The 144,179-nt window shown below is 32.4% G+C and overlaps 8 protein-coding genes and 2 long non-coding RNA genes across 10 annotated transcripts in view; 6 read left to right on the forward strand and 4 right to left on the reverse strand.

Moving 5' to 3' along the window:
- Positions 1-7,255: 7,255 nt before the first annotated feature.
- On the forward strand, positions 7,256-44,563 carry LOC134254584 (von Willebrand factor D and EGF domain-containing protein-like). Its single transcript, XM_062737112.1, has 15 exons — positions 7,256-7,265; positions 14,927-15,020; positions 18,428-18,513; positions 18,958-19,047; positions 19,176-19,268; positions 19,591-19,686; positions 22,949-23,047; positions 23,208-23,303; positions 40,232-40,330; positions 40,786-40,881; positions 41,052-41,150; positions 41,920-42,015; positions 42,322-42,432; positions 44,041-44,331; positions 44,415-44,563. Exons 1-15 carry the CDS (start codon positions 7,256-7,258, stop codon positions 44,561-44,563), a joined length of 1,605 nt encoding a protein of 534 aa, XP_062593096.1.
- Positions 44,564-44,964: 401 nt separating this feature from the next.
- On the forward strand, positions 44,965-46,148 carry LOC134254585 (uncharacterized). Its single transcript, XM_062737113.1, has 2 exons — positions 44,965-45,063; positions 45,312-46,148. The coding sequence occupies exons 1-2, from the start codon at positions 44,965-44,967 to the stop codon at positions 46,146-46,148; spliced, it is 936 nt and encodes a 311-aa protein (XP_062593097.1).
- Positions 46,149-48,856: 2,708 nt separating this feature from the next.
- Positions 48,857-51,873, forward strand: LOC134254586 (uncharacterized; the record flags this gene model as incomplete). Its single annotated transcript, XM_062737114.1, has 3 exons — positions 48,857-48,902; positions 51,119-51,442; positions 51,743-51,873. Coding segments are annotated over 3 exons (501 nt in total), but the record flags the coding sequence as incomplete, so codon positions are not given.
- Positions 51,874-55,100: 3,227 nt separating this feature from the next.
- On the forward strand, positions 55,101-57,931 carry LOC134254587 (ephrin type-A receptor 8-like). Its single transcript, XM_062737115.1, has 5 exons — positions 55,101-55,252; positions 56,285-56,410; positions 57,237-57,351; positions 57,549-57,636; positions 57,808-57,931. The coding sequence occupies exons 1-5, from the start codon at positions 55,106-55,108 to the stop codon at positions 57,929-57,931; spliced, it is 600 nt and encodes a 199-aa protein (XP_062593099.1). The 5' UTR covers positions 55,101-55,105.
- Positions 57,932-66,353: 8,422 nt separating this feature from the next.
- On the forward strand, positions 66,354-95,450 carry LOC134254588 (uncharacterized). The gene is made up of 20 exons (XM_062737116.1): positions 66,354-66,443; positions 75,871-75,951; positions 78,969-79,054; positions 80,603-80,692; positions 80,814-80,906; positions 80,988-81,083; positions 81,413-81,511; positions 81,762-81,857; positions 82,852-82,950; positions 84,517-84,612; positions 85,573-85,671; positions 86,453-86,548; positions 87,675-87,785; positions 87,998-88,288; positions 88,365-88,509; positions 89,548-89,752; positions 90,000-90,832; positions 92,368-92,485; positions 92,641-92,823; positions 95,148-95,450. The coding sequence occupies exons 1-20, from the start codon at positions 66,385-66,387 to the stop codon at positions 95,448-95,450; spliced, it is 3,279 nt and encodes a 1,092-aa protein (XP_062593100.1). The 5' UTR covers positions 66,354-66,384.
- Positions 95,451-100,936: 5,486 nt separating this feature from the next.
- Positions 100,937-110,678, forward strand: LOC134254596 (hydroxyproline dehydrogenase-like). Its single transcript, XM_062737126.1, has 16 exons — positions 100,937-101,248; positions 102,083-102,273; positions 102,481-102,610; positions 102,864-102,950; positions 103,080-103,160; positions 103,260-103,406; positions 103,481-103,758; positions 104,111-104,205; positions 104,654-104,804; positions 108,253-108,427; positions 108,990-109,076; positions 109,191-109,271; positions 109,342-109,488; positions 109,702-109,979; positions 110,160-110,254; positions 110,446-110,678. Exons 1-16 carry the CDS (start codon positions 100,982-100,984, stop codon positions 110,613-110,615), a joined length of 2,460 nt encoding a protein of 819 aa, XP_062593110.1. The 5' UTR covers positions 100,937-100,981; the 3' UTR covers positions 110,616-110,678.
- Positions 110,679-111,391: 713 nt separating this feature from the next.
- Positions 111,392-116,187, reverse strand: LOC134254616 (uncharacterized). The gene is made up of 6 exons (XM_062737147.1): positions 116,139-116,187; positions 114,036-115,428; positions 113,695-113,919; positions 113,175-113,284; positions 112,716-113,086; positions 111,392-112,592 (listed from the first exon to the last, which is right to left on the reverse strand). The coding sequence occupies exons 1-6, from the start codon at positions 116,175-116,177 to the stop codon at positions 111,629-111,631; spliced, it is 3,102 nt and encodes a 1,033-aa protein (XP_062593131.1). The 5' UTR covers positions 116,178-116,187; the 3' UTR covers positions 111,392-111,628.
- A 2,480-nt stretch (positions 116,188-118,667) lies between these two features.
- LOC134254573 (hepatic lectin-like) lies at positions 118,668-120,787 on the reverse strand. Its single transcript, XM_062737100.1, has 3 exons — positions 120,708-120,787; positions 120,098-120,194; positions 118,668-119,303 (listed from the first exon to the last, which is right to left on the reverse strand). The coding sequence occupies exons 1-3, from the start codon at positions 120,744-120,746 to the stop codon at positions 119,083-119,085; spliced, it is 357 nt and encodes a 118-aa protein (XP_062593084.1). The 5' UTR covers positions 120,747-120,787; the 3' UTR covers positions 118,668-119,082.
- Positions 120,788-121,150: 363 nt separating this feature from the next.
- Positions 121,151-122,747, reverse strand: LOC134254624 (uncharacterized). The gene is made up of 3 exons (XR_009989342.1): positions 122,620-122,747; positions 122,179-122,353; positions 121,151-121,235 (listed from the first exon to the last, which is right to left on the reverse strand). It is a non-coding gene; the product is annotated as an uncharacterized LOC134254624 (long non-coding RNA).
- Positions 122,748-142,269: 19,522 nt separating this feature from the next.
- LOC134254597 (uncharacterized) overlaps positions 142,270-144,179 on the reverse strand; it is a 3,618-nt gene continuing 1,708 nt past the window's right edge. Inside the window, exons 3-6 of the long non-coding RNA XR_009989338.1 lie at positions 143,970-144,077; positions 143,422-143,505; positions 142,876-142,970; positions 142,270-142,515 (exon numbers count right to left, since the gene is read on the reverse strand). This is a non-coding gene — a long non-coding RNA (uncharacterized LOC134254597). The remainder of the gene's footprint in view (positions 142,516-142,875; positions 142,971-143,421; positions 143,506-143,969; positions 144,078-144,179) is intronic.

The following is a 144,179-nucleotide window of genomic DNA, read 5'->3' on the forward strand; positions in this document are numbered from 1 at the left end:
AAATTTAATGTATTTTTATTAATTACATAATATTTTTAAAAAAATATTATTGGATTCTCTCTCTTTCTCAGTTATACTTTTGTTGATAACGATTTTTATGATAGTCAAATGTAAAGAAGGCTATACGTATGAACAGTTTCTAAAATGAGGTAAGTTTTTGACAAGTTGATGTGAAAGAAGAATATCAGGAGTCAACATGCCCATCCATATGAAATGAAGTAATAAGAACATCTGTACACGTCATCAATGTAGCTATTTTTAAAATGCAGTTTCCGTTTATTTGTTTACAGATATTCTGAATGTAACCATTAAAGGACAAAGAAACATTCACTATTTATTGAATTTATCAGCAGACGACTTATTTTGGTACTGAATAAAACCAATAAATTTCGAATATACAACTTATAAAGTTGATTCAATCATTTCTGTTTCTTCAATATGAGAAAAAAAAAATGAAATAACAAGTCAAATAAAAATATAGGCTAGAGATAGATATGAACAAAATATTAAGTAAATGAAGAAGGATATGGAGATAACGAACAGTATTCAATCTCAAAGTCCATAAAACAATACAAAATAAGAGCAGAGCAAACACGGACCCCCGAGACATCAGAGGTTGGATCAGGTGCCATGGAGAAGTGAGCATCCCCTGCCGACCGGTCACACCCGCCGCGTGCTCCTTGTCATGGTCAGGAAATAACGCAAAAAATCCGTCGTCAATTCAGTGTATGAATAATGGACTTACAATTAGTACTAAAAACGTCAGTCGTCATTTGATTTGCTGACAAGGTCATTGTGTCGACCATAGAACTTACGAAATGAAGACTTTAAACGAGACTGCTGATATTTTTGTTTCATCAACTTGCTTGTCAATAATTTAACTCGCTTTAGAAATTGTTCATACGTAGAGCATGCTCTTGCGTATCGAATCAATTGAGATATATATACTCCGTATGCAGGTGATGAAGGTATATTGCTGCATAAGTAAGGGAAGTTGACGATAGAAAAGTTAAAGTCATCACGTTTATCATATAGCTTGGTTGTTAGATTACCATTAATGTCTTTTTCAAGTAAAATATACAAGAATGAAACAGAATTGTCCGACTCTGTGGTATCTTTTATCTCAAGCTCACTAGGATATATCGTATCGACGTAGGAATGGAAATTACCATTATTAATTGACAATACGTCGACGATATTTCTAAATGTCGAGTTGAAGGCCACAGCAAGTGTTTTCTTCTTTTTACGCATAAGATTTTGCATAAATTCTGCTTCATATGAATATAAAAATAAGTCTGCTAATAACGGAGCGCAATTTGTTCCCATGGGAGTGTATATTTACGTATTTCTGTAGAAACAATAACAAGAAAATATCAACTCTGTGACTATACTGTTTTGTTAAAATTGTCATGACAAAGAAAACCGACGAAGCTTACTTGTTGAACAAGATATAAGTGCAAATTCAAAATAACATTTGTCCATACATTTCAAACTTTTATAGTTAAGGTTGTATTTTCATTACGCGTAAATTATTGATAATTCTTTGTCCTACGTTCTAAACAGTTTAAAGAGTTATATTCGACACATTATAATAACTAAACGACACTAAAATAAACATTGGAATCTAATATGATAAAATAACTCTTGAAATGTTTTACGTATTTGTCCCAAGTCAACTTTCAAGCTTCAAAAAAGACCTTGACCTATTTAAATGAATTTATTATTGCTACAAGGACAAAGCTTGTTTACAATGTTGCATTTTATTGTGATTGATGCATATTTCCAATTCATAAAACTAAGTAATGGCAACACATTAGATAATCTTTTTTCCCCTTAATCCACCAATTCAACAAATGGAAAATCAATCGATATCCTATCGCTAAGTGCATTTGTTTGATCACAATTATATTCAAACTTACAAAAGTATTTGTATTGGGATATTTCCTATGTTAATCATTGTCGATTTGCTTAATACTAGATTTAAAAAAAAATATATACTAATATCTATTTAATAGTCCTCAGTAATTGAAATTAATTTACGAGGATTATAACAACATAAATCTTCAATTCGATAAATTTTAACCACCATATAATGTTTACTTTATTTGGGCTAAATGCAGCAAGTAATTTTATCCAACATGAATTTTATTTGTAGGGATCTATCATACAAAAATAGAATATTTTTCCATTCCCATTAATGCTACAATAGTCTGCGTAAACTTTAAAAAACGATATCGATTGGTTTCTTTAAGATACATAAACGAATCTTCCATATAAATTAAAATAAAAAATAAGGAATGTCAGTTGTGGAAGAATTCAATGGCAGAATAAATCAAATAATAAAATAATGGGTACGTAGAGGCAAAAATGGGCCGCCCACATTTGAGAAAAAAATAGAGACAGAAAATCTTGAAAAATCATCTTCTCAAGAACAGCAAACCATTATTGGTATTATTTATATGGAAGCATTTTAAGATAGTGTAGAATCAAGTTTGTTCAAAGCATTGGATCCGGAAGTAAGGATTAAAGGGTCACAATGGAAGCTTTTTGAGAATAGGAAAAAATCTTTTAAAATCTTATTCATGTGAAAACTCGTAAAATCGGCTGGTAAAGAACAGCAAAGATATTATTTATCATATTTACTTGGATGCATTCTAAGTTGTGTAGATTCGAGTTTGTTTAAAACCTGACTCCTTGAGGTAGGTAAGGGGCCTCAATAGGTAATCAAAGTTTTACACAGAATTTGTGCTTACAATCTTAATTCACATGACTCATTGGAGTTAGTAGAGACCGCACTTAGCAAATTAAAAATATGCATAGAAATATATAAGGATTTAGATTCTTCTGAGTACACTGTAAAGAATAGATAAGCCAAGATAAGTCATTTTGATTAAGAGGCATTCTCGGGTTTATAGATTCAAGTATGCTGAAAATCACCCCCTCATTCTAAATTTCTATTGAATACTGATCTGATTTGTTTCTATCTAAAGACGTGCTAGGACGAGGGATATGCACTTCTCGTTTTGAGATTGAAAAAAAATTATATTGCATTTTATTATTTATTGAAATTCAATTAATGTATTTCTCAAAACACATTAAATGTGAAGGTGTTAAAAGCATTTAGAAGTTTCGTTATAACAATCGCGCAATAAAAGATTGAGGGACAAAATGAAAACTTTATATCTTTCTATATTCAATAATTCAATAATTCCAGAAGTGAAACTAGAGGAATGAGTTCACTAAATACTACCCCGCCTCCTATATGGTTATAATGGCAAAGTCCGTAATTTGCTCTGGATTTGCCAAAATAAGTGTCAGATCACAACGTCATTGGGAGGTGCACACTGGAATTATGTTATAGAGAATCTATGAAAATAATGAAACTATCATTAAATCTTATTAAGTGGTATAGGAGAAATTATTGATTATTGATTAGAGATGGGTACCCTTCAATATTATAGAAAGAATGACAGGGTATAGTAACTACTCCTTGGCACCTTATCCCACCTAATCCCACCTCTGATGATTGGAGGTATGTGTTTGCTCCTCTCCAATTTTGTATTGTTTTATGTATTCTTGAGCTCAAATACTATTAATTAGTGTTATCTCCTTATATTTCATTAAATGCGGTTTATTGTAATAATCTCATATTCTATAACAATGATAAAAAATTTTGAAATATTATGTTAATCTACAAGAGATCTTTTACAGTAAAAATAAATGTGCATGTATAGAACGGAGAACACACACAAAATAAAATTCCCCTAGTAGACAGTTTGATACAAACAATAATAGTCAAAAAAACTATTTTTATTGAGGATAGATTATATACTTTTATAGAAATGACCGTTAGAACATATTTTTTAGCAATATTTGTTAACTTCACAAGAATACATCAAAATGTTCCCTAGATTTAGTAAGATTTTTGTTTTTGTGTTCTTCTCAAATTCGAAATTGCTAAAAACTGTATTTGTATTTAGATAGACATCGAAAACGTATTGAATTAATATTATGAAAATCAGTGATTTGAGTGCAGGAATAAAGATTTACGAATGGCTAAAGCCTGCATACGCTAACCATACTTTCAAACTGTATTGCTAATTTTTGCATCAAGTTCATTCTTGCACGTTTGGACATTCAAGTAAAAATACTGAAAGACTTATTACTTAATTAATATGGAAGGAAAGACAACTCATTTACATATGTATACATGGCATAGATACAGTGTACATTGTATGAATGCCCCTAGTTTGTGAGACAGCATAAACAGCTGATAAATACCCGGTAACTACAATTAGTCAACAAATGTATGAATCATCTCAATGTTTTATTAAAATGAAAACGATACTTTTTCTTTTTCGATCTTTAAAAAAGTGCTATCTTAGTATTTATTCTGTTCTAAAATCATTTCGAGATTTTTAGGAGACCTTCTTTCAAAATTAATATGTGAAGAGTTCTACTACATCTGTCATCCTGGTTTTCTTCTTTATTTCATTTATGAATAAATTGATTTACAAATAAAGGGAAATCAAAACAATTAAACGTGAAAATGTAAATTATCTGTGAATTTTTAAAACATATCTAAAATTTGCTTTTTTAATTAATGTTACGTCTGAAATAGCTATAACAATTAATGTACACAACTGTTTTCATAACACGGTTTAAACATATTTAAATAATTTATCATATGAATGCTTATGTTGATGGAGATACATTGAATGAATATGCACAGTTTGTGAGACCGCATAAATAACTACAATGAGTCAACAAATAATTTATCGTAATGTTTTATAGAAACAAATAAGAATTCTTTCAAAAGATTCTGAATCATTGACATTGAACTTTTAAAAATGCAAGCACTTGATGCAATGTAAGTCAAAAAAATTTCAGCATTATAAAATATCTGCTTTATGACATACGTTCCTTACCTACTGATATTTTTTCAAGATATTCTTTTCTTAAGATTTTAGTGTCATCAGATTTTCATAGACAAAAAATCAGTCTGCATTACCAAGGTTTTTTGAAAGACATCAATTGATAACAATTCTTGGATTATTCAAAAGAAAAATAAATATAAATTATAAAACTTATTTGTAGATGTTTTTTTTAAATCCAAACTTGCTTGGAAGAAGTATATTGATTGTTTGTATACTAGTATTGATTAACGTCCATTTCGAGAATGTTTCACTTATACGAGGGTTGTCCCGTAAAATCGTGGACAAGTTGTCTAGTGTAAAAAATAAACATCACTGCGTTCTGAAATTTTCACTATTATTTAGTACATATTTTAGTAATATACACAGCAAATTTCAGATAAATATATGCATAAATAAACAAATTATGTGATTTTATGCCATGTATTGTATCCCCTTACAGCGCATGGATTATAACGTCAAAGTGTCTAAAATAGCGTCACGTTTTATCTTAATATATATGGCACGCCAAATTCACAAAAATGAGATAAACCTTGTTTCACATTTGATAAACTAGGTTTATCGACTGTAAACTATAGTTTACAAACCGTAAACTATAGTTAACGATTCGTTAAGTATAGTTTTCATCTGTAAAACTATATTTAACGGTTGTTAACTATAGTTTACGAATGATAATCAAAGTTTATCTGTCTGTAATAAGCGTTAACAATAGATTTTGTTGATAAACATAGATTCACGTTTGTAAACTATAGTTTACAATCGTAAACTATAGTTAAGAGTTGTTAATCATTGTTTCACAAATCGTGAAACTATATTTATCAGATCGTTTACTATAGTTAACGGTTTGTAAACTATAGTTTACAAATCGTGAAACTGTATTTATCAGATAATCTATGTTTTGCAATCGCAAATGATTGTTTTCGGTGTTAAGTATACATGTAGTTTACGGTTGTGAAACATAGATTATCGCGTTAACTATGGTTTATTTACAGATGTAAAATATAGATTAACGTCGTTAACTATAGTTTACAGTCCGTAAACTATAGTTTACAAACGATAAACCTAGTTTATCGATTGTGAAACTATGTTTAACTCATTTTTGTGAATTTGGCGTGCCATATATATATATGTAGAGTTGAACGCCACAGCAAGTGTTTTCTCCTTGAACGAATTCTACTTCATATGAACACAAACATATGTCAGCTAATAACTGGGCGCAATTGGTACTATGGAAATTCAAATTGATTGTTAAAAGATCTGGTTTCAAATAAAAAAAAAAAACAAAAAAAAAAAAAAAACAAAACAAACTAGATGCTGTCATGAGACAGTAATACCCGCACTAAGGTGTTTGCCTCTAAAACACGCTCCTACATATTGGCCGGCTTTCCAAGGAAAAAGTCAAAATAATCCTATAATTTACATAGGCGTCGGAACCGGGGGGGGGGGCTAGGGCCGGGGCTTTTTTTCCAAACATATACTTAGTATAGATATTGAACATTGCTTCATAGGTTTAGCCCCCCCCCCCCACTTTCCACAGACACATGGCAGTATAGGTAAAAAATGGGAAAAAGGTAGTGTATGGAAAAAAAATTTTTGGTACTGAAATTCGAATTCAACCCCCCCCCCCCCCCCCCCCCGAAATTTGTTTTTCGTTTTTGGGAAATTGATGTTTTTTTTTTTTTTTTTTTTTTTTTTTTTTTTGCTTGTCAGGTTTTTTTTAGACGGTATAAAAATTTTTTTTTACACCTAGCCCCCCCCACTTTGAGTTTGCTTCCGACACCAATGATTTACATGTATTCATCAAACTGAGTATGAAATTCTCAGACCGGCCCTGTGACCTATAACTCAGAACCTCTTATATTTATTTTACATGCTTAATTCATTATATACCAGTTTGAATTCTATTAATGATGTAAATTAGATTTTGATAAATGTTTTGCTCATAATAGGACCTTTTTAAATTTATTAATCCCCCCCGTCGACACCACAATCACACAGCACATACTGTTTGGAATAGGCTAGATGGAAAAGTTTTGTTAAAACATCGTTTGTTATGAATTAATTTAAAATTTGTTCTTGTACTATACATGTTAACATGTAAATTTCTACATCACATCACGTTGCGTCACCCATTATCATATTTTTAGATTAAACACCATTTGGCACACCTCGGCCGATTCCCACTTCATCTGATAAGGTGACGGAATCGACGAAGGTTTGTCGAATGGAATTAGCACATGGCTGCAGTCTGGTGTGCATTGGATTAATTCATTTTGTGTTATAATTGGATTTATATTTCATGAAGTTGACGAGACAAACGTATGGCAGTCGGTAAGTACAAGTTTAAGTATAGTGGGGAGTAAAATAAACCCAAACGATTAGGTTAAAGTTCAAAAAGGGTCAAAGATCATCGCATGCCACACTAGACGAATTTCATATTGTGAAGTTATCTGCCATTGTCGATGTGACATTCAGTTACTGCCAATACTGGTGCGGATCCAGAATTTTTTTCGGGAGTAGGGAGAGGGGTTCACATCTCAGTCAAAAAATTTCCAGCCCAGAATTTCCTGACAAGCAGGAGAAAAAAAAACTGAAAACAAATAAATAAAATAAAAACAATGATAGTGTGGTCAATGTTTTCTCAGTTAGGGGGAGGATGTCCAAAGTCATTTTTTATTTGCTTCAGTATATAGTCTTGTTTAAATAACAAAGCAAATTCCAGGGGGGGGGGATGGGGGGATTCCAATCTCCCTACCCACTCCCTGTCCCTGAAATAACAATCTATTTTGTAATTCCAATTAAATAGTATATTTTTTTCCATTTGACTAATTATACATATTTTGTTTCTTGTGTTTATATTATGTCTGTCTATTTGTCTGCAGAAATTATAACCTTGCCCATAAGTTTTAAGTGGGATGGGCTATACAAATGGCTTCTACATTTTATAGGTTTATTTCTTGTGACAATTAAGACCTTTTATTTGGGTACCATTAATTTTTACCTGAAATTGCTTGACCTAGGATACACATTTTTACAAGAAAAATACCAAACTTTAAACTTGGCCTAAATTTTGATCAATAGGTGCTAGGGCTTTCATGCTTAACATGTGTATTCATTGTGAACTGTCAACAGGTATAAATATGTTTGACCTTGACCCTAGAGTTTGAACCACTTAAAAAAAATTAACCTTGGCAATTAACTTTTGAACAGGAATTACTAGGGATTTCTTTATTTCACATGTGCATTCCTTGTGACAAGACTTTCTTCTGATACTAACAATTTGAACCCTTTGACCTTGAACTTTGAGTTTGACATATATTTGAGAAACTTCAACCTTCGCCATAGGCTTCCATACAGGGACATCAGTGTTTCACAAACACATCTTGTCTTCATTATTATTTGGTGGTGTCTCCATATGAGGGAAAAATTCCCAAGAGAGATGTATTCACAACAAACAAACAAATTACTAAAGAAAATATAAAACATGAATATGTTGGTCATGCATATCTCTGCATGAAAAAAACAGCTTTTCAAATACTGCAACCATATTCTAACCCTTTCAAAACACTCATTTGAGCTTTTCTGGTTTCCTTAACATATAACGTCTGTCGTGACGTGTCGTCCATCTGTTTGTCTGAAAACTTTTTACATTTTTAACTTCTCTAGAACCACTGGGCCAATTTTACCCAATTCATATAGAAATATGTATATTTGTATGTCAGATTGTCCATCTGTCTCAATAAATTTAACCTTGGTCATCACGGTCATATCTACTGAATATTAAACTTATGTATTAGTATTTACCTGTGAGAATAGCATGGTTTTTTATGCGCCCGGATCGATAGATCCCGGGCGTATATTGTTTTTGTCCTGTCTGTTTGTCTTTTTGTCTGTTTGTCTGTTTATCTGTTTGTCTGTCTGTTTGTTGTCAACTTTAACCTTGGCCATAACTTTTGAACAATAAGAGATGGAGACTTCATATTTGGTATGCATACTCCAGTAATAAAGTCCTTTCAAATGACATCAAGGTCAATGACCTTGTGACCTTGACTGTGACCTATATGCTAAAAATAGCTTTTTCCACTGTTTGTCATAACTTTTTAACCATAGGAGATAGGGACTTCATATTTGGTATGCATACTCCACTAATAGAATTCTTTCAAATGACATCAAGGTCAATGATCTTGTGACCTTGACTGTGACCTATATGCTAAAAATAGCTTTTTACACTTTTTGCCATAACTTTTTAACCATAGGAGATAGGAACTTCATATTTGGTATGCATACTCCATCGATAAAGTCCTTTCAAACGACGGCAGGGTCAATGATCTTGTGATCTTGACTGTGACCTATATGCTAAAAATAGCTCTTTACACTTTTTGCCATAACTTTTGAACCATAGGAGATAGGGACTTCATATTTAGTATGCATACTCCACTGATTAAGTTCTTTCGAATGAGACCATGGTCAATGACCTTGTGACCTTGACTGTGATCAATATGCTAAAAATAGATTTTTTGAACTTTGTTGCCGCCGGGCGCATAGTGTTTCACAAACACATCTTGTTTTTTTTACCTGTGACCTAGAAGTTTGACCTACTTGCAAAAAAATTAAATTGTTATAAATTCATCATTTTGAAAGAGAAAAGTTAGGGCATTCATATCATAATGCATGTATATTATTACCTGTGATAAGACCTTTCCAAATAAATCATGACTTTTACTCTGTGACCTTGACCTTGAAGAGGTCAAGCCTCTACTTTTCAAAAATGTTGCATTTGCTTATAACTTCTGATTGAGATGAGATATGACTCTCACATTTGACATATACATTAATTACTCATAAGAATTCAAGGTGTTTCCCAGCATGTGATGCTTTTTTTACCCCTTGACGTTGATGTTTTACATAATTTTCAAAATATTTAACTCTCCTAAAAGATGATTAGGCTTCTGAGTAACATTAAGGAAGACTTCAGGGAAGACAGGGCTTTTTGCACAAAAAACGTCATTTTTCGACCCATATTTGACCCCCCAGGGCAAAATCTTAATTCCAAAACCTTACTGCACATCTACCTGACACCACCAACCATCTCCCAACAGATGATTAGGCTACTGTGTAAAATGTAGAAGAAGTTCAGGGAAGACGCGGCTTTTTGCATAAAAAATGTCATTTTTTGACCCCCATTTGACCCCCCAGGGCAAAATCAAAATTCCGAAACCTTACTGCACATCTACATGACACCACCAACCATCTCTCAAAAGATGAATAGGCTGCTGAGTAAAATGTAAGAGGAGTTTAGGGAAAACGGGGCTTTTTGTAAAAAAACCGTTATTTTTCCACCCCAATTTGACCCCCCGGGGCAAAATCTAAATTCAGAAACCTTACTGCACATCTACATGACACCACCAACCATCTCCCAAAAGATGATTAGGCTACTGTGTAAAATGTAGAAGGAGTTCAGGGAAGACGGGGCTTTTTGCATAAAAAACATCATTTTTCGACCCCCATTTGACCCCCCGGGGCAAAATCAAAATTCCGAATCCTTACTGCACATCTACATGACACCACCAATCATCCCCCAAAAGGTGATTAGGCTGCTGAGTAAAATGTAGAAGGAGTTCAGGGAAGACGGGACTTTTTGCACAAAAAACGTCATTTTTTGACCCCCATTTGACCCCCCGGGGCAAAATCTAAATTCAGAAACCTTACTGCATATCTACATGACACCACCAACCATCTCCCAAAAGATGATTAGGCTACTGTGTAAAATGTAGAAGGAGTTCAGGGAAGACGGGGCTTTTTGCATAAAAAAACATCATTTTTCTACCTCCATTTGACCCCCTGGGGCAAAATCAAAATTCCGAAACCTTACTGCACATCTACGTGACAACACCAATCATCCCCCAAAAAATGATAAGGCTGCTGAGTAAAATGTAAGAGAAGTTCAGAGAAGACGGGGCTTTTAGCATAAAAAACGTCATTTTTCGACCCCCATTTGACCCCCCAGGGCAAAATCAAAATTCCGAAACCTTACTGCACATCTACATGACCCCACCAACCATCTCCCAAAAGATGATTAGGCTACTGTGTAAAATGTAGAAGAAGTTCAGGGAAGACGGGGCTTTTTGCATAAAAAACATCATTTTTCGACCCCCATTTGACCCCCCGGGGCAAAATCAAAATTCCGAAACCTTACTGCACATCTACGTGACACCACCAATCATCCCCCAAAAGATGATAAGGCTGCTGAGTAAAATGTAAGAGAAGTTCAGGGAAGATGGGGCTTTTTGCATAAAAAATGTCATTTTTCGACCCCTATTTGACCCCCTGGGGCAAAATCAAAATTCCGAAACCTTACTGTACATCTACATGACACCACCAATCATCCCCCAAAAGGTGATTAGGCTGCTGAGTAAAATGTAGAAGGAGTTCAGGGAAGACGGGAATTTTTGCACAAAAAACGTCATTTTTCGACCCCCATTTGACCCCCCGGGGCAAAATCAAAATTCCGAAACCTTACTGCACATCTACATAACCCCACCAACCATCTCCCAAAAGATGATTAAGCTACTGTGTAAAATGTAGGAGGAGTTCAGGGAAGAAAAGTGTGACAGACGGACGGACGGACGGATACCAACGATACCAACAAAGAAATTTTGCAAATGACTTATGGCAAGGTATGTAAATTAACAAGTTCTATTTCTGTTGAAAAAGCAGCTGTTTATGATTTTGTAGAGCTGGACGTTAATGGGAATAGCTGTATATAAGGTTGGTTAAAAAGTCGTAAGTTTTGATGTTGATTTTGGTAAAATTTTATGAGTTTAAATAATCCAAAAGTTCCTTGGAATTTTTTAGTATCCACAATGATCAATGATTTTTCTGTACCTAACCTTGATTCTCTGACAACTTTTAAATTTATGTTCGCCATAGTGCATGTAATAAAATGTTAAGTACCGCCAAAGTAAGATATAAGCAACACAGTAAATTATACTAGTCGATCATGAACATGTTTGTAAATTAAACACTTTAATATGTTCTGTTTTATATATGCTTTTTTGACAGACTTTTTACATACTTATTTCTGTTTAATCGATTATGACAAGGAGACGTGACGGGTAGGCAGGTGGTGCCTCTTCTCAGAAATCTGTGATTGATTTGAATACAATTTGTAATGTTTTAGAGGACTTAAAAGCTTAATTTATTTTACTTATCTTCACATCTGATTTCTTTTAAACATGCATCAGAATTCGTACCAATTACATATCTACATATCTCAAGAAAATTGCGTGACTGAGTTTGAATTTAAAAGAAATTGCTTATACCTGATTTTATTGCACACTTTGTTTTAGACTTAAAGGATTTCCATATTCTAGTCAAAGAACGTTAACTTGATTTCCATCACTAGCCTGCAATCAAGCCTGCGATGATGTACTTTTTCTACACTTTTTTCTCAATCTAATCAAAAATATAAAAATCGCCTTACTCATAGATTTATCAACACTTAAATACCAGGAAGTTGATATCGAAAAATAAGCGCTACATTTATAATATATACCATACCATCAGCAGCAACATTGACTTAAGCATCAATTTCATGTTATCCGATCGTTTCTTAATCTTGTATACATTAACTTTGCATAACAACACCATAATTTTCTTATAAAAATATTTAATGCTTTTATTTCTCTTCAACACTGTCCATTGCAAATATGTTACTTTTTAAATTCTTCTGTCTCATTTCAACGTGGACTTCATAAGCTTTAGAAATTCTGAAAGGCATTTCTTGCTTTAACTCTTTGCCCCTTGCGCTGTCTGTGACGTAATAGTAGCATTACATTTGTTACTCTTTGATGACATCCTTTCCCCGCAGCGCACTTGCGATTAGGTGATGAAAAGACGTGTTTTTGAAGATATTTACACGGTGTAAGTAGCAACTGTTGCCGTATATATCGCCCTAATATTTATGCAATCATCTGGAAAATGAATTTAAGTATTTTGATGATAATTAGTCCTTTTTAATTTGTTTAAATAATTCTTTTATGTGGACTTTTACAAACTTTACGTGGACTTTTACAAACTTGATATATTGAAATCATAGAATATGACAAAATTCTTCCTTGAATATTGTTCATTATTTTAGCTTTTGATATTGCGATATTCATTCCATCTTTTTAACTATGTTATAAGGTCATTCAAAGCTTTGTCTTGATTTCTGATTTTTTCAGTATCTTTATTTTCTTGTATTTTCTTTTCTTCTTTCACTTTTTTACTACTTTTTTGTTAATTCCTCGTTCAATTTCCCCTCGTTCTTTCATTAGTACTATTGAATACTAGTAGTTCTTACAAAACACTAAAATAAGATTTGAATGCAACTGACTTATAGGTTCTCTGTTATTTTAAATCAACTATCTTTGAATAAAATTCCTTGTCGTTTGATTTGTAGGTGGGTTCACTTAAGGGTGGAGGGGAGAATTTATTTTGTGATTTAGTAGAGTTTGCATATATAGTTACATCAGAAAAAGGCATCTTATCGCAGGCATTTATGTAATAAATCTATCAATTTCGCACAAATGGTATACCCGACAAGTAACCATAAACCTGCAACAAATCTGACATTGATTTATTGATACAATATAATTTTTTTCACTGAGCAATTTAATATTTTTCCTAAATCGATCTTTCTAACTCCTAAACAATGGAGAGTTGGATATGGATATTTCTAACAGTAGTACAAATATTAAACATTATTTCATACGTACAGTAAGTATCTATAGTATAACTTTCGCTTAATTCTTGAATATCACAAAGCTTCGTATTTTTTTTTTTACATATTAGTAAAATTATATAGTGATGTATGGGTCTGTAATATTGCCTTTTTTGAAAAAAAAAGACTTGGCTTCATTGCATACAAAATTGCCTTGGTTTAAAAAGAAAAAAAATCGAAGGTGTATTCGTTTTTGTTTAATGTAGTAAAAACCTTTTCTAAGATGTTAATGTTGTTTATAAAAGTACAATGGATAAGTTTTACCGCATGCGTTTTAACTAACCATTCAAATGTTAAAAGAAATGTGATTTAAAGAGAAAAAAGGAATTGACTCATACGGATGGCTGCAAGCTATGAAAAACTTTCAACATTATAGAAAACGCACAATTTAATTTTTTTTCACATTTTAGGAATGGTTAACTTAAATCAGATGGATTTTCTAAAATTCATGAATTCATTTCTTTTTGTTTCAAACCACGAACCAGTTAAATGTAGGTAATGATTTTTCCAAACAAAATATTAACAATTTATATAAATTAGCCCTTTTACCGACAAAATTAATCTGTGCTATAGAATCTGTAGACATGTATTCTAATAAAATCACAAGTAAAACATTCAGAACAATGTTTTTTGAATTTATTGATTTGATCACATCTCTGAAATATATGCAAATATTTTTAAGTATAAAAATAATCATTGAAAAACAGGTGGAAAATCCTATTCCCCTAATATTGATATAAATTTTTTTATTTTCTGGAGATTTTTCCTGCATGCTGATTTTAAAATTCATCCGAGTTGAAGGCTCAACTGAGCATTTGTCTGTTGTCTTTCGTTGTCGTTCTTGTTGTCGTCATTTTTGTAAACGTTGTTTCACCAGAACCACTCGTCTAATTTGAACCAAACTTGGCAAATGAAGTATTCAGATTATTTTTAAGGTACATATCCATGTACATTGTATTATGTTTTTATTTCAATCTCGTTGTTCTGTGTTGAATTAACAATATCCAAGTACTTTTTATTTTAAAATTGAAACGATAACGATGTTTTAATAACAAATGATAATTATGTATTTTTTTAATATAATGTTTCAAAATATATTTCAATTTGATTATTCTATATACTTGTTGTAAAGAAAACATAATGTAAACTACATTATATATTTAATTTCGATTATTCAATTTGTGTGATTTTATGTCAAATTTTATAAGTCATAATTGCTTTTATATAGAAAAAACTATTAATTTCAGACCATGTTTCACTGAGGTGCAAGTTGTGCATTACAACACAGAAAGATATTGTGCCTCATGGTTTTTCTTCGTGTGGTAAGCATTTCCTTATATCGTTTATATATACATATACTCTTCTCGTTAATTGTTTTAAAAACTATTTACTGTTAAACATATGTTTGAAAAATATTTAAGTATGCATATAAATGTTATCATAAGTTTTAACAATGCATAAATAAATTGTCTTTGAAAGAAAATCGATGAATTGCTTTTGAAAGAAAATTCTCACCAAACATAATTTAATTATACATGTTATATTACTTTTCCCCCGATATTTTTTACCTAAAATTTCGAAAATGAAATTTTAACACCAGAATCACGTTTAATGTTTTTTTTATAAAGCTAATAAATAGTCCATAATAAAGAAAACCCTAAAACTGAGAGTGAAACTGAAACTGAAAGTTATAAGAAGGATAACTTTTATTGCGTAACAAAGAAATTAAACCTATAGATCTATTATTCTGTTGGTGATGTCTTAGATTTTAAATATGTAAAGCGGGAAGTCGAGTTTAAAACAAAAAGCACACCCGGTACTTAAAATTTGCAAGATTGGCGTCTCTCAGTCGCATAAAAACATAAGAAACCCGGTCATAAAAGGTGATTTACAAGTAAGCTGAACTTTCTTGGGAAGATTTCAATTTAATGAAACACTAAGAAAGAAAAGAGTTAATTTTTTATTCCCAGAGAATTAAAGAAATACTTTGGACTTAACAGTTTTTTTTTGCAAAAAATAAGATGCATATGTGAAATACTCATATCCCTGTATTGTAGCTTATGATGAGGGTTGAATTTGCAATCAAACTCTAAGTGAAGTTCGAAAGGTGCAAAATGTAGGATTTCAAAGAAATATCTTGTCAAAAGGAATGCACCTGTGAAATATGAAAGCCCTGGTACTAACTATTCAAAATTAATGGACACCCACGTTTACGATCATTTAATAATTAATTACTTAACACCCTTTTCTTCTTCTGCTGAAGATATTGTTATATATTGTTATCTCTTGCACCATGTTCCAGCTTAAGGGAAAACGGGTGGCAAATCGATCTGTTTCAATCCAATGAAATATTTGCCATCGAGTGATAATTATGCTAAATATTCAACTGAAACATAACTAAAAAAACTGGAAATTATGATAGACAATATCACAATATAACAAGAATTAAAGATGTGTTTGTGAAACACTGGTGGTCCGTAGGGCATGCAGTTAGTGGCTAAGATTGAAGTTCCTCAAATCCAAATCAAACTCCAAGGTCATAAAGTCAAATTGTTGCTATCAATTGAATGTTCTTTTCACGAGGTATATTCCTATTGAATATGAAAGCTATGGTCATAATTGTTCAAAATGTATGCTCAAGGTTAAAGTTTTTTAAGTAGGTCAACATCAAAAGGTCAACTGTTTATACTTCTTAAAAGGTCTTGTCACAGAGTATACATATGACAGCTTTTGAACCGATCGTTCATAAGTTATTGCTAAGGCTACAGTTTGATTTTTTCTGTAAAAGTTGGTCAACCTCGAAGGTGAAGGTCAAGAGGTTAGGTTAAACTAGTACCCAAAGAAAAGTCTTGTCACAGGAAATACAGTTAATACACCTCTGAAATATGAAAGCCATAGTCCCATGCACCCAGTCAAAAGTTATGCACAAAGTTAAAGATTTTGCGGATAGACAAACAGATAAACAGGCAAACACACAGCTAGAAAGACGGACAGACAGGACAAAAACTTTATAATCTCGAATCTTCGGTTACGGTGTAATGAAAATATAATTGGACACTTTCATTACCCACCTTTCACTTTCATTGAAACATAGCAAAGGGGATATTACTCGGAAACTAAATGACTAACTACGGAAACTATACATGTATACATGGATAAATAAATTTGACTTTACTTAATTATCGAGGTGAATGATGACATCAATATAATTTAACAAGGAAAAGCTTATATAACGACGCTTATTTTAATTTTGATGTATAAAACAGCAATTAATTCATTTGTTTTTGGTATATGATCAAGTGCTTCAAGTATGTAGGCCTTATGGTTTTAGAGGGGTCAAATGATGGTTGGGAAATCGATATATTTTGTAAAAAACAAAATATTCTCAAAATTCGTTATGCTCTACGTATGAACAATTTTTAAAACGAGGTAAAATATTAATAAACAAGTTGATGAAACAAGAATATCTACAGTCTCATTTAAATTTATATTTCGTAAATTTTATAGTCACTACAATGAACTTGTCAGCAAATACAATTTATCATGGAGACAGATGCTGACTGAGGTTTTTCATACTTTTTGTTTGTCCATTATCTATACACTGAATTGACGACGGATTTTTCCGTTATTTCCCGATCATGACAAGGAACACACGGCGGTTGTGACCGCTCAGCAGGGGATGCTCACCCATCCATGACACCAGATCCCACCTCTGATTTTTAGGAGCTCCGTGTTTGCTCTTCTCTTATTTTGTATTGTTTTATGGACTTTGAGACTGAATAATGTTCGTTGTCTCTTTATCCTTCTTTATCCATTTTATCCAGTAGCCACACACCTTTTGGAAAGTAATTAGTGATGTATTGCATGTATATGTGCAATAATGTTTCTGAAACAAACTTTTTTTCATTTAACATTTCTGGTAAATAACAAAACCTTTCTCATTTAATATTTCTGGTAAATAACAAAACCTTTCTTTTCTTGCATCGACGCTTAAGTTTTAGCTGTTGCAGAATAAAAAAAAAAAACATAATGCGTAAGCGGGTTATTTTTTTTGGCAAAAACGATAATCAATGAATTCAGTGAATGTTCTACAATTGAAAAATAAATCAGTTATTGAATTGAGGAATAACTGTCTAGTTTTTTTTTTATTTTACGATGTGATCCAATCGAGTGGCTTGCATGAACGCCAATCACTTTATCATCGTCATGAAATAAAAAAAATCTGACAGTTATTCCTTATATTTACATTCTCTTGATTCCTTTAATGCACGAGCTACAAGCCCTGCTTCTGTCTCTATTTCTCCCGCCCTGCACGTAATTTTTTTCCCTACCGATGAACCAGTACATTGATGAGGAAACAAAGCACAATAACTATATTTGTAAATTTATCTCGGAAAAAGACATTGGAAATGTAATGCATGTAAATGTTTGTTTATTTTTTTTTTTAATTTTTTTTTTACTTGTTTCTTGTTTATGTCTTCAAATTTTCATATAAAATCGTTTATTCGATGTTAACATAAATGGAAAGTCAGTAAAATAACTGATGCGTGCCTATACAGATGCACTGTTATCTGATTGATAAAAGAAGTACGAACACCGATATCTTGAATACCATGGATATTACGAAGTTATTTGGAAGTCCTAACCACTTTTTCTTTTACTCTTGTCCTTTTCCTCAGCGAAAGCAAAATATAATTTTCATACCATGTTTGTATATTTTTACTTTCAGCTTAAAGTATCGATATCGAACACGTGCCTATTACAGCCTTGAGAAACGTTGTTGTCATGGTTACACTGGAAATCTCTGCACCACTCGTATGTAATTTTAAATGAAATGATTCTTGTGTCTAAAAAGATAAAGTAAGGCAAGGAATATAGACAAATTACAAGAAGATGGAATGAGATGATAGTAACTTAGAATGCTTGAGAATTATAACATTATCAAATACTTTTAATAAAGTTTCATTCAATTTAATTCATTGTTCATTTAAACGGCAAGCAGAGTAAAGGTATTAAATACCAGCGAATTTTACCTAAACTGGTCATTCTATTGGCATCAATTTTCGTCTTTACACTGGATCAATATAATGATTTAAAGAAAATGATATTTATTTTTCAAATTTACTTGAAAACAGAAATGAACCTGTACATTTTTTCAATATAAAAAAAATTATTGAAAAATATATTTGATTTAAAAAAAAGTAAAACAGTCTAATAATAGTGTGTTGTTTTCTAATTTGCCTGTATTTCTTCCCCTAGCAATTTGCAGCTGCCAAAATGGGGGTACATGTGTAGCCCCAAATATTTGTAGATGCTCATCAGAATATGAAGGGAACTCTTGTCAAACACGTAAGATCTACAACTTCGTAATCACGCCTTCCATTGTACCGCTAACGCTATTCGCTATATATAAAAGGAATGGTTTAATATCATTTTTCCATTTATATTCATATATTTTTTTTTTATCTTTTTTCCAGCAAGATGTTATCCTTCATGTCATCATGGACACTGTGTCAGCCCAAATAGATGTAGCTGTAACACGGGGTATACAGGATCTACTTGCTCTCAACGTAAGTTCGTGCAAACGTCTAATTGCTAATAAACATTTATCCCAGATAAATGAAGACTTTACATTATACTGTGCTTAAAACTACGTTCTTTAATAGATTTATAGTTGGGACATTTTATCTGCATTATGAATTATAAAAAATATAGATCTTAAAACAAGCAAATAGAATAAGATTTTAACAAATATGTTATAATTTTTTTCTCCATATGCAAAATTCTTACTCAACCAGCACAATATTGACTTTTTTTCACAAAAAATAAAGGAGAGCAAGAGTTTTTTAGCATAACTTTTGTTTGCTTTTCAGTTATGTTATATATTTACAGCTGTGTGCAACCCACCGTGTCATTATGGCGGAGTTTGTATAGGTGTAAACAGTTGTCGGTGTCCATCAAATCAAGCTGGGCCTTACTGTAGACAGCGTAAGATGAGAATCTCTATATAATGTCATTATATACTAATGTTAATAAGTTTTTTTTTAAAATTACAATTAAGGCTGAAGTATTTCCAACACAATCATAAAAAGTTCCTTTATATGTATCGTACAAATATTTCTAAACCCTGATTAAAACACAACAGCTTAAAAACAAATTTTCAACTTTATACACAACCATTCCCAACGATAAATTAAAATCCAGGTTTTTTGATATCATTCACAGCTGCTTTTTCAATAAAAATAGAATTCGTAAATTAACTTATCTGGTTATTGGTCATTTGCAAAATTATTTTGTTAAAACACATTCTGATTGCACACACAAGTACTAAGAAGTGGACATGAAAGAGGTGCTTGAGTTTCTGATTGACAATATCTATGTGGTTTTTGGTTACCAGGTATTCCAACAATCTATTGGAATTCCAATGGGTACCAATTGTGCTCCGTTATTAGCGGCCTATTTTTATGTTCATATGAAGCAGAATTTGTGCAAAATCTTACGCGTGAAAAGACGAAAACACTTGCTGTGGCCTTCAACTCGTCATTTAAATATATCGACGACGTATTGTCAATTTAAAATGGTAATTTCCATTCCAACGTCGATACGATATATCCTGGTGAGCGTGAGATAAAAGACACAACAGATTACTAGAAAAGACGTTAATGGTAGAAGAACAACAAAGCTATATGATAAACGTGATGACTTTAACTTTTCTTTCGCCAACTTCCCTTACTGATGCAGCAATATACCTTCATCACCTGCATACGGAGTCTATATATCTTAGTTAATTCGATACGCAAGAGCATGCTCTACGAGGTAAATGAGGTAAATTATTGACAAGCAAGTTAATGAAATAAGAATATCAGCAGTCTCGTTTAAAGTCCGTTTTCGTAAGTTCCATGATCGATACAATGAACTTGTCAGCAAATACAATTTATCATTGAGTAAAATGCTGACTGATGTTTTTCATAGTAATTGTTTGTCCATTATTTTAACACTGAATTGACGACTGAATTTTCCGTTATTTCCTGATCATAAAAAGGAACACACGACGGGTTTGACTAGTCAGCAGGGAATGCTCACTCCTCCATGGCATCTGATCCCACCTCTGATGTGACGGAGGTCCATGTTTGCTCTTCTCCTATTTTGTATTTTTTTTTATGGACTTTGAGCTTAAATACTGTTCGTTATCTCCATATCCTTCTTACAATGATTTTTACTGAAGAAAATTACAGGTTTTTGTATTACTGAACGTAAACTATAAAGGTCTATAAACAAAAGAATTGTATGACAAACGACTTCAACCTTATCACTGTCAACTTTTACCTTCTTATAGACTTTATGTCTCCCATAATAATACCTTCCTCAAGATCTTGCCCTGTGGAAAATTAATTTTTAGCATGCTATCTAATAATAAGTTACAGGAATTTCAAAAAAACCTTGAGTTAATTAAGTCGGCATTTTATGAATTATTGTCATAATGACACTGTTAGGAAGTAAAACTTAATATATATATATATATAAAAAAATTACATAGACACCGTGACGCACAAAATTAAAGGAGAAAACTGACAAATATAGAATTTTAGCATGAACTGTGTTAATTTTGTTCAATTCATAAAAGTATAACTAGGTTTCGGTACCTAAATATTCTTTTTTGAGAAAAACAAAAGTAAAAATAATTTCAGTATACATGTATCCCATAACGAAAATACTTTTTCCTCCCTATTGTACACATTCACAGAAAAGTTGAATAAGTTTCAATAGTTACCATGGTCTCAAGTACCCAAGAATGAATGTAAGTAGACCAAACATTTTAATGCAATACATTTGTAATTTTAAATTGTTGTTAGAACATATTTCTCACCTTTGCATGCTCCAGTTGAATTTTGTTTACAAGTTTGAGCTAAAAATAAAGATGTCGTGACCTTGACATACACAAAAAGAACGAACGGTAGATACCTTTGTTTTTCCGGCACTTATATTGTGCAGTTTTTTTCTAGCAGTCTTTTGCAGCTATATACTCATAATTTTCATAAGTCTTTCTCTGTATGCTACCGATATCGTAAAAGAAACACATGATTTTGACTCATTGTGTTACTTTAAATGGCTTTGATATTTCACAGTGTATTCTTTGTGTCAAGGCCTCTCTTTTGGAACTACTAAATTTGACCTCTTGACCCTAGAATTTGGCTAACTTTTACAAAGAAAAATCAACCTTTAACCCCAAGGCAGTTGTGACCATTAACCATGGGAAATTTACTCCTTCTAGATACCCGATCCCACCTCTGTTTTTTTTCTTGGGGGGGGGGGGCAAAATTTGTATTGTTTGACGATTTTTATTTAGATTGATCGTTCTTCATTACTTTCATATTTTTTCGAACTTGCTTACGAGTCTTGAAAATTAGTCTAAAAAAAATTATGCATGTTCTACAACATAATTGTTTTCGACAAAAGCTGCGCTGAAAACAGAACATTCCCTGCCAACCGGTCGCACCCACCGTGTGCTCCTTGTCATGATTGGGAAATAACGGAAAAAAATCCGTCGACAATTCAGTGTGTAATAATAGTCTTACAATAAGTATGAAAAAAGTCAGTCAGCATTTGACTAAATGATAAATTGTATTTGCTGAGAAGTTCATTGTATCGATCATAGAACTTACAAAATGATGACTTTAAACGAGGCTGAGCTCTGATATTCTTGTTTCAGCAACTTGTTGGTCATTGATTTACCTCGTTTTAATTATTCGCACGTAAATCATGCTCGAATCAACTAAGAGATATAAACCTCGTATACAGGTGATGAAGGTATATTGCTGCACAAGTAAGGGAAGGTGACAATTGAAAAGTTATATATAAAAATTCAACTCTTTCGTCGTAATGCTTGGTTGTTAGATTACCATTAACGTCCTCTTCAAGTAAAACATCAAAAATATGAAACAGGTGACTGTGTCAGACTTTGTGGTATATTTTATTTCAAGCGAATCTGTATTTATCTTATCGACATAAGAATGGAAATAATATCTCGTAGATATATTTACTTGTCAAGTTGAAGGTCACAGCAAGTGGTTTCCCCTTACCCCATATAAGATTTTGGACAAATTCTGCTTCATATGAATACAAAAATAGGTCTGTTAATGACGGGGTGCCATTAGTACCCATGGGTTTTGCAGTATATTGTTGGAAGACCTGGTCTTCAAAAACAAAACAGATTTTGCCAGTCACATTATTTTCTTTTCTGATACTATAGCACTTTGTAATCCTGCTTGTTTAAACGGTGGATCGTGTACGTATGGACATACTTGCGATTGTTCTGGAACTCACTACACAGGGATTAAGTGTGAAACACGTAAGCAGCAATTGGTAATTAAAATAGCACTTGAAACATAAAGTACTACAGCAGAAAAAATATCACTGTTTAGAGCAAGATTTTTAGAAGAATATTTCAAATAGATTTCTGTTAATAAATTAATTGTGATACTGCTGTATAATGAGATTGATTTTTGTAGCTGTGTGTAATCCACCGTGCCAATCAGGGGGAACCTGTGTAAGCCCAAACACCTGCCAGTGTCCCTCAAGTCATGCCGGACCTCACTGTAATCAACGTAAGTAAATGTAAGATTAAGAATATGGAGATAATGAACAGTATTCAATATCAAAGTCTGGAAAACAATACAAAATATGAGCAGGGCAAACACGGACCTCTGAAACACCAGAGATGGAATCAGTTGCCATGGAGGATTGAGCATCAAATGCTGACCGGTGTCGCATAATATTTGGTCCGCCTCGTTTAAAGGTCCGGCCGGACCAAATACGATAACATATTTGGTCCGCCTTTTATAAGAAATGGTCCGGCCCGTATAAGGAATGGTCCGCCTACGTTTTTGGTCCGGGTTGTGAAAAAACGTTTTAATTTTGACTTAAACATATTCATGAAATTAAAGCGATTTTGTTTAAAATATATAATGAAAGAAGGGTTTACCCTGTTTTTTATGTTGTGTACAACATATCTCTAGGACAAGAATCTACTCCTCGTTCAGTTTGCTTTAAGCATTGCTGTTTATCTAATACCATGATTAAAAATAAAATAATGGCACAATTATTGTGCAAGTGTTTGTTTTTCTCTAGAATAAGCCTTGTGTAAATTAGTTCGATTAAAAGTGTGAAATCTGTCAGTGTGTATAGCTAATAAAACAATGGGGGTGTGACGTATTTGTTTACCTGACAGGTACCTGCAGGTAGAGCCCGCGGCAAATGGCGCTGTCATGGAATGGTTTGAGAACTTAATGGTCATAACTTACCTTGACATATCAATAAGTTTGGATTTTTTTAATTCATGAATAATGTCAAGGAAATATTCATGCGTACATTTCAAACCTGTGACATTTATAATAATCATAATTATATATTGTCTTTTTTGAATATTCAAAGCTAATTAAATGTGGCGTATCTGAGCTAAAAAATAAGAATACGAAATGAATGAGCGTATAGATTAACATGAGATTTGATATTTAAGTTCAAAATAAAATTTCAATTCGAATATGAACTTAAATATCCCCTTGTTTCTATACATGTAGTTAAATTGACTTTTAACTGTGTCTGATATTTAAATACCGAGTCGATAAAAATCGTTCATTGTTTTTAATCTCTGATATCTATGAAATGCGACTGTTTATCATTAAGATGTATAATTTTCATTATTCTGTCATTATTATTTATTTCATTATTCTTTTTCCGGATATTAAAAATTTCAATTTTTATTTCTAACATTTTCTAGCTTTCAGTTCCGACATTTTAAAGTTTTCATCTCCGACATTTTTCAGGAAGTGCTTTTCGGTAATTAAAACTTTTAAAGAATAAATTACACTCTGTATAGTATATTAAATGTCTTGGACGTAAGTTCGATGCAGTCTTTGACATTTAATTTAGTGAACACTAAATATGATGAAAAAATTACATGCTCTTTGAACTCTTTAAACTAGATTTAGTGCTACGTTACATATTCAATGGTATAAATACACAGATTTTGTAATACTGAGTATATTTTGTTAGTATCTTAAAAAAGTTGTGTGCAATATGATCTTTCAAAATTCCATTCATACATACTTGGTAAACATTAAATTGTCGGAGAGACACCTAGCAGAAATTCCGGAAATGAAAAGAAATAATAATGTCGGCCAAGAAAAGAGAATTTGTTGGAAATGAAATTTAAAAAATATAGGAAATGCTATTCCGATTCCGGAAATGAAATGCAACGGTCATATCATTATATAAAGTAAAAAAACAAACAGAAAGATCTTTTTAATAATAGTTTCTCTGAACTTATATAAAAAAAAACCCTTATATGACTTTACAGAAATTTCTCATCCAAGTGCCAAGTTTCATACCGATAGAGTACATGTAATTCTCTGGTTTACAGTAGTTAGTAGTCGTCACAAGTATACCTTTTTTCCCGTTTATAATCATATTTTGGTCGTTTATTTGTTGATTGTGTAAAATATAACCTAACCTTGAATTCGATCTTTATTTACATTTACTACATAACATAATACATGATTGTAATATTCCGGTCCGTTAAAGACTAAAGGAAGAAAACATAACTACAGTATACATCAGCATTAAAGTTTAATGGTTTTGATCTAATCCATTCTTGTACATAACGATATATGCACATAAACATGATAAATATATTTAAATGTTTTTGCCGAAAAAAAGAAATTATTACATTTTTCATTGTGACAGTTGCAGAATACAGGATGATCTAATGTTTTGCAATAACGATTATATTTTGAACTCTTTTTCAGTAACCATAACGATAAATTATTTTCTTTTATAACCGATCGGAATTCGATTTTTATATATGCTATAAATTGCGCACGTGCTGTTCCGGACATTGCCTAATACAACTTTTGGATAAAATAATAAGTAATAATTTTATAGAATACACTGTATATATATAATAATATAATTTTAAAAAAGATAATACAAGCACCTCGGGCGATGAAGTGAATGGGGGGGGTAACCCCCTTTTTTCTTTCCGTCTGCTCATTGCGTATCAAATACAAAGTAAATGAACACGAACAAGGCTGTAATAATGAGGGTAATGTTTGAATGAAGAAAGGGTCATGAAAGAAGTTGAACCTGACCCCACCTCTTTCTCTCTCTCCAAAATAGAATTTTTGAATTTGGACAATATTCCTTCCCCGTTTTTTTATTGTCAAGTTTTCTCAGATAAATTGATCCCCCTGTCACTGTCAAAGACATACATCAGATACATGTACGTTGTAACTTGACCCCACCCCCTTCTTATGTTCGTACCTTACCTACTGAGAGATTTTTGAGATATTCTTAATTTAAGATTATCGTGTCATCAGATGTTGACAGACAAAAAATCAGCATGCATTTCCAGGGGCTTTTGAAAAGATTCAATTGATAAAATTCTTGTAAAATTCCAAGAAAAATCTCTGTGCTTTGATTGTGTACAACAGCACAGATAAATTTCACAGCAAAACTTTTGGACGGTGTACATCTTTCATTAACAAAAAAGAAAATGGCAGGGCGGACCTTAAAATGCAGTTATCAGAAAAGGTCCGCCCTCTGTATATCAAATATTTTCCTATTGCACAGCAAAAATATGGACGGGGTACGTTTCTCTCTCTCTCTCTCTCTCTCTCTCTCTCTCTCTCTCTCTCTCTCTCTCTCTCTCTCTCTCTCACATTAACAAGGAGAAAATGGCAGGGCGGACCTTAAAACGCAGTTATCAGAAAAGGTCCGCCCTCTCTTTTTTCTGATATCTTCATGTTTCAAAAAGGGATTTTTTTTATATGGTTCTCTACTGTAGCATAAATGATTGCAAAAAAAAAAACAAAACGCAGTTATCAGAAAAGATCTGCCCTCTGTTTTTTCCGGATATCCTCATGTTTAAAAAAGGAATTTTTAAATATGCTTCTTTACAGATGAAAAAATTAAAAGGGAAGAGGGGGACCTTAAATCACAGTAATCAGATAAGGTCCGCCTCTATATTTAGTTATTTTCCTATTGCACAGCAAAAGTATTAACGGGGTACATGTACATCTCTCCCTTATTTACAAAAGATAGGGAAATTTTTGGACAGGTTAATTTTCGTAGCTTAAAAACAAGAGAAAGGGACAGGGCGGACCTTAAAACGCAGTTATCTGAAAAGGTCCGCCCTTAGATTTCAGATACATGTGTATTTTTATGTTATAAAGGGAAATTTTTGGACAGGTTTATTTTCGTAGCTTAAAAAATTAGAGAAAGAGACAGGGCGGACCTTAAAACGCAGTTATCAGAAAAGGTCCGCCCTCTGTATTTCACATATCTTTATGTCATAAAGGGAAATTTTTGGACAGGATTTATTTTCGTAGTTTAAAAAACTGAAGAAAGGGATAGGGCGGACCTTAAAACGCAGTTATCAGAAATGGTCCGCCCTGTATTTTTAGATATTTTTATGTTATAAAGGGAAATTTTTGGACAGAATTTATTTTCGTAGCTTAAAAACAAGAGAAAGGGACAGGGCGGACCTTAAAACGCAGTTATCAGAAAAGGTCCGCCCTCTGTATTTCAGATATTTTTATGTTATATAGGGAAATTTTTGGACACGTTTATTTTCGTAGCTTAAAAAATTAGAGAAAGAGACAGGGCGGACCTTAAAACGCAGTTATCAGAAAAGGACCGCCCTCTGTATTTCAGATATATTCAGGTCATAAAGAGAAATGTATGGACAGGTTTATTTTCGTAGCTCGAAAACTAGAAAAATAGACAGGGCGGACCTTAAAACGCAGTTATCAGAAAAGGACCGCTCTCTGTATTTCAGATATTTTTACTTTATATAGGGAAATTTTTGGACAGGATTTATTTTCGTAGCTTAAAAACAAGAGAAAAGGACAGGGCGGACCTTAAAACGCAGTTATCAGAAAAGGTCCGCCCTCTATTTTTTCTGATATCTTCATGTTTCAAAAAGGGAGTTTTTTTATATAATTCTTTACGGTAGCATAAATAATTGCAAAAAACGCAGTTATCAGAAAAGATCTGCCCTCTGTATTTCAGATATTTTTATGTTATAAAGGGAAATATTTGGACATGTTTATTTTCGTAGCTTAAAAAATTAGAGAAAGAGACAGGGCGGACCTTAAAACGCAGTTTTCAAAAAAGGTCCGCCCTCTGTATTTCAGATATCTTCATGTTTTATAGAGAAATTTTTGTCAGTTTTTTTTTTCGTAGCTTAAAAAATTAGAGAAAGAGACAGGGCGGACCTTAAAACGCAGTTATCAAAAAAGGTCCGCCCTCTGTATTTCAAATATCTTCATGTTTTATAGGGAAAATTTTGTCAGTATTTATTTTTGTAGCTTAAAAAACTAAAGAAAGAGACAGGGCGGACCTTAAAATTCAGTTATCAGAAAAGGTCTGCTCTCTGTATTTCAGATATCTTCATGTTTTATAGGGAAATTATTGTCAGTATTTATTTTCGTAGCTTAAAAAACTAAAGAAATAGACAGGGCGGACCTTAAAACGCAGTTATCAGAAAAGGTCCGCCCTCTGTATTTCAGATATCTTTATGTTTAATAGGAACATTTTTGGAAAGTGTTTATTTTCGTAGCTTAAAAATATAGAGAAAGAGACAGGGCGGACCTTAAAACGCAGTTATCAGAAAAGGTCCGCCCTCTGTAATTCAGATATATATATATATCTTGTTACACAGCAAAAATTACGGGGTACATCTCTTTCATTAACAAATGAGAACGACAACAGACAACGGACAAATTTTTATGAGAAAAGCTCACTTGAGCCTTCGGCTGAGGTGATCTAAAAAGTAGCAGGGGGACCTTAAAACGCACCAGAAGAAAGGGTCTGCCTACTGTTTTGAAAATAGTTTTAAAAAATAGACAATTCCTAACATAATTTCCAACAAGTGACTATGTCCTTTACTCGGCACTTACGGCCATTGAGTAGAGAGGGATCTTTTTCGTGCCAGCTCCTACTGCGACACGGGAACCCGTTTTATACGTTTTCATCTGAAGGACCGATTTCCACGTCCCAAAAAAGGATTCGAACCTGTGACGTAAGGATCAACTCCTCACTTCGACGCTCTAACCACTGCGCCACGCTGGCAACATGCACTCCATGTAATGCTATTGGTTATGAATTTTATTTCTTTTTACAGTTTCATTTGAATATATAAGCAAGGAATATACTTATGAAATCTACGTAAGATAGTTCTTCCTTACACTTTTTAAAGACCATCTGTAGAATTAAAAAAATAGAAATAAAATTTCAATTGCTGTAACATCATTGGCGTCGGAAGTAAATTGGAGGGGGGCTATTTCAAAGGGAAAAAAATTGTCACAACCTCAAAAAGAAACTTGACAAGCACAAAAAAGAAAAAGGAAATTTTGACCACGGGGGGGGGGGGGGGGGATGGGTAGGTGATTTTAACTTTTTCCAGAACCAGTTTTTCCCAAATACTACCACTTACCCTTCTTTGACTACACTGCAACGTGCCCGTTGAAAGGGGGGTTAAACTCACGTCCCAATTTTCACTGCATATATTAATATGACTATCTTTGCAAAAAATTGCCCCCCCCCCCCGTTTTCGACGCCTATGTACATCGAGAAAGTAAATTTCTTAAATTGCGCCTATTATTATATATACATGTAATTCATTGTTCTATGATGCTGTGAGTTCCTTTAACTTTTTCTGGTTCGTGACATACACTAGTAGTTTGTTTGTTTTTTTTTTTTTAATTGAGAAGACGTCAAAACTGTAATGATTTCAATTGACGATCCAGTGTATGTACATGTACATTTGCAGGGGATATGTCTTCTCTATTGTATATCTGCATACATTCTTGAATATCTGTCTGAACGCAACAAAAAAACTAATTACAAACACACTTAAAAAGAAATCAAAATACCCTCTTACAGTCAAAAATTCTCCCCACAGCTATTAAAACAGTGGAAAGGGAGAAAAAAATCTGTACTGAAGCAGTATTTCTCTGGTGGAAAATCAAGTCGGGTTTGTTTCTTAGATGCTAACGGGAAATTCTAGTATGCCAGGCTTCTGAAATTGGGGGTGTCTTTAAACTCAAGCTCTTTTTTCTGGGGAAAAATTTGAGATATATATTACATTGTACAATACCGGTATTCTTTAATACCTTAAACTTTTTAATCACGTATCCGCGTGATTTTACTACGCCCCATTACCCCCCCCCCTCCCCACAAAAAAAAAAAACTTTAAGGAGGGGCGTGTTAAATGTTCGGATTTTTATTGAAACAGGAGACATAAGTATAAATTAATATACTATTAATGTAGTGCCCAGAGATTTTATACGAGCGACATATATACATCAAATATGAATAATAAAGGCATTTATAAATCCAGCAATTTATCTACTTTGGTTCGATTTCGCCAATTAATGCACATTTACCTTGTCCCGGAGTAATATTTAGTACGCCGCATATCATTTCCGGAATTTTCATTTCCGACAGTTTTTACATTTTAAAAGTTTTCATCTCCGACATTTGTCAAATTCATGTCACCATTTATTTTGGCAATGAAAAAAAATTTATACTTCCGTTATAAATTAAAAATCCTTAAAGTAAAATATTTTAGATATTCAAATAAAAGGCTTTGCTTAGCTGTCGAAGAAGCTTAATTGATTTTACCCTGGAAAAGATGTAGGTATTGTGAACTTTCACTTAACTCTTTCCTTTACTTATAACTAGACATAATATTGTATACTAGAGTGTATGTAATGATTAAATTCGAAAAAATGTTATTTGAAATAAATAATATTATATCATACATATATACAACACCCTGTTTTAAATCTATTTCCTTTTCTTTGTTATATATGTTAACCTTAAAGAGGCATAAAGGTATCTTTAAAAAAAAATCCAAAAATGTGCAAAAAAAAAAAAAATTAAATAAATAAATAAATAATGTCGGAAATGAAAATAAAAATGTCAGATTCCGAAATAATGACAAAAATTGTCGGAAAATGCAATGCAAAATTCTGGAAATGAAATGCAGAGATCTGATAGATATAATTATTAGCCTTTGAGTAGGTAAGAAACTTATTAAAACACAGGGGATATGGTACTTTAGGTTTTTTCAAACAGACAATTATAGGCTAACCCCAACTGCCCAATCCGCAGGCATGTTGTTTTTACAGTAAGGGGTGTAGGGTAGTACACCGTGACATAAGCCCCCGTCACAGTGACCCTCCAGTTATTGACAACAACATTAAACGTAAAGAATGAAAGAATTTTTTTTTATCAATACTGTAAAGAAATATATTTTGAAAGATGTTATTTTTTTGCGGGTGGAAGTCGGACGTTTATTATGTTTATTGGAAAGAAAGTGTAACTAAATGATCCGTGTTGGACTTACGAACATTCATCTGTTCATTGCATACTGATTAATCTGCCAGTAAACAGGCGGTGAAGGTAAATGTATGTACATTGATTTTGTATTTTTAAAATGATAATATAGACACCAGTGTATTTAAACGACAAAATAAGCATGTCCCATCTTCCCGACAGGAAACTCGATCAATAAATCTATACATTTCTTTATTTATGCATTAATTTCTTACTTTTTTTAACTACACTTTCTTGGAGGAAACACCAGCTACTAATACGACTTTATATCCTCAATTAATTTTAAGGTAAGTCACTCCTGAAATTTGTTATATCAAGGATTTTTTGAGAAGTATATTTTGGATAAGTACTCATAAAGTGTAACTCAAAATCGCAAAGAAAATAGGGGGTCAGTGTGCATCCTACTGATCTACGGTACATTTAAGTTGACCTTTTTGCACTTAAATTTCATCTCTTTGGTTAATTTCTTTAACCCTTATTATATTTGATTAGATGTAAGCATGGCAATAAATGTAATCTTATTTTACGTTAAATAGTTTGAATAATATTTATCATTAAACAAATCTTGCAAATTAATGCGCATAAATTATTGTGTGACCTTTTTGCACTAAAAAATAACATATTTGGGGTATTAAAAAACTTAATAGGCAATAAAAAATGTTCTTATATCAAACTTTTTACGACTTGAGTGCTGATCAGTCACAAGTATCGAGTAGTTTAAAATAATGAAAGAAAAAGGTGGGGTCAGTGATGTTAATTTTGAAATATTTGTCAAAATATGTGATTTTCAGGCAAAAAATGGTGTAAATTTGACCTTGACTTCTTTAATATATTTTCATTTTTTGGAAAAGTTTGTTGAAGGAAGGTGTAAAACTTAGTCTAAAAATATAAAATAAGACCTATATTAAATATTTTTAACAATATCAAAACGGAAAATATTCTCCTAGTAAAAGTATGTGAGGCTAAATTTCCATTACATTAAATTTTATAAATGTGCAGATTTGCAGAATTTTCTGCTAAATATCCTTCCACCAAAAAAAATAGTCCCTCATAAATCTTGCTTCTTTGTAGATTTTTGAGCAGTTTTTTCATTGAATGTTAAAAAATTTACATTGTTGAATTTAAATATATTATAAAATTGAATTTTAATAAGTAGTTTTGAAGTAAAAGCTTCTGCGTGAACTTTTCTAAAAAGCTGACGAGTGACTTACCTTAAAACAATAGTTTTCAATTAATATCGAATGAACACAGGCATACAATTTGTATAATAGGCCGAGGGCGGACCTTTTCTTATAGAGCCAGGCGGATCTAATATGTTATCGTATTTGGTCCGGCCGGACCTTTAAACGAGGCGGACCAAATATTATGCGACACCGGTCACACTCGCCGTAGGCTCATTGTCATGATCGTGAAATTACGGAAAAATCCGTTGTCACTTCAGTGTACAAAAAATGGACTAACAATTAATATGAAAAACGTCAGTCAGTATTTTACGAAAGCCCAGAAGGCTCATTCGAGATTCGAGTTTCCAAATACGAGATTCGAAATTCGAGATTCAAAATTCGAAATTCGAGATTCAAAATTCGAGTTTCGAGATTCAAGATCCAAACGAACCAATCAAAAGCGGGTTCAACATTTGATTACTCCCCTTTATTATGTTTTTACTATCAAGAAATAATTCAATATAATTATATCAAATGGGTCATTTGATTAAATTACAATGCAAGAAAAAGTGTTATATATATTAGACGTAAATTTAAATAATTAATGGATTTTTGATCAGCAAAAAATATATCAATTTATATTATAGATTCTTAAATATTAAATAGATTACATATATCAGGAGTATATATATTTTTGTATCGTCAACTAATTACCGGCCAGGAGGCGGTCGGCTCTATGATATGAAAGTTGGAAGTCTTCGTGCGTTTCTGCGGAGTTAAAACAATTTAAATAAAAAATATTTAACATTAATATAGTAGTATATTAAAAAGAGCGTCTTAAGTTTAAATAAGAACGCACCATAAACATAAAATTAAAAATTCTTATGAAGAATGAGGTAAATATTTCATCAAATCCTATCTATGAACTTAGACATGTTTGAGGTGCGGAGAAAATTAGGACAAGTGTTGGGCGTAGTCTAAAGCAAAGACCGCGTTATGTATATTACGCAATTTTACTTTCTCTATTCAAACGGGATTTGTTGTACGTATTTATTTTAAAATGACGTGTACACATGTACATATATAAACATTTTGAAACATATGTTTAACTGTTAATTCATTAAAAAACTTAGCAGGCTACAGAATATTACAAGATTTGGCCCTTAGCAAACGAGGATAATGCACGTTTTACAATGTGCCAAGAATTTTCCCGCTACAACTCAAAGAGAAGAAATGTAGTGGCGGATCTAGAGGGATCATAAAAGGAACAATTAATTGGTTTGCGGCCGATTTTTGACGCTTGTGTCAATATATGTTTCTTGTCTTAATTTTGAGAAACACAGGTACGTGTGGACAAGACCCCCCCCCCCACCCCCATCCCCTTGATATTGAACCCCAGGGCTTATTTCTCTGTTATGTGTAACCTTACAATACGAAAAAATCGCTGGCGTAAAACCCCCAGAATAATCGCTCAACCAAAAAAAAAAAAAAAAAAAAACCAAAACAAAACAGTCCGATAGCATGGACTAAGACAGAAATACACTGTATATTTAGAGACAGTGCAGTGGCGGATCCAGAGGGCTGGGGGAGGTTACGGGGGTTGCAACTCCCCCCCCCCCTCTGGATTTGCAATTTAAGAGAAAGAGAAATAAGAAAGTTCCAATTTTTTCGTTGTGTTTTTACTATAGGAAATGTAAGGTGAAACGCTAATGTTGTATTATATAAATACGGAAGCGTATTAGTGCCACGCAATATTTTTTTTAAAGTTGGCAATTCCAACTTTAATCTTGGCTTTTCCAACTTTAAAGTTGGAAATTCCAACTTTAATCTTGGCTTTTCCATCTTTAAAGTTGGTAATTAACTTTAAAGTTGGTAATTCCAACTTTAATCTTGGCTTTTCCAACTTTAAAGTTGGTAATTCCAACTTTAAAGTTGGTAATTCCAACTTTAAAGTTGGAAATTCCAACTTTAATCTTGGTTTTTCCAACTTTAACGTTGGTAATTCCAACTTTAATCTTGGCTTTTCCAACTTTAAAGTTGGAAATTCCAACTTTAATCTTGGCTTTTCCAACTTTAAAGTTGGTAATTCCAACTTTAAAGTTGGCTTTTCCAACTTTAAAGTTGGAAATTCCAACTTTAATCTTGGCTTTTCCAACTTTAAAGTTGGTAATTCCAACTTTAAAGTTGGCTTTTCCAACTATAAGGTTGGAAATTCCAACTTTAATCTTGGCTTTTCCAACTTTAAAGTTGGTAATTCCAACTTTAATCTTGGCTTTTCCAACTTTAAAGTTGGTAATTCCAACTTTAATGTTGGCTTTTCCAACTTTAAAGTTGGTAATTCCAACTTTAATCTTGGCTTTTCCAACTTTAAAGTTGGTAACTCCAACTTTAATCTTGGCTTTTCCAACTTTAAAGTTGGTAATTCCAACTTTAAAGTTGGTAATTCCAACTTTAAAAGTTGGCTTTTCCAACTTTAATCTTGGCTTTTCCAACTTTAAAGTTGGTAATTCCAACTTTAAAAGTTTGCTTTTCCAACTTTAATCTTGGCTTTTCCAACTTTGACTTTTAACGTTTGAGGAAGGATTTTATTATTTATTTACTTATCAGTTTTTTGCTTGTCAACATACTGAGTATTTCTGGCTGGGGTGCCCCCCCCCCCCCACCCCCTGAAAAAAATCCTGGATCCGCGCCAGTACGGAATTGATACATTTAGTTATGTTGTATATAATTTAGCAGAAAATGTTTCATTTGATTAAATAAAATTTGATTACATTGAGTATTTAATTGTTGTCTAATTCTTTCATGCAATACATATTAATGACTAATATCTGTAATTGGTTAAGTTGAAATCCTGTCATGTACGGAATACTGTGTACATAATTTATATGAAGTTATTATCAATAGAAATACACAAGAGAACTTAAAGGAATATAAAGATTTCTAAGTTAAAGTTGGAAGTTTTATGTAAGGTCATAAGGAAGGTCAAGGTAAAAAAAATAAAACAAACACAGATAAAAAGAGTTCAACAATTTATTTTATTGTGCTAATATCTATTTTCTATTGTAAAAGTGCCATAATATAACTCCACATAATCCCGTCCGCTCTTCTTACCTCCCCCCCCCCCATTTCGACCCCTACCCCTACATTGCAATAATAAATTGCTAACAAATCTATTTCAGTGTGTTATTTTCACTTTAATTAAGTTTGTGATACTTTAAAAAAAAAATTAAAAAAAACTAAGAAAAGCGGGTAGAAAAGTCAAGATTAAAGTTGGAAAAGCCAAGATTAAAGTTGGAATTACCAACTTTAAAGTTGGAAAAGCCAAGATTAAAGTTGGAATTTCCAACTTTAAAGTTGGAAAAGCCAAGTTTTAAGTTGGAATTTCCAAGATTAAAGTTGGAATTACCAACTTTAATATTGGAAAAGCCAAGATTAAAGTTGGAAAAACCAACTTTAAAGTTGGAAAAGCCAAGATTAAAGTTTGAATTTTCAACATTAAAGTTGGAATTACCAACTTTAAAGTTGGAAAAGCCATGATTAAAGTTGGAATTTCCAACATTAAAGTTGGAATTACCAACTTTAAAGTTGGAAAAGCCAAGATTAAAGTTGGAATTACCAACTTTAAAGTTGGAATTACCAACTTTAAAGTTGGAAAAGCCAAGATTAAAGTTGGAATTACCAACATTAAAGTTAGAATTACCAACTTTAAAGTTGGAAAAGCCAAGATTAAAGTTGGAATTACCAACTTTAAAGTTGGAATTACCAACTTTAAAGTTGGAAAAGCCAAGATTAAAGTTGGAATTACCAACTTTAAAGTTGGAATTACCAACTTTAAAGTTGGAAAAGCCAAGATTAAAGTTGGAATTTCCAACATTAAAGTTGGAATTACCAACTTTAAAGTTGGAATTACCAACTTTAAAGTTGGAAAAGCCAAGATTAAAGTTGGAATTACCAACTTTAAAGTTGGAAAAGCCAAGATTAAAGTTGGAATTTCCAACATTAAAGTTGGAATTACCAATTTTAAAGTTGGAAAAGCCAAGATTAAAGTTGGAATTACCAACTTTAAAGTTGGAAAAGCCAAGATTAAAGTTGGAATTACCAACTTTAAAGTTGGAAAAGCCAAGATTAAAGTTGGAATTACCAACTTTAAAAAAAATATTGTGTGGCACTAATACGCTTCCGTATATAAAGAAATTCGGTTGTAAAAACAAAATAAAAACCCTCCCTTTACAAAATAGGATTTTCAGGTTCGGAGATTTATTTTCCTTTCTTTTTCAAAAACTTTCTGGTAATGTATACAAGTACTTTTTCCCCAGATTGATCAACGTCCCACTTTCAAATACCATACTCCACCCTGTATCGATATTCTATTGAGTTATTTAACTATATGTATGTGTACAACGTACGTTTTAACTGTTTTCGCCTTCAACCCCCGCTTTTGAAAAATACTTCAACCCCCCCCCCCCTTTGAAAAATTTCTGGATCTGCGCCTGCAGTGTGAATCGACATTTAAAGTTAAAACAAAAAAAATGCATTTAATACCAGAGGGGGTACAACGTAAGCAGACTGGAGTGGCATATCTTTCTCTTATAATGTATAGTGGGTATTTGGGGGTTATGTTGAGCGATTATTCTGGGGATTTTACATTTTTTTGTTATTGTATACATGATGAATAAGTTAAATAAATATATCTTATGAAAAAAAATTTCCAATAAGCCCTTGGGTTGAAGATAAAGAGAGTGTGCGGGGGGGGGGGGGGGGTCCCACCCACAAGTACCTGTAGTTTTCCTAACAGAAGAAATTCATAAAAATGACGCTTAGTAGACAATTCAAAAATGTATATACTCCTGATATATGAAATCTATTTAATATTTAAGAATCTATAATATAAATTAAAATATTTTTTGCTGATCAAAATTCCATTAATTATTTAAACTTCCTTCTAATATATATAACACTTTTTCTTGCATTGTAATTTAATCAAATGAACCATTTGATATAATTATATTGAACTATTTCTTGATAGTAAAAACATAATAAAGGGAAGTAATCAAATGTTGAACCCGCTTTTGATTGGTTCGTTTGGATCTTGAATCTCGAAACTCGAATTTTGAATTTCGAATTTTGAATCTCGAATTTCGAATCTCGTATTTGGAAACTCGAATCTCGAATGAGCCTTCTGGGCTTTCGTAGTATTTGACTTAATGATAAATTGCATTTGCTGACAAGGTCATTGTATCTACTATAGAACTTATGAAATGATTACGAAAGCCCAGAAGGCTCATTCGAGATTCAAGTTTCGAAATACGAGATTCAAAATTCGAGATTCGAAATTCGAGTTTCGAGATTCAAGATCCAGATTAACCAATCAAAAGGCTCATTCGAGATTCGAGTTTCGAAATTCGAGATTCGAAATTCGAGTTTCGAGATTCAAAATCCAGATTAACTAATCAAATACGGGTTCAACATTTGATTACTTCCCTTTATTATGTTTTATCTATCAATAAATCGTTTAATATATTTATAACAAATGAGTCATTTGATTAAATTACAATACAAGAAAGAGTGTTATATATATTAGAAGGAAAGTTAAATAATCATTTGATTTTTGATCAGCAAGATATACTTCAATTTATATTATGACTTCTTAAATATTAAATAGAATACATATATCAGGAATATATATATATTTGCATTGTCTACTATATATAAAGGGTTGCTGACATAATAATACAGTTATAAATAGTGTCTAAAGATTAACAAAATCCCCACCCGTACCGGCAACACCTGCCAATTTTTCCCGACACTGAAAATGTTACTTTAAAACTTTGAAAGGCAATGTACCCTTGATAAATAAAAACCGCGCTCGTTTTCCTAATAGAGGGAATACATTAAAATAAAGTTTTCAATTACTTATGTTCATCTAAGGCTTTGATTTCTTGAACTAATTAACAATTATATATACAATACAGATTGCAAATATGAATTAGAATAAATGCAGCATTCATTTTATCTGATATCAAACAGTAGATTAGTCTAAATTAGCTGCAGAACTATAGCGTTATGGTTTTATACTTTAGTCTCTGACCATAGCGTTATGGTCAAAGACTAAAATATACTCGGTTTTTAATTATCAAGGCTACAAGGATTTTGTTAATCTTTAGTCACTATTTATAACTTTATTATTATGTCAACAATCCTTTATATATAGTAGACAATGCAAAAATATATACATGTATATTCCTGATTATGTATTCTATTTAATATTTAAGAAGTCAAAATATAAATTGAAGTATATCTTGCTGATCAAAAATCAAATGATTATCTAACTTTCTTTCTAATATATATAACACTCATTCTTGCATTGTAATTTATTCAAATGACTCATTTGTTATAAATATATTAAACGATTTATTGATAGATTAAACATAATAAAGGGGAGTAATCAATGTTGAACCGCATTTGATTGGTTAATCTGGATTTTGAATCTCGAAACTCGAATTTCGAAACTCGAATCTCGAATGGGCCTTTTGATTGGTTAATCTGGATCTTGAATCTCGAAACTCGAATTTCGAATCTCGAATTTTGAATCTCGAATGAGCCTTCTGGGCTTTCGTAAATGATGACTTTTAACGAGACTGCTGATATTCTTTTTTTTATCAACTTGCTTGTCAATAATTTACCTCGTTTTCGGAATTGCTCAAAGGTAGAGTATGCTCTTGTGTATCGAATCAACTGAGATATGTATACTCCGTTTGCAGGTGATGACGGTTTTTGTGTTTTGTGGTTTTTTCAATCACTTGCTGAATGTAAACAAGTTGGAATTAGTCCAACAAGCAACGTTTAAAGTTTAGATGATACAATATCTTTTTTTGGTAAACACTTGTTAAATAATTGAAAAAAAATAAATTTCCTTAATTGTTTTTACTACACTCTAATGAGCTTATCTGAATATGCTTTTCTTAGTCGGTGGCTCACCCGAGCTTTTCTGAGCAAAATGTGTCTGTTGTCTGTCTTTGTCGTCGTTTCTAATGGCATCTTCCTATCAAGAATAAACCAAACATGGGACAGATGAAGTATGTGGGGATAACGAATAGTATTCTAGCTCAAAAGTCCATTAAACATTTCAAAATAGGAGCAGAGCAAATTTAAAAAATCTAGATATCAGAGGGTTGGATCAAGTGCCATGGAGGAGTGATCATACCCTGCAGAGCGGTCACACCCTCCGCGTGCTCCTTGTCGTGATCGGGAATTCACGTAACAAATCTGTGGGCATTTCAGTGTGTAACAAATGGCCGAACAATCAATGTAAAAAAAGTCAGTCATCATTTTAGTTATTGATAAATTGCATTTGCTGACAAGGTCATTGTACATGTATAGACCATATGTAGGACTTACGAAATTATGACTATCTGGTAATATTCTTGCTTTATCATCTTGTCTGTCAATAAATTACCTCGCTGTAGAAATAGTTCATATGCTGAACATGCTTTTCCATATGGAATCAATTGATAAACATGCATAAAAAACTGTATTCACGTGAAAAATGTACATTATACAAAGTATACTAAAAGTATTAACATTTTATCTCCGGTAGGTAGGGCGGAGCTTAAATTGACAATCAAAGCTTTGATATCTTTTTTTAAAAAAACGTTCTCAAGAAAAACAAGCTTATGGAAAATCATATTTATGTGGAAGCATCCGCACAAAATGTTGAAATCACGATCCCTAACAGTAGGTTTGCGGTTACAAATGCAAAATCATTTCATAATGATATCTCCTAGTACCTATTATTAGGCTTAATTTTCAACCTTCCAATCATTTTTGCTTGTCAAGGATTTTTAGTCCACTGTGCTCCTCATAACCTGGAGCAGGGCGGGCCGAAAACCATAGGCTAGTGAGGATGCCTTCCAATGGCAAGTGGGAGATTTTTGACATTTGTTTGCAACTGATTCATTTTTTTTAAATAGCATTGTGTAACCCTGCATGTTTAAATGGCGGTGTTTGTACCTCTTCACATACATGTAATTGTTCGGATACCCAGTATACAGGGGCACGGTGTGAGATACGTAAGTAGCCTTCACTTACTGAAATAACAGTATTTTCTCCAGAAAAAAAAATCAACAACCCTTCCAAATATTTAACACAGAGTTTTTGATAAATTTAACATTTGGTTTATAAAGCGTTTCACATTTGTACAGACTTTTTTTCTGCTAAGGTGTACTTCATTTGAATATTCAAACAACATGAACGACATATATAAAAAGTGACTTTGCTTGAAAACATAAGTTTGCCAGTAGAGACCTTTTTATCAATCGATTTTCTGTTAATAAAGATCTGCATTTTCGAAAGTCTGAACTACAAAACAATATGTATACATGCGCATAAAATTATTCCTATGGTTCCATAACTGAATAGATAAAACTTAATTTGAGAGCAATAAATCTGAAATGCGGATAGCTTAATAAGCTTGGAAAGTTTACATGTGTTCAGAACTAGTTTCATTTTTTCAAATTCATTTCAGCTGTTTGCAATCCTGCGTGCAGAAACGGCGGAAGTTGTGTTGCTCCAAACAAATGTGTTTGTACAGAACAACATACAGGGACGACCTGCAATATTCGTAATGTACCTTAGTGAACTACAAACTCTCAAATAATGAAATTTGACGCTCTTTTCTTTCATCGAAATTAACCAAAATATCATTAAAAAAATTGTATTTTATTTTTTCCTTGATATAACTGATATAATATGTATTTTTTTTATCTTAAAAATAATTACCATTGCATTTAGCTGTGTGTAGTCCTGAATGTGCAAATGGTGGTGTTTGCACCCAACAACATGTCTGCAATTGTTCTGAGACACTATACACAGGAACTACGTGTGAAACACGTAAGGATCTGTTTCTTTTAATACGATTTATAATTAAACTTTGCTTCATTAATAAATACATGTAAATGCAATCGCTGGAATGTATTTCATGCATAGAATGAATATTTTTACCAAAACTATATAATCCATCTTCATTTCAAATGACATTTTTATATTATGTAGTTGTTGTATTATCATGCAGGACTGATTATTAAACATCTTATCTCTCATGATACAAAAACATACAAATAAACGGAATGATTTTTTAAAAAAAGAAGCTACAATCATCATCATTTATTTACATTTCTATACCCTTTGAATTTTGAAACTGAACTGAAAGCATTAATTTATAACTTTATGCAAACACAATGAAAGAAAGCGATTCTAAACCACCTCCCAAAAAGTTTGAATAAAAATTGATTATTTCCAGAGTTAACTTATAATCAAATTTTGAAATTTAGAATTTTTTTTAGAGACAAACATTGGGACCTTTTTCTTCATTCAAAAGTATGATAATGATTCGTATTTTATGCCAGTTTGTTAAGTTCAAAAGTATTTTTTGATGCTTACTCTTCCATGGCACCTGATCAAAACTCTATTATTTTGAAGGTCCTTGTTTGCTCTGCTCCTATTTGGCATTGTTTCATAGTCTTTTGAGTTAGAATTCTGTTCGTTATCTCCATATATTTTATTTGCATACTTCAGAATACAATAATGTATCATGAAATTCTGAATCATTTTATTCTTTGATATTTAAAGTTGTTAGATAATAAGATTTTTTTTATTTTAGCTGTGTGTGATCCAGCTTGTCGAAATGGTGGAGCCTGCGTTTCACCTAACAGATGTTACTGTACAGAGACGTATACTGGAGCGAGTTGTGAAATCCGTTAGTACATTTTTCGAAATGTTGATATATTATTGCAGAATTTACTATTCCATGTCTTAGTGTGCTTCATAACTTATCAAACATTTGAATAAAAAATTTGAACAAAAATTTCACTTCAATTTAGAATAAAATAGCAACGAAGATTAGAAAAATATAAAATAATAATTTTCCAAAGAAATGATTTTTTCTGTTTATAATAATAGTATATTTAGGCAAAAATTGAACTTCCTCATTCAATTACAGGTACATATATTGAAAAAACTTGAATTAAAAGAATTTTTTGTTAAACTTTTGCTTCCCTTAAAGCAATGTGTGCCCATCATCATCCCTGCTTTCCGGGAGAATGCAACAATATGATTCACTGCAGATGTACATATGGGTTTTCAGGAGAAGGAGGGCTTGAAAGATGTAAAACATGTATGTAACACTCAACCTAAAAAGTAATTGACAAAACATTAATACATATTTGTGATATTTCAGGTCCATGTTTGCTACTGATAAGGTTTTAACTGTCTTTTGTTGACTCAATAAGGGGGGGGGGGGCAGGTGTTAAAACAAATGATGTCTGTGCAGAACAATTATGGATGACGTATATTTGTGATATAAATTAAGCAAACAGATCAAAACACCCTTTAAATACTACGCAAAAATTATCAAGTCAGTAAAACATCTCAAAATGAAAAAAAAAACCTATTCTTTTGTAAAATCATTTATCGTTCTAATACCAACGTTCATCAGCTGATCTGATGCAAGATATCTTTGATTGATTGATTGTATATTGTTTAACGTCCCTCTCGAGAATTTTTCACTCATGTGGAGACGTCACCGTATGCCGGTGAAGGGCTTCAAATTTTACCTTTACTCGGCACTTAGGGCCATTGAGCAGTGAGGGATCTTTATCGTGCCAACGCCTGCCGCTGACACAGGGCCTCGGTTTTTAAGGTCTCATGCGAAGGACCCGCAACTTTCACTTCAAAGTGCCGAGCGCATGGCGAAGGAACAGTTGCTACCCATTTTAACGACTAGGTCAGTCGCGGCCGAGATACGAACTCACGACCTCCCGATCACGAAGCGAGCGCTCTACCGACTGAGCTACCGTGAACGGTAAGATATCTTTGAAGAAACAAAAGTAAATTATTATACACTTAGAGTATATCATGAGTCAGCAAGATTACAGTTTTCCAAGAGCAAGTCTATTACCCGAGACGCTTGCGCCGAGTGAGATAGGCTTGCTCTTGGAAAACTGGAATCTTGCTGACTCCCTCAATTTAATGAGTATATCTAAGTGTCTTTAACTGTTTTAATACACCGATATAAACAAGACATTTGAAAAAGTTATATTCAATTTTGTAACAAGCTCGCCATTTCTGTTGTCGTTTGCTACAAGTAAACTCGTTCTTTTTTATTGATATGGGACCAGTTGAATCACGATGCATTTCGATTCATTAATGAAAATTCATGAGTTTATTCGGAACATTTCTAAGTTTGACCTTTAAAGACAATGCTAAATGTTCCGAATAGGTGTGTATCAGTTCATAAAAAACGAGCTTTTTTGCAGTATATCGGTTTATTCACGGTGATATTCAGGAAATCAGCAAAATATATCGATATGCTTTTATATAGTGAAAAATCAGTAGAGGTATAATAATCTATATTTTCACTCAAAATTACCAGCATTTCTGTAATTTGGGGTGCTTTAAAGATATTTTTTCAGATGGAAGAAAAACCTATAACTTACTGCTACAAATGAATTGATATAATTAAAAATCTGAAGCTTACTCTTGTGATTTTGTCAGACTTTAAACTTCATCTCTTTAGTTCAGTACTACTTTGAAATTTTGAAATATTTCATCATGGAACGAACTATCTTAACACCCTTATATTTCTTAGAGCAATTTATACACGAAATTATTACAAAATAACTTCTGGAAAAAGTGCCTTCTGTAAAAAACTTCTGCATATTTGTGTAAATATGAATACTTTAATGGTAAGAGCTCGAACTTAAATTTTAATGTCTCTTTACAGTTGATGCGAATAACATTCCAGTCATTACCAAGTGTATGTCAGTTCTAAGCAATATTGAAAGAACCGGGAAGAAAAGAGAGCTCTACAAATATATAACAGACTCTTCCGAGCCAAATTCTACAAAAGTAGACATGCTTTGGTTAAACCAAAAAGACTATAACTATATTAACGCTGATTTCACAGCGATGTATGTCCCACCGGACGGTATTGCACCTCCGATATACGTCACGGATTTTGCATTCGGCATTGTTGGGGCATATTTGAGAATAGATTTGTATAAAGTCCATAGAAGTAAGAATAATTTTTTGAAAATTGAGGTTTTCTAATTGATGAGGTGTTTTAATTTGAAGTTTGATATCTCTTGCGTTTTGTAGATTCCTCCGACAAAGCGTTTGTCAGTTTGAATAGCACAACATACCCCTGTCCAAACCAGCCTGGTTCGAACAATCCGAACGAGGCTGTGTATTCATGCAATGTCACACATCATGATTTCGATCGTCTTTTGGAAAACGGCGATAAGTAATATTATCTTGAGCACTATTTAATAATATTCTTTTCCTTATCAAGACAGCTAATTAATTCCTTATTAGGTTTCATTTTGGCGAGAAAGAAAAATAATCAAGACTTGTTCTTTGTGCATTTCCAAGATATTTACTTTAATTGATTATTTATTTTTGGCAAAACGTTTGGAATGAAATATTTCTTCTTTAATTCATATCAAAATATGACAAGACCTAATACGAAGATATATTATAATATTTCATATGAAATTTGCATAAAGAAAAATGTCTTTTTTATCAATTATCTTTTAATAGTTTAACAGTGACCGTTATTGCACAAAATGGTGGATATCGTAAACTTAAAACTTCATCTACAACAAACTTCATCGACCATTTCAAAGGCCGAAATTCGAGCAAATCGATGATGTATAGATTCGACTTTCGAAATCCCCAGCACTGTGTTTTTGATACTCATCACAAATGTTCACTGAAAGCCTTCACAGTCAATAAAGATATCACAAGGGTAAAGACGCTTTAATATTTCAATATCTTAGAATTCTAATGAGGTAATCATGCATGTGTTTCAATTATGTCTTTTGAACTTTTGTTGTCATCACAGTTCCAAACGTTTTCTTTTTTCATCTGCCTATAAGCAAGCTCGGTACAAATCTCATACATTAATGAAAATATGTTTACGCTATTTTATTAAATGCACTGTTAGTTATATTAAAAAAAATAAAATAAATTAACTTGATCACGTTTTTATTTAAGGATCCTATTTACATTGAATGGGATGGATGGAGTGACGTTCTTTCCGGAATAGAAAAATACATCATCGAGATATATCTTTTAAAGCCAAATCAGAATGTAAATCCAATTTTATCTGAACCAGATCCATGGAGTCCAATGAACACATTAATATTCAACAGTACAGCGAGAGGATACAATTTTGTTTTTCTAATACCTGGAATGTATTCCTTGATACTGAACGTCGTCGATAAAGCTAATAACTCTGAATATGCACGGAAGCTGGTTTTGTACGACAACACTTCATCCATCTCTATAGATAATTCATCTCCGATGATTTCAACAAGTGCTGTTAAAGAGACGAATTACCAGTGGCAGAATAACTTGACCAATGATATATCAATTTCTTGGGAAGGACATTTTAGAAACAAATTCCATGAAAACAATAAACTTCTAAATCAGGTTACAGATTTCAAACATTTTGATCATGATAAAGGGATTCAAAAAATTGTTCATGATGTATTAGATGACAACGACGGAGAAAGAACACTAAACGCTATACCAAATGTTCATGGAATCGTTAAATTTGAATATGCGTATGGGAATGCAAATCAAGGAAACCAAACGCCAACAAATTGGCAGATTATAATCGATTTAAACCAGACAGTGTCTTTCTTTGTTCAAAGACAGAATGGAGATACCCTAAACGTATGGATCAGAGCTACTGATTCCGTGGGTAATTCAGACAGTGATATCATGCATGTTTACTTCGACGAAACACCTCCAACAGCCTTGACAAAACGCACTGTCGAATTCAAACCCAATTTGAATAATTCTGTGTTTTCCTTTTCAAGTCGGTAAGGGTAAAATTAAGTTGCTTTCGTGTAAATACTGTGATTTAAAAGATATTGAACTAAGCAAAAATAATATCACTGATTTTTTTCCCCTTTTTTTCCAAATTTACTGATACAATGAAGCGCATTGAAGTGGTAAAACTTTCTGTTTGGATGGAACGTTTTGAGCTATCTTTAGACACGCCCATTTCTTTAGAAAGGAAAATTCGGTCAAATGATTCAATCGAATACTTGTAGAACAGGTACCTCATAAATATAACAGCCAATGAAATTGACGGTCTACATAAACACCGAGTAAGCACGTGTTCGACCGATACATGTGTTATAGTAACTCCAATAAACATGTAAAATCATAATTATGTACAAATTCGTTGCAATGCGTGTTTTACATAAGCGGATCTCTGTATATAGCTCTTTCTTAAAAAAATCTTCATTTCAGCAGCTGTTCAGTGTAACTCATGTTGCTTGTTGTGGAAAGTGTATAGTATCCTAAAACATTACGACGAATATTCCTTTTTCGTTCCTAAAGAAATGGGCGTGTCGTTATGTTATAATTGATGTTCAAAACATGACTCAGAACGTTTCGTCTAAATGGAAAATTTTACCACTTCAATAACGCTTCATTGTATTTGCGTTAACCACATATATCCCAGCACTGCTTCACCCCTACTAATGTGTTCGGAACCTTTTAATTTTCGGTGTTCTGCAAATATATAAAACCCGATGAGTTCAGAGTAGCCCTGGCAGTGGCTCTGGCGAGAGTTAGCGAGACTAGAGCGATATAGGGTATTTATTCACGGAAATGTGGCTAGGAAATGACTAGCACGTGGAAACATGGTAAACGGAAAAGTTATGTTGCGTTTTAGTTTTCACCACCCTATAATATCATTCTGTAGAAATGTATTTCAATCGATCTCTCTTAATTGAATTCATTCAAATTTAAATTATAAGTATTCTCTATGATACAATTTTCTGCTTTCTTGAGTTAAAATTCCCTTTTGGACAAATATTTTTGCATTGGAACCGGGACAATATTTTTTGGCGTCAGATTAGCAAATGAGGCACCAATGTGTCTTTAACTGACAAATCAGATGAATGAGAATTGCATTATGGTCTACTACGAATACTACAGGAATTGTACGCTTAATAAGTTCCTTTGTTGTACTATCGGTGAATACATTTTTCAGGTGGATTCCCTGGCCAAAACACGTGATCACGAGTATGGTTAAAAAATGTTTTGTCCATTTAAATGCATACGAGAAGCTGCTCGTTTTCCTTACCCTTGAGGTTCTGGTGTTCTGAACGTGACACTAACTACGTATACATTTTATTAAACATAGTTATTTCTAGTTAACGACAAATTAAAAACGCCCGTGACATCTTTCATAGTTTCTAATCTTTGCATTTTGCTCTTAAGGGCATTTTTTTTATTTTGCACTCCATTGACATGATCATAGATTGACCTGAACCACGTGTTTGAAGTAAAATATAAGCATGTATTGGCGTAAACGTATTCAATTGGTCAATTGCTCGTGGATTGATCCTCTGTGCGCATTAATAACAAAGGCCACATAAGGCAAACAAAGGTTTGTCAGTGTAGATGATATTACACATTTTTTTTTACCAGCGTATCGGTCGCTAGTGAGCTCTATTTTCTACTGTAAATTATGAAAAAATATATTGTTATTTTACCCCCCCCCCCCTTTAAGCCATCCTTTTCTGTTGAAAATCATGAAAGTCTTTCAGAAAAGTCTGGAAACACATTTTTTCACAGGAAATGTTTTCAAAAGAAACAGACTAGCAATTTCCTGTTTATTGCCAATTTTATTTATAAAACCGGTTCTACCCTATAACATTTGAATAGATAAAGCTAAACCACGTTTCTTGAATTTAAATCACAATACCTATAGTAGGGGTGTGCTTATATCTTTGAAAATGCCAACCTTTTAAAACAGTTTTATCGTTAATGTAAAACACTTTGTTTTTGTAATGGCCCTTCAAACCACAAAAAGGAGTCTAAAAAACTGTTTTGTGATGTGTGTTTTCTGGTGTGTTTATTTAATTTTTTTTTATATGTTTTGTTTTACAGCTTACGGGTTGACGCTCACGACCGAGAAAGTGGTATTTTTAAAATTGATTGGGAATTTATATCAAATAAGAGTGGTATAATTTTCAAAGCCGGGTCAATGCCTGGTAATAAGACCGAGGTTAGTTTGGTTTTTATAGCATTTTGTTCTAAGTGGAAAACGCACTTTTTATGTGTTTTAAAAAATATTTTCGCTTTTATTAAGTTTAAAAAGTAATGAATATATCTATGTGTCTTCAAGCATACACTGTACATGTTACACACCATTTTACTATCTCCTACACACAGAGTTTGCCACATTTCGTCGATGGATACAAAGTTCCAATGGGGGATTTTTTCTTCTTCAGTCATTATCTTGATGTGAATAACTGCTGGATGATTGTTCCTAAAGACACTTTTAATAACGAATTTCTCAAACTGAAACTCGTAGTTTACAATAGAGCCATGGAATCAACAAGTTTTGAAACCACGGTAGTTTGATTACATATTACTTCTGTTTTTTTAATCGTATAATTAAAGTTTGCATTATTTTTAATATACAAGATTGGTTAAAATCTTAACGGTGAAAGGTGAAAAGCAAAGTATATACTCTTGAAATTCATTATTTGTAGTAACATCTTTGAATTTTTTTTATTCAGCTGATATATCTGAGGTATTTGCATGGAATTGATGAATGTAAGTGAATTGATATATGTATTTCTCTTCCTTCTTTTCAACACATTATACTGTTAATACAGTTATTTCATTCATTTCATCTATAGACTACTTTCGCATTTACAAATGTTATTCCCCTAGGCGGGGTCAATCCGGTGTCAACCGGCGTAAGATGCCGTTTTCCCTCAATAACCTTACCAACTTTATGGGTCAGTATCCTAGAAATAAAATCTTTATGAATATGCTCATTATGTTTTTCATGTTGCCCAATACTCTGGCAATACAGATACAGATCGAAATTGTCCTATAACGTTTGAAATTTAAAAATATTAACTGGTAACCTACAAAGGACAAAGTGGGAAAAATGAGCATAACGCCGACAACGGGAGATAAATCTTAGGAATGTGGAATTCGTCTATTAAATGAACAAATGTTCCATGTAAATTTTCCTCGCATTTTTATTCAACAGAATGAAATAGGATGATATATTTTTTAAAAACCTTACTTCATTTTATAGTCTGTATTTCTTCACATCTTACAATCTTCTAAATACATTTAATCAACGTCATCCGAATGTTACATAGAGAATAATACATATCCTTTTCCATATCACATCTTGTATCAGCCCGAGACACCAATATCAGCCAGAGGGCCGAAGGCCCGAGGGCTGATATTGGTCGAGGGCTGATACAGGATGTGATGTGGAAAAGGGTATGTTTTATTATATTTATTGCATGCTTAGTAATAAAATACAGTTGAGAAGAAAATAAGTAAATAATCATGCATGGACTTCTTACATACATGTACATAGTCTAATGTCTCATAAGATTTGGGTTTGTTTCTATTTCAATGCACTTGATCCGTAATTTGAAAATATTCTATAGTATTACATGTATTTGTAAATTAAGATTAACCTTATTTTCAAAAAGTTAAAATTAAGAGAATATGAACCCACCAAAAATTGTGTATGAGTACAAGTACTGTTATTGTGGTTTAATTTACTAAGGGTGTGATATTGACGTCACAATAGCCGTATCAGCCCTGCAGGGCTGATATGGATTTGCAAGGCTGATACGGATATCAGCCCCGCAAATCCATATCAGCCCTGCATGGTTGATACGGCTATTGTGACGTCAGCCATATCGCATATGCAAAAACCCTGTATTTATTACTAAGTGTGTACTAAAATTCTTTAAATTTTCTTTAAAAAAAACATCTTAAATAAACCAAGAAGCCAATGGACGATACCGGGGTATCACTCACATTAGCACATTAGCAAGGAAAAAGCAGAATCGGTTCAAGATTTAAAAAATGGTACATTAGGATGCTTTTATATTTTAGTCACTTACATGTATAATGGATTTGCTGTTTTTGAAAAGAGTTTTATCGATTTGATTTATCCTTTATACAATATTCCTTTGCATAAAGTTGATCCCCAGCTGTGCCTAACCCTACCCCGTGGTCATGTTTTCTCATTCTACATCACATAAGGATGCTTCCATATCAAAATAACCTTGAAAAGATATTTTTTTAAATGTTTCCACTGAATATTCCAATGATCGCCAATTAATGAGCAACCCTACCCCCTACCCAGAGGATGCTTTCATACATGTACAAATATGTCTGTTGTAATCAACATAATAACCTCCCACGAAGGTGAAGTCACAAATGAGGTAGGGGTGTCGACATTATTATTTAAATAATATAATTTCGGGAACTGAAAAAGCTACTCAAAAAGTAATAAAAATGAATTTACTAATGACTTACAGATTATTTTAATATATTTACATTCGCTGTGAGAATTGATTTGGAAACCATTTTCGTGTATACTCTCGTGTAGAAATATACACGGAGAAACGTGCGTAGCTACAACAACGTGAGTAAAAGTATAACGATATAGGGCAGCAAGAAATCCAAATATTGATTTTGGTGTTTCCAAACATGTAAAATGTAAAGTATGGAATGTTTTTAAGTTTAGTTGGAATTATTGGTGTGTGAATCACACAGGCTTGCGCGTAGGCATATTTTTCATGAAACGCTATCGTGCTTCATAAAATATGCATATCTGACAAGTCTGTGTGATTCACACACCAATAACTCACACAAAACTTAAAACATTCCTTAAATACAACGTATATACTCGGTAGGTAAGGAGACTAATGGTAGGGTTTGGGCCCTTTGGCCTATTGTTAAAAGTTTAACATTTTCCAAAGCTTTTGTTTTGTTTTAAATTTAAGATTCCGGGCCGAGCAATCTCTTTGTTGAGAAAAAGTACGACAACAGTGTGCGACTGAAGTGGACATTGACGTCAACTTGCTACGAAAGAACCAAAATCACTTTATCTGCTAAATCAGAGAATGGAGAAAAGTTTTCACGTATCATTGATGAGGATGCCGATCACTTTGACCTAACAGGACTCGAACCAGGAACAACTTACAATTTGTCTTTTATTACAGAATACGGAGAACAGAAAAGCAATCCAGTATTTTTAGTTTTCAGAACATCGTTAACAAAAACATCTGCTGCTCTGACTGCTGGTGGTATTGCAGGGATATCCATAGGTTTAAACAATTTCATAATTACTTATTTTTAAGTAACAATGTAAATAATGTACTGCAGTTTAATATACACGTATTCAAATAATAAAATAATTTCAAAGTTTGATATCATTCCTACAATGTACTACAGTTTATTATATATTAAAATAATTTCAAAGTTTGGTAGCATTCTCATCTCTTATTTTATCCCGTAATTTATGCTATAAATTTTAAGTGTAATGTTTTCCCAAAAACTTCAAAACAGAAATGTTTTAATAGTCTAAAGTTACTACTGGATTGCATAATTCTACTTTTGCTTTGAAGCAATGATTCTTATACCTGGGATTATAATTGGTGGTATGATCGCGTGGAAAAAATGGAAAAGTTGCTTTAGGTATAAAGAACAGACATATGAGAAGAAAATGGCTGATGAAGACTCATTATCTGTAAGATAATTATGTTATGTAATTCATCGCTGTCCTTTTCATTTAAACAATCTGCATTATTATGACTTTATCTGTTTTTGTGATAACATAGGTTCTTATTTATTTGAAAATTATATTTGCAAAGTAAAGTGTAAACTTTAGCAATAAAAGAACTTAAAGACAAGCATGCTCAATGGTTTGAAAAAATTGTAATATGTTTCAGAATCTACAAGTTTGATTTAATGTACTTTAAATGTATTTTAGGCAACTTCAGAGCCCCCTTCAGCAATTCAGAATGATGCATATAACGATGAGGTCGAAATAGACCCTTCTATAGACCTTTACGAAGATATGAATGAAAGTCAAGAAGATCATCAAATAAATTTCTGTACATTATTTAATTTGGAGACCCTATTGAAAACAGGAGATTTTGCTGTTATCTATAAATTCAAATATCCTTCTTCAGATGAATCACAAGGAGCTGATAAGTTCATAGCAAAAGTTCTTAAAAGTAAGATGGCTTTTTGAGTCAATCATGTAACATTTAAATTATTCTCATACCTTGAGTAATTTATGTATAAAGTAGACAGATATGCTACTGTGGTTAATTGTAATCGTTAAATCTAATGTATTATTCCTCTAAATCCCATAATAAATTATGATTAAAAACGTGAAAGAATGCATGAATATACGATTCTTTCTTGAAGAGCCTCATACAAGCAGAGAAGAAGAAATCATGACCAACAAGATTGATTTTTACCGAAAGATTGGAAAACATCAAAATATTTTAGGTTTTGTTGAATCTGTTTATGAGAACAAAGATCGTAAGTTTTTTTTCTTTCTTTTTAAACTCAAGCCAAACATTTCTTGATTTTTCTCAGAAAAAAAACCAAAAGGCGAATTTTAAGAAACAAAAGCTTGTTTTATGACATAAACGTAAAAAAATAAAAAAAAAACTTTTATATTTTTTGATTAATTTTCTTATGATACTCATAAACACGTGCCATTTTAATTGAATTGTTAATGAGAAGCCTTGTTTGAACAAATTAAAAATATTTTAACGAAATATTTTCTCTTTAATCTTTATATGTAATAAAAAAATGCAAATGGAACTTTCAATTATTTTTTTTCTGTGTATATAATCAGCATTGGAGCTTTCATGGTGGATAATCTCATTATGATTTATTTCAATAAAAAAGATACAAATAATTGCAAATTATTCAAGATATAGTAATCTGGTGATTTGAATATCAATGTTATTTTCGACTGGCTTCCTATTGTCGGATTTTTTCAATTGCCAGCTCTTCCCGGTCTCCACTCCAAAGTAGGATTCCCCAAAGGGAAATTTCTCACTACACCAATATTCCCATTTCTCCTTCCTATCTTTGACAATAATTTGTATTTTTTCGTGGGAATTTGAAAGTTTACTACACTGAAGATTGCCAATTCAGTATGAAATCTTAAAATATATACCAGGTTGTTGAAATCGTTGAGTGTGTATCCAAAATATAAACATAGAATGTAAATTTAATATCTCAAAGATGCACATCGGACCATCCCGGGTTTGTTTAGTATGACGTGAGCTTGACATCTTCGCTAGCCAAGGGTTTCTGATATGCTCCTCTCCTCATAAACCCTTAGCATACGGTGAAGTCAAAAGACGGGATTGTTTTCCGTCACGTGATCTCGAATCTTTCAAGTACGCACAGATTGCGTCATCGCCAGAAATAAAGACACGTGTTAAGAAAAATTAAATATAAGTTTTTTCAAGAATAATTAAGAAGCAATAATTGAGTTATGTTTATTCATGATTTATAGAACAAATCTGAAGGTTCAATATAGATTCTTAATAACATATTTAGAAGATATTGGATGACACCATGGTTATTCATAGAATTGAATGTTATCTTACGGATCGTTGTTTACTTGCGTTTTTTATTTCCGAGATTTAGGAGTTAAGATGTATCCCGAACGCAAATATCGTCATTTACAAAAAACAATTGCTGATTGGTCGATCTGGATGTACTGAAATCCAATCAGAACTCTGGAAAAAAATCCCAATTTCTATGAACACCGTAGGCCAAGGGTTTATGAGGAGAGTAGAGTATCAGAAACCCTTGGCTAGCGAAGATGTGAGCTTGAAGGCTGACTTACAATTCTAAAATCTTAACCTTAGCTAAAACTTTGGTATGCTTACTGCTTAGAATTTGAATGCATACTTATTGTGACAAGTCCAACAACATAACTTTTTATACACCCTGCTTGAAAAGCGGGAGGGTATATAGTAATCGGAATGTCCGTCCGTCTACTACGGTTTGGGGTACCCACCTTTTATCCGCAACTCTTCTTATACCACTGAATTTCTTACCGTTTGATATTAAAAGAATAAGAATAAGACGTACAGTTAGTGATCCTAAGTTTGTTTCATTGGGAATTTCAGATGTCGCTTCTTCCATAATAATAATGCTAAAAATTATAAAGCTGTATTAATCCAGAATGACATACTTTAGCAACAATGCTAGTTTTCAATATGATTCTGCAATATATCGGTAACATACATACATACAGATATTAGTAAAATACATTTAAAAAAAATAGAGTAGAGATAAGTTCAAAAATATTAAGATGTATGGTGGTATTCTCTAAGATAGTTTCTCTTTAAACATAAAACACTTGTTGAATTTCTGATGTTTTCACACAGTGTATTCCATACATTGCTACCTGACACATCGAAAGATTTCTTATGATACTCATATGATACTTCCCTCTCAAACATAATAACGGAAGTGACATTTGGGGGAATATTCATTTAGCGCTTGGAAAATTGACATCTGCATAAACATAACAAAGAGTAGTACTCCCTCCCCCGGAAATTTGAAACTGATGTTGTACATCCCTATAGGAATTCATACTCTAAACACATTTTTTTTTGTGGGAACATCCTACTCTAGAGCATATTTTTTCCGATGGAAATCCTTCTCTAGAGCCATATTTTCTGGAGAAATATTAAAAAAAAAGAAAGTTGTTGACACGACTCTTACCGGGGCCTGAAGAAAAAAAATTATAATGAATGAACCTGTCTTTTGGTGCTTAAAGTACTGCAAAATTTAGATTTTCAACTGAACTAGAACTTTATGTTTGCGAGAACAAAATAATTTGGGATCAAACTCACATACATCAAACACTTTTTTCCCTATGAACTTAAATCATGTCATTTATATGTATTAAAGTAGAATTTTTTTCCCTTTAAGTCGGACCATATATGATACTTGAATTCTGCAACATAGGCCAACTTGATATTTGGTTAATAGACAATAAGAAGAAGGCCTACGACAGAACATTTGAGATGCAGCTTTGTAAAATTGTGAATGGGATTTGCGATGGAATGTTGCATTTAGAAATCAAAAAGGTAAACCGTTATTTGAATTATTGCATGAGATGAATTTCAAGTTAATCTAAGATGTGACTAATCTTTTTCACTTCTTAATTTTCAAAACAATATGTCCAAGAATTATCAAATTAAAATATATATTTAATGAGATCAAATACGTGAACATAATGTGGATATGTGGAAGAATGCAACAACTGTTTACTTTATTTTATTCATCTAATACATGATGATATTGGAGTTTTATGAATTCGAAGAGACTTACTTTTACAATTGACGACTGACTTTTACAATTTTAATATAGACAAACTCCAATCATTAAGATGTAAAAGTCAGCTGTCAAATGTAAAAGTAAGTCTCTTCATAAAACTCCACTAATGCCCATGTAATTGAAGACTAGAATTTGTCGTGTCAGATCGATTTAAAGAGAAGCCGCTTGGTGCAGTGGTTTGAGTGTCTGCACTATAGTTGCAGTGTTCCTGGGTTCGAATTCCACTATGTGACGTTGAGACCGTCAAATGAGGCCCTTTAAGCCGAGGTCCCGTTTTTCTGTAAATACTGGTATGATAAAGGCTCTCTAAATTACGAATATAGGTGCAAAATTCGCAGTCGGCAACTGGTGGTGTCTCAATATGAGTGAACATTTTTGGAAAGGGACCCTAAAACAAACTATGTAGAATCAAGGTCAAGGATGTTAAATCGTAGAAACCACTAAACATGATCAAAGACACGACTATAATCAGAACTGTCAAATTTTCGGTACGACCTAACTCTTTTTATGGATATAGACAAGGTTAAACGTCATTAGAAAGCAATCCAAATAAAAAAAATATCTTGCACTATAAATTTGATAGTAAACCCATTTATTTACATTTTAATATATTGAAAATCGTTTTTTCGAAATCGAACTTCGCAGTGGTCCGAATTCATTTCAAATACATTGTAGATAAGTTAAAACACCGAAATTCAAATTAAATTTTATATTGTAAATAATTAGAGTTTAGTACTTTTTAGTACCTTCTAATTATACATATATAAATACTGACTTTTTAGTTGGTGCATAAAAGTCTTGCAGCTAGAAATGTGCTTCTGAATAAGCCTCCAAGATCCTCATCAAGTGAATTGATACCAAAGATTTATGGGTTTTGTCCAACACCAAAGATTGATGAAGACGGTAATGTAAGTCTCTCTCTCTCTCTCTTGGTAATAAGGCAAAATATTTATCATGGAATGTATTTTAAGTTAATAAGGCGTATAGTTAACTATTACTTTTTTGAATAAGTGGGAAGGCTGTGGGCAAAAGCCTGATCAATTCTCTAAAGAGAATAAGTTGACTATATGGTGAAGCTGGATCATTTAAGCAACATTGAACGAATGTTGCTTATTTTGAGAGTTATCAATGATATCATTTTTAATTATTTTAGCCTTTATAATGTTAAAGATTTGTTTGAAACTATTTCAGTAAAAGATATTGAACCATGCCATATATATACATGTGTGATATTACTTTAAATAAATAAATTTAAAAAAAAGAACCTTATCTAATCTCATCTCTTATTTACACTGAGGCTAGAATTGGGTACGATTTTCATTGGTATAATTTAACTTTTTTCTACCGTGTAGGCACATGAATGGGAAGCACATCCATATCATTTTTATCTATCAGTTATTCTCAAATTTAGTTAAGACCCGTTACAAATACCAGAACCTCCTATCTGCTGGATAGAACCATCCTAGGATTTTTCCAGATAAATAATAATTACTAACAAAATACCCAATCGGCGTATCTTTTCGAAAAAAATATAGATATATTTATGCTTGAATTGCTTAAAACCAATGAAATTTTAGCTGCGCCTAATGTTTTTCCAATCGATTATTAATATAATTATTATGAGTTTATGCAAACATTGTTGTGTACCTCAAAATATGAAATATTAAGATATTTATCAAGATTAAGATATGTCTGTCTTCACATGTATGAATGATCTTCTATAAATCATCTTAGGAGCAAATTCCTATACAGTCTGCGGCTCCAGAATATTTTGAAAGTGCCACAAATCTGACATCCAAGAGTGACGTCTGGTCGTTTGGTGTCGTATTATGGGAAATATTCAGTTTAGGTTCGGGTTTACTTATCATATGTATATAGACTGATAAACCTGCTAATTACATGTACGAGAGATGTTTCAGCATTTACCTTTAAAGTAACCATGTTAAATACATCTATTTTTAAAAGTTGCAAATTGCAAGGGAAACTCAAAATCATTGAATATGCTCAATGCATCAGATCAGACATACATGCATTAAAATATTTCAGGCGAAGAGCCTTATCGAGGAAAGACAAGAGAAGGTATTCGGACATTTCTTAACAACGGAAACAGACTAAGACGACCTAAACTTGATTTGTAAGGACATATTCTTACATATATACACTTTTATCATTACTAGAAAATAAAAAAGGCTTTGATTTTTCAAATACATATAAATACTAAAGTATAAATACAAAAAGACAAAAACAAAGTTAAAATCAGTTCCTTGAGTATATATTTACATATAAATATACTTCTTGTTGTTAGTAACTACGACTTGATGACGATGTGCTGGCATAGAGATGCAGGCTCGCGGCCAACTTTCGAGGAAATCAAATGTGAATTAGAAGCCCACCCGCACACTTTAAAAGCTAAAAGTCATTATGAGTGATACAGATCTTACATGTACTCAGATGACTAAAAATTCCACAGAAAAGAACGAAAAACCACCTATTGCACATCGCACACCCATAATTCTGGTGTTAAAATATTATTATTTCAAATTACTTGGTCAATGACCTACTTTAATGCTATGACCAATTTTTTCTTCACTCATAAAATATTACAAGTAACAAAACTTTTTGAATTATGAAATATTGTAGAATGGAATAGCGTTGCTTCATGTAAATAAACGATTTGAGTTTTGGCCATAAATTTGATAATTATTACATTCCGAATTTCCTCTGTCATATTTATATTTTTTCCCATTTATAATCGAATATCACAAAAATCTGACTGATAAGAACTCTAAACTATTTATAGCCTCGGGTTACTTTTGTTGCTTTAATTCTCATGGTATTAACATTATATTGGGTCAATGATCAAATTATTGAGATATGTTGTCTGGAATGGTGTTTGCTAATATTTTTGAATTTCTTTATTTCATAGCATTCAATTATTTGAAATAATTTATGAGCTTTAACTCATATGATATTTGTAAAATGATGCTTAAAAATATATGTAACATTTACATTGTGATCAATATTGCAAGAAATAAAAGATTTTGACAAAAATGAAAAATTAAAAATTTAGTTCGAATTTCCTCTGCATTACCATACATTGATTTTTGTTCCCGTATATTTTCTTCAAATAATAAAATATTAATTTTTAAATTGATATTGAGTCAAAACTAAGTTATTTTATCCATTTAGAACAATTTTTTATTTAACAAATTATACTTTACAAAATTCCCTTTCTGTTTTCTGAAACTTGAGTAAACATCTTCCCTAAGATGTCGTTTTTTTCAGTCATTTTTGTACACTTCGTATTCAATAATATTTAATGTTAAAATGTTATGTTATAGCATAATTCACACATAATAATAAGTATAGGATTTCGGTATGCTCTTAGGTGATGTAGATTACGACAGTTCTAAAATTGTTTCTCAGGGTTTCTCGGCAAATGCAGCCGCCTTTGTAACCGTTCCTTTTAAAGCACTCAACTAAATAGTATCAAAGAAAGCTCGATTATTTTAATTTGTAAATACCCTATGGTGAAATCATACAGATGTAACATCATATCATTTATTGAAGAAGTCCCATTTAAAACATCGAGTTCAAAAACTTTAATATAATAAATATAAAGAATAATTGTGTATCTTTAACATGATATATCAAATATGTATTAGGGCTTAGCCCTAAGACATATTTGATATATCATGTTAAAGATACATAATTGATGTCTCGTATTAAAGGTCGATAATGTTCAATTTATTGCAAAAAGAATGTGACCCTAATTTGTGCGATAAACCACGTGAGCTTAGAATATGTGTATATACATTTCTATGGTTAATGATACTGAACACATCAATACAAATAAAAATTTAATGCACTGATTTATTTTTAGTTTTTGATTGATATTGATTTGAAATGACATAAATCCATGAAAAATAAAGAAATCGTAGGTTTCCTTGCTGCTTAGATATGACTTTCTATTTGCTCTCTATATAATTCCATACAAAATTTAATTGGCACATATTTTCAATTTAATCACAAAATCTTTTAAAATTCTAACATTATAGTTGGTAACCATTATTCATGTTACCAATTTATATGTAAATCTATGAGAAATATTGCTGATTTCTGAAAAAAATTGTGTTACCTTATTATTATTCTTAAATATCTTAATTCGATCGATATCTGAAAATCAATATAATATTTAAGTCGAAAAAAACTTAAAGCAATAAAATCTGTTGAACAAAAGAAGTTGCTTTTAGTTATGTAAAATTTTCAATTATAATACAATTCAAAATATGTGTATACCTAAGGAGATAATACACTTTTTATGTCGATAAGACGATAAAATATCAGACCATATGCAAAGTTGTAAGACGCCAACTGTAGAACCCTTAACTACGTACATGTACATAAGCATATGCTGTAAAATGAGTGATCCGTGAGCATTGTGCGCATAAGGTAACTATATTAACACTTTTCATCGTATTATGGAACTCTTTTTACATGTATTTGAGAATAATCTGCGGCGGTCACCGACCTACTGTTTTTGAGACTCTACCATCCATCCATGAATACAAGTACGACAAAAATTAATGATAGTCGCACGTGGTAGCCTCTTTTAGAAATATGACGGTTAATTACTGACGTCTGTTTATAATTATACCCCCCGCTTGAAAAGCGGGAGGGTATATAGTAATCGTTAATTCCGTCCGTCTGTACGTCGACTAGCTGTCTGTCCGTCCGTCTGTTAAGCTTTGGGGTACCCATCTCTTATCCGCAACTCCTCTCATACAACTGAATGAAATTTGATGCACCTTTCACAGAATCTTTATTACGTAGTAATGCACCTCCTATTTTACTTTTTGATCCGACACATATTTTGGGTTTCCCGGCCACAGGAAAACATAGACTTTTTCACCAGTTATAACCATATGGGAGGCGGGGGGTATCATTTAGTGAGCTCATCGCTCACAGTACCTCTATATAGTTTTATTATAGAACACGAATTGTCGTAGAATACGCTTCCAAATAACTTAACTTTAATAAATACGCCAGTCAATGAACTTAAACAGACTTGTAATAATTATTGTCTGTTTCTTTTTGTTTGAAGGAATGCAATTAAAGACCGTGTCACACTGTCACGATTTATGCTACGATTACCCACGAATTAATAAAAGTTGAAAATCGCCGTTCATCGCCAGGTTTGTCTTGCGATTTTTCTACAGCGTGTCGAATATTTTGCTGCTAGAATGGTGTGTCTGCGATGTCTGTGCGACAAAGTACGAGGTTTGTACGATGTAAGTACGAACTAAGGCGACAGCGTTACGAACTGGTTACGATATTTCTACGATTATGGAGGATTAAACGCGGTTACATACGATACTCGTACGAAGGACTACGATATGCCACGTTACATACACGATATTGCCACGACTAATGGCGATTTCTTACGATTATACATGTAATGGAATGCATATATTAGTATAGAGTAAAGGGAGATTTGTCTGAAATCATTAAACATCATAGTCATAGTTACTGGTATGTTATCTTGGACAGACGCAATAAATCAAAGACAAATTTTGAATGGATTTTCTATTTATTTGGCGCTTTTGGGCACGGCTGAATAATATAACATTTTATCTCGGGCCTCCAAGCAACGGGTAGGCCCAGCAACAACAACAACATTTCAGTTCAACAATAACATTTCAGTACAACATCAATATATCAGGTGACATTGACCCTGGGAGATGCAGAGGTCAAGGTCAACAAAATTTCAGTTCAACATCAACATATCAGGTGACCTTGACCCCTGGAGATGCAGAGGTCAAGGTCAAATAATAAAAACTTGCAGTGCAACAATAATATTGACTCATCCACGACTCTGGGAGGTGCAGAAGTCCAGGAAGAAAATAAAATATTTAGAATAATAATCACACATCAATGACTCTGGGAGGTGCAGAAGGCAAGAAAGAAAATAAAAATAAAATAGTTTTGTGTACAGTGTCACAATATTTACATGGTATTCAACTTTGACCCTGTATGGTGCAGTGGTCCAATAATTTCTTACGATTATACATGTAATGGAATGCATATACTAGTATAGAGTAAAGGGAGATTTGTCTGAAATCATTAAACATCATAGTTCATAGTTACTGGTATGTTATTTGATCATGGTAAAAACTACAGTGTGGAACTTTTGATTATGTTCAATTTCTTCGTGTGTTTATTGGTCACGCTGTTTATAGTTTCTGTAACACATGCATTTTCAGTTTATTTAACATTTCTAAGCTTCTTTCCTTTTATTTTAGGCAGTATTTTGATTTCGACAGTGTTTATATCAGACACCGTCTGCCTACATCGTATCAAATCGTAGTTCAATCGCACAGATTTCGTACAGCAATTGCCATCAATCGTCCTTTTTCGTGTCATATTCTTGGGAAAGTCGTACTATGTTCTTATCATTTCGAAGAACACTCGCAGTATCTCGTAGGACACTCGCAGTAACTCGAGAGACACTCGCACAAACTCGAAGGACACTCGAAATAACTCGTAGGACTCTCGTAGTGTTGCGAGTACTACGAAGTTCCGCGAATGTCGCACGAACTTTGAAGATTTACTACGATTATGAGTACGAGTTCAGTGCGGATGCTGTGCGATTGTCTACGAATAATAAAAAATCGTGCTGTGTCCACGATTGTTTTGAACATACTCAAAACAATCGCCAAGTATGGCGATTTCCTGCGATCCAACACGATTAAGGAAGATATCCTGCGAGTACTTCTGCGATAAATTCCGACTTGTTGCGATTTTTGAATTCGTAGTGAATTGTAGCTATAAATCGTGACAGTGTGACACGGGCTTAAGGCATTTTTACACCTATTAAACACAGAAAAATAGAATGCAATGGTTTATGATCGGACTCTACAGTTCCGGATCTACCATAGATGTACTGATAAAACTTTTGACATCCAAAGACAACTGTTACTGCCTCTTTCTCTATCTGTACGTAATTATAATTTCTTTGAGCCGCTGGCAATGCTGTTGATGCATACGCAATGGGTCTACGTTGTAAGAGAATTGCACCAAGTCCTCTTGAACTGACGCATCCACTGAGAGCTTTAGTGGAAGTCCTTGGTTGTAGTATGCTAAGACCAGAGTAATTGTAACCATGGCCTTGATTGTCTCAAAACTGATATTTGGTTCCTTAATGCAAACCCATGCACAGCCTGACAAAGTTTCAGTCATTTTTCGTAGTGAAGCACTTACATCAGATAGTCTTGAAAGAAACTTTCCTAAGTACTGAACTAGTTCTAATAAGGTAAGTACTTCCTGTCAATTTTCTGGTTTCACCATCACAACGGCTCTTAGTTTTTCTAGATCAGATTTCACTTCATTTTTGGGTAAGTACTTGTCATACATACTAGTATTTCACTTCAGTTTTACACGCTTAATATTTTTGCCTACTGAGCTTTAAGTAGGACTCTTTTACACGCCATAAAACTCGGCGTAATATCTGGTCATGTTTTTGAATCGATGACCCCCTAACTAAAATATCATCAATGATGACCTCTTTTTCTCACTGTTTGCAATGTACCATATACTCATAACTGTACACATCCCATACCTTTTTTGCCTACCCAGATCATAAAGTAGTTACATATTTCCTCCTTGGATTTTCCTTTCAACGGTCATGGAACAAAAATTCTGGGTGAGCTTCAAGTTTTTTTTTCACGTTTTCAGAAGCCGATTTTCGGGGTTGCACCGATAAGAGATTGAATGATTAAGTTGAATGCAAACTTCAGTATGCTTGATGACGCTCTAAATAAGTGATTTTAGCCACTTTCTGACATCATGTCTTGACACATGTAGGAAGCCATTTCGAGTTGTAATCTACTGTGAGTGGGTAATGGTAAGAGAAGAACACAAGAGTCTATGTAGTGACCTGGCATGTCAGTCCAAATAGAGTATAAAATATCAAAATGTCATATTTGTGCAGAAGTTTAGAATTCCAATCCAAAGAAACCAATGATATGCAGAGAGTTACCAGATCGTCCATGGTCCAAGATAGCATCTGACATTTTGTATACAAGTAGAACAGTTATCTAGTCGAAGTAGATTACTACTAGAAATTTATGGCCAGAGATAACCATCGTAAAGAACCTTTCATAACTACAACTCCTCAAATCTCTTAAAAGCATGTATTCTAAGTACGGTATCTCTGATGAACTGGTGTCTGACAATGGTTCCCAGTATGCAAGCAAGGAGTTAAGATATTTTACCAAAGAGTATGTATTTACAAACGTCTAGCCCGTTGTATCTTAAAACGAATGGACAGGCAGAGAGAATGGTACACACAGTCAAGTGGCTTCTCAAGAAAAACACAGAGCCTTACAAAGCGTTGATGGATTATAGCAACACAAAAATCCAAGGACTAGGACAGTCACTCTCAAAGATGTTTCTAGCTAGGACGACGTTTAATAACAAACTTACCTAATGCAGGAGATTTACGTCGTCCTAAGGACAACAACATGCAAAAAAACTAAAAGTCAGACAGTTGTAATATAAGAAATTTAATGATCGTACATGAACCAAGAGTCTGCGGAGAATTGGATACAGGAGAAAACGTTAGACTACAAGATGGCAAAACATGGAGACATGCGACCGTGAAATCCAAACTACCATTACATAATCATATATCTGATCATGTGATGGGAAGATGTACCGTCGAAACCCCTGTAGGCTGAAAAAGACAAAATCCGTAAAACCCACACAAAAGTCTGATAATTTCTATTTCCAGATTACAGAAAGTAATGAAGAAGAACGTGTTCCACTGAAGCAATTTCCCGAGTCTCGCGTGTGCGCAAAACAAACATCTGATAAAACCATCAAAACCAGATCCAGATTATCGTGAAAGTTCCATCCATTTGCAGACTAAGTTATGCAGCCAGTATAAATGTATACCATGCATGCACATGTACACTAGTTCAATACCAATCAAAGGTTTTGTAAACTGTTATATTTCAGTGAAGTCTTAAGATGATTTCAGATTTCAATATTCTTTGAGGCATTTTTTTTATCTGGGTGACGTAACCATGAATTTTGAAAACGGCTTTTAGTCTATACAACGTGAAAATATCTGTATTAGTATCTTTTTTCGTGATTTTTTATTAACTGTTCTGTAAATACTTAGACATTCAACTTAAAAAAATACTTTGGCTATTTGTACACAAGCCATTCCTATAAGCAAAATTGTTATGTGCTCTATACAAGGTTTATTTCTCTAGCAAAAAGACATATTTGGATTCCACCCAAAAATACACTTGGCATAAACAGCCAAAATTGATGGGAATATATTTGCTACATGGATAGCTTGTTATGCCCCCGTAAACGAAGTTTCCGGGGGAACATAGTTTTGTAGTGTATATCCGTCTGTCTGTCTGTCTAGCTGTCTCTCTGTTTCACATTTGTATTCCTTGTGACAAGACCTTAGTCTGGGTCTCACCAAATTTGACCTTGGAGTTTGACAAACTTTAACACATAAATTCCAAACTTTTACTTTGGCAATATCTTTTGAACAGTAGTAACCAGGACATTCATACTTTAAATACTTATTTTTTGAGGCAAGACCTTTCATTGGATACCAACAACCTTGACCTTTGAGATTTCATACTTGTGAAAAACTTTAATCTTGGTCATAACTTTTGAATGGTAAGGGATAGGGCTCTCATATTTCACATATGTAATTCTTGTGAAAACAACCTTCATTGGATACCAAGAATTTTGACCCTTTATCCTTGACCTTGGAATTTGACTTACTTTATATTTTACATATTGAATCCTTGTGACAAAAGACTTTTTTTAATTAATTTTTATTTAATCCTTTCATTTTATAGCAAGACTTTTGACCTTGACCTTGGAATTTGACCTACTTCTTAAAATCATACCCTTTGCCATATTTTCTGAACGGCAAGGGCTAGAGCTTCCATACCTTACATTTGTATTTGTTGTGGCAAGACCTTTTATTGGATACCTATGACCTAGACATTAAAGATTTTTGTACTTATAAAAAAAACTTAGCATTGGCCTACATTCATATTTCACAGTTCTATTTCCAGTGAGAATATCCTACTTTTGGTACCAATATATCAAATTCGCATTTAAGAAAATCTAATCTTTGTTATGTTGGCATACGGGGGCATCAGTGTTACACAAACACATCTTATTTTTCTTAAGTATTTCAGAGATGTATAATGTTTCGCTATACCTGACAAACTCTAGAATAAAGTATATGCAAAATCATGTCGTGCCTGGTTGGTTTACACAACTTTCTGAAACTTATGTCGGTTAAAAAGCTTGACATCTGTGAGACATAAGTATTTTGCATTATATAAAAAAGAAAATCAGAAATATCAATATGATTATATGATATAATCCTGATATTGACTTTCACATTTCAAAATGTTAGATTGAATGATTAAATTTGTCAAATTTATCAATTTAACACATTTTTTACTTTTATTTTAATTTCATTAAATCTTTGTTTTTAGATGTTTTGGTTGGAATCAAATTTTTTTTTTTATCCTAGAACTCTATGAATTTAATCCTTAATGTTTCCACCACCTTTCAATGTATCTATACATAATTGGCGAAGTTTTCATCTGTACTGAAACCAAAATTGAAAACTGATACCAAAATAGGCCAAACAGAAACATTTAATACTTCAGTATTTTTTAATTTTTTTTTTAAAAAGTTGATCACATGATACTCAAGAAAACAACCCCATAAAATTATAAAAAGTATCTGACATCCGATTGGTTGATTCAAGGTTAGCTCATCTTTAAATTTTGCATTCTTAAGTTTGGTTTGTTATTTTTAAAATGTCTCAAAAATGTTTAGGTGGATTCTCTATATCTTTTTGACAGTGTTCTGTATTTCTTCATTTTTGCAGTAAGTATATGTCAAACTATCTCAATATACGTTTACAAATTAAAGGTATACTTCTGTATGGAGAAAAGAAAAAGGGAAATTCAGGAAATATGAGTGCATTTTTAAGAAATTTATTTTGTTGTTAAAATGTGTTATCATAATTATTTTCTATGTGATTTAAACCTATATGGTTAATAAGACTAAATTAAAGTATCATATCGTTTTCGAAGAAAGACTATTAAATATACATGCACATATACTGAAAGGAAAAAGAAACGCAAAGTTAACTTTTGAATTAAATTATTATTTCGAATATGTTTTCTAATATTGTAATAAAACATTTGAATTTATTGTTGATCAACAAGGTACCAAAATCTTGTGTGAGTTTGACTGATAATTCATGAGTTATTGAACTTGATATGTCAATACACCCCGAAAATTAAAATAAAAAATCTCATTATCACCCTTGCGCATCAGTGACGCCTTGATTCTCCTGTGCATTGAGTTCACCAGAGCATTTATCTTTCTCATAGGACTATTATTCAACCCTTCCGACGGTTAATAGTTGAGAGTAGCTGTAACATTCTGAAGCCAAAAATCTCCCCGCACAACGTATCCCTCGAATTTTTTTTATTTAGGATAGAATTTACAGAATCCAGTTGGTTTGATACACGTGAATGTTTCTTAAAAAAAAGTATCGACAAACACTATCTTCACCTTCCTAGTGTGAACATGCGTAGTTAAGCATGTGAGAGTAAAAACGACGTTAAAGTTGCCCAGCTTGCGGACCAAATTAGAGCATATAGTTTCTGTCTATTTAAGGGCAAAAATGAGTATGAACGCTGCTATATAAATATCAGTTTCTGCAGGGATAGTATCTTGACGATTATCAACTTGGCATCGTGAAAAGTCTTAACTTGCTGTGACGTTGGTACGCGCCAACGTTACTGTAATGGTTGGTTGGAAACCCTTTAAGGTATACCTTTACTCAGATGACTAAAAATTCCACTGATAAGAACGAAAAACCACCTATTTCACATTGTACACCTCTGATTCTTGAGTTAAAATTCAATTTCAGAGTATTAGGTCAATGACCTACTTTTCATGCTAGTGGTCCGTGAGTTTTTCTTGGGAAATACCTCATTTTTTCACACTATGACCAATTTTTTCTTCACTTTCAATATATTACAAGCAACAAAGCTCTTTAAATATAATTAGCAATGGAACGGTGTTGCTTCATTAAAAGAAAGGATATTGGGCCATAAACATGATAATTATTACAGTCAGAATCTCCTCTGTCATATATATACTGAAAGGAAAAAGAAACGTATAAGAACATAATATGGGGAAAAATTTTGACTATGTGGCCGAAAGATATGAAAATTGGTCAAATGTGTAATTTGGTTACTTTGCACTAAAATCGCTAGTCAAAACTACTCAACCTTGAAATGTATGGCGTCACGTAGGGGAAATGATAAAAAGTCAAAAACACGTGCATGTTGATGATGATAATTTTGTGAAAAAAATTGTAGTGCCAAACGATGCATTAGAGTTATAAAAATAGTTTTTGCAGATTTGCAGTCAGTATAAATTTCTTGCAATCGTGGTATGGCTGACGGAAGCTACTGTGTGTTTAGTAATCGAAGTCAATATTGCATAAGTGAATAAAAAGGCAAAATCAAGCTGCTGTACAGATTGATTTCAACTTATCAATCAAACAATTTTTTTTGTGGTTGTCAGAGAGTTAACTTAAAATGTTTCCAACCAACCATGACGGCGACGTTGTCGCGTAACAACGTCACAACAAGATGGGGCTTTTCATCATGCCACCTCTGTTATTGTCAAGGCATTATCACTGAAACTGATATTTATACAACAGACAATCATACTCATTTTTTTCATCCTAAATTGACAGAAACTCTCTGCTCTAATTTGGGCCGCAAGCTTAGCAATTTTACGTCAATTTTACTCTCAAACGCACATGTACGCGTCGTTTGCGTGATTTTTTTAGCATGTTTACACTGGAAAAATTTAGCTAGTGTTTGTTGAGACTTTTTTTTTTTTTACAAAAATCCACGTGTTCTGTGGATGTTTGCTGGGTTCTGTACTTTCTATCCTAAATCGAAAATTCGTATTCGATTGGGCGGGGGGGATCTGTTGGCTTTGGATTAATACAGCTAATCTCAGCCATTAAGACTACCGTCGGAAGGGTTGAATAATAATGTTCTAAAAAAGATAACTGCTCCGGTGAATTCAATTCACAGGAAAATCAAGTTTGTTACTGATGCAAAAGGGAGACTATGAGAATTTTTAGTTTTATTTTTGGGGGGTGTCGGCAAATTGATATCAATATCTCAGGAATTATTACTCAGAATCACACAAAATTTTGGTAACTTGTTGATTAAAGATGGATTAAAATTTATGATAACAATGGTGGAAAACATATTTGAAATAATTGTTTTAATTTAACTCAAAAGTTTAATATGCGTTTCTTAATCCTTTCAGTATATATATTTTTGCCCCATTTTTATTTGAATATTACAAAAATCTGAATGATTAGAAATCTACTTTTTTTTATAAACTAAGATTACTTTTGTTGCGCTAATTCTCATGGTATTAATATTATATGGGGTCTTTGATCAGATTATTGAGATTTGTTGTCTGGAATGATTTTTGTACATATTTTTGAATTTCTTTATTTCATAGCATTCAATTATTTGAAAGCATTTATAAACTTTAACACATGTAACATTTGCAAAATGATGTTTAAAAATACATGTAACCTTTACTTTGTGATTAATATTTCAAGAAATAAATTTTTTTGACAAAAATGAAAAAATTAAAATTTTAGTCCGAATTTCCTCTGCATTACCATACATTGACTTTTGTTTTCTTCGAATAATAAAATATTGACTTTTTAAATTGATATTGAGTTAAACTCGATTATTTTATCCATTTAGAACAATTTTTGATTTTACATTTAATACTTTATAAAATTTCCTTTATCTTTTCTGAAACCTGAGTAAACTCCATCCCTAAGTTACTGTCTGAACACCAAAAAACTTTAGTTTTAAACGAACTGCACAACAACATGTTGTTGCCTTTTTATTTACTAGTTGTACTAGTATGCGTAGATCGAAATCGCAATATGAACATTAGAAAATATTAAAATTTTTCTGTAATTGAAATAATCAATAATTTTTTTGCCACACAATCTTCCGATGTCACGGTTGCAGCTCATTTAAAAAAAACAACGTTATTCAGTGAACATGGCGTTATGAATAGCAACTGCTCTGCTGGCATATTCCATGATGCGCGCTAGCGCATCATGGAAAATATGCCAGCAGAGCTATTGCTATTCATAATGCCATGTTCACTGAATAATCGTTGTTTATTACTTATATTTGCATTCTTCGATTTTTTACAAGATTATTAGAGGAAATCCTGACTTACATAAGGACGTGACTTCCTGTCTTCAGTAAAGAAAAACATACGGCTTTAAAATCAGTACACCTGATCAATGTTCTTTTTCTCTAATAAATCACAAACAATTCATAAAGTACTTCCCTCTCTCACACAGTTATCTGGATAAAGCACCGCCGTCATCACATTCTCTTAATTTTTGTTTTGATGCAGTTGTGACGTCATCGATCAACGTTATTAAACCCTCTGACAAAAATCAAAAATTTAATACTATGATGAAAAATGAGAATGCTTTCATACATGTAATAATTATTACTCCAGAATGCTTTTCTATGATTTTTTTTCAGTTTTTTTCTATTTATTTCTAATAGCTGAAATCATTCTTAAGATATACTAATTAAAGAAATTTTCTCTTTTCTGAAAGTTATTACCCAAGTGTGATGAGTTATCGTTCTTTGTACAAATATGCATGATACGAAAAAATAAAAATATGGCAGTTCTCTATAATTTTATAAAGTTTTATTATAAAATTAAATACATTGACCAAAATTGAATTTTTTAAGATATAAATCAGCAATTCTAAATATTCTGAATTTCTTTTTTTTTTCAAAGAATATTATTAAAACCTTATATTAATTCCTCTTACGAAACATTTCATATATATACTTCTTAACACTATGTAGTGGAGCTTGTTCTACGCAAATATGAAAGAGCAATTGCACTCATAGCAGAAGCAATTTCGTCTATAGTCCTACAGACACAGTTGATGTCTACATGTTGATTGTGAGAGAGAGCAGTGGATATGCAAATATATTGCTTTAAGTGACAAATAAACTATGTTTGCTATGGCTGAAATTTTGCGTAAAGGATGGCTGCACTTAACTCTGTGTTTTGGGTCTTTTTCGATCGCTACTGCTGCTTTTAAATCTTAACTTAATCTCACATTAATATATCTACAACAGAAATATGTCAATTTAACACTCAATTTATATGTTCAAAATAATTTTAGACTGTAATACAATATATATTTTCGTGTTTTTCGTCCTTTGGAAATCTTACAGTTTTCAAAATACCGAGAATTTACACTTGCCTCCCCTTGATTGAACATTTTGTAGAAATGTATGTATTAGAGAAGGAGCTAACATCGTAAGAATGGATCTAAAATTAGACTGGATAAATAACAGTCACATGTATTAAAAAAAATAAAACCTCTTTTTTCCACCTTGCTATTTATTCTGTATGGCACAAGTACATTATTTACAAAGGTTTAAAATGCATTAGCCCATCCATTTTTAGTAAAGAATATATTAATTCGATGGCTGACTATTTAACGTGTTCGAGCAAAGTGCCCTAAGTAATCATAAAACATGCTATCAATTAGTAACGTGACGGAATTTAGTATTCACAAAATTACCGAGGAAAGTCTGGAAGGATTTCACATGGTGAATTATAATATTTAACTTCAACTTGACTCAGCCCTTGGTTACAATAGAGAGTGCGAGTGTATTAGAAGAAGCAGTTTTTTCTCTTTTTAACCATGAGCGCATGTTTGTCTATTAATCTCCTTTTAGTAAGATATTATTTATGCAAATATGCAACTACTGTTAAAAAGAGAACAATTGACAAACATTCGCTGACTATGTATATAGTCAGTAAAAAAAATGAGCGTTCTAATTACCGTACGGAAATTGATTGATTGATTGATTGTAAATTGTTTAACGTCCCTCTCGAGAATTTTTCACTCATATGGAGACGTCACCGTATGCTGGTGAAGGGCTTCAAATTTTGACCTTTACTCGGCACTCAGGGCCATTGAGCAGTGAGGGATCTTTATCGTGCCAACGCCTGCCACGGGGCCTCGGTTTTTAAGGTGTCATCCGAAGGACCCGCAACTTTCACTTCAAAGTGCCGCACGCATGGCGAAGGAACAGTTGCTACCCATTTTAACGACTAGGTCTGTCGCGGCCGAGATGCAAACTCACGACCTCCCGATCACGGTACTGAAATTGAAGAAATGGTGTAAACAACCTATTCAAACACATTCCTACATCCAAATACATACTTTTATTTAAAGTAAATTAAAGTTTTAGATAGGATGTTGATCGTTTATTGCAAACATACTAGAATTAAAACTATTGTAATGTACATACTGTATAAAGGAACTATTTCCCCCCAGAACTTATTCTTTACTCTCTACACATCTGAACTCAGTCCGTGTTAATTAAGTTTCACACGACTTGGACATTTGGCCTTTACAAGTCACCAACAATATTTTTGAAAGCGGTTTGATTTTTAAAACTCTAAAACGTTTGTAATTCAGATACCGAGAATATTTTTGTTCAACCGTGGCTTTTAAACATAAGTAAACGATATGATTGTAATGCTGTTGAAGCAAATACCTCGTAATATTTGAGCTTGAACTCTTTTCTTTATCTCCATATTTCATTGTTATATTTTATGGGCGAGATTTGGGCACCTTGTTTGTCAGTATAATAAAAACAATCCAAATACCACAGTCAGCGATAAAGATAAGAATATGAAAGAGGAATACCCGTCCGTCTTCAATTTCTCTGCTTATATAATTCTAAAATTTTCCATGTCTCATGGCTCTTTCAGTTTTGGTGCTTTGCAAAGGTTTTTCCGAATGGCTTTCGTTTTCGATATTTTCTTTACAGAACATGCATAAATTTAGCTGAACTTTTTTAATGAAGTGTATTGCATAAATTAAACAAAAAAAATTGTTACTTTGCTTTTTAGTCTAAAAATTTATGTTGCAGAAAAATTTATAACTCGATAAAGGTTTATAAAACCACCCAACCCAGTTTTAACCGTATGAATGGATGGTTGTTTTTAAATTCATTCCTTGAATATTTCATATTGTATCCTGCGTGAGCAGTTTTTTTATAACCCCGTTTAGACAGTCGAATAAAACGCCCGTGTCTGACATGTAGCTATAATTTGAAGTAGGTTGGGTTGAGAGAATTGATTTACAACATTTATGGTTGTCATGTTGAAAATTTTGTATTTTGAATGGAACAAAATTAATGCTTTTTTGAAGTTATTAATAAAAATAATGTATGTAAATAAAAAAAATGAGAAGAACACTTACTCTTTTGCATTTGCGTAATGGTTTTTTTTAAATTTCAAAAAGTCACATGTCAGGTTACATAATAAGATTTTTGTTCACACTAGGAATAGAAGAGGTACATTCCCTCTTAACAGATGAATTATCTATACACATTTTTTTTAAATCTGGACATAGCACAGATAATACATATTGTATTGCATACTGCAAACATTAGACAGATGAAATATTTTTTCATTTTTTTTTTCAAAATCGATGACAGTTAAAAAAAAATTTCTTCATTGTTTACGTAATGTTGTTATTGTTAAGTTTAAGAGTATCTAGAATTTTCCAGGTCCTATGACTCTTTCAGTTTCGATGTATTTAAAAAGGTTTTTCCGAATGAGTTTCGCTTTCAATTTTTTTTTAAAAGAACACACTTTCAAACATAAGAATTACCGATATATTTTAAGTGAATTGTGATGTGTAAATAATATTTATGGTGGCATATGTATGCCATCTACATAATTTTTTGTCTACATAGCATACAATGTCAAATCAACTGAAGATAACTATCTCGTCAAGTGATGATTGCATGTCCATTTATGATGTAACAATGGAGCTAATAAGCGAAGCAACAATTATAGAAGATTTACCATCATAAGTAGAGCTTTTTGAAAAAGCTTACCGTCCTTAGTGCTCAACAACCATAGACTTTAAACTGATATAAACCTATCAGGCCGTATTATTAGTCCCTTCCAGTGAAACTGGAGGGGACTATAGGTTTCCCTTGCTTCTGTCCGTCTGTCTGTCGAGCTGTCTGTCCTTTCATCTGGCTGTCTGTCTGTCTGTCTGTCCCAGTCTGTCTGTCAGTCTGTCCCTTTTGGTTTTCTGCATTTTTTCAGTTAATTTCAGTTACAATGAAATTAAAGAGACCTTTTTAGTTATTGCTATAAAAAAATTAAATTAATTACTGCTGATTTTGTTGTTCGTTTTGTCATTTTTTACGATTGAAAATCTTGCAAAATTGTTCAGTCGTTAAAGTTAGATCATCAGAAAGTTAGCTCCCTTGCATCGAACAGCATTTCAACCAATTTCAACCAATGGAATAATTGAATTTTTTCATCATGCAATTTCTACCAATCATAAAAGAGAGGAAGTGCATAATTTGAAGACTGTAAAAAACTTCAACGATATATTACCGTCTTCAAGGAAGACGGTAATAATTCGTATCCTGCTTGCTTAATTATTATCCTTTTTTGCAGACATAACTATTTTTCATGTTGACATGATAAATTTATAATGACGTATTGTTCTAACATATCAACATAAATTAAATGCATATGCATATACGAGGCAGACAGAAATATACAGCCACGATAATCAATACTGATAATCTTTGGGGAGCCATATAATAATAATTTAAACATATGTTATTTTTTATTCTTTGTTTTAATACTATAATATTGACTTTAAAAAAATTGAAAAATTAAAGAAAATATATCGCCCATAGGATAGATTATTTAAAATATTTTTATTGCATTCCTGAATTTAGTATCTCGTGTGACATAAAAATTTAATGTGTCGCAAACAATGTATATTATTTTTAGTTTGCTATAAAAAGCACAATACAACGACGGCGTATTCGTGCCATTTAAACAATGTAGAAATTTTTTTATTAAATCGTTTGTACGATTTACTAAATCGTTTGTACGATTTAACAAATCGTTTGTACGATTAAGTAAATCGTTTGTACGATTTAGTAAATCGTTTGTACGATTTAATAAATCGTTTGTACGATTTACTAAATCGTTCGTACGATTTAATAAATCGTTTGTACGATTTACTGAATTAAATCGTACAAACAATTTATTAAATTGTACAAACGATTTATTAAATCGTACAAACGATTTACTAAATCGAACAAACGATTTACTAAATCGTACAAACGATTTACTAAATCGTACAAACGATTTACTAAATCGTACAAACGATCTACTAAATCGTACAAACGATTTATTAAATCGTACAAACGATTTTAAAAAAATTTCTACATTGTTAAAATGGCACTAATACGCCGTCGTACAATACCCATGCCACGTAATAAAATTTTTAATCCAAGGTAAAGTACAAAGCTTAAAGAGATAAAAATACCAACAACAAAATTCTGCACGGTCATCTAAGTTTTAAATTACATGTTGTATTTAACAATTCTTTTTCTTTAAACGGGGGACACGGATTCTCTGAATTAATTGTTTATTATAAATTTCCAGCTGTCGTTTACTATAGATTCCTAAATATACGCGTGGAATTAATTATTGCGTAATTTCGAGAGGAGAACCACTAGCGAAATAAAATTATTCGCCTTTATTTTTATGATAATGAAACCCATGTAAAATCATCTGACCAACTGTCCATTTGCGAATTATTATTCTCGCGATTTGACGTTGAAGAGCCCATTTACAATCATAATAAATACTCGCGAAAAATAAGGAATCTACTGTATTACCTATCACTTGACACACTAGACAAAGATTCCTTAGTTTGTTTTATGCCATATGAAATTATTTATAATTTTAGAAGTTAATTCACTAATGATAGTAGATTGCATCATAGACAGCTTCATGTTTTCCATGAGTGAAAAAATTCTCGAGAGGGACGTTTAACAATATACAAGTAATCAATCAATTATTATTGTACATTTATCCTTGAGATCCCCTTTTAAATTGACAAACTATAAAATACTTTTGTTATGTAGGAATTTATTCCAAGTACTTGAGATTTATTTTATATACATGTTTATAAATGAGTCAAGAGATACGGGTTTTTTGTAGTTAAGGGTGCCAGGAGAATAAAACTTCGAATATTTCGCGTCAGTGATTCCTGCAGACTTCTCTCTACAACACTCGATTTCTTTACGTATGAAGTAATATTTTCAAAACAAACATTTTTTTATATTAGATCCGCTCCATGTTACACTGAAGTTCAAGCAGTGCATTACTACTCAGAGAGATATTGTTCCTCTTCGTGGTGGGGCTGGTGGTAAGTATACCTTTTTATTGGCAGTCACTTAAATGCAGAACACGACTTGTCGGTTTAGGAAAAACGAAGGCTTCGGATGAAATCAAATATGACATGGCAGCCATACTAGAGCTTAGTTTTTTCAAGGAACATAATAGAGGCAAATTTCATCATATACGAGGGGTGATCAAAAAGTTGGTGAACTAATTAAATAACTTCCATAAAAGAAACACTATTTGATTCAATGCTCATTATATTTGAAATTAAACCTCCGTTCTTCCCATGCGTGAATCACGTGATATTGGCGGTCACGTGACTCCCTCCGTTGAGTTCTGTCACAAAAGTTGAAAGATTTTTCAGAGTTAAATTATATTCTTTCCATGTGAGATAATTTTTATGACAAGACAGTATGACAGAATGGGTGAATAAGAATATCCTTTCCAAAAATAAGCATGGCGACCATTAAAACACAGATCTTCTGTCTCGGGAGAGACCTTTATTCAAGTTGAATAGAGAATGGGTGCCTCCTTTTTATCATATCTAAATAATAAATATGTTTAAAATCTAAAGTAAACGATATCTTACGTATTTATTAATTATATTATTGTTCAAATATTCAACTATTTTTCAGTGTTAATTTGAGGTCTTTGATGGCAAAATGCTTGATAAAAATACATATCTTTTCAAACTTGCTTTCACTTGGCAAAATGACAAGTATCATTTTTAACCATGTGCTTTTCTTCACTAAAACGATCAATCCAATTATTAACTGAATTTATAGGAACTCATTTATCTCAATAAACTGTGTATAAATTTATATATGATACTGCAGAGGGATCTAAGATATACAATAAATCGTTCAGTCGTTTGTTGAACGAGTTCGACTGAGACAACCATTTTTCGTCACAAGTGACCTAAATAGTGACGTCATTTTCACATTGTAACGTCACAAGCAAGGAGAAAAACTTTATTCAGCATATTCTATTTATAGACCTTGTGTATGGGAAAGTGTGAACCGAATTTCATTCTAATCTGAATTGTGGTTTTGTAGATATAGAGATAGTTCGCGAACTTTTTGATCAACTCTCGCAGATGAGTATATTATTATTTCATTTGTATTGTACACTGTATAATTTTTATTTATATTTTTAGGTCACCTGAGTAAGCTCAGGTGACCTATTGCTATCCGTTTTCGTCCGTCGTCGTCCGTCGTCCGTCGAGTGTTAACATTTGAACATTTTCAGCTTCTTCTCAGCAACCACTGAACCAATTTCAACCAAATTTGGCACAAAGCATCTATGGGTAAAGGGAAACAAAAATTGTGAATTTCATGATCCCTGCCCCCCTGGGGCCTGAGGGGTGGGGCCAAAACCACTAAAATTAATGCAATCTTTAAAAATCTTCGTCTTTACTCCTGGACATCAAGCAGTCAAACTGTTTGCTTGATTGTAATCAGCTTTGAGTCCTCTACCAAAATTGTGAAATTCATGGCCCTGGGGTCAGGGGTTCTAGTGCTAAGGCGGGGTTGAATAAGTTTATAGTGAAAATGCATTATTTCTTTGAAAATCTTCTTCTCTGCTCCTGGGTATTAAATAAACCAACTAAGTACATAGTTATGATGAGCAAAAGTGCCTCTACCAAAATTGTGAATTTTAAGGCCCCAGGGTTAGGGGTTCTGGTGTAAGGGCGGGGCTCTATTGATTATATAGTGAAAATACATGATTTCTTTGAAAATCTTCTTCTCTGCCCCTGCGTATTAAATAAACTAACTAAGTGCATAGTTATGATGAGCAAGAGTGCCTCAACCAAAATTGTGAATTTTATGGTCCAAGGGTCAAGGGTTCTGGTGTTGGGGGGCTCTATTGATTATATATTGAAAATACATGAATTCTTTGAAAAACTTCTAATATGCTCCTAGGTATTAAATAAACTAAGTAAGTGCATAGTTATGATGAGCAAGAGTGCCTCAACCAAAATTGTAAATTTTATGGCCCCAGGGTCAAGGGTTCTGGTGTTGGGGGGGGGCTCTATTGATTATATAGTGAAAATACATGAATTCTTTGAAAATCTTCTTCTCTGCTCCTAGGAATTAAATAAACTAACTAAGTGCAAAGTATTAGTTATGATGAGCAAGAGTGCTTTTACTAAAATTGTGAATTTTACGGTCCCACGGTCAGGGGTTCTGGTGTTAAGGTAGGGCTCTTTTGATTATATATTGAAAATACATTAATTCTTTGAAAATCTTCTTCTCTGCTCCTAGGAATTAAATAAACTAACTAAGTACATACATGTAGTTATGATGAGCAAGAATGCCTCTTCTAAAATTATGGATTTAATGGCCCCAGGGTCAGGGATTCTGGTGTTAGGGCGGGGCTCTATTGATTATATAGTGAAAATACATTAAACCTTTGAAAATTTTATTCTCTGTCTCTGGGTATAAAGCAGATGAATTACCTATATAGTTATGATGAGCAAGGGTCCTAATCTTGCAGAATTGTGAATTTCAAGGCCCCAGGGTCAGGGGTAAGGGGGCTCTACTTATATACTGAAAATGAATTAATTGTTTGAAATCTGCTCCTTTGTATTTATAAAACATTTATTTATTTTTTGATATTAAGGGTACCTTTTTAAAATTTGTGCAATGTGTGGACCTAGGGTTAGGGGTTTATGTCACAGTGTTAGGGGCATTACTGATTAGTTGGAATGCATTTTTGTTCCCCTACCCTGCGTATGGGTATTCAGTAACCAAGCTAAGCAACTACTAAGTGTATTGTTATGATGATCAATGCTGCCTTTTTCAAAATCGTGAATGTCATATAGCATCTGGCCTAAAACATGAATCATATTCAATAGGTGGAAAGTTGTTGCATAATGCTCAGGTGACCTATAAGGTCCGTGGGCCTCTTGTATAATTTTCTATTTGTATTCTAGTATTAAAGAAATAGAAATTATACAATATAAAAGAAAATTTTATAATACAGATGGAATATTAAAGATTACAAAAGGAACCTAATGGAATACAAAAATACCTTTTTCAGTACACGTCATAGATATAGGACACGTGCCAGGTACAGTCTCAGAAGACGTTGCTGTCATGGATACACCGGAAGTAACTGCGATATACGTGCGTATTTTAAGATGCTTAAAGCATTAATGTCTGTATTTGGTATTTCTTTTATCTATGGAAATTCATATGTCTATATCTGACTATACATTAGAATAACAATTTATATCCTTTCCAATTATCCTAAGTCTTGCTCCTAAATTGTAATTGAAGAAAAAATCTTCAATTACAAACTCTCTTTAAATATCTTTCGAGAAATTATGTGTGACCTTTTGAAAACAGGCGAGGTAAAAACATATGTCATTGTTGGTCAAAATTTCATAGTACTTCTACCATGTTCAGGAATTTTGTTTATTCAATTAAATCTACTGTTTGACCGCTGCTTTTCTTTTATTGTCAACCAAATTCACCAGCTTTCCACAAATATGAAAGAAAGTTTCATATTAAGGAATATAGGGAAAATGTTGAATATTCGTCATATCACGAATAGCAACGTTATGATTAATCATTTTTGTATGAAAGCTTAAATTCTCAGGTAGTGCGAATTCAGTTTTGCTCAAATCATTACCCTCGTTGGTACATTTCGCTACAGGGTGGCGCCGCCAAGTTTAACAAAGGACGGGAATACGATGGAAAGAGTTATGAAACTAATATTTTTTAACATGAACAGTTAAGTAATGATAGTAATCATATTTGTTTAAGAGCATCCACGAGCACATATTGTAATGAAGATTTAATTTTGATCAAATCATGATCCTTGGGGCCAGGATAGGGCCAGTATGGTCGATCAAAATTTAACAAAAAATATGTTAAAAAAATATTTTTTTTTCGAGAATTGTCATGACAAGCATATTCTGTAGTGTATATTCAATTTTGTTCAAAACTTGACCCTGGGGACGTGGGGTCACTATGGGCAATTAAAGTTTAACTTAGGAATACATAGGAATAATCTTTGAAATTTTTCTTCTCCTCAAAAGCACCAAAAGTTCTGACTTGTGAAAGTGTGTGGGCGTATCCTTAGGTAATGCAGTTTTCTTAAAATCATGACACATGAGGTACGTAGTTCGGGGCCTCTATTATTAGCTGGAATGTATATTGGAGAATTCTTTTTAAATTCTTCTTCTTAAGAACAGCAGGGCTATGATTTATAAGGAAGCATCCTCATGTAGTGTAGATTCAGATTTATTCAAATCATGACCCCTTGATGAAATGTCGGCAGTAATGGGTGATAAAATTTTAACTACGAATACTATAGTTTATGAGAAAAAAAACTTTTTTCGGGGAAAACAGCAATACCTTGATTTGTCATGAATATAGAATCGTCTTCACATTCAAATTTGTTCAAATCATGACATCTGGGGTAGGGTTAGGTCAGGTAGAGTGGAGGCACAATATTTAATTTTAATTTTACATAGGAAATATGTAGATAAAATTCTGCTTTAAAAGAACAGACAGGCCATAATTACTCAAGGATTGAGTAATTTGGTCCATGGTTCTTTTTTATTTGGTTTTATTTGGCTGTCAATCTCTGTGTTTTTTGGCGAGTCGTATCAAATCAAATTGATGTTGTGCCGAAAACTTTCTAGCAATTATGATTTTTGTTTGTAGCGATGTGCAGCTGCCAAAACGGGGGTGTTTGTGTAGCCCCTAATGTTTGCAGCTGTCCTGCAGGATATGCAGGAAACATATGTCAAACACGTAAGATCTTAAACGTACAAAAATTCCATTATAGAATTAAACCTTTAGCTATAACTCTTAATTTTTTCAACAATTACAAATGAAAGTTTTATAATAATAATAATAACAAATTATTCTCCAGCAAGATGTCATCCTGCTTGCAAGCATGGACACTGTGTCAGCCCAGATAGATGTAACTGTAACTTGGGATATACGGGAGCTGCTTGCTCTCAGCGTAAGTTTACCTCTTAACGTATTCTGTTAAAGTAGACATAAAACTTGTCTTGTGAAAATAAGTGTGTTTATTTATTTACAGCTTTATGCAATCCACCCTGTCAGTCAGGAGGAACCTGTGTTAGCATAGACACCTGCCAATGTCCATCAAACCAAGCAGGACCCCAGTGTAGTCAACGTAAGTCGAGCATCTGGATGTCATGATATGTCAATGCTTGTCTTTTACGATAGGTAAGGTATATATAGTCTTAGAACAATATACAATATTTGGAACTGATGGGTGTTTTTGGTCTAAGCTGTTTGGAATGGTTTGTAGCTAAAAAACACGAAAATTTAGCATCCTACTTCCGATACATTCATTAAATCGTGTGTCATTTGTTTGTGTGTTATGTTTGTCAATCATAGCAGATTGTGATACTTGATTGATATTAATTAATCATTTTTTCCAGTAAAAGTTCATAATGTTGTCTTTTTCTTTATCATATATTAATTTCCTCTGTTCTTTAGCTTTGTGTAATCCTGCTTGTTTAAACGGCGGAGTGTGTTCTTCTGGACACGTTTGTGATTGTTCTGGTACCCACTACACAGGATCCAGATGTGAAATACGTAAATAACTTTTGTTTTTACAGTTTATGATTCAAATGACTCATTTCATTAGTTCAATCTAGGGTTATAATATTGAGTGTATTTTTTTTTCAAATGACATTGCATTTTAAAAGTTTAATAACTTTGCTCTTATTTTAATAATATGGAAATGAAATGGTTGAAGCTTGCTTTTAAAATAAATTTTGGCAAAAAGATTCTTAAAAAGAACCTATTTTCATAAAAGTATTAAGTTTTTTTGTTTTATTTATAGCTGTGTGTAACCCACCATGTCAATCAGGGGGAACCTGTATCAGCCCAAATACTTGCCTTTGTCCATCAAGTCATGCTGGAACCCAATGCGATCAGCGTAAGTGAAGGGTTTGATTATAATCCTATTTGGAGTGTTATTTTTTCTTGATATTTTTTAAGGATATACCTTTAGGAGCTAAAAGAAAAAACATCATTCTGCATCATTCAGGTGATATTAAACAGACGGATATTTGTCTAGATATATTTCCTTTTAGACAACTTCTTTACCAAAAACAATCTCAAGCCCTTGTCTGTACCACAACCATATCACAGTTTAAGCAAATCTGCTGCTCCCCGACCATATCAAATTTCTATGAATTAGTCAGATCTTTTATGAACATTGCTATTTTAATCGGCAGTATGTTTTATTCTATCAAATTGAAGTAAAAAAAAAGAATATAGAATATATAATTTAAGATTTAAATTAATTTAAATTTTCATAATAACCTTTATTAACAGTGACAAAATAAAAAGTAGATGAAGATATTTAATATCTTAGTTCTTGATTTCTGCAGATACATGAATATTTTTGACCAATTCATATTCCATATAAAAGAAAAAAAAAAAGAAGTATCTTTTTCCATTTACATGTGCTTGTATAACATTTTATTCCTTTTTCGTATTGATAGCATTTTAAAAGGGATATATCTACTTTTATTTGTACATGTTATGATGAAAATTGATACATTGTACCAATTTGTACCAAAGTATGTCCGCAGCATACTGTAAATCACTTCATTCGCGAGAACTTCATTTTTGCGAATTTACGCGAAACAATGTGTTTTCGAAAAATGAATTTGCGCGTATAATAGTATTTCAAAGGATTTTATAGAGTAATAAACATAATTAGTGAAAATTTTGTCTCGCGTATCAAGAATCAATGACTATCTCGCGAAAATAAGGGTTAACGAAAATTAAGTGATTTACAGTAGTTAAATGAACAGAATGTGTGAATTATTTTTAAACAACCCACGTAACACACTTTAATACTGAGATAGCTCTCTTTCAGCAATAATGCTAAAAATACCAATATTTAATGTATTCTTAAACAGCTTTGTGTAATCCGGTATGTCTGAATGGCGGAGTGTGTACCGCTTCACACACTTGTGACTGTTCAGGAACCCAATATACAGGAGTAAGGTGTGAGATACGTAAGTACTTGTACTTCTTTTTCTCATTAAACCTGAGGTTATTTTCAACAAAGTTACATGTAATATCTGTTTTTAAGGAATAACTCTTAAATTTTTTTAATTTTTAATACTGTATTATTCAAAAGACACACTGCACAATGATAGGTTATGATTAATTTAAAATTGAGATTTTTCATGTTCAGAGTATTCAATCTTGGTTTTGAAATGATATCTGCATTGTTAGTATGAAATGGATATTGGACCACGATACTGATGATGTGTCTTCAGAAAAAATAAATAACAAGAAATACAGCATATCTGTGAAATATCTTAAAATCCACAGAATGTAACTTTTTATATCCCCTTTCAAAATTCATCAATTCATTGAAGAATTCCATTGTCTAGCATATTCTTTTGAAAAAGTATCTTTACTTTATTTCCACCAAATATGACTAAATTTGCATGATACCGGAAACCTGGGGAAAAAAATTAAAGTTCTTTACCAAAAATGTTCTGCGAATTTGTGAGATATTTTTTTGCAGATGTACATGTATAAATATTTTTTGTTTGGAAGCAAATTTCTATTATTTCGTGGCAAAAATTGAATGCACTTACTACATGTAGTGACTTTGTCAGACTGGAATATAAACCTCTTCAATTCAATTCTTCCTTGGTCTTTTTTTCAAAAATATAATATAACTACCCTTCACATCACTGTAAATGTTTGAACTGCTCAATCTTGAATTATCTGAATTAATAATTTACAATTCATTAATATGATGTTTTATGAATACCTAAGGTACTTGCTTTGTGAATATGATTTTTTTTAAGCTTGCGACCCTTAAAATATAAAAATCCTTCCATAATGTAATTAGTTGCGAAGAACGCTTCGCAATTGCAAATATATCATAAGGCAAAGTACTCACGTGCTTTACGAAACATGCCGTTGTAAAGTGAGAAAAATATCCCTGTAGAAAATCTTTCATTTTTCAACGTTGAAAAAGGCACCAAGTCGTAGAAAAATGTGATTTTTATAGATAAATCTTGTACCCAATAGCTCAGTTTTCTTAAATGAAATATCTTAAAATCGACCACGTTGAAAAATGATCCTTATCCCCCAAAAATATCAATGTTACATTCAACAACACGCAATATTTATATATCATACCTGACAAAATCTACAAAGGGATCATTATTCTTAAGTGCATTCTCTTCACGTAGGATATGCAGATTTTTAGGGTAATACAATTTTTATTTGTACAATAAGATTATTATATATGTGATATAAATGAAAGACCAGGAGCAATTTATTGGTGTTGAGACAAATTTTTCGATTCCAAACTCGAGTTGCAAAAAAATCTAGTATATGGCTTAAATGTATGTAACTACAGAGAGCATGTACATGTTTGTGAAGGTTATAAGGTTATTGTGAATGTGTTCTACTGGTATGCATGGATGCAAGGACAACTCTTTGAGGTGAAACGGGTATTATTCATCACTTTATCTTACCTAATTCATGCTGTTAATGCAAAGAGAGGAGAATGTTAAAACAAAATTGGTGAAAATAGTTTCCATTTATCTTTTAAGCGATTTGTAGTCCCGCCTGCCAAAATGCCGGAATTTGTGTCATTCCAGACAGATGTGCCTGTACAGAAAGATATACAGGGAAGAAATGCGACATCCGTTTGTATACTTTTATATTCCCAGGCTTCTTCCTTGAAATATATAACAGATTTTTTTTCTTAACAAAATAAATCAAAAATACCCCCCCCCCCCCACACCGATACTATAGTTTGTTTCCTACAAACATGAGTGTATTAATCACCGTAAGATCCACTTTAAAGTGTATTTTTGAATGAAGGCTTCCTACCCACAACAGAGAGGTTAAGCAGCTAGGGAAATCCTCTAGTTTAATTGGCTTTACGTCATCAGTTTTGCATACCGCGCAATTCTACAAGTTGTACACAACGTGTGGATTCGTAAGTACACGTAGGTGAAAACTTGTAGCTTCTTATACTAAAACTACGCAATAGATATTTTTCAGTCGATATTTTATATGAAGTTCAGAATTTATTTCGAGAGTTATTTGATACAAATGGATTGTAAAGTGCCTTGTTGAAATGACGTTTTACACGTACCGGTACACGTTCAATTTGTTAAATAGATCACGACATTAGTTACGCGTACGTGTAAAATCACTTCTAGGTTTACACGTACAAGTAGACGTACACGGTCAAATGCTTAACATCTCTAATAGCTGCTTTTAAATTATATATCTATAGCTTTATTTTTATATTATATGCTATCTAAAAAATAAATTCCTATATACTGGTAGTAGCATATTTCCAGATTCGGTTTTTTTCCAAGAATTTAAATAACAGCATCAACTTTAATGAAAAACCCCCCAGAAATTAAGATATGTCTCAAATATTTTCAAAGAATGGGAATTTTCCAGAATTCTAGTCATTTGAAAATTAATGATCTTTTTTGTATCTGTACTAATTATTAAAACTACTTTACCTAAGATTATCCATTATTTTAAACCTTATTTCCGTTATTTATTTATTAAAAATTTGATCTCCCAATCTTGTAATGAAACCTTGTTTGTAAGTATACTAATGAATTAATGTACTTTTTCTGTAGCTGTGTGTAATCCTGAATGTGTGAATGGTGGTGTTTGTTCCCAAATACACACTTGTAACTGCTCCGGTACTCCCTACACAGGAATTAAATGTGAAACACGTATGGATATATTTTTTCCTTTTTCTTTAAATTTTAGCAAAACATTGCTTCATTTAAAAGCATGAATTAAACCATTCAAAAATTGTGGTCAGGAAAAATGTTTTCAAAAAGTAGATCAAATTTCAAGGTTAAAGAGTGAAATTTAATGAAACCCAATGGAAAAACACGTGAAATACATCTTTTACATGTAGGTCAGGGTCAAAAGGTAAAAATTGTTGGTAGCAAAAAGAAGGTCATTTTCCAAGGATAACCGGGCTATGTGAAATATGAAAGGAATGAAACATACGGAAATAACGAACAGTATTCAAAATCAAATGTCCATAAAACAATACATAATAGGAGCAGAGCAAAGACGGACCCAAAAAATATCTAAAACGGATGTAAAATATGAAAGCCTTTTCTTCAATAATATAAAAGTTTTGTTATAAAAATAATAAATCGCATGATAAGGAATATAAGAGTAACCTAAAATCTGTTAGCTTTTGAGACAAAACGCTATGAAGCATGTCATGAAACAGCATAGAGCACGTGATTCGCATGTGGGAAGAACAGTTGCAGATGCCCGTTAAAATTGGAGAGGATGCCGTTGGGGTTTTTAAAAGCTCAATTAATTTTATCTGAATATATAAAGTTAAGCTTTAATGAGGTAAAATTTAATATTGATAGAATGTGATTTGAATTTACTTGATGAAAGTTAACGTTTTGAATGATTTCATCATTTGGTTTAGAAAACACAAATCTATAAAGTATAGTTATATTAAATTTATTTTTTTTATTTTAGCTGTATGCAATCCAACATGCAAGAATGGTGGCACATGTGTTTCTCCCAATATATGTGACTGTCCTGAGACATATAGAGGAGCATATTGTGAAATCCGTTTGTATTTTTATTTTCAAAAGCACACTGTTGTTAATTTTATCAGCATTCATAAATTTATTACTAAATTTAATGTTTTTAATACTAAGCAGAAGCTAAAGGAAGCTGACTTTATCTAAACTAATATAATGCACATTAAGGTGGAAAGCTGGCAAACGTAAGAATATTTAAAGCAATATGAGCTGCATTTTTGAAAATTTTATTTTTCTGTTAAAATGTGTAATCTGTATGTAATCCAAACCCCTATGCTCAATAAGACAAAAATAAAGTTTAAAAATGTTTCAGAAGAAATATATTAAATATATTTGTAAAACAGCATATACAGTATTAAATAAGAAATCATTATTGTACATGACGACAATAATTCAATTTTGCCTCAATCAAACCTTATAAAAATTTCTTTCCTAGCAATATGAAATGAACAATAGAAGTTTATAAACGTTCTACTTTCCTGTCATTGAAATAGTTAATTACAAATTTGAAATATTTTTTTCCGATGTCAAACATGCAGCTCATTATTTAAATTTTATTTTTTTTTATAAATACATATTACTCCATATGACACTGATCTCACCTCTGATATTTTTTAGGACTTTTGTTTTGCTCTCTTCCAAACTGGTATTATGCGATTTAAAATAATTGATGTTTGTTATGTAAAAATTTTCTTGTGAACCATGAAAAAAAAAAAAAGAATAATCAAGCTCAAAATTCCATTAAAGCAATATAAATTGCAAACAGAACACAAAAGCTGCTCTAAATATATCAGAACTACGATAAAGTGTAATGAAAGCGTAAACATTCACTGTTAACCGTTACTCCTTGTCATGATCAAACAAACGGAAAAATCTGTAGTCAATCTATGTAAAATAGAACAATTTATAAACAAAAAATCTTTTCCTTTCTGTTGCTGAATAATTCCGCACATTGTTTGATATACCTGTAATATCAGATTCTCTTCATGGATTTGCAAGGCGTTGCAAGAAGACAAAGAAGAAAGAAAATAATGTATTACATAGAATTCAAATAAGTTTTGTAACTGAGTGAGATAAATTTTGGGGTCAATTAATGGCTTAATGCATTTGTTGAGACAGAAAAACTGATGTTAAGCATAACATATTCCTTTTAGCATTGTGTTCCTACCATGATCCCTGCTTTCCTGGCGTATGTAGCGACATGCTCAATTGCAGATGCACTCACGGATTTTCTGGGGAAGGAGGATTAGAAAGATGTAAAACATGTAAGGAAAACTATTTACTAGATTGTAAAATAACGTTATGGAGAAGAGAAATATTTTTTATAACTCTACAATGATTATGCCACCGAATTATGGGAAAAACTACAGAAAACCCTGCTCTTTTATCCGTCACCTCAATAATTTGACTTTATCACACCATAAGTGAAATAATTTTTGTTGCTGATCATCAAAGACACGCTGTTGTTTGATTACAGTTGATGCAAATAATATCCCAATCATTACAAAGTGTTCGTCAGTTCTTAGAAATATTGAAAGGACAGGTGAAAAGAGGGAAATGTATCAATATGTGACGGACTCGTCGGAGCCAAATTCTATGAAAACGGACATGCTTTGGCTAAATCAAAAAGACTTCAACTATGTTAATGTTGAAATCACTGCAATGTATGTACCACCCGATGAAATTTCAACACCTGCATACGTCAAGGACTTTGCATTTGGGATTGTTGCAGCATATTTGGAGATAGCTTTGTATAAAGTGCATAGAAGTAAGTGGATGGTCTGATTAAAAAAAACGATGCTGATTTGATCAGGCTCTTAAAAAGTTTCCTCTGTGTTTTCCAGATTCCTCTGACAAATTCTTTGTCAGTATAAATAGTACAACATATCCTTGCCAAAACCAGCCTGGGTCTCTCCGTCCAAACGAGGCTGTGTATTCTTGCAACATAATACATCATGACTTCGATCGTCTTTTGGAGGATGGCGATAAGTATGATGTTATATATTAATATTCTTTTTTTGGCAATTTGGAAAATACTTGTTTCATGCATTTTTTGGCATGAAAATACAATTTTATTTAAATTAGAATAAATATGAACAAGAGGCCCATGGGCCACATCGCTCACCTGAGCACTAAGGGTAGGAAAAAGTAGAAAATGGCTTTTTATTGTAAAGTTTAAGTCCAAAAGTAGTCCCATGACAAATCATGGATTTCCTATTTTTTAGAAAATGATTTTTAAAGAATTTTTACAATGTATATCTTTAAAAACTTTGGTCGGCCATTTTGGCCCCGCCCTACCCCTGGGGGTCATGATTTGAACAAACTTGAATCTACACGACATGAGCATGCTTCCATATATATATGATAAATTATGGCTTTGTCATTCTTGAAAAGATTTTTAAAGAATTTTCCTATATATTTGTATGTAAAACTTTGGTCGGCCAATTTGGCCCCGCCCTACCCCCGGGGGTCATGATTTGTATGAACTTGAATTTACACTATCTGAGCATGCTTCCATATAAACATGATGAATTATGGCTTTGTCATTCTTGAGAAGAAGGTTTTTAAAGAATTTTTCTATATATTTCTATGTAAAATTTTGGTCGGCCATTTTGGCCCCGCCCTACCCCCGGGGATAATGATCTAAATTTGAATCTACACTACCTGAGGATGTTTCCCCTTAAGTTTCATCTTTCCTGGCACAGTGGTTCTTGAGAAGAAGATTTTTAAAATATGCCACCAAATTTTCATTTATTCCCAATTATCTCCCCTTGAATGAGGGCGTGGCCCTTCATTTGAACAAGCTTGAATCCCCTTCACCCAAGGATACTTTGTGGCAAGTTTGGTTGAAATTGGCCCAGCGGTTCTTGAGAAGAAGTCGAAAATGTGAAAAGTTTACAGACAGACAGACGGACGCCGGACAAAATGTGATCAGATAAGCTCACTTGAGCTTTCAGCTCAGGTGAGCTAATAAAAAGTAAAACTTGTGTGCCATCTTTGTTATTTTTTTTATATTTTGTTTCACAGTTTAACATTGACTGCTATTGTACAAAATGGTGGATATCGTGCTTTAAAATCTACACCTTCCACAAACTATTTCGACCTTTTTAAGGGCCGTAACTCAAGCAAATCAATGATGTATAGATTCGATTTTCGGAAACCTCAACACTGTATACAGGATGCAAATAAGTGTTCGGTGAAAGCTTTCACTGTTCAGAATGATATTACTAAGGTAAACAAGCTATACCGTTTCCAAGTATTATTCACTTCCTGAGACGTAGGTATATATTAGAAATTTTGTAGTTGTTAAAATTTGAGACATTTAAAATTTGGTTAGTTTTTTTTTTATATGTTAACAGACCTTTTTAAAGACCAAACATTTGAAAAAACATTCATACATAAGAATTACATAGCTTGCTGAAGTGGAAAACCTATTGTCAAATTTATGTACGGCTATTATTCTTTCTCGTCGATTTAAGGACCCTATTCAAATTTCATGGGAAGGATGGACTGATGCTCTCTCCGGGATAGAGAAGTACATGATTGAGATATATCTTCTGAAACCAGACCAGAATTTTAATCCTAGTTTGACTGAACCAGATCCGTGGAGTCCATCCCATGTATTAACATTTAACACTTCAAAGAGAGGATGTACATACATTCCTCAAAAACAAGGAATGTTTTCCTTTATATTGAATGTCGTAGACAGAGCTAATAACTCGGAATACGCAAGGATGCTAGTACTTTATGACAACACATCATCAATAACTATAGACAATTCCTCACCCATGATTTCATCCAGTGCTGTTGCACAGACAAATTATCAATGGCAGAATAATTTGACCAACGATATATCAATCTCGTGGAAAGGACATTTCAAAAATACATTTCACGAAGATAATAACCTTCTCAGTCAGGTCGCTGATTTCAAACATTATGATCACGATAAAAAATTTCATAAGGTTGTCCTTAATGCATTCGACGACAACGATGGAGAAAGAACATTAAATGCTATACAAAATGTCCACGGAATCGTTAAATTCGAGTACGCATATGGTAACGCAAACCAAGGAAATCAGAACCCAATAAACTTTCAACCCGTAAATGACTTAACCCAAACATTATCTTTCTTTGCTCAAAGACGAAATGGAGATACATTAAACATATGGATCAGAGCTACTGATTCTATGGGCAATAGGGAAACCGATATTATGCATGTATATTTCGACGAAACACCGCCAACAGCCCTGTCAAGTCGCAATGTCCAATTCATACCTAATTTAAATAATTCTATGTACCCTTTTTCTAGCCGGTAAGTTTGCTTCTTTTGTTTTTTCTTATTTTAAAGTTTCTTTAAGAAGTTCTATTTTCCGAAATCGAACCCTGAGTATACTTTTTTGATGTTGCATGTCATAATATTATGTAATACAGAGGATGAATGGAAAGAGAAATTAAACTATGAATATAAGTGCAGCTTCCCATTCCCTTAAAATTGATATTTAACATTGATTTGAATAAAGATGTGTTCCTTACATTTCATATAAATATTGTTGTTTCATGAGTAAGTATTCCAAGAGACTATTCAATGTACAATAATCTCGCTCATCACAGTTTAATATTAGAACAAAACTGGGAAGAAAGTATCACTGCCAATAAAATATTACATGTAAACAGAAATCATTTTCAAAGCACTTCTGTCACAAAGTATAATTTTTGGGTGCACATACATGTAATGCATTTCCTGTGGTCTTTCTCTTGTTTTAACTTTTTGGTATCTATTAAACAATAAATTAAATTTACTAATTTCTTTTCTAATTTCTAATAATATGACACTTATTCTCAAAACAGAACATGCATTTACAATAAAGGTTTTGTTACTGTACATCTCAAAAACGTAGTTTTATGTTCACCTGAGACAGATGGGTTTTTTTTTATTATTTAACCGTTGTCTGTCGTCGGTGTAGTTGTCATCGTAAACTTCTCACATTTGCATCTTATCTACTTTGCCAATTTAACTAAACTGGGAACATAGTATCTTTAATTAAGGGGATTAAAGTTTGATCAAATGAAGGGTCACGCCTTCTTTCTGGGGGAAATTATAATTAATAAGTGAACAATTAAGGGACTCCGATCCTCAGCCAGGAAGGACAACTCTTTGATTAAGAATTTAATTTTAAAAAGTCTCAAAATGAGGCTTGAAGATTAATATTTTTCGTGCAACAATTTTCATTATATACATGTACCTCTCAATGTGCTTCAAGGTTCTTTGAAGTTCTCAGAAAGGTCCAATTAAAAGTCGAAATTTTTACCCCGTAAAAGCATTTTAAAATTATATATATAAAGAAATTGCTGTTCAATTTAATCTAGCCATAGATACCAATGTTTATCAACATGATATGAAATTAGAAGTGATTAATGGGACTTTGTAATGACAAGAGAATCTTTATACACTTTGCATTGTAAAAAACGAAGTGAATAAAAGAAGTTTAAGTACATTATATGTATAAAAATTATGGAAATTCTTCAAAAGCCTGGATACCTATGATTTTTTAAATGTGTAAATTGGAAAATGAAAGAATACATGGATATCTTTTTATCTATAACTTTATTTTAAATATTGAAGTGAATATCATCAAGTGTTTATTCATCAAATTTTACACATAGAAATGAGGTAAGCTGCATATTTTCAATCTTGCCATTTAATGTTCCGTGGTCTCAATGGCCGTTATTAGCCATGACTTATAAATATTTAATTCTATAAGTGTTTGTCCTATGAAATCTGACGTAAAGCGAATAGTAACAATTTTTTGAGATGCATAATATTTCAAAACATATTTGATGTTGCAGCTTACGAATCGATGCTAATGACAGGGAGAGTGGTATATTAAGAATTGATTGGCAATTCATATCCAATCACAGTAATACCATTTTCAAAAATGGATCAATACCTGGGAATAAAACTGAGGTAATTTAGCTTTAACTTTTAAAACTTCCTTCAAATTGGTGAACGTGTAGACGAAACGACAATGTAATTTTCATATTTCTTAGGTTCGCTCTTTTGAAAACAAACCTATTAAAATATGTATCATGTATTACATTGAAATTTTCTCATCCATACAGAATTTGCCACATTTTGGCGATGGATACAAGGTTCCAATGGGAGATTTTTTTCTGTACAGCCATTATCTTGATGTTAATAATTGTTGGATGGCTGTACCCAAGAAATCCTTTCATAATGACTTTCTTAAAATAGAAGTCAAAGTTTACAATAGAGCTATGGAATCGACGAGCTTTGAAATGACGGTAATCACTAACGATGTGCAACATGTACAACAGATTACAATTAAATATATTCGAGTAAAATGAATTTTTTCAGCTACTTAACATATTCATTTTAAAAGTTTCTGACCTAAAATAATTATGTAACTTTTTCCCTAATTAATGTGACTTGTTTGCTTCTTTGATCTAGCTGATATATTTAGCTATAGACTCTTTGCATGGAATCGATGAATGTAAGTAAAATAACAAATATATTTTAACTTTCCTGGGATCATTTCGACTTATGAAGATAAATCATTGAAAATGCAATTCTAAATTTTTTTAATTGAAGCAATTTCCTTAAACATTTTTATTAGCTCACCTGAGCCGAAGGCTCTAGTGAGCATTTCTGATCAAAATTGTCCGTTGTCTATCGTTATCGTTCGCGTTGTCGTTGTCGTCTCGCTAACTTTTCACATTTTCGACTTCTTCTCGAGAACCACTGGGCCAATATCAATCAAACTTGGCAAAAAGTATCCTTAGGTATTATTCAAATGAAGGGCAACGCCCTTATTCAAGGGGAGATAATTAAAAAAAAAATAGGTGGTAAGCTTTAAAGCTGTTCCAGGAAAAATGAAACTTATATGGAAGCACCCTCAGGTAGTGTAGATTCAAGTTTGTTCAAATCAGGGATAGAGCGGGGCCACAATGGCCGATCAAATTTTTACATAGATATATCCATGGATATATATAGGAAAATTCTATAAAATTCTTCTTTTCAAGAATCACTGTTCCAGAAAAAAAGAAACTTATATTGAAGCTTCCTCGGGTAGTGTAGATTCAAGTTTGTTCAAATCACGACCCCCAGGGGTTAGGCGGGGCCACAATGGCCAATCAAAATTTTACATAGAAATATACATGTATAGGGAAATTCTTTAAAATCTTCTTCTCAAGAATAGCAAAGGCAAGAATGATCAAATTTATTTGGAAGCATACTCAGGTAGAGGAGATTCAAGTGTGTTTAAATCATGACCCCTTGGGGAAGGGGGGGGGCTTCAATGGCCGATCAAATTTTTACAGTGCAATATATAGGAAAATTCTTTAAAAATCTTCTTCTCAAGAATAGCAAAGGCATGATTGATCATATTTAAGAGGGTTGTCCAAAAAGTTCGTGGACAATGACGTTTTTGTTAAAATAAATGGTTCTATATAATACTATTGTATATTGAAATATTTCGTATAAAAAACCAAGTCAGAATGATGTAATTTTTATTGATGGAACTTAATATTTTTGTAAAAATTGGGGTCTTTAACGATTGCAGATGGTAAGCACGGACCAGGTTAAAATGCCATAAACTCTAACAAAAAGTTTTCAGATTGAAATGATTAATATTCTTGCTGGAACTTGGAAGTGTGATGCCATAAAAAATGTAATGTGGTGAATGAACATGTGTTAAAATTCAAATGTTATACGACGTTATAAGGGAATTAGCTTAACGCCAGACTGGGCCGTGCGCACTATCTGCAACTAATAAAGACTCCGATTTTTACAAAAATATTTAGCTTCATCAATAAAAATTCAATTTTCTGACTTGGTTTTTCATACAACATATTTTGATATACAAAAGAAATATATTAAACTATTAATTTTGACAAAAAACGTTATTGTCCACGAACTTTTTGGAAAACCCTCGTATATAGAAGGATCCTCATGTAGTAGAAATTCAGGTTTGTTCAAATTATGACTCCTGGGTTAGGGTAGGGTAGGGTAGGGTAGGGCAGCAATGGCTGATCAAAGTTTTACATATAAATATATATATTAAAAAAATTAAATCATCAAGAATAGCAAAGCCATGATAATTCATATTTATATGGAAGCATCCTCAGGTAGTGTAGATTCAAGTTTGTTCAAATCATGACCCCTTGGGGTAGGGCAGGGCCACAACATGGATTTAAAATTTTTCATAGAAACATGTAGAAAAAAATCGTTATAAATCTTCTTTTCAAGAACGAGAAAGCCATGATTTATCATATTCATATTGAAACATTCTCAGTTAGTGTAAATTCAAGTTTGTTCAAGTAATGACCCTGGGGGAAGGGCCACAATGTTAGTTAAAATGTAAGGGGCAATAAATCCATAGGGTGTCAAAAATATGAAAGCATCCTTAGTAACTGTAGATGCAAGTTTGTTTTAATCATACCCTCTCCCCTTTAAGGATTGGCTAAGACCACTATTGGGTTTAAACTTATCAATAATAAACTGATTTGTGCTTTTTGCCGAGCCACATTGCTCAGGTGAGCGATATGGCCCATCTGCCTCTTGTGTTTATTTAGATTCTGGACTAATAAATCTTCATGTTGATAAAAAGGACGATACTAGTGTGCGTCTGCGGTGGACTTTGTCCCCTACTTGCTATGAAAGAACCAGGATAAGTCTATCTGCTATTTCAGAAAATGGAGAACGGTTTTCTCGTGTTGTTGACAAGGATGCCGATCACTTTGATCTTACAGGACTTGTGTCCGAAACAACGTACAATTTGTCTTTTGTAACAGAATATGGAGACGAGAAAAGCAATCCAGTATTTTTAGTTTTCAGAACATCGTTAATAAACATAGCTCCTTCTCTGACTGATGCTGAAATTGCAGGGATATCCATAACGACAGGTTTTTAATATTAACTTTAATGCCTGGGTGTTTGCATTACATTTCTTAGGTACTATTTAAGGACGTTCGATCCTGATATTTTGAGCGGATTTTGGTCCTGTCCTTTATTCATAAAATTCTGCATCGTTTTTAAGGTCTAACATTAAATATGAATTCAACAGTGCAAATTTAAGTATATTCATGAAAAAAACCGCTATTAAATTCCACTCAAGTAGAATTAAGCTCGGGACTATTTTTTGTGGCGGAAGGTTTTTTAGATTGATTGATTGATTGTATATTGTTTAACGTCCCTCTTGAGAATTTTTCACTCATATGGAGACGTCACCGATGCCGGTGAAGGGCTTCAAATTTAGACCTATACTCGGCACTCAGGGCCATTGAGCAGTGAGGGTTCTTTATCGTGCCAACGCCTACCGTGACACGGGACCTACGTTTATAAGGTCATATCCGAAAGACCCGTGACTTTCACTTCTAGTGCCGAGCGCTTGGCGAAGGAACAGTCACTACCTTTGTTTGCGTCTTAGGTATGACGCGGCGCCGCGATCGAGAATCGAACCCGGGCCTCCCGATCACGAAGCGAACGCTCTACCACTAGGCTACCGTGACCGGTAGGAAGGTTTTTTAGACGAAAATGATCATTTTTTTTTTATCTTGAACTATAACAGTACTGTTAATTTTGGATTCATATTTTTCAATCCTGGTTGCACACAAAGCTGTTTTTGCAGTGAAATGTGTTATGCTGGTTCTGAAATATCTATTAAATTATTTTTTATGAATTCTATCAACAAAGTGTGACAAATAAAGTAAATATATTCTGAAAATCCAGGAAAAAATTAAGCCAATTTTATCCTAAAATTGACACATTTTTTAGTATTATCTAAAAATTTACATCATATACCCCCACATTTGATGCCCTTTTCTATATATTCAAGATAAATTTGACCTATCTGCTTAAAATCAGAAAAAGTTTAAGACTTTAAAATAATTTTCTTGCTTATTAAATTTTCAATGCCAGAAAAATAACTTTTTATTAGTGCAGAAAGGTCAAATAATTGATTATTTGAAACTTTTTCTTAGTCACAATTTTTAAGTGTCTTTTTTTAAACAAACTTAGAGTTCATTTTGTTTCATGCTTTAATTGGATAAAAATATTGGAGGGAAAACGTCAAAAATTTAATTTTTAATGAAGACACATTTTCAGTGGGAAGAGGTCATATTAAATGTACTGTAGTGCCAAAAGAAGCGTATTGACCTCCATATTTTGATTTGAATTTTAATTAGGCTATGTATGTAGAAACTAAAAATATACTTGGCAAAAAAAGTTTAAGACTTGAAATATCAGGATCCGAACGTCGTTAAATGTAGTATGAAAAGTTTTGCATTTTAGTGATTTGTTCCTTGTTTGAATTAAAAATCAAAAAAATAGGGATACTTTAATGAGTAATTTTTTTCTCCCCTTTTCGATGAATGTAAGATAATACTCCTTAAAGATGACAAGACTAGGACCTTCACTAAAGCTACTTGAAACTGATTACATGATGAGCGAAGCCAGGATCACCAATATTAATACAGAAGCATTTTCAAGATATAGAGACTTAATTAAGTTTGTTCAAAGCATGGCCCATGAAGGTAGGATGCAGCGACATTAATACAAGGGATAAATAGTATATATGAGAAATTTAGGAAGAATATTTAATTCAAGCTTATTAAGGTCTTTCGTTTCAGACGGAAGACCTTATGGTGATTCTACTGTTTCTTTTTATTATTTTTTTTCCCCTTTTGAAATTTCTTTTTGTGACAATTTCTCAGAGATGACTGGACGATTTCTCAGAGATGACTGGACAGATTCTCATGAAATTTTCAGGGATGATAGAGAGTGAAAATATCTTTCAAATGTTGTTTTCAGTTTTTCAAAATTCACTTCCGGTCGTCAAATATGTCCGATTTCCGTTTTTCCAAAAGTGATCATGTCCGGACGATATATCAGGAACGATAACAGATTAAGACATAAAACTTTCAGGAATAATAGACCATGAAGAGTAAATTTGTGCAATATGTTTAAATCCCCCGTCACTTCCGGTCGTCACAGGAAGTGATCTAAGTAATCGAAAATTTTTACTTTTTCTTTTATGAAACTTTTTTGCACCACATTATAGTATCTTATTTGTACTTTCAAAATATGTCAGTCCCATCGGAAACAAAAACGACAATTTCCAGTTATAAGAGAAAAACTGCATATTTTGAGTATTTTTCTTTCCCAAAAATATTTTTTATAGATAAAGTATTTGTAATGATTTTTGAATATGTTATTCAGACCGCAAATGTCTACAGTAACGTCAAATATCTTTGTAAAATTCACTTCCGGTCGCGTGATTTCCTGTCCTCAAAATGAGAAGTTATCATGGCTACATCTCGTAAACGGTAAGAGATTAAGCCACAAAACTTAAAGTAGTGATAGATCTTGATGAGTAGGCAAATCAGTTGTGCTAAGATCGTCTGCCGTCACTTCCGGTCGTCACAAGAAGAAAACCAAAAAAAGGGAAAATTTCCATTTTTCGTTTATGAAACTGTTTTTGGCATCACGTTATCGCATCTAAATTGTATTTTGAAATATTTCAGTACCACCGGAAACAAAAAACGGCAATTTCCGGTTAAAAGAGAAAAAACTGCATATTTTGAGTATTTTTCTTTCTTATAAATATTTTTTATTTATAAAGTATTTGTAATGATTTTCAGATATGTTATTCAGACTGCAAATGTCTACAGTAACGTCAAATATCTTTGTAAAATTCACTTCCGGTTGCATGATTTCTTTTCCTCAAAATCAGAAGTTATCATAGCTAGATCTCGTAAACGGTAAGAGATTAAGACACAAAACTTATAGGAGTGATAGATCTTGGTGAGTAGGCAAATCCATTTTGGTTAACATTGTCCGCCATCACTTCCGGTTTCACATGAAGTGTTAAAATAAATTTTAAAAATTCAACTTTTCTTATGGAATCTTTCTTAATAAGACATTATATTATCTTATTTGTAGTTTTGAAATATGTCAGTCCCACTGGAAACAAAAAAAAAAAAAGAAACAACTTCCGGTTATGAAAGAAAAACTGCATGAATTTAGTATCATACTATCCAATAAATAATTATTTTTATAAAAAGAGCATTTGAAATGATTTTAGGATTTGTTATTCAGACTGAAATGTCTAGAGTTACCTCAAATATCTTTCCAAAAATTTACTTCCTCAAAATGAGAAGATAATATAACGAGATCTTTTAAACTGTAACAGATCAAGACACTAAACTTATATGAATACTAAACCATGAAGACTGGCCAACAAATATAGGGTAAAATACGTCCGCCGTAACTTCCGGTCGTCACAGAAAGTAAAAAAAAAATTAAAAATAATTTTTGTACATGTTATTAAGACTATAACTGTCTAAAGTAAAGTAAAGAAACTTGGTAAATTATACCTCCGGCCGTTTGTTTTGTTGAAATCATTTGAAATATTATATGCCTTTTTTAACATATAGAAGCTCATTAATGAAGATAAATAGAGGAGAACGGAAGACCTTTTTTGTTGCTATAGTGGAAGACTGTCAATTCAGAGCAGTGAAGGATCTTTTTTGGAACTTTGATTGGTTTATACGGTGGAAGGAGGGAGTCCTAGTTTTTATGATGCGCCACTAGTTACAGTAACCCAAAGAAAATTGAAGTTATTGTAATATAAAGCTGATATATGCAAGTTTCCAAGATAACAAGAAAAAAACCTTATGAAATCTACGCAGAATTTCAATAGTGTAAGTTGAGCGTTTCAAGTGCTGCTTACGTATTTAAAGTTGATACGCTGCAAGTTCTGCATTACAGGAACATGAAATGTAGAAACAAGACTGTGTTTGTGAAACATTGATGTCCCCGTATGGCAGCTAATGGCGAGGTCGAATTCTTTTAAATGCATGTCAAACTCCAAAGGTCAAGGTCAAAATTCAAAAGTGTTGGTACCCAAAGGAAGGTCTTGTTACAAGGAATACACCTGTAAAATATGAAAGCCCTAGTTCTAACTGTTCAAAAGTTATGACCAAAGTTAAAGTTTTTAAAAAGTAGTTCAAACTCTTAGGTCAAGGTCAAAAATATTAATACCAGCTAAAAGGTCTTTTCACAATATATACACATGTGAAGTATGAAAGCCCTAGCTACAACTGTTTACAAGTTATTGTCAAGGTTAAAGTGGGGTATTTTCATGTAAAAGTAGGGAAAAAAACTCCCAGGTCAAATTTGGTGGTACCCAAAGAAAGGCCTTGTCACATGGAATACACCCACGAAATATGAAAGCCATAGCCCCCCACTCAATAGTGTGGACTAGGTTAAAGTTGACAACAGACAAACAGACAGACGGGACAAAAACAATATACCTCCGGGATCTTTCGATCAGGGGGCATGAAAAATAATATTTAGATTATACAAGTATTGGTGATAGCTTAAGGTACTCCGATCCTCAGTCAGGAATGATAACTCTTTAATTATAATTTAATTCAAAAAGTCTCAAAATGGAGCTTGAAAATTTAATCTTTTCGTGCAACAATTTTCATTTTATACCTCACATTGTGCTTGAAGGTTCTTTGAAGATCTCAGAAAAGTCTTATAAAAAGTCGAAAATTTTACCCCATAAAAGTATTTTAAAATTACATATTTAAAGAAATTGAGGTTCATTTAATCCAACCATAGATACCAATGTTTATTAACATGATATGAAATTAGAAGTGATTTACGGTGATCGAAGTATATAGAAGAAAAAAACTATAAGTTTATGTATAAAAAAAATTGTGTAATTTCTTCAAAAGCCTGGACACGTAGGATTTTTATTATTAAAATGTGTTTGTTGATTAAATTTGAATTAGAAAATGCATAGTAAGTGTTTTTATTCGCATTTCTTAAAAAAAAATATTCGAGATTTTCTTATTTACCCTATATAAAATAACTAACTTTAAAGATTAAGTTTGAAGAATCATCGTGCGTATAAAAAAAAACGTTACTTTAAGAATTCAGAGACATTTTATGAGCATTTTCAATTAGTCAATGCTTGATTTTCGGAACCTGAGGATCGGAGTACCTTAATACTAAGTATATAAAATATCATTCAGGAATTTGTCGTTATAATTGATTTGTATATAATACAGTGGTCAAACTTCCTTAATACGGATGTCCTTGTTTTTCATTTATTTATAGATACACCTACATGTACATTTTTCTTTCTTGTAGATCATGATTATAAAATTTGGATTATAAAAATTTATAATTATATGAAATCTATGCTACTTTCATTTATGAATTTGATTTTTGGGACTGAAATAATGTAACATATTGTATTGTAAATACCCGGATTTCATAGCCTTAGGTAACATACAAACCTACCCAAGCATCTCAATATAAATATTTTTGTAGAAACTCTCATATTTGGTTTCATGAACAACAAAATAAGCTGGTGTAGCCTTACATTACAAGTAGGACAGGAGGCAGTAGTTATAATTTTAAACTTCATCGATGAAAAGAGGAACTTCGTTATTGAAAATTTTGAGAAAGACGAATTTAAAATGGAATTTTCCATTTTATCGATCACAGCATACCAACACTGTTGTCGGTCCGGAGAAAGATCGGGGACTTCTGCCAGATCAGGAGGTCTTGCCTAGGACCTTGGACTTCGACGATGCCGTGAAAGCTTGCCAATCGCAGACGACTTGGGAACTATTGAGGGCTCTTCTTATTTTCAAAGTCTGTTCGTTTGAGAAATTCGTCGAAAATAATTACAAGGTAAGTTTAAAGAGACATATTAAAGTTATGTAACTAAATGAAAGATTATATAACACACATGTTAAATTTAAGAATTAATTATTAATTTTCTTTCATAATGTAAGTATAACGAAAAAAAAACAAGTTTGTGAAACTTATGACAAAGTTATGGCCAAGGTTACAGTTTTTCAAAAGAAGGCCAAACTCCAAGGCCAAAAGGTCAATTTGTTGGTATCCAAAATAGGTCTTGTCACAATAAATATGCCTCTTAAATATGAAGGTCTTTGAAATATGAACTCTTTGAAAGTTATCCGCTCTAAGGTTAAAGTTTTTTTTAGAAGTGGGTCAACACAAGGCCCAAGGTCAAAAATACTTGTATCCATGGAGAAGGTTTGATATAAGAATTACACATGTGAAGTACGAAAGCCTTCGCATCAACTGATCAAAAGTTATGGCCAGGGGTAAAAGTTTGGTAAATTTGACCCACTTTTGCATTATCAAACTTGTACCTTTTAACTTGGCCATGACTTTTGAACGTCGAGTTTTAGGGTTTTCATATTTCACAAATGTATTCCTTGTGACAAGTCCTTCATCTAATACTAAGAATTTTGAAACTATGACGTGGACTTTGTAGTCTGACCTACTTTTGTGCTAACTTTTGAACAGTTTGTTCAAGCGTTTTCAAATATCTCATTTGTATTCCTTCTTTGGGTATTAACAATTATGACCCTTTGTTTTTTTTCTCACTCTCTTGACCTTGGAGTTTGACTTTCTTTTGAAAAAAAAAACTTTCTCCATATTTAAAGTTGTCATTCGGGGCCATCATTGTTTCACAAACACATGTTTTTACTACAGATTTTGTCATGGAGCCGTCGTCTTATGGGTCGACCTCTATTCAACGCGATGATGCGTCCGACAATCTATAAACAATTTGTGGGAGGCGATGACGTCACATCTTTCCAGGCAACTGTTGATCGTCTGCAAGCGGCAGGAATGGGGCCGCTCGTCATGGTGACGCTGGAAGAAGACGTTAAAGACGACGGACCGTAAGGAGAGAGAGAAAGAGAGGAATTCGTGGAAAATCGACATTATAAAGTGTTAAAACTGCATTATAAAATGTCTTGTTTATGGAGATTTCTAATTTATTTGATGTGCATATTTTCATAAAAGTTCAGTCCAAGCATGGCAAAATTACTGACTTCTATGACAATTTAGGGACTAAGTGAACTCTTTGATTTACTTTGATTTTGCAGAGATGCTGATCAGCTTTTTGACAGAAATTTGAAGATAATGGTCGACTGTATAGAAATGACGTCAAAACTTGGGAGCCAGAATCCAATGATGCAAATCAAACCGTCTGGATTGTTCCCTCTCCATCTCTGTGTACGTATTATCATTTTACATTTAGCTTATGGAGTTCATTAACCCCATTTTCTTAAATAACTTAAAATGATTCTTTTATGAAGAAACCCTAGTACATCGACACGAGTCAGTCAGATTCAAATTTTACTCCTCATGTGTATGAGGGTAAAAGAGATATACACTAAAACAAAATTATGCAAATGAAATTACCTTAAGCAAGCTATGTTTTTTTTTATTTTTTAACCTTTTAATTTTTGACAAAATTGCAAAACAGAGAATGATTTCGACTGAAGTTCCATACCCCAACAAGAAACCCGAAGTGGTAGAGAAAGTAGCGAACGCTATGCAGACATCGAAAGAGGTGGGAAATATTATTCTGACATTTCTAATGATGCTCGAGTAAATTCTCTGAAATATCCTAAAGCATCTTTCTGTGAAAATGGATAATCATTAAGACGACCAATGATTACAATAAAATCTTTTCTTTCAGATAACAGAGCTGGGGAACCTGTCGTCTATAGAAATTGCACAGCTGAACAAAGCGTTACAGAGGTTGAAACATATTTGCAAGGTAACATAGATTTTTGTGGTATAAAACGACTTATTTTGACAAACATAAAACCAAAAATAAATAAATAAAATATAAATGAACTTATAATTTTTATAATAGGTTGCTATGGAGAAAAACGTGATCATAATGGTGGATGCAGAGTACACTTATTTGAATCCATGTCTTAATTTATTAGCCCTGGCCATGATGCTGAACAGCAACAATTCCGCTCCACTTGTATTCTATACCTACCAAAATTACCTCAAGGTCAGTAGACTTTTGAATTTGTTTCTTAAAATACTTTTTTCTTTGAAGAATATGTCACAAAGTTTTCTCTGTAGGAAACTCCAGATATTCTGTCAAAAGACAAGGCATTTGTTAAAGCACATGGGGTATCCTTTGGTTCCAAACTTGTGCGAGGTGCCTACCTGTACAAAGAAAGGTCGCTGGCAAAGGAGAAAGGCTACCCTGATCCTGTCTGCGAAACATTCGAAAAGACAACCGAAAATTACAATCGCTCTATGGACATTATGTTGAATAACATAGCGAAGTATCCAGGAAAATTTAGCACAATAATTGCCTCGCACAACGAGGATACCATTAAAAGAGGAATATCCAAGTGAGTTGGTGAACCCCATATTTAATTTGTATTCTTTTCTTTAAGAGACAAATTAAATAAAGCTTAAGAGCAGTGGTCTCATAAAAATATGAGTTATGCCCTGATACAGTAATATTTTCGTTAGACATCAAATAGTATGAAACATTTAAGGTTGACCAGATGTTTACGCTGTTTGAATATGGTTGAATAAGGATATTTTGCAAGTGTGTATTATGTCTAGGAATATAATGGAAAGATGGAGTTATCTGGTACCAAAGTTTTCTCTTAAAATCCTATTGGGGCAGATGAAATTAACAACAAATCAAGCAGAGATACACATATACATCTACATTTGTTTTTAATGATATTTCAGACTGAATGAACTGGGAATTCCTCGAAGAGGCACAGAGCAAAAGGTTTTCTTTGGTCAACTCTATGGAATGTCTGACTTTATTTCACAATCTTTAGGTAACAAAAAAAAAGTGGACAACACAAAACATTAAAAACTGTTTATGATGTCTTTAATTCCATTGTTCAGATAAAATGGAAAAATAATATTGTTGAAGCAATTTTGAGGTAAATTGCAATTATGATGTGTAAAAAGCTTTGCAAAATAAGTCTTGTTAACGTTGCTATGTAATAAAAATATTATATTATATAATATTATATATGTTATTTGATAAAAATCGCGATTAATGTCAAAAGTATTGTGAATGATACCAAAAACTTTTAATTTACATTAAGTTTTGATTAATCACAAAATTTTACTTTAAACCACAAGGTTCATCAAATATATCACAAGGTCTGTATTGTATTGCAACGTTTAATATACTATATTATGATAGGCAATTTCTCCTTGAATTTAACGTAAACAGAATTATTTTCGTTTGATTACAAATATCTTGCATTGTTTCAGGTCAGGCTGGCTATATGATTCACAAGTCCATTCCTTATGGCACTATCGATGAAGCTCTTCCTTACCTGTCCAGACGAGTCGGTGAAAATAGTTCCATATTTGGTGGTATCAGACGAGAGCGCAAAATCATCCGCCGAGCCCTTGCTGACCGGTTAAATTTACGCTAGTAACGGTACAGGGATCATTAACAGAAGTTTTTCATGGTTGAATATTATCTAAAATTTTATTTTAAAATATGAACAAGCATCGATAACTCCTAAATATGTACATATTTTAAAATTTTAAATCGAATTATGTGTATTTTTAATAATGTATTTTAATCTTTTAAATTATATGATTCTTTGATTATACACGCCTTTGAAATCTATTGTAAACATCTATATGTAAATAAAACTCCAGAATGATTTTTTTGGGTTTTTTTTTTAGCAACATAATTATACTAAAGTAATCAATGGTTTCCTGGACTTGATCATTTTATCACGCACGAAAACTCTTTCCTTGAAAGAGTCAAAACCATGAGATTTACAGTGTTTCTGAACTTCCATCAAAATTAAAAGCTCCCTTTACCGCCGATAAATGGCATAAATATCATCGAATTTATTAGGGGGAAGTAGTACACACAATTATTAATCGTTTATACTTTCTTTTTGCAGCCGTTGTTGCATATGTTTACTATTGCATGCAACTATAATTGAATTTACCCGGTTCGCAAATTGCAATTTTCAATTTAGATACTGTGATGTAAAATGCATCAGATTATTTTCAGCATGTTAATGGATCTTTAGTTTCATGAAATTAAGAAAGACATACCAGAAATTATTTTTGCATTGTAAAGGTGTGTGATTTCTGTACAGTGCAAGTATTTATAATTCAGTGGTAAATATTATGCTGTATATTGCACACAATAGAACAATTAAAATTGAAAAGATCAGGTTTCGCTATACACATATAATATACTTCTTTCTGTGTTAAACAACTGGATTTCTAGTAGATGCTACAGATATCGTGTGCCAATTTCATATTATTAGTAAGTGGTTTCATTCTTCTTGTAGAACTGGCCCCTTTTAAAGATCGTTTCCATTATGTTGTGCTGCAAAGATGTTAACTGTACTAAAAGGGAGAAGGTTGGGGAGAAAAAGAAATGCGTTTGGGATAAACGAAATCTGTAGATATTGAATACAATTATCAAGTTCAAAAGTCTATTGAAACAATAAAAATGGGAATGAAAGCAAACACGGACATCCAAAAGCATCAGAGGTGAGATCAGGTATCATGGAGGAGAAAACATCCCTTTTTTGACCGGCCAAACCCGCCACAAAGTTAAAGCAAGAGAGGGAACCAACCCCACTCATGTTTCCAGTGGGGCCCAAATTTATATTTATTTTGAAAAATACAATAGTTTTGATAAGTCTCTTATAATTACTATCTTTTCACTTAATTTACTATCAATTTCTTATTCTTTCATGCATCTACCTTCCATAGGAGAATTAAGATGTATTCGTATGAAATTTTACTCTGGAAACTGATCTTGTTAATTACCCTTTTTAAAGCCCTTTACATGTAACTTCAAAATATTCCCTTTTGTAATAAATAGTTGTTTTTTTTTTTATTTTCCATTTTTTAAATAGACCTAGATTTGAAAAAAAAAACACATTTGTATAAAAAAATATCCAAACGTTTATTTTCCCTATTTTGACCTCAGATTATACGCATACCTTGTGTATTCCTTTTCTTTTATTTGACACCTGGTGTGTTCTTATACTCTTGAGATTATTTGGACTGTAAGTCTATTGTATATTGCCAAAAACCTTTTTTAAAATTTAAAGAAATGGAGTAGATATACCTTAAGTGTTGTGTGACCCTGAAGTATCTTTATCCATGATTTTACTGTTTGTAGACCTGTAAAAATATGAAAATCAAATTTCAAATGATTTTCATGCTCGTTCAAGAAGCATTGTATGCATAACCAAGACACCGTTTTGAACAGTTGAGATATTTAGCGAATGTCTTTTCAGCGTTCTAAACTTTTAGTTTACTTGACTATATAACCTACGTTTTTCCTGAGAGATATCACAATCGTTTCTGTCATTTGATAGCAAAACAGTTTATGTCCGTAGGAATTTTCATTTCTGACCCAAATGTGAATCAAGTTACAACAGAATCACTATTTTTTGACGTTGCCGGAAATGGGAAAAGGGGATGGCGGGTGTCAGTCAGTCGTCCATGTCTTTGTTTATTTTCGAAAAACATGTGAGCCATACATATATTTGAAAATAATGACCTACCTTATATCTATAAAAAAGAAATACAGTAAACAAACCACTTTTTTTGAAAGAGTCAATTGTTATTTTTTCCTGCAGTATTCTTGAGTTAAAGTGCAGCTACAGTGGCAGGAATCTGTCATGTAAGATGGATAAAAAAAATCTACTTCACAGTTCAGTTTACTGCTGATACTTGAAATTGTTGGCCATAGGATGACATTTGGATCTATTACAAATTACCCAAGCGTCCCAAACAAAATATTTATATACAGCTCTTGTTCTGGGTATCAGAAACACGAATATGATCTGCTCTATACTGACACTAGCATGATAAACATAATACCTTTTTACTTAAACTTTCAACTTCAGCAATGTTAAGTAGAATTTCGGTGCTGAAAAGTCTCAGAGAAGGGAATTTAAAGTGGTGTTTTCCTTTTTGTCAATCTCAACACACTATAGCCGATCCTCGAAAGGACCATGCATCAGTTCCAGAAAATACTGCGCAGCAGCAGCAACTGCTAGAGTTTGAAGATGCCGTCAAAGCTTGCCAATCACAGACAAGCTGGGAACTTCTGAGAGCGCTCCTTATTTTCAATGTTTGTTCAGTTGAGAAATTCGTTAAAAACAATTACAAGGTAAGAGGGTGTATGTTTTATTAGAAGACTTATTGTGTAGTAAAATTGGAATTTTCACCAACAACTTTGCGTCTTAATTTATCTTGTTTTAAAAAAAAAATTTTGATTTTAGTATTTTTTTAATCAATATACCATGACTTGTATCTTTACAAACATAGAAAATTTGTTAAGTGTGGTTTCGATTAGATATTTTGTCATATTACAGAGTGGATATGTGAATCTAAACAAATACACAAGACAATTTAATTGACAATATACAAATGTACACTTCAAGCATAATTCATCTGATGAATTTTGCCTGAGTGTCAAAGAAAATAGCCAACAGAAAACTTTCTGAACATTCAAATGAACTGCTTTAGAAATGGTAAAATTTCCTCGTACATTCACCACCCCTTTTATAGTATCGGATAAGACCGAGCTGAAACTTGCAACTTTGTCTTGTTTTGTTAAATCTTGACTTAACAATATATGAGACTCATTGACGATCATGAACTAAACGCTCTTATAATAACAAAATTATTATAAGTAAAGAAAATAGATTTATGCTGCACAGGATCCATTTGTCATTTTGAAATACTACAATAAAGGGGATTTTTGATGATGATATTAATGGTGAAATGAAATACAGGATATAGCATCTATAGAAATTCGTTTCAAAATAAACATTTGACAACGAAACATATTATTTTCAAATCAATTTTAGTAATTTTATATTTAATTCGATTAAGATTCTCTCATGGAGTCGCCGACTAATGGGCAGACCTTTATTCAATATGATCATGCGTCCTACCTTCTACAGACAATTTGTTGGAGGCCATGACTTGGCATCCCTCCAAACAACCGTAGATCGTCTGCAAGCTGCAGGGATTGGACCATTCGTCATGGTGGCGCTAGAGGAAGACGTGAAAGACGATGGAGCGTACGAGAAAGAGTTTTTTCTTTTACAATTATCGTTTTCTAGCTGAAATTTAGTAATATCTTTATTACTGTATACCGATCATGAATAAATTCCAAGAAATATGAATTTTATATTAATTTTTTAGTAATATTATTTTAGAGATGATATTATTTAATAGTTTGATTTTATTAAATTATTAATTAAATGTTATAAAGGAGCGTGTTTTACAGAGATGCTGATCAGATATTTGACAAAAATCTGAAGATAATGCTGGACTGTTTGGAAATGACGTCAAAACTGGGGAGCCAGAATCCCATGATGCACATCAAAACTTCCGGATTGTTCCCTCTCGATCTTTGCGTTTGTATTGAAATAATTTTTTCTTTTCAAACTTTTTCATCATATCTATCTACATGAAATATCTATCCAGGATTTTTTAAATGTATGCTTTTTTATAATGGAGTGAATCCAATGCTTTCTTTCTTAATTTTTGTAAACTAGAAATTACATTTTTTTTCCTTTTTTACTAAATGACAATACAGAAAGCGATTTCATTGGAAATTCCACGTCCAAATGCTCAACAAAACATAGTGGAGAAAATTGCGAACTCGATGCACACATCCAATGAGGTAGGAGATAAATGCTCATACAAGCTTTTTCCAATAGGTAATTCCAAAGAAATCATTTATGTTTGGAAAACTTTCTCACATGACATATTTGGGAAAAAGTTCATTCTTTTGCAGATAACAGAGCTGGGTAACTTGAAATCCGTAGAACTCCAACAATTGAACAAAGCGTTATACAGAATGAAACAGATTTGTGAGGTAATGTACTTAATGTAAAATATATTAAAAGGAAGGGCAATATTCATACAATCTTTTTTATAAATTAAAGGTTGCTAAGGAGAAAAACGTAATAGTTATGGTGGATGCAGAGTACACTTACCTGAACCCGTGTTTAAATTTATTGACTCTGGCCATGATGATGAACAGCAACGGTTCCGCCCCACTTGTGTTTTATACCTACCAAAATTACCTCAAGGTCAGTTTTCTTTTACTTGTTTGTCTTAAAATATATATTTTGCTGTGAAGAAATTGTCACAAAGATTACTCCAAAGTAAACTCTAGATATTCTGTCGAAAAACACCGCATTTGTTCAAGCGCATGGCATATCCTTGGTTCCAAACTTCTTTGACATTTAAGGTCATACAATTAGCTACATTACAAAAAACTTGTTTCAATTTATTCACTACAGGAAACTCCAAGTATTCTCGCAAAAGACATCGCATTAATGCAGGCACATGGTATATCCTTTGGTGCTAAACTTGTGCGGGGTGCCTATTTACACAAAGAAAGGTCGCTGGCAAAAGAGAAAGGCTACCCTGATCCTGTTTGCGAAACTTTCGAGAAAACGTCAGCAAATTATTATCGTTCTATGGACATTATGTTGGATAACATCGCAAAACATCCTGGAAAATTCAGCACGATAATTGCTTCACACAACGAAGCCACTATTAAGAGAGCAATATACAGGTAAAAGTGCAGATTATTCAAAGAGCTGAACTGTTGCGTTTTCCATGACAGCGCTCTAAATATGGCTTTCGGTACAGATATTAAATTTTGAAATGTTTCCCAAAACTACTTCCTAAGTTGTCTAACACTGTGTCCTCGATGCTTATACAAAACTTTTTAATGAATAAAACCGTGTTTCAGAATGACAGATTTAGGAATATCACGAAGAAGTAAGGAACAGAAGGTTTTCTTCGGTCAGACTTATGGAATGTCCGACTTCATATCCCTGTCTTTGGGTAAACATAATTATAATTTCATCGACATTTGGGAAATACATGTAATAAGATTTCATACATCCAATGATTGTTGTATGTTAATTACAAAAACAAAGGTTGCATTGATCATCAAGTCTTCCTTGATTTTAAGTCAAAGTATCAAAGGTTATGTTTGAAACTTAGATACAAAACCCTTTTTTCTTTCTCATCAGGTCAGACTGGCTATATGATCCATAAATCAATACCTTATGGTACTGTTGATGAAGTTCTTCCATATTTGTCCAGAAGAGTTAATGAAAATAGTTCCATTTTCGGTGGAATGAGAAGAGAACGCAGTATCATCCGAAGAGCCCTTGCAGATCGTGTACTGTCAAAAACTTAAATTCGTTGTGACCAACTTCGAAGGAAGGGCAGATCGTTTACTGATACTAACTTAAAAACAGTGGTGATCAATTAATTAGCAATGCCTTTTATCGTATTAATTCATTTATTCTTTGAAAATTAACCTTTGAATTTTTATTAACTATTACTATGAGTTTGTATTTTCTTTCTATACAGTACTGTTGAAACTATAATGTTATATGCTTTTCACTCACTTGAGTTTACCAAGATGAATAATAGAAAGGTACATATATGTAATATTAGATATTTTTAGATCACGCATTTACATGAAATATGAATTCTATATTTCGAATAAAGATTATAAAACAAGTACGTGTAATTTTAGTAAATCGGCATCGCCTCAAGCCAAGGTCTGCAGTCGGCAAATAAATCTCTAAACAGGGTCGTATATATCGGCTGTAGTTTGCGAAATGGTAAAACGAGAACTGTTTCATTATAAAATTCTTAATCCAGAAATTTAAAATTAACAAGAAATACAATTTATAACTTCATACGTGATGCATAAAGTTGAAGAAAATCTATGTGACTCAGGCATGTCAGGAGAATAGAGTTTTGAAAGCTTTTCACAAAAAATTAATATTCTTAGTAAACAATAACTATTCTACAAATTCAAAAAACTTTAACATAATTAAATTTCCTGAGAGGTCTTCTGTATATTATTTTTAAAATATGTAAAAGACGATTTTTTTCAAAAGAAGGAATACTTTTTTTGAAAATTTCAAACACAAATACGGACACAAGTTAAATAGGACGAGATTGATGGGTATGCTGCTTTTACATGCAAGCTTTTATTTTTGACTAGTGCAGCTGAAAATACAAATTCAATTGTACCTAACGACACAAAATTGAGATAGAATATTGCTGAAGAAACCATAATATTTACATATATATGTTAAAGGAATACAGAAACTTTAAATACTTGAAGATGCATATTTTAAATGTTTAGCATTATTGATAAGTTTTAAAACTATATCAAAAATGATATCACTTTAGTTAAATATTTTCATGAAATGTTATGGTATATCCTTCTTGACCTAATGCATTAATGGCAGAGTTAAGATCCTCACAAACGATTAAATCTGAATCATCTTCTTTCTCTCTTTCATCATCCGGTTCTTCGCTTTTGTACAGCACCAAATTTCTTTGCTGTGGAGGTGGATCCCATTTTCCACGAAGTACTCCAATGATATTTATCGTTTTAAGGTCAGTGTCATATCCATTTACAATAACATACGCAGCACTGTCCCCAGGCTGTGAAAAGCTATCATTTGTCCCTTTTATAAAAAGAACTTCAAAAGAGCCGTTATTACTTTGATCATTGAAATGTTGGACACCTTTGACAATTCCATCCGTCCAGTGAGTCTTTGCACCCTTCTTATGAACAATTTCACCCACCAAATCATTTAAATCACATTCATAAATTTTTGCCGATACCTTATCATCGTTCGGGTTTCTAAAAATTTGATCAAAATTGCCATAAAGCTTTTTTTCGGTAATGACGAGAGAAAGATCTCTCGGAGAAAAATTTCTTTCACATTCTCCAACCAGCTGAGGTCTAGCATTTACATGAAATTTTGCATACATTTTCTCTTTGGGCTTGTATAAGTGATTACAACTAAAAACAACAAGATCATCTCTTTCCCCAACTTTCTTCCTTTTGGCAAAACCTCCAACAGTTCCTTCATGGTGTCCTCTTTGCATGGCTGAATCACTTGCAATATCTCCTTGACCACGGTATGAGAAACACACATCACCTTGCTTAACAAATGAATGAGGTTGTACATCCCATTCTCCAGTTGTGGAGATTAATTCTGTTTTCCAAGTAAATTCGCCACTCTTTCGAAATTGTTGCAATTCCTGCCAAATATTCTCTGTAACCTCTTGGCAAGTTTTTTCATGAACATATATCTGAAACTTGTCCATCGAAAAGCCGTATCTAACAATGGATTGCTTGTTCCTGAAAGTATATGGGAATGTGCTTAACTGGACTTCCTGAAAATCTAATACTGGCAAATAAAATCAAATTCGTTTAGTTAAATGACCATTCATTCTTCTGATATAAAATGTATAACGTACTTACTGATCCAAGACCATCTTCATCATCTTTGGGATCACTCGACTCGGTTTCATTTCAGATTTCCTTTTACCTGTCGCATACTTTCGTCGGTTTAATCTCTTACAAATCGCATTCTTTTGAGTCAATAGAGATCTGTTAATCGTTAAGCTCTTGCGAGTTTTTGCCATCTTTTCAATAAAGCAAAGTAACTTTTCTTCAAGGAGGGAAGTAACAGCCTCTCGCACATCCTCTCTTCTATTGGACACCTGTACTATCTGAACATTTCTATAAGAGAATTCTTCAGTCAGCACCTTGCAGTTAGGATCAGTTACCAATAAGACGACTAGCGAAATACCACTATGACGTTTCGCTAAATCAGGCAAAGTTCTTCGCAGCTGAAAGAGAAATCACTCACATAAGAATTTATTTCAAAAATTATCCCTCCATTTCCAGAGTTAAGATATTTTTACAGAATTGTTTTACCTTTTTGACATTCTCTGATGGTGTTGGCTTTCCTTTCGAAGTCATAAAACAAACGATGCATAACGGAGAATGGTCCTCAAGATATTCCACAAATGCGGATTCTTTGATGACTGTTAAAAATATAAAATGATTCTCTTAATTAAATGCTTTATTTATCTTTTTTAATAATTTTAATAGTCGCCCGCGTGGCGCAGTGATTAGAGCGTCTGCTCTAGAGTCGCTAAGTAAGGAGTTAATCCTTACATTGCGGGTTCGAATCCCACTGTGGGACGTTGAGACCAGGCCTTCGGATGAGACCGTATAAACCGAGGTCCTATGGCGCAGTAGGTGTTGGCACGAAAAAGATCCCTCCCTGATCAATGGTCTTGAGTGTCGAGTATAGGACAAAATTTGCGGCTCTCCACTGGCAAGTGGTGGCGTCTCCATATGAGTGAAAAATTCTCGTTAAACAATATACAATCAATTAATCAATAATATTAATACTGAAGAACATGGATAAAACACGTAGTATTTTAGTTACCCTCTTCTTGGTAAAAACCTTCATTTGAAAGTAAGTCGATATTGTCCTTTGAAATTATCCCGCGTGTCATAATTAATGGGTATGACCAGTACGTGTCATCACTGGTATCAATATTTCTTTCCTTTGAAGTTTTCTCTATATCTGCCACTCTTTCAAGTAGTTTTCGTATCAATGACACGTGGTATTCATATCGTGGAAAGTCTTGTGAATCATAGCAGAGGAAGACTAAAAAGAAAACAAATAATTTACATTCTACATATAGATATATGTATGACGAAACCGTATGCAAATTTTACAATCTTAGAGAAACTTTTAACTACAAAATCAATTCTAGTGCTTACTTGTATCAGCAAAATCCCAATTTTCATCGGCAAACAATTTTGCTTCAATATTTGACCAATCCTCATATTCTTTAAGTCGGAATGAGAATGTTTTGGGAAAATCACCACTCATACTCGTATCAAGATAGAACTGCAGAGTTGATTTTAATTCCAACATTTCTTTCTTGTTTTTCCATGTAAGAAAACTCTTGAAAAACCCTTTAAAATCGTCTAATTTTGAAAGAAAACGAAATGCCATAGTTTCCCTCTCAAAATTTGCATGGATTTTTTCACAGGGATAAATTGAAGAAGATATCATATACAACTGCTTAAAAAGTTTTGAGAAAAAGTCAGAATCTTTCATTAAAGGGGATTTTTCAAGTATATCTTTGTCAATTCCGGATAACCCACAGGCAATCCTCTGTATAATCGCTAGGTGATATTGTTCACCTATTACCAGTCGCCTTCCTGTTTTATCGCATTGTCCAAGTTTTGCAAAAGTCACCAAGACCGACACACTGATATTATCCAATAGCAAGCCAGGGTCATAGGACAGCAGCCATTTCAGAGCTGGCAATCGCAGATGATTCTCCACAGACAATGACATCCATTTTAAATGTTTTAAAATATCCTCCTCTGGCTGGAAAACTGAATCACTATATGAAAAGTGTCCGGGATTTCTTCGCATATTTCTTAAACAAAGGATATTATTTATTATTCTTTTTTTATCTTGACTTTCCAAACAAAGAGTATCACATTCCCCTACGACCATAGCAACACTGCAAATCCTACAAAATTCTTCAAAGTCAGTTTTGACTATCTTTTGGAGCACTTCATCAAAGTAGTGATTTGGGTTCTGAAACTTCTTTGAGTATTCCACATGCCATCTTCGAAGCATTGAGCAAGACAAAGGAAATCCAATCCTATCGTCATAATAAGGATTTTGAACTATTTCGTACAGCGTCCTCAAGTTTTCTTGGTCCTCTGAATTCCACTGTATTTGGTAATTGCGCAGATGTACATTTTCTATACCGTGACTTGAAGTAGATTTTAAAGTAACAATAACAAATCTCTGTTGTTGTTTTTCGCATGCATTTTGTATAACTTTGACCCAGTTTGGATCAGAGAGATCAGCATTATCAAGGATAACATGAGTTTTGTCATGGTTTTTGTCAAAGTTATTTTCCCATTGTGAAGGAGAAGTAATGAAAGCTAATTTTTCTGCATTTGCCAAGTAATGCATGGCCACGACTGCACAGTGCGTCTTTCCACTGCCTCGGCATCCTTCTATGGATATACATCTATGTTGGAGTAATATACTTTCAATATTCTCAATAATAGAAACTTCTTCGTGATTATAATTAGTTTTTACTAGACGAGGATCAAAGTGCTGAACTATGGATGTCCAAGATATCTGAAATGTGCATTTGAAATACTCAGACTACTCAGAGACATTTGTATACTCTAATGTATTTGTATACTATAATATTGTTATAAATATGTAGTTATTACAATATCATAGGCTAATAATTTTCACAAATTATGAACTAATTAATAATTATTCTATTTATTTTTAAAGAATTGAAAGCTTAAATTTCTGTCTGTATATGTTAAAGCTGAAAGAGTTTTTTTTTCTAAGGTTTCATCAAGATGCCCTTGTCATAGATCTACAAGAATATTCGCGTACAAAATTTACAACAATGTTAACCAAATATCCAACGGTGAAATTTTTTTAACTGCTGATTGTACAACTTGATTGATTATGATTATTCTTGAAAGTTTCATCATGATTACTCATGTCATCTCCAAGAAAATGTTTGAACAAACAGCGATATAGCCTTTTGGAATGTTATAAACGAATTTTACAAACTATGTGATTTAAAAAACAACTCAAGGGGTAAATGGAGGAAACTAAATTTCACCACACCAATAAGAATATAATTTTTTAGACGATAAAATGGCGGCCTAGTAATAATTTTCGTCCGGGTTGTTAAAGTACATTCATTACGTTATACACACAGCCATGAGCAGAAAAGAGAGAAAATACTAGGATAGATTATTCATTTGAGCATTGAAAATACAATTTAAATTTATAAAAAAGATGATTTATTAAAACTTAATTACCTTTTCCTTTGGGTCTTCCATGTTCTTGTTTATTGACATTTTGTTGGCACGTCACGTGATAACTGATAAATTAAATGTTTAAATTTAGCTCTGGGTATTTCCACAATCGCAACTTCTCGTGCCTTTCCGACTAGCGCAAAAACGACCTCCGAGGTTGTTTTTTCGACCTCTGACGGAAAGACCCGAGATGATGTAATTGGGTATATCCATTACATTTTAGCGGCAATAACAAAACTCTGAAAGCAAGCGTGTATACGTAGATCTTTTGTTGTTATTAAAAAAATCGCATATTATATTGCACATATTCCAATCTTATCTCCGATAGTAGAACTTAACGTAAATCTTGGTTACATAAAAAGTCTCCGATAATACTTGTAAATAGTACAATGTTTACAAACGATAATTATGCAGTGATTTTCTTGCAAGTTATGTACTGTGCATTACGCATTTGAATATCCCCAGGATGAAGTGACCTAATTATTTAATTATGCATGCTTTATGTATAATCGTTAGATGAAACATATATGAATATTAATTTTACATTTTTAATTAAGTGAAAGAAAGATTCAAACTTTTACTTAACTCAGTTTTATATTCTTAAATAACATGTTTCAGGGGAAAATATAATTACAAGCTCACTTATTATCATTCTCAATACTTCATACCCAGCTTCAACAGCCAATTTTGAATTTAATCTTTTATATTTACATTTCCAATGTCTTTTTCCGAGATAAAATTACAAACTGTAAATGCACTTTATTTTCCCATCAATGTATTGGCGCGGTTCCAAAAAAAAAAAACAACAAAAAACCACGTGCAGGGCGGAACAAACAGATAGACAGAAGCAGGGTTTGGAGCACGTGGATTGGCGGAATCAAAGCATGTAAATATAAGGAATAACTGTCAGATTTTTCAATTTCATGAAGATGATCAATCGATTGGCTTGCGTGATAATTTTATACATAAACGCCTTCGGCGTTTATGCAAATTATCACGCAAGCCAACGATTGATCACATCATGAAATCGAAAAAAAAGACAGTTATTCCTTAATTAAACCTATAAACATTTTTAAAATAAAAGATGGAAAGACTTCATTTTTTTCAAATCAGAGGCATATATTACATGCATTACAAAGCTGAATACAAAATTATAGTTTTATTTCATTATAGCATAATTATTCATTTATGCATGTTAAATTTTCAATGATTGGATTATACTTTTATAATCTTTAAACTTATTTTCAAAATTTTAATAACGATTTAAACTTTCCATTTAACTTAGTTTTATATTAATTTTATATTACATTCAAGAAAATTTCTTTTATATAAGAAATTTCTACAGCTAACTTAATGCTTAATTCGAAAGGATGCTACATTTACTTTCTGTAAAACGTAAGCAAATAAAAATCAACTTTGTTTGATTAAACATTTATAATATTTTTTAATCAAATATATATATGAAAGAACATTTTTTAAAAGAGGGATATATGCATTACAATATAAGATATCAAGCCTCGGTTTTATTTCTTCTTCATCGTAATCCTCATGCTTTAACGGGGCATGAACTAAGTTTCAGCAAAAATTTCAAAATTTATTTTTCCATTTTTACAAATATTTAAAAATAGCTTTTTACACTTTTTGCCATAACTTTTGAACCATCAGAGATAAGGACTTCATATTTGGTATGCATACTCCACCGATTAAGTTCTTTCAAATGACACCATGGTCAATGACTTTGTGACCTTGACTGTGACCTATATTCTAAAAATAGCTTTTTCCACTGTTTGTCATAACTTTTGAACCATAGGAGATAGGGACTTCATATTAGATATGCATACTTCACCGATAAAGTCCTTTCAAACGACGGCAAGGTCAATGATCTTGTGACCTTGACTGTGACGGATATGCTAAAAATAGCTCTTTACACTTTTTGCCACAACTTTTGAACCATAGGAGATAGGGACTTCATATTTAGTACGCATACTCCACTGATTAAGTTCTTTCGAATGACACCATGGTCAATGACCTTGTGACCTTGACTGTGATCAATATGCTAAAAGAAGATTTTTTTAACTTTGTTGCCGCCGGGCGCGTAGTGTTTCACAAACAAATCTTGTTCCAACATAAATCTTCTTCTCAAGAACAGCAAAGACATTTATTGTCCCCATTTTTGCTAAAGGTAGGGTACATTAAATCTCATTTGTTTGTCAATCTGCCCATCTGTCACAATAAATTTAACCTTGGTCATCATGGTCGTATATTTTGAATGAGAAGAGATAGGACTTTTATATTAAACATGTGTATTAGTATTAAATGGGACAATACCTTTCTACTAAACTTTTCTTGGCAAACGACAGGCCTATATTTGTTTTTCGAAGCTTCAAAAATGTACGTAAAATATATATTTTTTTCTAAAAATACCATTTGATGAGAAATAAGTCAGTATATATCAGGGAATGCATAATTATTAATTATTTGAAATAGTAGTTATTAAAATTTAATTTTTTAATTTAGTAAAATTGAATGAAAAACCCACACATTTATTTATTTGAATTTTAATAAGTGTTGTCTCTAAAATTTAAGAGGGTATTTTAGAGTTGATATGAACTTTTTCTTTCATTTCATTCCATATGCATTGGAATTATCAATCAATAAATTATGCACATGAGTTAATAAACCAAAATTATATATGAAATACATTACAAGACATTGTTCCGTGAAATAACACTTTTACTAATGGTGCTCGATATTAAAAACTAACAAAACAACAATGCTGTAGTGACCAATGTTTGACTATAGTTGCAAAGTTGCAATTAAAGTCAAAGTAATTTTAAGCTCCTCTCCTGAATATAGTGACATCTCTTAATGAGTGAAACAGTCTTGAAGGAGACACAGAATATTCTAAAATGTAAAGTGTCTTTTTCTTGCCCCAATTAGATATTTCTCATACATAGATATCTTTTTCACAGACAAACATAGACGAATACAAACACTTCATATCATTCCATTTCCCATTTAGTGAAAATATTTCCATGCAATCTTCGTTTCCTTTATCATCGTTAGGTTCCCCCTTGTTCCAGTTTGTGAATCGTAATGGTAACCCTGAGTGATTCCAAATCCAGGTGTTCTCTTGTGTTTTGTCCGTACCACCCAACCAAGCACGGCCTAAATTTTTGAATTTGAATATTATTATATCAATGGTGTTGCAAGAAAATAATATAATTAAAAAAAACAATTAAGTATTTTCTTGAATTGAAAGATGTGATCAGAATGTAGTGAGTTCGAATTTTGACCGAGACTGACCAAAGTCTGTAAAAATGGTCATGAACTGTTCCTTCTACATGCGCTCTGAACCTAATAGTGAAAGTTGGGAAGCATTAAAACCGAGGTCCGTGTCACGGTAGACGTTGACACGATCAAGAACACATACTGGTCCCCTCCCTGGGTGCCGAGTAAAGTTCAAAATTTGTAGCCCTACACCGGTTTATGGTGGTGTCTCAACATGAGTCGGACGTAAAACAACACACAATAAAAGATACATATCCTTCATGAAACATATACTTTCTCACTGTATCATAGGTACACTTCTTTGCAAAAAACATTGGATACTAGTATCAGTCCAATAAGCATTCAATTGTTAAAGAGTGTGTTTGCTTGTATTCAGACATTGTTACAGAAAAAGTACTTCATCATTACAAACATATACTGAACACCCTACTATACATATGCAGTATATAACATGTACTGAACAGAAAAAAATGAATTTTCACAATCAACATTACATGTACAAATCTAAATAATGTTTAAAGTATCAACGTAGATATTGTAAAACAACACCTTTAGATAGAAGCCGAAATGTGCTTTTTTTCAACACATCTTGTTAAAAATACAATTCATTTACAATATTCAGGAAAACCTTAGTATCTATTACCTAATTGTTTTAATGAACAAACACTCACCACTGGGTTCTTTATTTTTTAAAATGTTGGCTACAAAGACGTTCTCGGGCATTGTATCTATTTCAACCAACCTGGCTGACAATCCACGACATTTAACCTGTAATGATTGTACATGTAAATAATGTACGTCTTGTTTGGTATTGCACATTAGCTTACTCGGTAATGCCTACAAAAGGAATTCCGTCATGTAGAGGACTAAATGAAGTATATGGAGATCAGGAATACTATTCAATATCAAAGTCCATAAAACAATACAAAATAGGAGCAGAGCAAACACGGACCTCTAAAACATCAGAGATTGGATCAGGTGCCAAGGAGGAGTGAGCATCCGCTGCTGACCGGTCCCACCCGCCGTGTGCCCCTTGTCATGATCGGAAAATAACGGAAAAATCCGTCGTCAATTCAATGTATAAATAATGGAATAACAATTCTAATCTAAACCCAATTTTAAATAAAGTAATTGTAAGGGTGTGGGTATTGTAAGACCTTGGGTGAAATCTCTAAATATGTGTAATTAGAAATGAATATTTACATAATAATATGTTCAAACCAAAAATGGTAATAGAAAGTCACTAAATGTTTAAGACAGCTTTTATCATAGATTCCTTACATTTGCCTGTTCCCATGATAACTTCTGTGTGTTTAGCATGTAGCACGAAGTCCCATGCTTTTCCCATCTTATCTGTATTTGAAGAGTTTGGAATCTCTGTGTGTTTTTCTTTTTTCTAAAAGTAGAAGAAGCTTTGAAAACTCGGTAACCAGTTAAGTTTATCACATGAAAACAATACAATCTTGAAACAAACCATCACATAAAGGAATTTTATGGGAGTCTAAATGCATTTTTAATTCTTTCCATCCGGTGCACATTTATTTCACCAAAATGTTAACACAAAATATGAAAGCAAATATTTGAACCATGGTATTTTAATAACCAAAAAATATTCAACAAAAAATGCGTTTTACAAACACCTTACTTGGTGTATTGAATTTGAAATAGAAAGAAAGCGAATTATAAAAGCCATAAAAGCATTAAAAGTAGTTTAAATTGTTTTAATACTCTGTAATTTGAATTATAAACCTTTTAAGTTGCTTATCTGTATTTGAAGATTTTGGAATCTCTGTGTGTTTTCTTTTTTTACTAAAAGTAGAAGAAGCTATTTGAAAATCTAATTATTCCGAAACCAGTTAAGTTTACCACATGAAAACTAATATTAAAAAAATTATAAGTAAATTATTGATCGGCCTTTGAATCAAAAATAAGGTTTTTCTTCTGTCTAGACTAAATATTTATTTTAATTTTCTGAAATATAGAAAACTTATCCTAAACCATGGTTATAAGTAATAGCTTTTCAAAAACTTGCCTGACTTAACATTCACTATGTTTTAAGTGTAATTTTTAGGTGTGTTGACCTTTGAAATCAAAATTGTTATTAAAGTTTTCATAATGTAATAAATTTTTAAGCAATGATTTTCGCAAAGTTCCATTGTTTATTGGAAAACAATTCAGAATTCACAGCTTTGGTGACTAGGCCCGTTTTAACAAAGAAACTTATTGAAAGTCCCATGCTTGTCCGAAGATCCTTTCGGACAATCTTGAAACAAACCATCACATAAACAAATTTGCTTAGTTTTTAATAACCAAAATATTCAGCAAAAAATGTTATTGAAATAGAAAGAAAGATCTGGGGGGGGGGGGGGCCCCCCCCCCCCCTCTGTGAATCCCTTAAGAATTTAAATTGTTTTAATACTCTGTAAATGAATTGAAGATATTTTGATTCTTTTCATATTTTATTTTTTACAATGATTCAAAATTTTGAAAATTTAGTCTTCTTTTTGGAATTTAACAATACATAAACTTCACAAACTTTGAAATAAAAATTCTAAGCTAACAATTTCGAACAAAATCTTTACTTTCACAAAATTTTACAATAAACTTAAATTTTTGGTCTTAATCGTAAACATCTTTTTAAGAATACATTAATCATTTTTATATTTAATATTTCAAAATACAAAGGTGTCATTGAATTAATTATTTTTATATTTTTTTTTAAATACAAAGGTGTCATGGTTATTTCAAAAACCTTTTTGCTCCAACTCTTGTAGTTGGGAGTCTAAATACATTTTTAATGACAGCAGGGAATCTTCCAATCCACCCGGTACACATTTATCATCGCCGTTTCTTGTGTCCAGACTTTGGGAGAAACTTACTTGTAGTTGTGACAAAAGGAAAATGACAGCAAATATTTGAGCCATAATCTGAAATGATATGAAAATAACAATATTACCTGCCTTGAGAGGTTGCAACAAGTATAAAATGTGTTTATTTATGTATATAACTGATAAATATTTAAGCGGCACTTGATTGGCGAAAATCCAATGACTAAATGAAACAATAATTCAATATATCGACAAATAAATTAGATTTAAACGTATATGTAAGTTTTCTCCATACAATTATGCTTAACTGCCTAGTTGGTGTATTGAATTATAATATTTTACAATTTGATTTATCCTTCACTTACCATTTATAATTAAAGTCGTTCTGACATTCACATTTTCCTGTTTCTTGTTTACTTTTTGAACGTTTTAAAGTTCACAGATTGATGATGCACTATATGTAAGAAAAAAAAAAACGGAAACATAATAATACAATGTAAATTATGGCACTTAACAAAGGAAGAATAATAATATAGGAGTCAGGATGTAGACTATTATCTCCTCGATGTTGTCTGACTAATTAGAGTGTGTATGGGCATAAGATTGGAAAGTCCATCACATTCATCAAACAAAATACACGAAACACTTACACTGTACATGTATGCCATGTTCACACGGAGAGTTTAATTTGCAGTAAATTAATTGGAATTAAACTAATTCGCATTAAATTCTCCGCGTGAACGCTGATCAGATTTAATTTGCAATAATTTACGTTAAATTTGAATTAAACTCTCCATGTGAACAGGGCATTAAAGTTAATATGTCTGATTTTTTTTTAATCGATCCTCTTTATTTGTTTGTTGAATATATGATTTGAAAAAAAGTAAACATGGTATGATGTACATCACTCAACTGATATATGTACACATGACGAAGAAGGGATTGAATACCCCCTTCCCCTTTTCTATTTTAAAGCATGAAATTCTTTCAGAAATATGTTTTTCACAGTACATGTTTTCAAATGAAAAAAAACTATAGAAAGTTTACTGCAATTTTTATTTATAAAACTGGTTCTACCCCTATAACCTTTGAATTGGTCATCCTACGCGTGTCTTAAATTTAAATGACAATACATAAGTAGGGGTGTCTTTGAACTTCCTGGTGTCCGTGTTTTATAATTATGCCCCGGTCATAGACTTGCGTTGTTTTTAGATCTTATTTTAAATCCATCACTGTTCGATATTTACATCTCAATGTAATTTTCTTTAATAAATGAAATCCATAGGAAATCTACAATATTCAATACTTAATAACGCAAACGAAACCTCTTGTCACTGCGCGATAGAATCCTTAGCAAAAACTATATGCGTTTTTGATACTCTAGAAAAATGTATTTTTTCTGAACTCAATGAAACATATGGAGACAACGAAAAGTATTAAGACCAAAAGTTTATAAAACAATACAAAAAAGGAGCAGAGCAAACACGGACCTACAAATTATCAGAGATGGGATCATGTGCCATGGAGGAGTGAGCATCCCCTGCTGACCGGTCACACCCGACAGAGCTATCTGTCTTGATCGGGAAATAACGGAAAAGTCTGTCGTGAATTCAGTGTTTAAATAATGGACTTATAATTAGTATGAAAAACGTCAGCCAGCATACCAAAACTCCCTATGCACCTTACGCGCTTCTTAAAAAGTTCCACCCCCTCGAATTTTAATTATAGTCTTATTTAGATTATCGTAAATGTACAATAATTGAATATTATAAATAGCACTGTGTTCAATTCCTTATTTAGATATTTTATTATCTTTTTTTTTTGCACTAATCGATATGTCCACGATAGTACAATACAGGTACATTTATATAATATATACACATGTAACAAGTAACCAATCAGCGATATTGTCAGAGATTTAAAAGGATACAACAAGCTTATCATTTCATTCGGTAAGAGATAAAGGCTGCTATTCATACTTGGAAATTGAACAATATTTCAAGCAAATTCATAAACCAGCGCGGTTATTATTCTCCTTCAAACGGGACAATATGAGCAATCTTCAGATAACAAACGTCTTGGTTTTCTTCCTTGCAACCACTCATTCTATCATTGTCTCGCGGCGCTATTCCACAGAAGTGGAATTTGATAATGAAGAGCCAAAGAACGAAATTTTAGGTGAATACAAAGCTAGATCGTTATGTATGTGTTCTGCGAAGTGTCGGAAGGACTGCCGCTTCTTTGGATACAATAATAACCTGAAACTTTGCCGTGTCTACAGGAAGGTTTACACCACTCAAAAGTCTAACATGGAGAATGGATGGAGATACTTTTTCAATAATTGTATGTATTCGTGTAATGTTATTTTTTCCCCACAAATCACGGAGAATACTTATTGATGTACATTGAAATTTTCTCTCCTTTTTCCCATTTTTAGTACAATATAGGTGGATGATAACTTATTGATAACGATCAATAATCAATCTGATATATACTGAAAACAACACAGATTGAGAACAGAGTAAACATGCGTATTTCAGGAAGCATTAAAAAATTTAATCATGTGCGTAGAATAAGATACAATTCCTTTAACACTAGTCACACTCATGTTGAGTCCTCTGTATATTAATTATTTCAAGAGAATAATTCCTAATGACAATGAGTGTTTTTATAATAATTGGTAATGTATGTGCAAGTCGAAGGATTTGACCAAATGGTAGGCTTTTGTTTGTGGACAAGGCATTAAAAAGGTTCACAAAAAGTTATCGTGAAAGTTATTGATTGTTTGTAAGTCTTTCATTTGAGAATTTTTAGCTTATAGTTAGAGGCTTCTGCTTCGCTGTGGTGAACTGCAAATTCACACCTATACGTGTTAGTTGTTACTTATGCAAAGGCCATTCAGCACCTACTGCGGCACGGCACCTAGGCTTACACCTCTTTTCTGAAAAACCGGGCTCCATGTCCCGCATTGGAATTCGAACCCGTAATAAACTCATTACTCTGCAACTCTCTAGTATAAACATTCAAACTAATGCGCCATTTGGGTTACTGAAGTAGATTTTAGAAAGCTCAATTGTCTGCAGCCTGCCTTCATTTCTAATTATTCTTATTCAATCTATATAAATGTAGCTATGCGCTCGTATTACGAATCTCTTTTGGGTATGATCACTATATGCAGTGCTATTTGAATACTATCATTGAGATAGAAGACGTTTACAGTCGAAAATCTGAACGCAACCCATGTGACATATATAGTTAAGTTGTTAGTAATTACCATAAAGGTCTATTCAACATTTTAATATAAAGGAGAAATTGTATACTTTATGTTGTAATTTTAAATGTAAATTTTATTTGAAAAAAAAAACTTTAATTCATTTAAAATTAAAAAGTCGCATTTTAAATAAGAGTTTCTTCTAAATGAATTTTTCATGGTTTTATGGATTAACCAGTATTTTTGCATGATTCTATTCCGGAATAATTTCCTTTATTCCTACGTAATTTATATGATTTCAAGTGAAACAGCTATAAATTTCATTATATTTTTTGGCTTCCAGTTTTATTCTTTATCTCTGATACGTTGATCAACATTAAGTTTCATAAAATGACTATTAATTCATTAATACTTAAGAAAAAAAATGTATTTTAAAATGTTTTAACGGCAAACTGGAGAGAATTAATGAATCACTTAAAGCGGGATATAAAGCTGATATTTTAAAGAATTTGGTTGTTATTTTGTTGAAAGCTGGTTTCAGGATTGAAATCAAGAGTCCTTAATGTCGAAAGGAATTTTCATTTAAGTCGTGGTCACACTAGCCTAATTATAGGTAATCTTTGTTATTTTAAAAAAATCTTTTCTCTAAACCCGTAATTCATTTATTTTCTCTGGACAATTCTAGATCGACCGCGATTCTAAATTTACAAACATGTCGTAAAAAACTTTCAATTCTATCGTTTTTTCCAAATATTTTACAACAAAATAAATTATAAAAAAAAATAATATATCTTCACACATCCATACACAACACACCTTGTGAAATTACTTGATTGCTTTTAATTATTTTTTTTATTAGATCTTATCGAAAACTATTTTCAAATTAATCAAATTTTCAAATAAATCAAATTTATTTTCGCCAGAAAGCATTAAGGATTATATATATGTAGACTGGAGCCAATTCCTTTGATGAAGATTCTGAATTATTTATCAGAACATATACTTGTAGCATTGAATTATATTTTCATTATCTGTGCATATCAGCTGTATCAGCAACCCCTTCAGTGGTTTTGATTATTATTTTGTAAGGAACAGTGGAAAACTTATTATTTGGCTACTTTTTTATTATTATTTTTAAGGAATAGAGAAAATCTTATTAATTAGCTACTTTTTCCTCGATAATTTGTGTTTGGAACAGTTGAAAAACAAGTCAGGAATGGTTGTACATATAAACTACTGTCATATTTTACCCATTTTACCTGAAGACAGTTATGAATGAAACATCGCGTATGGCGATAACGAACAGTATTCAAGATCAAAATTCCATAAAATTTTACAAAATAGGAGCAGAACAAACACTGACCTCTAAAACCTGTATCGACGATAGAAATTACGAAATGATGACTCTAATCGAGACAATATAATATTTAACTGTGCTAGCCAATATATATTTTAAAAAATGTACAATATGATTCATTGTATAATTAATTGTTATTTTTGATTTAGTTCTCCCGTTAGATTGTTCGGACTTGAGAGAAGACGGTCACACTACTTCCGGAGTGTATGATATTTATCCCTATAGCACCGGCGCGCATCCAATCAGAGCTTACTGTGACATGGAGACAATGAATGGTGGATGGACGGTATATATAACATACATGGTTAATGCCTTCAATATACATGTAAGCGATATTTGGGCAAGGGTAAGAAAACATGGTTGTGTTTTCGACCTAAACCCAAATATCGCGTATCGCTTATATATCAATGCTTTTTAAAATATACAATAATGGACTTCAGTGTAGGTCGATATGTGGTTATAACGACTCATAGCAATTGATATTGACCGAAGACACAGAAAGTGATAGCGACCGAGCCTGCGAGGTCGCTATCATTTTCTGTGTCTGAGGTCAATATCAATATTGCCATGAGTCCTTATAACCACATGTTGACCGTTTACTAAAGTCCATAAAAGTTATATTATATATAATCACTCAAAGTGAATGCACGGACACAGTCCTAGCTAAACAGACTCGGCTGTCATTTAAAATAATGATTAAAAGACGCTTCTTATAATAACGTCACGTTCTGAATAACTTTGGTGCAACCGAATGGTGTGTCGTGCGATCTCATTTTCCGCGGACGCGCTTTTGCGTCGAAATCACAAAAGGAGGAATATCATGTGACGTTCTTTCAGCCAATGAAAATTACGAAAATAATCTTCTTATATAATATTTATATTTTGTGTTTATGCGTGTGCGTTTTTGTTTTTCCTGAAAAAGATACCAAAAGATATGATAGCGTAAACATTGCAATAAACCTGACGTCACAATGCTTTTAGAACATCCCATTCGGAATATACACTTGAGGCTTTATTGGTGCATTGACCAAATGAAACTTTCGGGCTGTTCAGTAAATAGTGTCCTGAACTCTATGACATAGAACATAGAAATCACGACATTAAATCTGACTTTCTCTCATGATTAAATCTTTAATGAATTAATAACAATTTATGTTACCACTTTTCATCATATACACGTAGTTTCATTGGGAGTTTCTGGAGAACAAGGGCTATTCGAGATACTGTATTAAAAATGAATTCTGCTGTAAAACTTGTTAAGAATCAAAAAGAAATATTCACTGAAATATGTGAAATTTACAGCAACCAATGTTTGTTTAATATACACATAAGCAGGTGGATTTCAATGAACAAAAATGATATAATAGGCATCAAAAATGGGTACCATCCTTGGCGACAAGGACTTGTAATGTACTGTTTGCTAAAATTCAACAAATTATCACTAATGATGTTTGATTGACTTTAAAACACTGAGCAAATTTGATAGGAATCATTTTTGGGGTAGTTCACATTGTTTTAAAGAATTATTTGACAGAAAAAATGCTTGGTAATCGATTGTCACCCTATGCTTTGAAAATTTATTTAAAAATACAGCATGTAAGAATATCTAAATTATTTTTAAAAATCAGAAATTGTAGTTTTTCATCTTTGGCTAAAGTTCAAACCGATAATGAAAGTTGCTTTAAACCCTCAAAACAAATCAATAATTAGATGCACTCGCAAAAACAGCAAAGGTATGAGAAGAGCATAGAATTGCAAGATCACAAAGGCAGCTTTATATGTCATTTTCTTATATATTAGTGGTCTTGTTCAAATTCTTATTTGAGAAGGGTTTATTTTCTGAAGGAGTCCGAAAGCAAAATTTTTGCACAAAATCGAATGGTTTATGAGAGGTTGGACCAGGAATCTACCACATTTAATTTCTTCATAACGGCGTCCAAACCCACACGCCCTGAACAGTAAAGGAGTTTGGGGGGGATAGAACGTCAATGTTTTGTCACACCAACAATATTCGCCAGATCTTTTACCCTTTGACTTGTTACATTTTCCAAACTTGAAAATAACACCTTTTAGAGTAAAGAAACAAGTCCAGGAAATCATAGGATCTGCCATATTCGAGTATACGAAGGACCATACTCAAAAGTCAGAAATTCAATAAAAATGTTTGGGCATATATTTTAATTAAAAGAGAATATTCAAGTAAAATCATTAAGACTAAATCATTGAAAAGCGTTTTTTGTTTCTTTCCGAGCACCGAGGACATTACAGTGTATTTATTGAACAGCCCTCGTATGTTACATTTATTCGTTCAATTCAGGGGAGAGTTGCAGGATAAAGAGTTATTGAAATATTGTGTACATCACATGCTTACAGTCGCAATGTTTTTTTTATTCCTACATTTCATTAGTTAAGATAATTTCTAGGGCTTCCCGAGCAAATAAACAACATTTTTATTGTTCATAATAAAGCCAAATAAAACATCATTCAATGGTAATTAATGATTATTTACATGTATACATAATTTAGCATAACCTGTTCAAATCCGGGAGACTGGTTTTTTATTGCCTGGATTGATTACAAAACACCAGATGTATATTTCGAAGTTGATCGTTTGCTTACCTATATCATATACCATGTATGTAGAAGAACCCTGCATAAAATACATTATATGGTAAATGACATTCAAAACAAAAATGATTTTAAAAATGTCCATGCTTAATATTGTAAGGCAATCCAAAAACGAATAAATGGATTCCAGAGCTTTGACCAGAAATGGCCGGAATATAAAAATGGATTTGGTGATCCGGAGCAGGACTACTGGATCGGTAAGTTAAAATACTTGATCCACTCCCCTATACCCGGAGCAGGACTACTGGATTGGTAAGTATAAATCAACAGTTGGATCTTTAATCCACTCTCTTATAACCGGAGAAGGATAACTGGATCGGTAAGTTAAAATACTTGATCCACTCCCCATTATTTGGAGCAGGACTTCAGGATCGGTACGTTAAAATTAACAGTTGGATCTTTGATCCACTCTCTTATAACCCGGAGAAGGATTACTGGATCGGTAAGTTAAAATACTTTATCCACTCCCCTTTATACGGAGCAGGACTTCAGGATCGGTAAGTTTAAATTAACAGTTGGATCTTTGATCAACTCCCCTCTAACCGGAGCAGGATAACTAAATTGGGGAGTTAAAATCTGGATCTTTGATTCACTCCCCTATAATTATAAACGAAGAGGAGAACTGGATCAGTAAGTTAATGATAGAGCTATGATCCATCCTCTATAGCTGCATCTGTAAGTTACAGAATAGATCTTTGATCCACCAACTTTAATATAATATGTATGTAACAACTTTATGGACAGCTGCACAGTTAGACGGTCTCTGGGAGAAAATATGATCAGAAAAAATTAAGCTATAGAACATTTAAGCTAAAACTGGATATTATGTTTTCGGATCTACAGTATTTATTCCGGTTATATTTTTACTGTGTTTAACTGTATTCATAATTAAAACCAATTTATGCATAGCAGGAAGGGATGTTAAGAAAGAAAGATCAAAAGAGAAAAATTAATCTGTTCAGGGACATGATCGTTCTCGGATGTTTTTCTTTTCTTTTCTAAAACATTTCAAAAATTTAATTTACAATTATAAGTTGATTTAAAAATGCCTCAAAATACAATTTTTTTTTTCTCTCACGAGTATATTTAGCCGGGCTAATATGACTTTATATAGTTCTGACTTTTTCCATACAGGAAATGATGTGATCCATCAGCTAACAAAGGGAAAGAACTCACGTCTTTATGTTTCTATCAGCCTTACGGATGGAAGGACACTATATGAGCTGTACGATCGATTCTCTGTCTCAAATGAAACAGAAAAATATAAACTCTTTCTAGCAGGAAAACCAAGTGGAACATTGGGTACGTGTCAAGTATACTCGGCACTCAGGACAATTAAGCAGTGTTCGAGTTCACTCACTGCAACCTCCTTCACTCCACATATTATCGTCCATCGGTGCACATTATCGCTGGTTGGAAAGTTGCAAATGTATATATTGTTGCTAGCAACATTATATGACATACCCCAAAAAAATTTGGTAGCCAACAGTTTTGATCAAAGATTTTTTTTTCGCTTTTTGTGTCAGTTTGCAAATATTACTGTTTTGTTTTGCTATTCTTCTCTTACTGTTTTTAGGAAGCAATTCCTTTTAAAGCTTTTATCGCCCATTCTTGTCGATCCCAACCCAGTCACGGGGATCGTGACTGGAAGATACTCACATCTACACATACTTCCTCACAAACACAAACGTGACGTCATAATAGGCACAGTATAAGCGTGATCAAGGATGCTTCCATATAAACATCACAAAAAAGGGCCTACTGTTATACCATATGTGAACCAGATGTGTGTATGTATAGAAACATAGTACAGTGTAAATACTCTGGAAATTTGATTTACCAATATTAGAAGCTTAAACTTGACTAGCTAATTAAAAAAACCCAGCGGAATTATGTTTTTTGATTCCAGTTTTGACATTTCATAAAATTTCATGGTCAAAATGAATAAAAGCTTTACAAAAAATGTATTAGTGAACTGAAAATGAATTTTTAATGTCTCTCGCTTTGATAAATAAGCAATATATATCTTTGAATGGAATGTTGTAATATTTTATTTTTCATGAAGAAAGAAAAAAATATTTACTTTAAGATAGAATTTGCCTCCATAAAAACCAATATATCTGCTCCATAAAGTTCAAAACTATATCAATTTTGTTAAGTTTATGAATGAAAATATTGCATTTGATTTAGCTAACTTGTATTATCTAAATTAAAATTAAACCAACCCAAAAAATCCCACATCAGACCCCATAAACATAAAAAAGAAGAAAAATTAGAATATTACTTTAAAAAGTTAAATTATTTTGATTACTTTAAAACTTTGATTAACTATAGTACTGTAAGATCTTTGGAACTGTGATGTGCTGAAGTAAAAACTTTGATTAACGATAGTAAGATCTTTGGAACTGTGATATGCTGTAGTAAAAACTTTGGAAATTTGATTAACTTTATATAAAAAAATAACCATTCAGGTATTTTTACATGGATTTAATATCATGCAATAGATAAGTGTAATCTATTCTTAATAATCTTAATTCCAATATTATCTCTTTATAGGTGACAGTATTTTTAAAACCGGAGCCAGTGTTGCCGATCTTTCCGGGATGTTTTTCTCTACCCCCGGCACAGATAACGATAGGAAGATCAAGGGTGTCTGTACCCAACATTGTAGATGTGGGTGGTGGATGAACAACTGCTTTCACGCCTGCCTCAATGGTCCTTGGTCCCCCCAAACCTGGCCCGCTCCCTGGGCGCCTGCAGTCATGTCCGGGAAATCTGTGACAGGGACTAAAATGCTCATAAAGCGTCATTAGATACACATCAACCAGGCATACGCTCGTAGAGTTTAGACATATATACATGTATTATATACCTTATAATCACATGACCGTTCAAAAAAATATGGGGTTTGTTTTATGAATTCAATTTTTTGTGTGTGTGTGATACATCTTTATAGTCTGCTTAACTTTTTAATTTTTTTTTGTTCATATTCATTTATTATACACCCTCTTGAAATGTTTGTGGCGGTAATGTCAGCATTTTCATTAAAATCCGGTCGGCAGGGGATGCTTACCCCTCATGACACCTGATCCCACTTCTCATTTTTTGAGGTCCGTGTTTGTTCTGTTCTAGTTTTGTTTTGTTTAAAGGGATTTTTAAGCTTGAATTCTGTTCGTTATCTCCATATATTTCAACTGTGTACATGTACATATGAAATGCGATAAATTCGGACCTTTAAAAACTGGGCGTCGTAAAGAATCTACAAGTCAATTATGCACACTGTAGTATTAAACATATGTTTCTATCTTACAGGTTTCTATTTTTCAGAATAAAGGAGTAACCATCGTAAGATACCATCGTAAGATATTTATAGCGACATCATTTAAAACTGTCACTCAAAATGATGCGTTACCTTTAATGACAAGTAGTATCTGGTCCCTCCTCGAAAAGGCAATAATTTCTATCACAATTATTTAAGCAATACGACATGCAAACTTGATAGCTATTAATCATTAAAGTAGGTATAGACTAATAAGCGAACATTTAGCCCAATCCAGGATGCATTTCCACAAAGATCTATAAAAGATGCACGAAATGCAAATTTGAACTGTGATTTATTAAAACATGCTTAATATCTACAAGCATTCAGTGCAAAAAATTAAGTTGGTAGATAAACACACATTACAAAGAGTTGGAGGAACAGCATGGAGAACAGCTTACAACACAAATAAACAGGTGAGGTAGAAACATTATATTCTCCTTTATATATCTAGATTGCAAGTAAAAGATTAAAATTTAGTTTTATAGCGTACAAAATAAGGAAATAACAAAGGTGGGTGATTTGTCCAAATTCTAAATTCTGATGAAACATATCTAATATTCAGTTTATTTTTCATTTCTGAATGCCATTCTAACCTGAGTTTCTTCGATTTGCAAAGCAAAAATAAATTAATAATGCCTCTAATCCAAATAATAAGGAAATAAACTTGACTTTTAATAATGCAATAAAAATTTAAAGGAAGAATTTAAGTGACTTTTATTTAAACCTTGATGATAAAGTACATGTACGTTCAATTAAGACTGGGGAAGTAATTAAATGAAGACTTATGGCAAAAACATTGTGTAGGTACACAGCAATATACTGATTATAGAATTGTTTGTTTGATGCTTATTAGATTTCTTTTTCAAATGTTGCATAAGAATAATTGAAAATTTCGTTTTCGTCAAAATAATGAAATGAAATGGTCAGATCAATTTTATTATTCGATATCACTCAAAAGTATTGGAAAAAGTAGAATAATGTTAAAAAAATTGGCAAATTAGATTTAAATTTATGCAAACCTTCTGCTGAGGCAAACTACTTTTATGAAATATTTGTTTTACATAAAAGATAGAAAATATATATTTTATCTGAACGGAAATTTGCAAATCCCCCAAGAGAAATATCCAAATTCTATCTCTGCTAATGGGGTGGGGTTGGGTGGGGATCGGGGAAATTGGGTATGATGCTAATATCACCTGAGTACTGTGGTTAGGAGAAAAAGCATAAATCAGTTTAGTATTAAAAGATTTAAATGCGTGAGTGGTCTAAATTTGCCCCTAAAACGCAGAAGGAGTAAGGAGGGAGAGTGGGTACGATATGAACAAACTTGAATCTACACTATCTGATGAGGATGCTTCGAAATATATATGACAAACCATGGCATTGATGTTCTAAGGATTTTCCCTATATATGTAAAACATCACCCTATCCCCTAGGGGTCATGGTTTGTACAAATTAAAATCTACACCACGTGCAGATGCTTCCATATAAATATCACCAATCATGGCTTTGCTCTTCTTGAGAACATTTTTGGAGATTTTCCCTATACATTCCTATGTAAAACTTTGATCAGCCATTGCAGCCCCTTCCTATACCGGGTGTCATGATCTGAACAAACTTGAATCTCCATTACCTAAGAATGCTTCCACATGAGTTTAATCTTTTCTAACCCAGTTTTTCTTGAGAAAAGTTTTTTAAAATGTAATTAATTATTCGCTAATTCATAATGATCTCCCCTTGAAAGAGGTCGTGGCCCTTCATTTGAACACACCTGAATGTAATTTACAATACATTGTCCATATATCTAAATGACACTCGTAAATTCACATACTCTATCATTACTGTCAGTAATATAAAAAAACGTGGACTTTGATTTATCGTAATGTATGGTTTTGTGTAAAGTTAAAAAGTCGTACGTTTTTAAGCTGTTGATTTTGTTAAAAATTGTGTTTTCAAAAGTTCCTTTGAAATTTATTCACTTAATTATCGATATTTTATGAAGTTGAAGCATTATTGATGGTGGATAACAAAAGAAAATTTCAGGCAAGTTAACGATAACTTACCGAATATAAATCAATTTTCTAAAATATGATCAATGCTTCAAAAAAAATTTTAAGAATATATTTTATCTAACATTACATGATCAATTGTAAATCGGGTGGTTCAAAACCGATGAAGCACACAATCTGCTCAAGTAAATGTGCGATAAGAAAACTGAATTTCGTAATTGAGTTTACATTTTATATACGTGAAGTTTTCACAACATTGTTTTACAATATTAAAAAATCACCCGTAAAACTTATATACTGTCTAGTAAAAAATCTTTGAATCCGAGAAAAATATTTTAAAAAAAGACTATTGATAAAAAATGACTGAACAGTTTAAAAAGATGTAATTTTATACAATGGGCTTTTTCAGTTTCAAATGAAAGCCAAGGGCTTTTGGCTGGAGTGATTATATTTGGGATATTGGTCATCATATTAACCGGAATCGTCATCTTTCTTGATACTTATTATTAAAACTCAAGAAAGGTACAAAATAATAATTAATCTTCATTGATGAAAATATAATTTTGTGTAACACGATATTTCTCTTTAATTACGTTTTATAATTGTTAAATTATTTTTCTCACTTATAAAGCTACTTTTCCCTGTGCATGTATTTACACTTCCTTTTCACTTTGACAGGATACAACTCCATGGCAATACAAATGAAAGCCTGGCCAACAATTCAAATTAAGTTGCAACAAACAGCCATTCAAAGTCATTATATAACTCTTTAAATTTAGAACAAGCTTATTATCAAACTGTACAACGCCACGAAGAACTAGTTGACGTTTCTGAGTACTTAGTTGTATTCTTTAAAATACTGAGAACTTTAAGCATTGAACATTCTTAATCACAAACTTATTGATTACATTCCATTTATTTTATTTTTAGATTTTTTCCAGAATGCAATGTCCTGACGTCAACAGTGACAATTTGACAAAAAATGCAGAGCGTGTTGCAATTATAAGTCGTCCAATTTCAGCCCATATGACTTTAAATCCAGAGCAAACTAATCTATCCGAACATCAATACACAGAATTATACACCTCCTCTTCTGAATAATTTGAAATAGCTTGAACAATGTCGAAAAATTATTATTAAATGCAAGAGAAAAATCTATTGTGTATAACATGCACGATCATACGATGATAGATTCAATATTATAACTTTTTAAAACTAAAGTGTCACACGAATAAACAATATGTGTCGACATTATTATTTACGAATGGTGATAAGAACAAACAGTAATAATCAAACAGTACAAATCAAAAGCAGAGAAAACGTAGACCTCTAAAACATCAAAGGTGCTATCGGGTGTCATGTAGGAATAAGCATCCCCAGCCGTCCGGCGACACCCGCAGTGTGCGTCTTGTCATGATTGGGAAATAACGGAAAATCATAATCAAATCGGTGAGTAAATAATGGTCTAATGGTCTCACAAGTATGAAAACGTCAATCAGCATTTGTGTTAATGCAAGATTAGATTTGAAGAAAAGGTAATAGATAGTTTTCACTTGACTTAATTTAGCAAAAGTTACCTCCCGTTGGCAGCCATACTGGAGGCCCAACTGCTCATATTGCTTCATTGTTCAACCAGTTTTAATATGAAGAAGGTATTGTTTTAGCTTTATTGCGCCCTAAAAATGTAATGACATCGAAAAGTTCTGAAACTGGCTTAAATATAAGTTAAATAAATGACTCTGATAAATCCGGAAAGAATATGGCATGAAGGTTTACCATTCTGCAAATATGACGTCATTAACGTGAAGCATTTCTCTATTTTCAACAGAAAAAGCCTCAAAATGGCACATTTCAAGGGTGATTTCCCTTTAGAAAATAGTGTCCACAGACGTCGCCCACGTTAATTCTTTGATATTTTGTGCAAAATTCATTAACAAATCACATATCTCAAGATCTTTGTGGGCGATGCCTGTGGACAATGTTATCTGAAAGAAAATTCCATTGAAAATTGGTGTCTTCTGCAACTTTTTAAGAAAATACGGGAAAATGCACATGTTTATGACGTCATAATTAGCATTTCAAAACGCATGTGAGAAAAATGACTTGTATGATTTTTCTGCATTGAATTTCAATTATTTAAAAAGGACGAGTTTTCAACTTATACACCAGTTTCATTTTTTAGAAAATCACAGGGCAAAATTTGTATGGAAACCATACCTTCTTCTTTATAATTGTGATTTTGAATTAGGAATCATTATTTTTCTGAAGTATATAAATTTTTGGAAGCCTCCTTTATTTAAAAAAAATATTTAATACAGATTTTTCACCAAATATTTCTGCTATATTTTCTTAAACTTGGTAAGACAAAGAGGAAAACTCATCGAATCGACCTCCAATATGGCGACCAACGGGAGGTATCTTTTGCTAAATTTAGGTCCATCGAAAACTATCTATTGTATCGACGATAGAAGTTACGAAATGACTGCTGATAGTCTTGTCCCATCAACTTGATTTTCAATAAACTCGCCTAGTTAGTAAAGAAGAATTTCAAACATTTATACAACGGATCACCTCATTTTAGATTGTTTGCAGACATATGGAATATGGATTGGTTCAATGAAATATAAAAAGACAACGAACAGTTCTTTGCAAAAATCTTGTTACGGTAAATGCCTTTATGTTATAAGTGATAGTATTTTTTGCTTCCATAAGCAAAACTCAAATTTAGACGCAACTACTTCACCAAAAAAGAAAACTACAAATTCGACCTAAGCTCGGCATTTATGCCCACATATTGTAACAAATTGAAGGCCAAGCTCGATAAATTCTTTCTTATATAGCTTTAACATCTCTCATTGATTTATATTCATTGTTTCAATAACTCAAATTGATAAGATATTTTCAGCATTGGCATTTAAATTGACGTCTGTTCCAATGACCCTATATCAAGCAATATGATGCTTATTGAGGGTTTATTAAGGCTAATACGTACTAAATCATTACTTAATAATATCAATTTGGTATGAAAATAAAATATCTAACCTAGCTGCCACTACTCATCATAAATTTTGCCTTGAGAGTTGAACAGACGACACTTTTTGTTTACAACGGAGCGTTTGATATTGAACGCTCGGATTTGGATCATATAAGTTAAACAAACTCAGCGTTCAATAAAAGGCCAAGATATTGAACGCTAACATTATCTAGTCTTTTTCGATACTTTTATTTTAGACTTTTTATTAGCTATATAATAAGTTAAAATATCATTTGGCAAAATAAAGAATAAGTATTTGATATATGATAAAAATCGTGCATATAAAACGCAATTTTTTTTTTTCAAATGAATGTTTTCTTTAAAAGAAAAAAAAAGGAAATACAATTTTTTCATAAAAAAGGAAGTATTTAAATGAGAAAATAAGCATTTAAATACAAAAAGGCTCAAAATGACAACATTAACTTAAACATTGAGGAAGTAATGTTATCACGAAGTATGACAAAAGCATTGGGTAGGTTACTTTTTACTTGATGAGAGTTTTACAAGATTTAATATTATGAAAATATTCATCAAAGGCTGAAAAATACTCGTCTTTTGAAAAGCTTTCATAATGAAAATTTGAATTAAAATATTTGAAACTGCATAAATTCTAACACTAAATTAAGGAACATTGTAAAGAAAAAATTGCTTCATTCAATTATATTTCATTCATTTATAGTAAAATAGTGTGAGACTAGGTCTTAAAGTGGAATGGTGTTAAGTTTATTGTCAACGGTATATTATTTAATTGTAATGTTTGTCTCCTATTCGTTTGCGAGAAGCACTGACATTTGCAGTTGACTCATTACTTTGACACCTAAACCTGTATCATGTACGGAGGTACAGAATTGATAAAAAATAATAAGAAAATCTTTCTATTAGTCATGGGAATGGTTTTGTGGGTAGTGACATCTGAAGGATTTGAGGGGTAGGCTGGTTATCATTCTCTTCGAAAGCAACTTATTTTTGCTTTAAAATAATTCGTAATTTTCGTTGAATGAAATGTAAAGGTAGATGTTAATGTTATATCGTAAATGAGCTTCCCTTCATTGTATTGATGCAACTGAAAGCCGTTAAATGTAAATGGCAGTGCTCCTCGCAAAAGTCCATCAAATAGTCATTGCTAATAAATGTTAGGGAGCTTATAAATATATAAATATGTATAGGAAAGGAAAGCCTATGTTTCAGACTTGTTATATACCAAAAGATAAATATACTGTATATCTTACTCTGGGAAAAAATTAACAAAACTCTCGTGTAAGATACTTTAATTTAAATTTGGCATTCTTTTTCTAAACGATATGATTTGATCAGACGTGGTAGTCTTGTTCTCGCCCGCCACAACGTTTCACATTTCGTTTTGGGAAAGTGAAAAACGCAGTGGCGGAAAGCGGAAAGAAGACTTTATGAGTGGCTATATCACGTGGGTTAAATTGTTCATTGGGTAAAATAAGTTTTTGAAGTACAAAGCAACGTCATATAAAATCAATATACATGTATAAGGAACAAAAATTCCAATGAAATGAAAAATTATCATTAACATTGTTTAAAGATCCAATATCAATTAGCAAATTCATTAATGTTTAAATCAATACATGTACACTATTTTCATTACACCAATATCCCATTCACAATGGCATGATCGAATATCAAATAAATTGTTTATATTCGATGGCTGTAACAGTGAATATGAACGTTGAATGTCGATTTACGAGTGTTAATAAAATTTCAATGTAATGCACTAATGCATCATCACTGCTTTAAAATTAACAAAATGTGAACAACACGGATGAGGTGGGATGTGAGGTGGGATGTGAGGAGAATGCAAAGTCTTCTTCTTGTAGACACCTTTAATTGATACACCACGATGTGTACCAATAAATTTAAACTAAGCTACACGTTTTCAAAAGCAAATTACCGTTCACGGTAGCTCAGTCGGTAGAGCGCTCGCTCCGTGATCGGGAAGTCTTGAGTTCGTATCTCGTCCGCGATTGGCCTAGTCGTTAAAATGGGTAGCAACTGTTCCTTCGACATGCGCTCGGCACTTTGAAGTGAAAGTTGCGGATCCTTCGGATGAGACCTTAAAAACCGAGGCCCCGTATCAGCGGCAGGCGTTGGTACGATAAAGATCTTTCACTGCTCAATGGCCCTGAGTGCCGAGTAAAGGTCAAAATTTGAGGCCCTTCACCGGCATACAGTGACGTCTCCATATGAGTGAAACATACTCGAGAGGGACGTTAAACAATATACAATCAATCAATCAAAAGCTAATTTTATATCATAGTTTACACAATTTTATAAAGCTGAAATTAAATGATTAAGGTTTCGTCAAACGTCAACATGCCTAAAAATTTATTTTTACAATAGCCCCCAAACTCTGTAAGGTATAAAGTTAAAACTTTTACAATTTATAAATTATTTATTGATTAACAGATAGAAAGTATCATTTGATAAAAAAAATACTTGGAATAATATTAATTGAGAAAAATTCTTCTTAAAATGCATCTATTTTCAAAAAAATACACCTAATTAATTCCATGCTTTTAGTGAAAACCATCATTGCAGAAACAAAATATGTTTATCATTGAAGGGCAAGTTGGACTATTTCTACAATGTTGGTTTTCACAAAAAGGACAGAATTAAGCAGGTGCATTTTTTTTTAAATATGCACATTTTCTGATACAATTTATCTCTAAAAATATCTTTTTAAAAATATTTGTTATCAAGTAATACTTTCTATCTATTAATCAGTGATATATTTACGAAATGTAAACGTTTTGATTTCATACCACACATAGTTTTGGAGCAATTGTAAAAATAATTTTTTAGACATGTTGACCTTTGACGAAACCTTAAAGGTAATAAAGTACATTTAATTTTTCCTTCCTTAAGGTAACACTGCATGAAAAGTCGGGTTTAATTTGACCTTAAATGCGATTTAAATGCTGCGATTATTAAATGTTTAAATGCATAATATAAAATATTGTGGGATCTTAAATGTTAGAAAATAATAAGCATTTAATACGAGTTTAATGAAAAATTAAAAGAACAAATTTAATAAAGTTTGGAAAATTGTATACTTACTAATACGTTCGGATTTAAGTCTGCCGTAAACAAGTATTATAAATCTAATATACAAAACGTATAATTATTATTAAACATGGCCATAAAATAAAGTTTTATGGTCATATTAAATTTGTTCGTTTAATAAAATTTAACGTAGATCTTTACCTCATTATTTTTTGTTAAATTCACACTTTACTTTATGATACTTCCAAAAATTAGGTTATATACGGAAAACAGTAAACTTACTAATACGTTCAAATTTTAATCTTTCATAAACTAATATTAAATCTTGTTTATAAGTGATGAAAATGTACGGATTAAACCTTCCCATAGCATTAAGATTTAAGGTTGTATTTGATGAAATTTAATATTATTATATTATTGCATAATATTTTTATTTCATTATTTATTCCATCAATAATTTGTATGGTTTACAACTGTGTTTTTGGCAAGTATTTTACATTCATACACAAATGCATTTCTCATTCAGTTTTATTATATGTTATCTCAATAGTCTACAAACAATGAGTTCTAACAAAGTACAAGATATTTCAAATTTATGCCTAAAAGTCAGAATTTAAAAAAATACAATCATAATTGTAGCTCAATTATAATGGAGTAAATTTCTACATACTAGTAGTAAGTAATATACTGAAGTAATTATAAATAATTTAATATAAGAATAGAATTGTATGTAAAATTCAAATCCGCAATAAATCAGAACACGACAGGTCAAAAATGTAGTCATTCTGGACTCCAAAAGACTGCAAAATCTGACTGAAACTGCCCCTATTAAAACTGCTGCATGGGTTGTAAATGGCTTTTCAATTTCCCACAATAAATTATATCATACTGCACACTAAGCCACTGACAGAGAAGCCTCACTCGCCCACAAGCAACATCAAAAGGATCGGTCAGAGACGCCACCCTTCTCTTACTTGGGTATCAAGATCTGCAACTTACTGCCAGCAAAGCTCTTTCAGACTACCCTTGATTATCTTATTTTTTTCCACAATAATGTCCATGCACTTATTATTTAAGTCAGACTTGTACATATATGTAATATATAAATCAAGATTAAAATGTATCTGATTGCATACTACACAACAAACCAATAAATGTTTAAACAATAAAAAACATAACAGTTTCAATCTGTAATCAAGCATCAGAAAAAAATTAAATTTCGCTGTCAAAAATACAACACTAGGTATATTTTTTTTCTTATCTAACATTGAATGTGTAAATTAAAGATAAGTAAAACAAGCATCACATTTGTGCAAAAAAGTAGAAACTCAGATATTTCATCTCTAATAGCCCATCTATGTTCAATTACTACATCCATAGGGTTGACTAGTACTCTTTTAGATTCTTTATTTGTCCTAGTTCTCCTTATGCTCTGCCTTTTAGAGTGCTTTGATTTGAGAGTTGCACATTTGGTGTCCTGTTCTTTGAAGACTTTCTCACATTCATCAGAACGCAACTTCAGTTTTCTAATTTCATAGATAGTATTATCTTTAGAATCATTTTTTGTACTATGAAGACGTAATCAATATTTAAAACTGCTTCTTCTTCTTTTTCTTCTCTTCATGCCAAGAAGTTTTCAGCTCTGGAGAAGCACATTTAGCTCCTAATTTCTACAACAAACATAAAAATAAATACCCATTTGCCTATATATACATATTATATGTGTGCTTCCGGATTTATGCAATTGCATATATTAAAAAGTACACAAAATCTGAGTTGATTGTAAAATTATCAATTGACCTAGAGGAAACACAGCTCAATTTTGATTAATTAAAAAAGTTACAGAAGACAACAAAAGATATGCCATTTTTTCAAGTCTGGGTAATAAAGACAGATAATTATCTATAATTTCAGGCCAGCGAGCTACAGATTATGAAGCTAATGTTGTTATACATTGTACATGTAAATTGGGGACTAATGATTTTTTCGCCATCTTTTTTGTTTTTGGAGCATTTTATTACTATGTTTACCTGCTTGACCTTGAACATGTTGTAGTGCCCTTTTCTCTGCTCCTCCACATTAATTCTTTCATTTAGCAGCAAGATACTATGGATATGGTAAAAAGCTGTCACAAACAAAATATGAAAAATTAATAACAGGTATGGCTCTCCGTAGAAAGAATATACAAAAAAGGAGAAAAAATATACAAATAGGGTATACTTATGACTAAAGCAAGAAGATAACATATTACACAATGAAAAAAATTCTCTGTGTCATCTAGGTAAATGAATTACATAAAAAAAAAACATATAATTGTATGTATAGATCAAATTTATAGACAACAAAATATGATATGAAACATACATAATGGCACCGTAGTCCGAACACATGGAATTTGAAGATTTACAAAGTTTACAAAAATGAAAAGAATAGCATTTACATCATTTAATATATTAAGACATAGGTATTTATAGTTTCACAGCAGCAAGCTACAGATTTTGTGGAAGTACATGAAAATTGGAGACTGGTGACTTTTTGCCATTTTTTTTTTTGGAGCAATTTACCAATGTATTTACCTGCTTGACCTTGAATATGTTGAGATGCACAGCCCTTTCCTTTGTGTTCCTCCACGATATTTTATTTCATGTAGCAGAAAGATACTATGGATAAAAAAAATATGAAAAATTAAAAGCAGGTATGGCATCTCTTAGAAAAAATATACAAACAGATGTATTTATGATTAGAGCAAGTAGATAACATTCATACAATAATAAAATCCTTAATCTTTGTGATCTAGTTCAGCGAATTATTTCAAAAACATTTTATGATATGTATTAGATTAAATTTAGAGAAGACAAAACATGATATGAAATGGATGTAAATACTCGGAACACATGGAATTTAAGAGTAAACAAAAATGCAAAGGTTAGGATCTACAGCATTTTTAAATGTCAAAACATGCAAGTTATTGGGATAATGAGCAAGTGATTTAACATAAAGTAAAATATATTAACAACTTACACTGTAGATAGCAGGTTTTTAAAGTGGACAGCAAATGCAAAGTTCTAGTAAATGGTGGCAATCTCATATACAATAAGTCGTACAACAAATGATTAGTTCGTACCTCATACTGGGTAGCCAAATATCTGGTCAAGTCACTTTCAGAAGGAAGGCTCAGCAAGTTCAATGTTGGTCATTCCCATAGCTACTTCAAACTTTTCTGGCACAATTTCTGAAAGAAAAGATGTATCTTGCAGGGTTTTTTGTACAAACTAGGATTAATTCTCATGAATGTAAAAATTTGAAAAGTTTATAGATGACAGACAAATACCAG

The sequence above is a fragment of the Saccostrea cucullata genome, unplaced genomic scaffold (genome assembly GCF_032062105.1).
Source record: "Saccostrea cucullata isolate Sc308-1 unplaced genomic scaffold, CSIRO_AGI_Scuc_v1 ctg354, whole genome shotgun sequence".
NCBI classification, from domain to species: domain Eukaryota; kingdom Metazoa; phylum Mollusca; class Bivalvia; order Ostreida; family Ostreidae; genus Saccostrea; species Saccostrea cuccullata.

Bases quoted from the DNA above. Each gene is read 5' to 3' on its own strand.
- LOC134254584 (XM_062737112.1), top strand. The intron at 23,048-23,207 runs GTAAGCAGCAAT...TGATTTTTGTAG, and splicing joins AGGGATTAAGTGTGAAACAC to CTGTGTGTAATCCACCGTGC. The intron at 40,882-41,051 runs GTAATGTACCTT...CATTGCATTTAG, and splicing joins AGGGACGACCTGCAATATTC to CTGTGTGTAGTCCTGAATGT.
- LOC134254596 (XM_062737126.1), top strand. From the start codon at position 100,982: ATGAAAAGAGGAACTTCGTTATTGAAAATTTTGAGAAAGACGAATTTA. The intron at 101,249-102,082 runs GTAAGTTTAAAG...TTTTTACTACAG, and splicing joins TCGTCGAAAATAATTACAAG to ATTTTGTCATGGAGCCGTCG. The intron at 103,407-103,480 runs GTCAGTAGACTT...TTTTCTCTGTAG, and splicing joins CCTACCAAAATTACCTCAAG to GAAACTCCAGATATTCTGTC.
- LOC134254588 (XM_062737116.1), top strand. From the start codon at position 66,385: ATGTTTAGGTGGATTCTCTATATCTTTTTGACAGTGTTCTGTATTTCT. The intron at 86,549-87,674 runs GTTTGTATTTTT...TATTCCTTTTAG, and splicing joins AGGAGCATATTGTGAAATCC to CATTGTGTTCCTACCATGAT. The intron at 92,824-95,147 runs GTAATCACTAAC...GTTGATAAAAAG, and splicing joins CGACGAGCTTTGAAATGACG to GACGATACTAGTGTGCGTCT.
- LOC134254616 (XM_062737147.1), bottom strand. From the start codon at position 116,177: ATGTCAATAAACAAGAACATGGAAGACCCAAAGGAAAAG. The intron at 113,285-113,694 runs GTAACTAAAATA...TATTTTTAACAG, and splicing joins AGGTTTTTACCAAGAAGAGG to TCATCAAAGAATCCGCATTT. The intron at 113,087-113,174 runs GTAAAACAATTC...TTTCTCTTTCAG, and splicing joins CATCAGAGAATGTCAAAAAG to CTGCGAAGAACTTTGCCTGA.
- LOC134254573 (XM_062737100.1), bottom strand. From the start codon at position 120,746: ATGCTAAACACACAGAAGTTATCATGGGAACAGGCAAAT. The intron at 120,195-120,707 runs GTAAGGAATCTA...CAATCATTACAG, and splicing joins TATCATGGGAACAGGCAAAT to GTTAAATGTCGTGGATTGTC. The intron at 119,304-120,097 runs GTGAGTGTTTGT...TCAAAAATTTAG, and splicing joins AAAAAATAAAGAACCCAGTG to GCCGTGCTTGGTTGGGTGGT.
- LOC134254585 (XM_062737113.1), top strand. From the start codon at position 44,965: ATGTATAGATTCGACTTTCGAAATCCCCAGCACTGTGTTTTTGATACT. The intron at 45,064-45,311 runs GTAAAGACGCTT...TTTTTATTTAAG, and splicing joins TCAATAAAGATATCACAAGG to GATCCTATTTACATTGAATG.
- LOC134254587 (XM_062737115.1), top strand. From the start codon at position 55,106: ATGATACTTGAATTCTGCAACATAGGCCAACTTGATATTTGGTTAATA. The intron at 56,411-57,236 runs GTAAGTCTCTCT...AAATCATCTTAG, and splicing joins AGATTGATGAAGACGGTAAT to GAGCAAATTCCTATACAGTC. The intron at 57,352-57,548 runs GTTCGGGTTTAC...AAAATATTTCAG, and splicing joins ATGGGAAATATTCAGTTTAG to GCGAAGAGCCTTATCGAGGA.